Consider the following 103,147-nt stretch of genomic DNA (forward strand, 5'->3'; position numbering starts at 1 on the left):
TCTCCCTTTATTTTGTCCATCTAAAAGGTAGGCATATGGCCTAGCCTGTTACACATACCTCCTCTGCAGCCAGTGGTAACAGCAGCATTTCCAAAGGTCATTTGGATCTGCTACAGGAGGAATCACTCTGGGAAATAGTTCTTTCCCCACTGACAATAGATCGCCATTGACCACTGGCCAGGACTAAACCCTGCATGGCGGCAGCTGTTCCCTGTGACGCCCATCTCAGGGAACTGCCCAGGAAGGTTGGAGCAGAGCCCACATCCCAGACTCGCCTTGCCCATCTCTAGCCTGTTGGTTGAAGGCACCCACTGGGTAACACAAACTGACACTCCGTGGTACACTGTGATGCACAATCGAAACCGCTTATAGATTAGCAGCAGCAAGCGGCCTGACGTTGCCTGAGTATCAAGCAGATGCCGCAGGCAGATAATCCATGGCTCTTTTGTTCTTTTTCAGGAAGCTCTTGGCAAGCTCCTGCCGTGACACAATGCACTAAATTGTGTAGTTGATAATTTTATCATCAAGGTTCCTCTGATAACCCAGGTTTCTATGGCAAGGGACAGATCCTTGTCCTGTTATTGTGCTCATAAGACCCTTCCTTACTCAGGCCATCAATTTGGTGCATGTGCTTCTGGCATATGCTTGATGGAAGGTCCTCCAAGACTTGTAGGGCTCAAGGCAAGCTTGCAGTCTGATTAAACATCAGGGGCCTGATGGTACTAATGCTATATGAATATGTAACAACACTAATGAACTCTAACAAGCTGGGCCAGGGGGTGTGCAAGGAGCCCAGAACCTGTCTTACCGGCTGGTGAGGAAGAGGCAGTTTGCTCATTACAGCACATTCCCCTCCCGCCCATCCACGCTGGGGAGAGGCTCTGCCCAGGCCGGGGCCTCATTAATTTGTGAAGTTGCCTTTTGATCTCTGTATCTTAGATCATAATGAGAAGGTTTGAACTCTGCCTGTCCCTCCTGTGCTCTGTGCCTCCTACTTGTTCTGCTACCCCAGAGCCTGGCAGGCAAGGGGAGATTTGCCACAGCTCTGGGATTCATTTCTTCCTAAAGAGAAGCATATTTGGGGCCTTTTAAGATACATTTCAGTAGCCACATCTATGGCTGGTTGTAGCAGGAAAGCGCAGGTCCCTGCACACCTCCCTCTCTCTTGTACAGACACCCAACCCCATGGGGGCATCTGGGGTGATCGCACCTCAAACACAGCTCCCTATTCCCTTGGTTCCCGCATCCCAAAGTGGCTCTCAGAGGCCACCTAGAGCCACTTGTGCTCCTGTGTGGGGTGGCTGGTGGCTGTCGATGCAGGATATTGGCTCCTGCAGGACCTCTGCTCTGGGAGCATGCTCCTGGCACCCGGTGCCTTCACCTGGAGCTGCTACAGGAGCCCCCCTGCCCCAAGACCCTTCAGAGCCTTCGCCTGTAATTGCAAGCTGCTCTTCTGTCCTGGACGGATCCTGCACCACTGACACACCAGTTGAATTTCCTTCTCCACCGCTTCCTGCCCCTTGGGCTGCTGCAGCCTCTAAGAGCCACAGCAGAAACCGCAGCAGGAGCTCGTTTGGCACCATGGTCTGTGTCCAGGAGAGACAGCTCAGCCGCTCAGTTACTCGTCTCCCATGACTCCTCCTTTCCTCAAAAGGAAATGAAAACAAGCTCCAAGACAGAAATGTGTCCTTAGTGAAACCCATCTGTGAGAGCCACAGCCATGGTCTGACCAGGGCTGTTGCATGGTCAGAGTATCCAGACCCTTCATGGAGGAGTGCACGTAGCCAGCCCCGGGGGACAGCATGCACCCAAGGGGGCACAAGGCCAGAGTAGGGGATGCTAAGGGACTGCCAAGGCGGCTGCATCCTCCCTGAGCGCTCTGCTGGGGCTGTGCTACCTCCTGTCACAGCAGCAACAACAGCTCCTGGGCAAGAACCCAGCTGATATCTCTGCACATCCACAGATATCTCCATATAGTTTCCATACACATTGTTTGGAGTTGATGAAGACCTCCTTAGCAGGAAGAAGAGTGTCATGAGGGGTAGGGGTATCCACCCAGCCCCTGGCTGCTTCCCAAATTTCCTCCAAAGAAGATCTCCTAGAGCTTGGTTTTGTATCAGATCCTTGTAAAGTCTCCCAAGCATTTCTCCCTCCCTGCCGGAAAATTTGTACTAACGTCTTTTTAAGACTTCTGTTAGTCATACCCGGTATGTCCTCTGCAATCACCCCTCCTTCTCAGTGGGATGTCCCACCACACCGATTACCTTGTTCACCTTCTGCCAGAGCCTTTATTACAGCATGAACTGATTTACCTTCTGCCATCAAAACCCCTCCAGGCATTTTAATGTTACTGTTCCCTCTCACCTCTTCGTGCTGCCCCACAGCCCAGTTGATACTGGACGCAAATCCCAGCTATTCTACATCCTCCCAGTGGCTCTTGGAGGAGTTACAACTGCCCCAGCTCCAGTGCTGAGTCCCCACTTGTCCCTAGCTGGCAATGGGCTACTGCTCTGATAACCCCAGCAGTAAAACCAGTGGCTTTCACTGGAGACATCCAGAGTAGATACAGTGAGTGAAAACATGCAGATTTCACAACCCCTCTTAGCTCCTAACAGGGCTTTGCATCCCCCTGGAGCATTCCCTTCAGTCCATGTCCTGGGCCGTGTTCGTTTGTGCCTCCTGGAGAAGTTTCCTGAGGACCTATAGATTCAGCCCCAGTACCTCCCTTCAGCGCACATGGTGGGGCCATGGCAGTTATTAGGGGCTTGTGTGGTAACCCATGTCCAGTTTAGGATGCTCCCTTCTAGTCCTAGTCCTTGCTATCCCACCTCAGGCTCGAGGTGGAAAACAGGAGGGAGGTCACCTACATCAAGACCCGAGGTGGCTCATTTCCACGAGCAGGGCTGGCTTCATGGGCACACCACACTGTACAGACGCTGCTCACCTAATAGAATACCAGAACTTCCCCATGACCTAGAGGTAGGTGCAGTCCTTTTAGGGTAGCTGTGAAATGGGGCTCCTTTGTAATCTTCCTCCTCCTTTGTCATGGCCACATCTTCTCACTTTTGGCAGGTTGTCTTCTGCAAGACCTAGGAATGTAAGTAAACATCTACCTGTGCTTCCTCCTCTTCTAGCTTTGCCTACACATTTGCCTCGCCTGCCGCAGGCAGCCAAACAGAGCGGATTTGTCAGCAGTGGGGGCAGTGACACCACAACCGCAGCTTCAGAGTGGCAGGGCTGTGTTTGCAGAGCACGTGCAGCCCCACGCAGGAGGCACGTTTGCTCTGGCTGCCAGTGGTTAGCTGGCAGGCTTTCCAGGGAGCAGTGATCTGCTCAGAGAGCTGCTTGTTTGGGAGCATGTCGTGTTTTTGCCTGGTCTTGCAGCTGCCTGTCAGCCACTATACAAACACAGCCCTGTCTCCCATGCCCCCCTTGCCTGTTCTGTCCCTCGTCAGCTCTGCTCTTTGCTGGGCTCAGGATTAGCCACACCTCAGCTGGATAAACAGGAGCTAATCCTACCCCATCAGCCGAGGGCTTTTCAGCCTCAGCTCCTTGTTTCTTCTCCCAAGCAAATCTCCCTTTTCATCACTGAGCAGGTCTGCAGCCCTTAATTGGACACAGCAGCTGATGCGATCCTCTGCATTGGTTTCATCTTCTATTTCCTTTCTTTATTCTTCTATTCTCTGGTTTTGCTCTTCTCAGCTTCCTTATCTTCCAGTCTGTTCCTCATTTTCTCACTCCTTTTCCCCACACCTATCTCTGTCCCCTCCTTTTTGCTTTTTCACCCATCTGAGGAAAGCGACCCTTTCTGTACGTCACCTCCTGGGTACTAACTAATGAGCTAGACAGGGCTGATATTTTAGTCTTAAAAAGCCTTGGAGATTGTTAGTACCTACAGCCAGCTCCTTGGTCTTCACCTCACCTCACAGGCAGAATTTCCTGTAAAGTTTTACCTGCCCTTGAAGAGATGCTGAGCAGGAAGGGAGGAGGACACCCATTCCCGGCAGCACAGCACCCTCTAGCCTCCACTGGGCAGCAGCTCTTTGCTGATTGGGAAGGAGGACCTCCACCACCATCACTCAGCCGTACATCCTCCCGGTCCTGCAACACCCCCTATGTGCCCTGCCCAGCGTAACTCCAGTAAAATCCTCCTGCAGCATTACTGCCAAATCCAAGGATGGATTTCATGGGACTTTTGCGGATCAGAATCTTGAAGCTGGTCTGTTCCAAGCAGACGTGTGGTATATCAGGTGCCATTTCCAACAGGCTGAGACACCAGCTTTGCAAGGTGGAGCCCACAGTGAGCCAAGGTGGTGTCAGCCCAGAGAAGTGATCATTACACGGCGTCAGCAGCACTGTTTATCTCCTCCAGCCCATGCAATAATTTAACTCGATGGCAGTACAGGCAGGGTTTTCAAAAGGGTAGTGCTGCTCCAGCAAAGCCAGATGAGGTCAGCTGGAGGAGTGGCACAGGGTCAGTGACAGCTACAGCTCTGCAGTTGCTGTTTTCCTGGGAGGCTGATCTGCAGCTTGCCAGGTCCTTGTGCATGGAAGAGGGTGGTGACTCCCAGTGCCCCTCTGGACAAGGCAGCAGAGCTTCCCCTCCTGGCTGTGACTGCTAGTGCATCTCCAGGAAACCATCCAGCAGGTGGGGATACTCCGGATTGTCCCTCCATCCCAGCCACCCCACTGCTCCTTGCTGCCTCCTCCCCATATGCCAACCCCCCAAACCATACTCCTGTGCTTCCCACCAGCCTTACGCACAACCCAAGTCACTGCACCAGCACCAAGCCTGTTTCTTCTCACCTTTCTACACCCCCAGGAAACAGAGCTCTGGCTTTCTGTACCCTAACACCACCACCCTTTCCCCCAAATCGCAACTGTAACTGTTTCCTTCATACTCACCCTCATCCAAACACAGCTGTGAGCTCCCCGCCCCCCAGACCTATCCTGATTCCCACTCTTTTGGCATGAGGTAGTAGCTTTTGCCTCCGCTCACTTCATTTCCATAAATATTGTTCTGTAGGAAGAGGCTCTTTTCCAGTCCTTAGGCAATAGTAAAATTTGGATTTTTACAGGGCGCTGGTAATCCCACTGTTTTGTTCATGAAGCATTTCAGTTTGTAGGACTGCAACCTTTCTTTCTCCTCATGTACCACTACTATGGCAACTTTTCCAGAGAAGTGTTTCACAAGCAGCCACTGAAAAAAAATATGTGGCTTTAGCAGTCTCCCTTGCTGGCTTTATGAGGCTGGATAATCATAGTCTTTCCAAACTCCAACCTCAGGAACACAGTATAATGGCAAATGTCAGACAGACCACTCAGAATTAAACAGAAGACAAACAGTTTCCTTTATTCAGTATGACATCTTGGAAACACTCCAGGAGAAGCTCATACATCCTTCTGGCTTTACTACATTCATTTGTTCCCATCCATCCTGCTTTCCACCAGAGGTACACCTCCTCTCCCTGCTCTCACTGCCTGCCAGATACCTGCTGCTCTCATGTGACCCCCCCATATGTAACCCCCCTGCTTGTGCAGATGGCTTTAGGGACAGGTGCCACACTGAAGTGCTGCTTGGCTCCCACAGCTGTGTCTTGATTTACCAAAATGTGTGATAAAGGGGCAGAAATGACTGCGAGCAAACAAGAGGTGGCATTGGAGGTGGCTGCAGGGAACAGGTCTGCTCAGTCTGGCAACTTTCAGTGCAGGAGGTAGGAATTTTACCTAACTGGACTCCCTGGAAAATTCAGGAGTGTTGTGGCACAGATTCATCTCAGGGAGATATGGACAGATCCTTCCCCCAGAGCTCCGAGGCCGCTTGTGGAGCCAGCCAGTGTCGTAGTGCCTTGGAGCATCCAGAAGCAGGACCCAGGGGCACTGCTGATGCAGGGGAGTGGTTTTCAAAACCTCTTCCTCCAGCCAGCAGCTATGGCTGGACATGGGGCAAAAGGAGTGAGCCAGCTGTTGGGAATTTGTGGACAAAAGCGGTGGAGCACAGCCTGGTAAAGTGCTCAGCTCAGTGGCATTTCTCTTTTGGCCTCAAGAATTTGGGAATGCAATAGCTTATCTGCTCTGAAATGATCAGTGAAGCTCCCTGTATTAGCAGGCAGAGCGCTCTTAGTTTGGTAGAAAAACAGCAAAAAAAAGGAGTCTGAAAGACTCTAGCAATACAGCAGCAGAAGAAATGCCTTCAGCATAAGAAGAGACCAGAGCCTCTGGTCTACAGGGGACAAAAAGGTGGACAACAGTAACCCAGTAGGGCTGAGGTTAGTCAGTTAAGTTCTATAATTAGGAAATGAATAGCATGCTAAATAAACCCAGAGCAGAAGCTTTTGAGGAGGGTGACAGAGCTGGAAGTTGGCAAGGAGCAGCTGAATGAGAATGTGATGGAAAAATACCGAGCAGGTGGGCCACATGCCACCTCCCCAGCTCCGTTTGTATGATGCAGCCGTTCTCCCATCCCTGGCACTTGTCTCCTTACATTGTCAGCTCCTCAGGACAGAGGCTGATCTATTTAGAGATCTGCAAAGTGCCCATTATGCTTTTAGACACCATTTTCAGAAAATACGTAAGAGTCCAAAGAGCGCTGTGCATCCAGATCCAACGGGCTTTCAAGCGGCACGGCTCTGCAGCCTGCAAACCAATGCCTCACTGGCACTGCAGGGAAGGCAGAGCAGGCAAAGAGGAAAAAGCATTGCCTTTATTTCCATCTGCAAAGCTTTTTTATGCTCACATGTCACTGACAGGCACTTTGCTTATTTTCAGCTGGCAATCAAACCCTGCCATAAGAGATGTTTTCCTTTTTGCTCCTGCTACACTTGCAGAGATCAACACCCCGGTATTTCCTCCAGCAAAAAAAGGTTTCCTCAGAGGTGCAAAGTCCCTGGGAGTCCTTCAGCGCACCGCGAGTTTGCTGAGCAGGAGAAAAGCTGGGCCAGGGGAAATAAAGCAGAAAAAGAGTTCAAGTTCCTTGTGGCAGTAACAGCCAAAAGTGAGAGGGATGTGAAGAACAAAAGGTGACTGTCACCACAGTGTTGCATGGGGGTGTCTCAGGCTGGCTCAGCACTGCATCAAGTTCTCTCTGCCTGTATCTTCCCAATTGCTGGGTTTTAAAAGGTAAAATTATCATCAGCCTTTTTTTGGCCTCATTGTACAGAGGTAAGTGCCTGCCCAAAGCACAAGGCGAAGCTGTATGTTTTTTCCTGTGCCTACATCTCCCAGCACAAACATTTGGCCTCTTTTGCAGTAGCCACACCACTCAAAGAGAGACCCTCCAGACTCCAAAGCATTAGGGTGTTCCTGCACACACCCACCCCACCTCTCTGCAGGAACACCAGACAGAAGCATCTGCTGGGCTGGAGCTGCCATATCCCTGACAATGAGGAATGAGGCTGGGAATGAAGCTCGGCTCTTCCCAGCACCCTTTCTTTATGGGATGGTTTGGGCTACTGCTCAGATGGCATTTCCTGAGTGTGAGCTGTTCGCTGTGAATGGTACAGCCTTGCTCCTGGCTCCGGGCCTGAGCACTCCACCTCCTGCATACACCACTGCTCCCAACACCAACCAGCCCTGCAGTGCTCACCACAACAGGGGTTTGGCCATAGAAACGTCAGCTCCCCGCACACTCAGAGGGAGGGCAGCTTCCTTTACAAGCCACAGCTTGCAGGCTGTCTTAGTAGCCCAAAGCCGCATTCATATTCACAAAACACGCTTGCTCCCCCCCCAGCCATCTCTGCTCCCACACCAGGTGTGGCTGGAACCCCCCTGATGTTGTGCAAAGCAAAATGCCAGCTGACTTGCACCGGTTCCTCCTTCCCTTTGTGGAGATACAGCACCTTTGCCACCACATTCCTTCTCCTTGCAATAAGCACAGTTCAGGCATTTGGCTCCCACCGCCACAGCTGCCTGTGAGTTTGTGCTGCCACCTCTTCAGCGTTAGTCTCCTCCAGTTCTCAGCTCTTGTTCCTCACTGATGTATCTGAGCATCCCTGGTATAAAAGACCACCTTATTTTCACTTCTCCTCAGCAAGAAGTGGGAAGCTAAAGTTTGGTTTGCTTTCCTTTGTGAGGGTGTGCTTAAGAAAGCTCTCTTCTCATAGCCGAACTTCTCTCAGGTCAGAGAAATCTCCAACAGCCTTAAGGATTTAAAATAAAAGCCTTGCCTGGAGGCTCAGCTCCAGTTCATGGTGAGTTTTCCTCCTTGGGTCTGTGTTTTCCTGCCTGGATCGATGGTGAAGAGCCAAAGTACACCTGGAATCAATTGGACTGCAATTTTCTGTAATCAAATTCAAACACATTCTTCAAATACTTAGTTAAGAGGCTAATGCCGGAAGTTTATCTACTAAGCCTATCTCGTAGCTTGATCACAAACATAACTCAGCCTCCTTTTCAGACATACCAAACGTCAGCCCAGCCGAGTCAATGACAAATTTAGCAACCACCACAAACCCTGGGTATTTTCACAAGGTTAATTAAAAGCTGAAGATAAGGAATCCGGCTCTCATTGGACTGAATGGTACGGGATCACATGTGTAGCAAGCAAGGAGAGGTGCTCACTGCAGGGCTGCTGCTGTTTCTGTTCCGCCACCACCATTGCAGCAGTCCCCTGTCTACCCTTCCTCGGACCTCCCTTCTTCACCGTGACTCAGTCTACAGCAGTTAGTCATCTCTCCAGATACATAACTCTCTGGAAAATGTGACTTGCTCCTTGAGAGCTTTCTCTACGTAGGAAGCTCCAACTCCCAGTAAACAGAGGAAGCAAAATGTCTTAAGTCAGGGAAAGGATTTTTCCATTCAGTTATATAAAGCAACCATTAACATAGCTAGGAACAGTTGATGTTAGTAGCAACGTAACATGTGGCTCTTCTGGGAGGCTACCAGAAAAGCAAGGTCATAAACATTGCACTATGGACATTTTTTATTTGTTTTCCTCCAGTGCCTTCCAGATGTGGCAGGCTCTGTCAACCTCTGGACAGATTTTGCTGTCCCTATCACACACCCCGCTTGGTGGGAGGAACCAAGCAGGCACTCCTGTGCCTGTGAGGGGCTGGAGGAGGACCCCTCCACTCCTGCTGGTGAGGCCCCAGAGGTGATCCCAGCTTGCACCCCTGCGCCAGGTGTGCCACAGTGATGGCCTGGGGGCCCATGGGAAACAAAACCAGCATGTTAAGGCCCAGCCACTGTTTTGAAAGCCCTAAATCATTGTTCCCAAATTACTTTTGATGGCAGCACAGCATTACATGACCAGTATTCAGCACCTGGGCACACTGAGGTGGATCATCAGAGGTTTAGAGAGGCTTTTGGCCCATCCAGCACTCAAGTCCACCAAGCCCCATCTTGCTGAGAGGTGAACACCTCAGCTGAAGCGGTGGCCAGGCTGCTTCCCCTCCGGCGGCAGGGGCGTTGGCTCCGGCAGCAAGAAGCGGCCAGAGGCGAGGCCGGTGCTTCAGCCCCACCTCACTGCCTATCCCGCCTATCCCACCGCTCCCCACCGCCCACCATCACCCTCCCGCTGTCATGGCGGCACCAGCCCCGGCTCCCCACAGGCGCCGGCAACCCCGCCCCGCCCAAAGACGCCAATCACCGCCCTTCCGCCTGACTGAGAGTCTCCCAAGCCAACGGAACCGCAGCGTCCCGCCCCGCTGCCGCTCCGCCAGCCAATGGCGCCCGTACAGCCTGAGTGGGCCACACTCCCACCCTCACCTCGCCTTCTGGCCAATCCGCGCGGGCGTTTGGGCGGGGGCGGCACGGCGGCGCAGCCAATGGGAGGGCAAGGGCGGTTGCTAAGGGGCCGCGCGTAGCGGGCCCGGCGCAGACAGGAGGGAGCTTTTGCGGGGCCTATAGGTAAGGCGGCGGCAGGGGCAGTGTCTTCCTGCAGGGCTGAGCGGGCGGTGGTCGGGCCCGGTTCCCACTTGCCTCCCAGCGGTGCCGGGTCTGTCAGGCGCCGGGCGGTAGCGGTGCTCCCCTCGCCCCGGCCGCCCGTCCGGCTGCATTCTCGCTACTTCTTTTCTGCAGCAGGGCTTGCCTCATGTGGTGGTTTGCTGGCGCGGAGGTGGCCCTGCAGTGGGGCTCGGCCTGACCCGGCGCCTTCCCCCTGGGCCCCGGCCGGGGTCGGGAGGTCGGTGAGGCCGGTGGGGTGGCGGCGGCCGCCTTCCCGAGGCTCCCCGGAGGCGTGAGGTTCTGCAGGGCGGGAAGAGCGGTGGCGCGGGCCGCCCGCGCTGGCAGGGAACGGGGGCTGCTGGGGGTGGGAGAACGGTGCGGGTGCGAGCAGCCGAGTTCTGGCTGGTGTCGGTCAGGTCACGGTGCTCCCCCTAAACAAGGCTCTTCTCTGTTATGCTCCGAGCTCCTGGTATTGCTACTAGTATTTTGCAACAATTTTAACTTCCGTTTGTTGATGTGTACCATATACCAGCTCCTTAGCCTTTGTGACAAGATTCTGTCTGCTCCGTTCTACAACTTCTTGTATAGCTTGTGATTTACTCCAGCACAGGATGTGTATGTATGTCTGTTGTGGTTGATGTATTACAGCTGGTGAAATCCCTCACCTGACAGTAACTCTCTTAAAAAGGTATGTTAGCAGCAGCTTTATTACCACAGTTACGGCTGGAGGGATGGCATTCTGTAGCTGCATTCTTGTGCAGGTCTCTTCAGAGAATTCATAATAGCTTCCTCTTATTGTTGGTGTACAGTTGTCACTGGTGTGGTAAGTACTAAAGATTCCTCTCTGCATCTTACAGGTTACCTTTTGGCTTCTGCATCACTGGTGCCTCCTGTAACAAATGTTTGTGGCTTATTAATCAGCTAACTGGTACAGGGTGTTCATCTTGCAAGCCTTGTTTATCAATGGTTATCATGCTCAGCTGTGTTCATAACATTGCTTGGGTTGGTGTGTTCTAGTCCTCACTGGTACGGTCTTTATAGGACATGCAGTTCAGCTGTTTGCATTTGTGATATCTCATTTTCAGACATTCTTGGATAATATTTAATTCCTCTGCAGGGTTTTTTGTTATTGACAATTAGCCTTTGGTTGTTCTGTTATCTTTTCTTGGTTCATCTACTCTACCTTCTTTCCTAGATGTTTCCTTAGTTCTCATATCACAAGTTTGAATAAATTCTTGTGTCCCTTCTTAGAACAGTGGACATGTAGCCTTTCTTATTATTCTAGCCATTGTTTATTTCGCTCTCAAAATCAATAGTAAGAACAGGAAGGATATCAAAAGAAACTAAGAGCTAATGTTTGGCTTCTTGTACTCTCCTGCCTTCATATTAAAAATAGTTGTATTTCAGCTTTTTACATGAGAGGTCCTCTGTGTTACTGAGTGAATTAGCTGGGTAGAGGGTAAGGCTGACCTAAGATTGTGCCAGACTGGCTTATCTAGGAGTGGAAAAGGCATGGAGGTTGGAGATAAAATCCTCCATCTGGCAAAAGTATTTGAAGAAATTAAACTTAAAAATTAATTTGTTCTACTCTTCTTGTAAATACTATAATTTTCCTGTTCAGGGAATGAATAGCAGCTTAGGCTCTTTGTGTTTCAGAAAGTTGCATTATTAAACTTTTTGTGTGAAAAGCCAGAGACTAACACACTCAAATACTCACTGTTCTGGGCTGTGGTATTGGGAAGGAAGGACAGCAGAATAACATCACTTGTCCTTGATAGGCATATGGAGAGGTTATCCAAATCTACTAAGTTCCAACTGTACTTTTAGATGTAATTTGATGTACTGTAGAAAATAGTGACTTTAGAGCACAGATTCAAACCTTCTATAGTTGTAGTTGAACCTCACCCAATAATGGAAGTGTCCTGAATGCTGCTGGATTCACACTGCCCTATTACTCCCCTTTCTTGCTCTCTATCCCTGGCCTCTTCATCCTTACTTTCATGCTCTGCCAGCTCTGGCAGTCCCAGAACTTGGATTAAGCTAACAAAGAACAGGATTTAGCAGAGTTTCTAGTAAGGGTGTATGTGCTCCAGTCTCTGGTACATGTAATACCTGTTGAAAGGTGCAGATACTAGCCTGAAGCTCGTGTTTTGGACTCTTCAGCAAAAGCCTAAATCTGCATAGTTCTGCTACCTTATTGGAATCTTAATCTACGCTTTTGAGTTTCTCTGGAAGATTGTATTTCATGATGTGTTATAGCTTTGAATTGCTATTCCTAGCATGTACTATGGATGAACTGAAATTCTGTGCAAATATTTGTCCTTCTTAAGGCTAAATAGCTTGTGAAGATCAAGCGTATGCAGTTAAAACAATCTGATCAAATTCAGCTGATTGATTTTTAGTACAAACATTTGATTTAACTTCAGTGTGCAAGGGCAGTCTGTCCTTCCTGGGGAGAAGCAAAGTCCCACTTGCCCAACATGTGTGGGTGACAATGATGCTAGCTTAGTCAGGCAGCTGTTTTAGCTTCTTTTTAGTTCTAGGAAGGCTCAAGTGCCCAAGGGTTTCTCTTTTCTCCAGTTATATCAGTTGACTTAATAAAGAGCATCTCCAACTGCCAGCATCAGGCAGCAGTAATTGAAAATGCCTTGCAAAGCAGTTCTGTACAAATCAGCTGCTTGAAACATCTTTGTGCCTGTGCTCCATTAGAGATAACAGCAGTGGAAGGAAGTACTTTGTATACGCTGCAAAGGTTTTCATTTGTATCTCTAGATTGACCAAGAAGTGCAGTTGCCTAGCACTTACTCTACTGTTAAGAAATACTTGAGTTTCTCATTATGGGTTCAGTTTGACTAAAACAAATGGCAAAGGGCAACTTCCTCTGCTAATATGGACTGAGCTCCTGCAAACACCAAACCCTCTTGAAACTTCTGATATACTAGTGGCTCAGAACTGCACTACAGCCCTGTTTAGAGCACTGAGTATTCAGACAGGAAAGGGCCAGCTAGGACAAGTGACTGGCTGCTAGTGATGCGTTAACCATTCAACAACTTGTCCCACTTCTAAACTTACTTACACCTTCAAAGATGCTTTTGCATAGAGATGCTGGTTCCAGAAAGATTATGCTGAGGGTGTTCAAGCCTGGCTGTCCCTTAACTGGAACACCCTGTTCTGTGAAGTGTTGCTTGAGCATATGTGAATATGAAAGATTGTACTAAGTGAATAAGCAGGTGCACAGTCACTTACAGTGAACATCCTTGTAAGGGGTAAGGAGAAAATGTCCTAAGATGTATGCCTGTGATACTCCTGAGCTCCCACCCAGATTCAGCAGGAAAGTGGGCAATGTAGCTTTTCAGACTTTGAGTTGCTGGAGACTGCTGTTTTGCTCCAAAAGCTCTGTTTGTTTTAATCGGTGTTTGGACAAAACCTGAGTATTCTGCAGTAGTGGTAGCTGTCTTAGTCATGTCCTGTCTCTTTATATTTGGTTCTTTCGTCCTGAGGTGGTGGTACTTAATTTTTAATGTAATGATGTGAATTAAACTTCTCTAGTGTGAGCCTTCTGTCTGTCATGGACAGACTCTGAGAGATGACTCTGCAAATCTTCTGTACTGCTGTGGAGCAGAGCTGCTCGTCGGGGGAGGGGGGGAAATAAGCAGGGTGTTTGACGAGCTCAAAGTGCACCTCAGCTTTTGATCATGTTCAGATATAGGTATTTTCTGACTGCTTGAACTGGACTAGTCTTGAATAAAGTTGACTTAGCTGTCTTGTACTTTGGTGACAGATGTCCCTGCTGTGCAGCTAGTCTGGTGTGGAGCATGCTTCCCACTTACTCAGCTGTTCACCTTGTAGCTGAGCAAACAGCTGTTATGTGCTTGGACTTTGGGCTGCTCCTCTGATATGTACATCTGAGCTCTGTGACAGTCTGGAGTCTGAGGGTAAATAAGGCTTTAACAGTATGATGCTGCATTTCAAAATACAGTGAAGGAAAACAGCAGACTCCTGGGGTGGGTTCATCTGTAATGCAGTTTGTATTAGCTCACTTAGCTATCTGTGGCCTGATGCCAGTAGCATTCCCTCAACTGTCGAGCATGAATTGTTGGGTTCTCTGCAAAGTATTTATTCCACTTTCATTGAGCTTAATGCTGCCTGCTGACACGGGGTTAGGTGGTTGGTAAGTGACACCTGCTAATGCTGCAAGACTGGAAAGGTGTTAGCTGGTATTTCTTTTCCCTCAGTACCTAAAAGTAAGCTTGACCTCTTCTACAAGGAACTGAAGCTCTGCCGTGTAGTTCCATAAGGCAGCAGTTAGGGTGTGACAAAGTCCTAAGTCTCTGCAGTAATCAAATAATTGTTATTATAAAGGAAGGGCTCATGTTATTTAAGACACGATGCAATTAACTTCTGTGGAGTAATCAGAGCCCTGTCTTAGTTTAATCTTGTACATCAGGTGTGTGCAGTAAAAGCTAATGCAGTGTTTGTCAATCCATCTGTGACAAGCAGGAACCAGATAAGGTGACATACAGGGAATGTACAAAGCAGTGTACTTCTCAGATAATATGCAAAAGCTGTCTGTCATGCAGTGGAACCATTTTGATCAGTTAAAATTATATTCTGAAGAAACAAAAGCAGTTCCTGTAGTTGAAAGGGAGTGAAATCCAAGGCTTATTTGCCTGTAAATTAGCCTTCTTGGGGAAGTGAAAGACCTAATGAGTGTTTGGCCCTGTTGGCTATAGAATTATTCTCAGGTGCTTTCTTAAGCAAGCTGCCTTCACAAGTACACCCAGCCCTCTTAGGTGCTTGGCTTCTGCTCTGAAGGTGTAGGACTTCTTAAAGTCAAAAAAGGCAAAAAAAACCTCTAGTTAAAGGCACCTGTTGTTCTGGCTGTGCTGATGGTGCCTTGTGCTATGAACTTTGTCCCTGTAACCTCACAGTACCTCTAAATTTAGTATGTGAGCCAAGTATTGTATCTGATTAAAATGTCAAATTCCAGTGAAGGTACCAGCCAAGAAATTCTTGTTGGCGCATGGTGTAAACAGTACCTGCTGCTTTGTATACTTGCCAACCAGCCAAATCCTGGCCTGGCTGCTGGCTCTGGCACAAGGCAGAGAGATTTGCACCAAGGACTTCCATGTGCTCTCCAAGTAATGTTCTTTTAAGCATCCTTGTGATGGGATGTTTTGGTGTGCCACCTTTATTTGGAGATAATGTGTCAGATGTTTGACAATAAAACTGTGGTAGGCTTTGCCAGACCCCTGAAGACTACACTTCATTTCTCATGGCCCCATCTCCTGAAAACTTAAGCTTAAGTGCTTGTGGCACTCAGCTAATTCTTTGTTATACCCTCTATGCTTTGAGGCTTAGTTGCTGTTTTAAATGGCCAGAAGTACCAAGTAGCATATCACGATGATCTCAGTGTTTGCTTCTGATGTGTTCTCTTCTGAGCTACCACTGGAGATAATAGAAGGTTCTGCATGGGGTGGGCTTGTGTTGGTTAGATGCCAGTCTCAAAATAAGCAGTGTAATGCCTTACTTTGTGTGCTTAAACCAGTGAGGCATAGCACTGGTGTGGCCCTACAATACCTGCATCTATGTAAGTCTTTGGAGACCTTAAAGTGGCAGTTTAGGCTTAACACTTTTTTATGTAAAAATGAAAGCATCTTTTATACAAAAAGTGCTGGGTAAAAGGCAGGATACAGGACTGTGCAATTAAGCTCGAGGTTTTTCATGATTCCTCTTGTACAGATTCCTGTACTCGTGTATCTTGTGTGACCTCAGTGCTTTACAAAAACTTAATCTGACCTTTCCTGTCAAGATGCATTGCTTCAGAGCCTTTCCCAGGTGTATACGTTCCCTAAGTATGTTTTCATCTGGATGGTGTCTAAACATCTTCCTCTGCATTTAAACCATTGAAAGCTCGGGAGTGTGACACACTTCTGTATGCTACCTGGAGTGAGATTTGAATCGTATGCTGACATAAAATTTGGCTTTGTTTAAAAACCTTTGTAGTGCTCCGATTTTTCCACCCTTTCCATAATAAAGTTCCCTTCTCTATAATGTGGTTCTAAATACTTTAACTGGTAGTGTCAGGCCTGTAACTTCTGGTTTTGTGATGTATGTTTCAGAAGGTACGTTAGCTTTACTGATATTAAAGATTATTAATTTCCTGGAAATATTCTCTGAAGAACTAACTTCAGTGAAACAGCCTTCCTTCTTCCCCCTTCCAAGAGGGTGAAAAAAAACTTATTTCTTGTCTGAATCTGCCTAGGCACAGCTCCTTAAAGTATAGGGTGGTTTGCTTTCCTCTTGTCTAGCAGATTTGCTTTCAGAGTTTTCTTCTGCAAACAGGCACTGCAAATATAAAACCAGTCCAAGTAATGTCTAAGTTAGTTAACAAAGTCTGTCTGCTTAATCTGTCTAGAAGCAGCCTCTTTGGCTCTTCCAAATCTTAGTGGGGAAGAGAGGATATTACACTACTTGGTAGAAGCTGAAAAAGGATAGGAAAGGGGATTTTCTTAAAATGCTTTCAGTGTTGGCCAGGTATGCTCCAGTGTTTTGGTGTCCAGCTGATTTCTGAAAGCACTAGTGAGCCAGAATGCTGACTGGTGGGAATGCATCTAGGAGGCTTTTGTAGCAAACTGCCATTTCTGGAAATGGGATTCCTTCAAGATTCTTCAGTGAATGTAACAAAGCATAAAATACCTTGCTAGTGGAGCCCCTTTTAAAGAGGCTGCCTCTACTCTTGTCTGTGGGCAGTTTCATACAGCTGCATTATTGCTCTGGCCCAAAGCATTTCTAATGCTTGGGTGAAATGACTCTGACAGGCTTTCAGTTGCTTATTAAGAGGCCTGAGGGAAGGACCCTATGGGAGTGGCTTCCCTTAATGTCTTTGCTTTTTTTAATGTTGGCTTTCCAGTATGCAGAGTCAGGCTTAGCTTCCGCATGGGTGGAGGAGCTGTAATGCTTGGTAGCTACCAAATCCTGTATGTGCCCTGTTGACTCACAGGGTGAAGTGGCTTCTGTCCTGGGAAGAGTGTCTTCTCCCCAAGAAACCTGGAACAGAAGAATGTGTGAGTCTCAGATTTGTTGTTAGCCATTACTTTGCTTGCTGTGCAAGTAAATATATTGGCAATGGGATTCCCAAAACCCAGTGTCTTTGAGAGGACACATGAGGAATTTGCTTTAGCTGTACTGGTTTTTGTGGTACTTGTTTCTGTTCCTGTCTGGAAAGGAGAGGCAAGGGGATTTTCTCATTATACTTGTACAGGTGAGGTGCACAGTTAACAGTAATGATGAAGTGCTTCCTGTAACATGATTTTTCAGCTTCTTATTCTGTGATCAAAGGGCAAATGAAAAGACTCCATAAATCCAGCAGTTGTTTTCCAGTGATTGATCTTTAAAGTTAGTCCTCAGTCACAAATGGGACTTAATAATATTACTTGAACAGACTGTCAGTCTTTGGGGCTGCCATGCCTTCCTTAAGTGAATTTTTTTTTTATAAAGGAATTGTATATTTAAGGTGCTTCAAAATAACATTCTTGGCTCCAAGAGCTTCAACTTCTTTGTGTTCCTCAGTGTGGATCTTTGACACTGTGGTATAAAAAGGCAGTCTTGATTGCTTCCAGTGATAAATAACTGCCTCTTGCGACCTTTGTATAGCCTGCTACAAGTGAATCTAGTGTCCTGTACACTGAAAAGGGCGAATGTTTGTTTATATTCTAACCCATTTAAAGGAGATTAAAATTTGACTGGCTCAACACTGGCTATCTGTCCTTTTTAGTAAACAGACAAGTATATTGGGTCAGTGCAAAAAGGGTTTAACAAAACAGAAGCAAGGTGACCTCATCCCTGCTTGTAAATAGCAAGGCATTTGCCCTATGTGATTAGAGGCAGAGCTCTCAAATCCATTTCAGTAAGCTAAACCCCTAAAATTTTAAAGCAAAGTGTTCTGGCTCAGCCCCTGCAAACCTGCCCTGGCTGAGACAGGTCAGTTTAGGTCTTCAGAAATACCAGACTCTCGAAAGTACCTGAAGTGCCATAGCTGGATCCGTAGGGCGTGACGCCTACTGATCTAGTCATCCTGTGCTAGATCCATTGCCTACTTAATCACTGCAGGAGCAGTGCCAACTTTGTTAGCTGTACCCAGACTGATCTGAGCTTTTCAGTAAAGATCCTGACACATACATGAACATCTAGCACACGTTTGAGGTGTATATGCTCAGTGAATGTGTATTTAGACTGTCTAAAAGGGAAAAATACTAGTTCACAAGTGTCAAAGCATAATTCTGCCTACCAACAGCTGATCTTCCTGAAAGTAACTCCAAGCTGGTTGTTTTTAGGTAGTGACAGGCAAAAACTGGATATAGAATTATCAAAAAGATATGTGGTATGTTTGTAATCTGAAGATTGTGGGAGAGAAGACTCTCAGGAAGACACAGGTTGGATCAGTTACACTGAGTCACTAGTACAAAATGCTAAATACTAACTGCCCAGTTTTATTTTTGGCAAATTCACTAATGCTCTGAAAGCTGTAAACAGACTAGCTTAAAATCCAGGTTGCAGGAAAGTCTTAGGTAACTTCTTTATTAGTGTATTAATTTTCTAAATAAAACAATGAAGGGGAGATACCAACAGAACTTCTGGGAGTTTTAGCTGAGGAAGCCTTGCTCAATCACCTGGTTGGCCTTGAGTCAGTGATTGTTCAGGAACTCTATCCACTTTGCTGTTTGTACATTCCCTGGAGAAGCCATTGATGTAGTTTGCCTGTTGTCTCCTACACAGTTGGCAGTAGTGTTGGTGAAAATCTATTAAGTATGGAAGTCAGGTAATGCACTACAGCTGAACATAGTACTTGAACTTTTCATTGAGACATGTGATGCCAATGTAATCTTCTGATTAGAAGAATAAATGGGTTTTTGTAGCCCACTCCTCTCCCTTCTACTATGAAGCTCAGAATTGGAAAATAAAAGCTTCAGAGTTGTCCAATATTAAATGTTGCCACTTTCCTCACCCTCTGGTCTGCAACACAGACTGTTATGGTGGCAGAAACTTGCAGCTTTCCAGCATGCTGTGAATCAGTAGCTGATGTCACACTTGTTTTCTTCCAAGGGATTTTGGTGTAGCTGTATTGAGTACAGAAAGTACTTTTGAGGTTTTGTCTTTGTGCTAGGAAGAAGAGTTAGGTTTTGTTAGGGCCTGTCCTGTTGGTGTATTTTCAGAGTTGGAAGCAGCAGCTGTGGTAGAGAACAGATGGTTCTGGAGCTCTTTCCTGGAAGCTCCAGTTCCTCATAGGTTTGTGTCTGTAGGGAATCCAGTTCTAATTGTAAATATTGCTTAAATTTTTATGGTTACAGGCTGAAAACTCTTTTGTTGGCATCATCAAGTTCTTGTAACAAGCTTTGGGGTGTGTGCACTAGTGTTAATTGGGTGGCTGTATCTGAGCCTCCTGGTGGCTCTGGTTGTCTTGTTACTGTGGTAAGTTGTAACTTCTCAAAAAAGTGAGTGTGGGAACAAGCAGAAGTTGTTTACCAGCTTCCATCTGTAGGAGTGAGCTGACTTCCATCAGTAAAAGTAGCAGGAAAATTCCTTCAGACTGGCTTTGCACTTCAGTAAGTGTAGATACTGCACAAAGTTGGGAAGAACAGTAGCCTGTTACTTCTAGTCTTTGTAAATACGAAGGGATTTGGGTAACTTCTGTAACTGGGGACAGTGTCATCATCTTGTTAAGACAGTGACTGTAGTCTTCTGGAAGTCCACGGCTTGGCTTTCCTATGAAAACCAGTGCAACTTCAGTATTGCTTTCTGTCTACCTCAGCTCATGAAGGTGTGTTTGCATACTGCAGATGAATTAATATGCTTGTAGGCAACTGATCTGGTCTGGAATCTGTCCGTAGGCAAAAGGTTTGATGCAGATAGATCAGAGTTGAAGCGGTTATGACTGAATACACAAATCAATTGCAATGTCTGTGATGGGACCTCTGTATAAACTTGGGTTCTTCCCTTCCAGCTGAGAGATGCAGTCTTATCAGTAGCAACGAATCTGCTTTTCCTCCCCTCACAGGGTAACTCTGGTAATACGTGGATCCAGACGGTGACAATTCTACTGAGGACTAGGAATTCTTTCCAGTTTGAAGAAAAAGTGACATTGGTAAGATTTCACTTATCGGTTGCTATCCTGCTTGGGATACCCATGTGGCTGAAGAAAGACACAGGGGAAGAACCTGCCCCTTCAACATGGCTGAAATGTCCCTGTTATAACTGCAGCCAGCTGTTTGAACTGTATGTTCAAAAGAAGCTGGATCAGTTAAGAATTTTACTTCAAGCTGGAAGGGTATTGTTATGTTGTGGAGTTTTTAATTCTCTCCCCTGCCCCACTTCCTTTACTCTGAAGCCCTTGAAAGACTAGATATTAATCTAGTCCTCCTTCAGCTGCAGAACTACAGTAAATTAAAAGAAATGCTGAAGTCACTGGTACATAAAGTGACCACCTTAAATATATGCAGGAGTTAGTACCAGTAGTCTCATGGAGCTGCAAAATTCAGGCTGAGGAGCTAACACAGTAGTTCTTTCAGGTTCTCCTTTTCAAGCCTGACTTGTACATCTGGGAAGAAACGCGCATCCAGAGATGCTGATGTGCCTTTATAGCTGGGCTTTTCACTTGGCTTCTATTTGAACCAGATAGTCTTGGCCAAGATCCTGGAAGTATTTATTGGCTGCAGGCTGTGGGGTTTGACACCTGAGACACTGTTGCAATTCTAGTACAGCACTGATTAGGAATAAATCTCCTTCCCAACTGATTATCCAGTTTATTTCCTGTGGTGGTCAGGGTGTTTAGAGCAGTACAAAACAAACTTCATTTCATCTTAAAAGCTGCTAGTCTGAATTGATACGCTAGGATTTTTGTAGCAGTGTTAGCTGACAAATTTAGTTGGTAAACAGTCTTACAATTAATGTGGCAATTGATGCTCATATCTAACAGCATGTTGCAAAATTTTACTATTGTTTTTTATCTCCAGGCTCAAAATGAGTGCAATGTTGGAAACCCCTGAGCTGCCAGCGGTGTTTGATGGGGTGAAGCTAGCTGCGGTTGCTGCTGTTCTGTATGTTATTGTTCGCTGCTTGAATTTAAAAAGCCCAACTGCCCCTCCTGAACTCATTTACCAGGACTCTGCTTTGGCCCGCTTTCTACTCAAATCCTGCCCACTTTTGACCAAAGAGTAAGTATATTTTTTTTCATGTGGACCTGTGTTATAGGTAGAAGAGGTGCACTCTAACCATTCTGCCTAGTATATTCCTTAAACCTGTGTGCAAATGAACGTCAGGATATTCTCTTGATAAAATAAACGTGTTCAAAATCAAGCATTTCATTACTGTTAGTGTCCCAGGTACCTGGGTGTAGGACCAAGCCTTATAGTGCAGGGCACTCTATGGATGTATGGAAAAAGTCATCCCTCCCCCTCTGTATCAGCTGCATGCTGGTATTGTACTATACCAGCACTATATAGCCCACTGTCTGTGGAAATGAGGGAGGGATGGGTGCAGTCAGCACTTGTTCCTGTTCATGTACTCTCCTTTCTGTTATGAAAGAATTCTGTCGGGGCTTACAGGAAGGAAATGTTTTCATGGTATATCTGTGCAATTATAATGAACACAGGGATGGCTATTAGTTTTGAAGAGCCTACTCTTATTTGAAGTGCCGTAAGTTGATTGAAGACTAATGAAAATTATTACTGGTTAGAGCACATAATCTTAACTAATTTAATAAAGTAATGATATACTGGCCAGATCTAAGCCTGTTAAATTCACTTTCACATTGACCTTATGTCAACTGTGCATTTGAGCAGGCTGATCCTTGACTTTCCATTCTAGGACCTCCAGAATCTGTCCAGCTGCCCTTACCTTCACCAATAATATGAAGCATTTACTACAATTTCATGAGGCTTTGGAGGTACAAGGACTTTGATTACAGTATTTATCTTCTGCAATCACTTTGAAAGCTTGCAAGTCCTATTTAGAAGCCCTAAATACATCAATTATCTAGTAAGCAGTGAGTGCAGCTGCATGAACCTTCCTTTTGGATCTCAAAAGTCAAGCTGACTTAATGATAGTCATTCTAGGGGAGGTGAGAGGCTTTTAGCAGTGCTGTGTTAGGTGCCTTGATTACATAAGGTGTAAGATCTTAGGCCATAGGATCTGTAAACTCTTAGAGGAAACAAAGCATTATCTGTTTTAAATTAGAGCCCAAAGAGGGTTCCCTGATACTACTGAACTCAGAGTGTAACATAAGTGTGTTTTGAAGCTGAGCATTGAAATTGGATTCTTGATTATGGCTAGTGTCTTAACTGCAAAGCAGTTGCTTCCCTAAAAAATACACTAAGGAGGTTCTAGTTACCTGGTATCTTAGACACTTGTCACCTCAGTGTTGGCACCCCAGATTGACATGTCTGTAGTCACTGAAACAGCAAGCATGAAGCTGTGCTGATTACCAGCCTTGAAGGCATATTAGTATCAGGCTAATCTTTGGAAACAGATTGTAAACTGATTCAGAGTCCATTTTACTCCTATTTCAGCTCTGCTTTCATGGTACAAGATCCTAGCACTACTATATTAGAAACTTGTTTTGGACTTCCGCACAGAGAACAAAGTATTCCGAAAGGAGTGAAAATGCAGAACATGTCAAAAAACTGCAGTACATCTGTTGTGCATTAGTTGCAGGAGTAGAGAGCTTCTTGCAGAAAGCCTAGTGTTAAGTGTGCAGTCTCAGGTTGTTTGCTTTCTCTGGATTAGCTCAGGCTTGCCAGTTTCTCTGAAAACTATAGCAGTTGTTTCCAGCATATAGTTCTTGGGCAGAACATTGCCTCAAAGGCTTGTGTGACCCCAGGAAACAAACTCAGCTGCAACAAACTAGAACAAAATGTATGAATAGGTAATTGTTCAGTCTTTTTACCTGTATACTTATGTTAAGGGAGACAGGAATAGAATTGCTGTTGGGGATTGAAAGGGTTCACAGGAAAGACAACTCTAAGAAGTATATGTGATTTTTGTTATTCTGTTGATGTTATGAGACTTCTTTTAAATACAGAAACTTAGAAAAAATCAAATCCTGTCTTCAGGCATGAAAGTCACCTGGAGAATAAAGGAGAACAAATATATTTAAATTTCTCCAATTATGCATGAAATAGCTTTTTGCTAATTAGTCCTACAAACTATGTGAAAACAGCTTGTGCCATACTCCAGTAAAATCTTGTAAGGCTTTGATTACTTGCTAATTATTCAGAGTGTTAGGAAAGCTGATTAAGCAGCTCTTTTCAGATTCTACCATGAAAGCAAAATAAGTAGCCCAGCCATCTCTTCAGTATTGGGTTGTTGTAAGATCTGTTTTAAGACCAATTCTGTATAGATGTTAACTGGCTTTCAGACTTTGTTCAGCTCCCTTATGCTTAAGGGAGGAAGAGGTGAGGGTACTGCTGGAAAAAAACAGGGTGGCAGGGAGAACACAGAAATAAGCAAAGTTATTCTATCTGTGCCATTATGCAAAAATACTTGGGAAAAACACTTTTGGATTTTACTTCCTGTTCATGGTACTATCCTCACCTATGGGCTTACTCAATACCTTGTAACCGTAGTGTTACTCAGTAAGCTAAATGGTGGTCGATGAATAATTTGAGAGCTCTGGACAGTAAAACTGCCTGAGATGGCTGCGTGCCAGGTACCCTGCAGATGTTGGTACTGCTTCTTACAATTCTCTAAACTGCTAGAAGCTTTCTACAAACTGATTGAACACTGGTAATCAATAGACTGTCTTCCTAGAACTCATGGTTTTACCTCTGTTTCCTTTCCTCTGCCCCTGTCCAGCTCTGTGGCTTATCAAGTGGAGTAGCGTAATCAGACCCTTTTTGATTCAAAGAACTGTTCTTGCTTGGAAGCTCTTGCACATCAGCACAGCTATCAGCGCCCTTGAGCACTCGCGCCTAACCCCTGGCTGCAGTTGTCTCCTTTTCCTGTCTTCTAAACTGATACAGAAAGTCTGCCATCTGCTCATGCATTCCTCTAGAAATGCAGCATTAGCTCTTTGATTCGTGAGGACAAATTTGGCCAGTGCTTGCTGTACTGAGCTAGAGACTTTTTTTGCCTGTTCCCAATTTCTTCTACCATCAAGTGCGTGTGTATCTTTATTCCTGTAGAAGCCTGGCACAAGTGTCATCCTTATTGAAAATAATTATCCTTGCTGTCTGCACACTTTATCATTAATAAAGGCAAGCTCCTCAAAGATATAGGCAAATGACTGTCAAGCCTGTTAGTAAACACTGTCAAAGATCCAAACTAGATGCTTCTTATCCTTTGTTTGCACAGTAACCTGTACTGGGTAAGCAGGCTGCCTGGTACCAGAAGACTCTTTTGCACTGTCACTACTTTTCTTCTAGATGCAAGGAGACAAGTAGTCAGAAAAGCTGGCTTCAAGCTTTTCAATGTTCTTTCCTCCATCTAATAGCAAACAGTGTTTGATTCCTGTCAACTCCTTAGTGTTTTACTCTGAGGAACACTTCCAGGAGAATAATAAACTAGAACAGTGTTACTCCTGAGGCTTTGGTAGGTAAACATGTTGAGAGTAGAGAAGAATGTCAGCTCCCTCGTGGTAAGTTGAAGCATTGACCTTAGGGAGAGAAGCAGCCTCGGGGAGTCTGAGTCCTTGCAAGAAGCGCTCTGCGGTGGCATTGGCAGTAGCCTTGCGTTCTTCAGCTCTCATCGGCAAGGAAGAAGGGCTGTAATACTCATGCCTGTTTGGACTAGAATACTTCTTGTAGTCACTGAAGATTGAGGAGGGGTATGATGGGCACTTCACTAAAAAGCTGCCTAAATTGGGAAGGAGGTGGTTTAACCAAGGAGGGCAGTCTGTGCTTTTAAATAGTTCTGACTTCATGCAGTTTCTGTGGGCAGCAAACACTCTTATTCCACTTATGTTAGGTTCTCTTTCAGAAGCTCAGGGGACATGAAGCTGTGTAAGCTGCTTTAAAATTTTGCTGTTAGTTATTTGCTGTGTCTTCATCACATTGAACAGTCTAGCTGAGCTGACACAGAAAAAGCTGCTTTCTACATATTTGGGGGTGAGGGGCTTGAACCCCATGGACTTCTAGATGAGCTTTCTTGACTGGAATTCGAATTGCATTCCCTAGCTTCAAACAAGGTTTGATTTGTAAAGAATCCTTTAAATACCTCAAAACTGCTCTGTAAAGGGGACAAAAATAAGCTGTTACCTGTTGTGATGCAGGTAGCAGTTCTTGGGGTGTCTACTGACATGGACAAATTGTAGGCTCTGCTTTCTTGCCATCAGTATCCAATGTACTACAGCATATCAGAGCTGATGTAAGAGTTAATGTTTAGAGTACTAATCTCCTCAGAAGAAATGAAGTAATGCTCCAGAAATAAGCCTGTTGCTGAACTTCCACTTCAGATCTTTGAGGACCTGAATACTGATGCTTGCTAATAAAAATAGCACAGCTTTTATGTGCTTTGTGTGAGCTGCTTATACAGCTGCTTCTTTCCTAAATTCCTGCATACTGGGTGATGTACGCGCTCTAAAATCATAATCTGCTGCCTGAGAACCACTAAAAGTTAATCTACAATCACATGTTGGATTTTTTAATATTAAAATACCAGAAAGATGTTTGTGAAACACTTAAGAATTCTCTTGCTCTAGGGCACTGTTGTGGACAGTCACCTATCAAGATGTGGGGCTGTGCTGCACAGCTGAAACATAGCATTTGGAGCTAACGCTAGCGTTTGAGCATATTTACGTAACTGGCTGTGAATTCACTTAGCCAGTTAAGACTGAACTCTGTACTTGTTGTGCCATATAAGTCAGCTTCCCTAATAAGTAACTGGCATCCCCAGACCTGTTCTTGTGTCTGCCTTCTCTTGCAGAATCCTCTTACTGGAAGTTACCAGACTGGCTACTGGAAGCCATAACATGCCAGGCACTCTGAGTAAAGACAAATATTTGAGGTGGTTATCTATTGCAGCTGACCAAATCAAAACAGGGAAATGAGTCACTTGAAAGTCTCTGGGTCTGGAGCAAACTAGGAAGCCATTTTTGTTTCACAGAAACTGAGGTTTTTGTTTCCAGTACAACACAACTTTGCCTTTGGATCTCCTATGTTATCAGTGCTTGCTTGCCCGTGCTATTGTGGTATGCCATCCTTGTCCTTGTGTGGGCACGCATATACCTCTTTGGCAAGAGGTCTTCCTGACTGCTTTTCACCACCCAGATGGCTGCTCAGCCTCTGTCATCTCTAAACCACTATTGCAGAACACTGGAAACTCTGCTTGTAGACACAGTGTCTGTGCCTGGACACTCATACATGTGTGAGCAGCTTTGGAACAGAGCACACCAAGCACAGTGAATGATCTCCATACAGTGAAACTTGCTGTACTGGGATAATCTCTACAGCACACTGCTTTTCAAAACCAGTTTGGTTTATAGCAGGCACTATAGAGAAGTTGAAGTCTGTCATATTATTGAACACTTTCTCTGTTCCTGCTTAATACTAATGATGGAGGAAAGCCATCTGCTTTTATGAGTGAAGGCCCCTTGTTTGGAAGACATGATTAAATTTAGCAGTAGAGATACTTTGGGCATAAAATGTAAAGGGCAATGCTTGAATGCTTCCTAAACTGGGTGCTACTAAATTGCTCAGTCTGCATGATATCTATCTCGTGTTTCCACGTGTCACACTCCTCAGCTTGTTTTGTTAAGGTACGCCATAAGAAAAATAGCCTGAGTACATGTTCTTCTGCCTATAGGGTGATTGTTTCAGAGGAGCATCTCTTCTCAGCTCTTTGCCATGAGGAATGTTGGTTTTGTTGCAGAACAATCTGGGCTAGCTATTGCTATCAGCATTGGATAGTTAACTTTTTCAGCTGGGTTGAGTATGAAATGTCTCTGGAACTGTGTTTCACATAATATGGCTTAAATAAAACTTAGTTTCTGATCTACACTTCCAGAGGGTGAGGACTTCAGCATAACTCCTGGCTGGCTTTTTTGCCTCACCACTGTGATATCATACACCTTCATGACTGAAGAGTTCTCTCTATCCCCTCCTCCTTGTATGGTTTTAGTAAAAACAAGCTGAAAGTCCACACAAACCCTGGAGAAAAAGGCATCTTGTCCTTCAGTCCTGTACAGCCGTACCCTATTATGCTTGGTATTTGGTCTTGGAAGTTCTTGTAGGCTTTGTCTCAAAAATGTAGACAGAAATCACTCAGGAAGACTTTCAAATACAGATTTGTCCCCTGCCAAAATAGAGGGTCAACAGAAATAGTCAGACTGTATGCTCGATTCTCCTCTAGATTATGAGGATGCTTTGCAAAGTCAAACATGTCTGTCAGCTGAGGATAGCTTTTAATGGAATGCAGTGATACAGAGGCATCACTTTGCTGTCAAGGCTTTATAGGGCTTTGTAGTAGATTAGATTGGCAACTTGTCATGGTAAATTAAAGTATTAATATTCTTAATAGCTGCATGCTTTTGCATCAGTTTGGTAAGGTGAGTTTTAATCTCGTAGTTTTTCACTGATTATGCAAGATATATACAATCTGGGCAACTTCTTCCCTGTTGAAGCCTTATGATACCCAGGCTCCAGAAGACCGAACACTTAAGGGATTTTAGGATATCTATCTCACCATAAGCCTATTGCTTCAAGACTGATGGGCAGTAGTGGTAAGAAGACAGGTGAGAGAGCAGCAGCTTGCTATAACACTTGCATGTATTTCAGAGCTTTAACTGCTTTATTTTTAAGTGCCAACTACAGAAATATACTTAACATGCTTAAGTATGACTAAGTGGGAGTAACAAACCTCTGCATCAGAGTACTGTCCTATACACATTACTTATGCTGGAAATTGACCTTTGAATATTTATCTAGAAGAGTGTCGTTACATGCAGAATGACTAACACAAGCATGTCTTTGCTGCAGGCAGTGTGATGCTTAACTGAATGGAGTTCACATAAAAGATAAGCTGAGCATTTTACTTCCTAGGATGTTGAGAAACACTAGCTTATGCACTCTGAATGCACCTTTGTCCACAGGACTTCCCACAGGTTTAGCCTTTAAATGGAAATGTGGCATCCTTCCATTATCCTGGACGGAGTCACGGGTTCCTGCCTTGGTTTTAGTCTTTCCTTTAATGAAGGACATCTCAATGAAACTGAATGTGCAACAGCATGTTTTCATTTGCACTTTTATACATTCCTGTGTGAAAGCAGTGTAAAGGTTTGACTTACTGAAGATCAGTACTCTGGGTAACTTTTAGTTGGGTTATTCAAAGGCAGGTTTGCGGTTACCGCCCCCCCCCCCCCCCCCCCGAGAAACAAGCTGTGACCTGAGGAGGCAGGTTACCTGAGTGGTAAGCAGTACACTCTTGGTAAAGCAGTATACTTGAAGCCATTTGTCTTCATTTCAACTCCAGCAGCAGCAAGGCTTTGAAGATTTCTCATTTCCTCTCTGACAACATCCTGTGGTATGTGCTGCTGCATCTGTTCCACTGGAGGACTAACTTATAGCTGGAAACTGAACTGTACGCAAACATGAGGAAAGAATTGGTGCTTGCAGAGATCCTTGGTATTTTTTTAATCAAGGTGGTAGTAGTAATCAGTCACAGCTGTATAACTTGTCAGTTGTAGCTGGAGAAATGGCTTTCTTGTTAGTCCTATGGGGTAAGACTTAGAGTTTTACCTGGGATAATCTTTAATTTGAAAAAGTGGTGTATAGAAGCAGAATCACCAAAACTTTACAATGCGTGTGCTTAACCTAAGATTAGAAACCATGCAACAGTGTTGATGTCAGAATCTCTTCTAAAAGAGCTGCAAATTCTTATAGGCTGTATTTGATGGCACTCTTAAAAAAAAAAAAAAAAAGCTGATAGCAAAATCCATCTGTAAAGGACTTCTGTGAAAGAAGACAAAAAGCCAGTCAAGTACTGTCTAGTCTGGGATATGGCTATTGACCTGAACTGGTCATAAAGTAAATGACTGGGGTGAATCTAGCTGTTGCTTCTTATGCTAGAAGAGCAGTGTCTCTTCCATCTGGCATAATAGTTGTCGTTCAAAACCCTCTGCCGTGAGCTGTATGTGACTTGAGCAGAGCCACCTGTAGTTCTTGTGCAGTCTTGTTTACATTGCCTGCACTATCCTGATGGATATCTAGTTTGAATCATGAGAATGTGTCCACTGACTACTTCCCCCTCTACCAGTAATTGCAGAGCTTGTACAGTCCCCATCACTGCTGGGAATCTGCATGGCTAGTGTGCTGCACATGGTGCCTGGCAAGACTCGCTTGCAGTGGATATATCCCAGTGCAGAGATGCTGGGCTGATAAGATACATAGTGCTGCTAGCCTCATGCAGATTCTTCTAAAAGCTTTATAGTGGAGTGATCAAATTCAAGGTGCACTGAGGGCCAGTTTACAAGGTTACAAGCATCACTTGGCAGCTTTTGTAGCTTTTACTGAAGTGGTACCTACTTCTATGGGAATATTTTGGATCTCTTTGGGAAGTCCACTTGCACAAACTGAGTGAAACTGTACAATGAGCTACTGTGTTGCATTGACTGTAAGAAGTCTCCCTTGTGGATGAGGGAAGAGAACAACAGGAAGAAAGTGTGCACTGCTGCTCTTGCCTTGCTAAATAAGCCTAGATTTTATTTTTATAGGAAGTCTTTTTAGAGTGTGTAGGGGGAACAGGGAGTTGTGGGTACAACATGTAAGAGGTGGCATGGAGAAGAAGGTCCAGCTGTATGAGTAGGAAGTGTCAGAGGGCAGAGGCAAGATTTCTATCACATTCTAGGGGATTATGGTCTTAAGTAGTAAATCTGAGCTCCAAGCTGCCTAGTTTTCTGTGAACAGGGGAAAACATGAAGGAACAGACTCTGCTTCATGTGGTCTCAAGCACTAAAGGGAATAATTGCAGGAAGCCACAAAAAAACCCAAAATGGGGAGGAAGTTGCTAATCTCTCAGGATCCACGGAGGTGTCAGCAACTTTCAAGTTTCTTCTGGATACCCTGCTCTGTGTAGCAGAGACCACAGCTCCTTAACTGGAAGTGTGCCCTCTGGGACTGCTATTCTCCTAAACAATAAATCATTCATGCTTTCCTGTTGAGAACTGATGTAGCTATCTTTTTCAAGGCATTGGCCTAGTCTGTCCTTTGCAGAGTGGCCAGGTGACTGCCCCATCATGTAGACAACAGTGTCTCCTGTTAAACCACTTCCAGCTCTGCTTCTACTAACAAAACTGATAACTAAGCCTTTAACCCTTTCCAGTTAAAGCTGTTTCCCCCATGTCTTTTTTGAGGGCCAGTAAGCCAGGAAAAGAAAGACAATCTACAGTGTCATCTAGCTTTAATATACCTTTGATAAGCAAATTGGTAATTGGTAGAGCCCCATTTCATGTTGAAAGGGATTTACTATTCAGTGGAGCTTGGTTGGCCAGTTCTTGCAGGTCCTTATAAAACTGTCCCAGCTTTACCTGACTCTGCTTGAGGCAAAATCCCCCTGTACCATGCTCCTCACTTAATTGAGACAGCAGTTCTGTGTAAAATCATCCCAACCATCAAGTCTTGTGGCTTTTGGTCATCTAGAACTTGCTGTCAATCCTGTCATTTCTGCCACTGGCTTGTACAGTCAAGTGCTTATACAAGTTCATATGGTTCAACCCAGCAGGCTTCAGTGTTTCAGTTAAAACAGATTTACATTTTACAGGTTTTGGAAGTCAGCTTGGTTGGCTAGCAACATGCTGTCCCAATCTCACTGAGGCACAAGGCCTCTGCATATTTGAGAAGTATTTGTGCATGTAACATTTCAATATAGAGGAGTGTCTGGATTTTGGCTTCTGCTCCTGCTATCAGTGGTGATTTGTCAGCTTTGAGAGCATATCAGTGTCTCCTCTTGCATAATGCTGCAAGGTCAGTGCTGCCAGTTCAGTTGTAGCAAAAACAATTTCATATTTGTTACTATATTTGGTAGGGAGGGGAAGATTTATGGGTGTGCTTATCTGTTCTCAAAGGCTTGTTAACACAGCAGGGATAAGCCATTAAATTACTGCCTTTTTCAGGTACATTCCACCCCTAATCTGGGGAAAGAGCGGACATATCCAGACTGCCCTTTATGGAAAAATGGGAAGAGTGAGATCTCCACATCCGTACGGACTTCGCAAGTACCTCATGATGCCAGATGGAGCAACAGCCACCTTTGATCTCTTTGAGCCACAGTCTGAGCACTGCATCGGAGGTCAGTCAAACAGCTCCTGGCTACCTATAGCTGCTAACCTGGATTCTGTGTACAGGGGGATGGATGAGGATGCTGCTACTTGAGTGAGCAGGAAGGATAGCTGTGAATTCTGGTGGTGGAAGGGGTCTGCTAAGCAATACTAACCGATGTGTGAAGGCTGTGAGGCCATCTTGCTGCGTACCTGTATCTCGGACAGCAGGAAAGACCCTGCCAGACTAATGAACTGTTTGTGGCAAGAGGTGGGGAGCTAAGGAACAGAAGAAATGTTCCATAACCTGTGCCTCAAGTGAAAGGCTGGCAAAGAGAGTCTGGTAAACCCTGTTTGGAGTGCTCTTTGCCTGTTAAGGCTGTCATATCATGGAACAGAGGCTAGCTGTATGAGGCTCTTCATAGCCTGGTGTGTATGGAAAAGAAACTAGACTTCATCTTTCCCTTACAGATTCTTGGTAGTCTTTACTAACAGGTGTTTCAAGATCTGCATGAAAACAAATTTAATGTGCACAAGATATGAAGGAGTCAGACATGAAGAGAGCTCCATGAAAAAAAAATCATGGTGATTCCTTACAATGTTATCTATGTATATTTAGAGTGAATGTCAGCTTTCAAACTCACTGTTACTAGAATTAACAGCAACACTTAAAAGTGAGTTACTGTGGCTTGACTTCAGAATTAGTTTACCCCTGCAGTAGCTGACTTCATTGTAAGTCCATGACTCCCATTTGGCCTTCAGAAAAAGCAGACTTCTTAAGTGTCAGTGAGATCCTTGTGGTATAATACTTCCCTGGGAACAGTTACTGTTCTCTTTATTACTGAAGAGAATTTGAGCAGTGCTTTCCTAATGAGGCAAAAATTCAGTGGCTAGAGCTGCTAAGCATTGGAGCTTTGCACATAAGAGTCTGATAGCTAATTCAAAGCACATATGCTAATCCTGAATGTAATTTACTGTGCTTACTTGAATTACAACAATCACTTTCTTAGTTGATGAAATGATATCTTGTTAAACTAGAACAGTGTCAGTAGATCAAATATCATTAGATTAGCCACAAAGCAGATGATGGCTCATGTCAGCCGATCAGAATGTCTGTGCTTAGCGAAGTTTCATTTTGAAGATCTGTGTTACACCTAACTCGGGAAGGGAAATGAGGGAAAAACAGCATAGCCAGTCTACTTGGTGTGTGAAGGAGGAGTGGCCTCCAGAGCTTCCACACACTTAGCAGTCACAACAGGCTGTCAGAAGGCAGAACATGTGTAATGTCAAAAACATTCTTCCAAAGGGAAGAATTTACTCTTGGTCTCTAGGCAGTGCCTGTAGAACTGTTTGGGCAGCTTTCCCTGAAGTTAGAAAACTGTTCATCTCCTGTAACATGAATCACGTTTTCACATCTGTAGCACTAGTCCCCTGTCCCACACTGGATTTTTGGCAGCATAGTAGGACTTTTAGCTTGCTCCTGGTAGATGGTTTCCCACGGATCTGAGATGGAAACCTTTTGAATATCCTAATTTGCATGAAGTGAAATTTACTTAACTTGCCTTTCTTTCTGTGCACAGAGGATGTCACAATGGTAATCTGCCCTGGGATTGCTAACCACAGTGAAAAGCAGTATATCCGCACTTTTGTTGACTATGCGCAAAAAAATGGGTACAGATGTGCTGTCCTGAATCACTTGGGAGCCTTACCAAATATTGAGCTCACTTCTCCACGAATGTTCACATACGGTAGGTACTTTATGGCAGCTGGGGACTTATTTTCAAGCTTGTGGAATTTCTAGGGCTTGATCAGCCTCCTTCAGCATAACACAACTGCCATATCTGAGTGAGGATAATAACTGTTCTGTTTCTTAAGAACTAAATTGAACTTGTGTGTGAGGAAGAGGGGAGGCTAATGCTGGGGTTCATTTTCCTTGTCTCTTCCCCCAGCTCTTACACATGGATCTTAATCAAGGAGGCAGGATTTTTTTTGAAATAAAACTTTCGAAAAAAGCTCCTGTGGTTACAGAGCCTGCTCAAATTATTTTAGGGATGAAGTGTCAGTTTAGCGGAATGTGAAACGAACCTGGCCCTGAAAGGTAAACACTACTTCTGAGGTTTTGCAAAATGTAATAGGAGACAAGTTTGTACCAGCCTATGCAGGAAGTACATTTCTGTCCTAGGAGGAACACAGGAGGATGGGTCCCTAGATGTAACACAAATGTCAAGGAACAGCAGCAATTCTATAGTATGACAGTAAAGCTACAGAAGTGTTGTTGTTTAACTGCCATGATTTTGAGCTTTCACCTTGAGTATAAGGAAATCTTTCCTAACCTAGGAATTAAAAGGAACAGAGGATTTGGAACTGTTAAGGGTGGCTCCAGCTATTCTCACTAGCAGGGAAGTTAAGTAACATGATCTTGGTAGAACGTGGCCCCTGTGCCTGTGACCAGATCTGGATATTCCTGAGTTCTCTTGAGCTTTCATGTTCCTCTTTACTGCAAACAGCTATAGGTACATTATGTCATGAGTCAATTGTGGTTTTAGCAGATTGGGGTTAGGTTTCTTATCTTTTTTTAAAGATAAGATACTACCTACTAAGAGTTTGGATTAACAATGTTTATATCAAGCAGCTGAATTGCCAAAATAGAAATGTTGTGCTTTGAGATTCTAGGTCTGGCAGACAAATAAGCCATAATGCTTTGTTGCTTGTTCTACAGTTATTAAATCTACTCCTCAGCGAAGAACACTTCAGGAACACCAAGTACATCAATTTGTGTTGAGGTCCCAGGCTAATGGCTTCAAGCCTGCCATTGGCCTCCTTAAAACATTTGCTCTTTTGATAAAAATCAAGAGCTTTCTTCCATGGAGCTTTGCTTTAGACCTTGGGGAGTTACTCTGTAGTACAGCTCTTGAGACATACCTTTCTGAGCCATTTATAGCCTTGGAAAGGGCAAGGAATGCCTAGCACTTCCTTGGAGTAAAACAGTAAATTACTTGGAGTCACTTGTTAAACAGCGCCAGCAAGACCACGAGCAGACTTTACTCTGCCTCCAACCCAAATATCCTAGTGCCCTTCCAGCTTTTGCTGGATTCCTGACATATTTGTTGAGAAGCAAATAGCCTGAACTCAGGATTAGCTGAATCCTTCAGCCTTTACATCAAGCTTGATCTGTTGCTATTCTAGTTTGGGATTTCTGAAATAGTTGCCAGCTACCCTCAGATCATGAAGGTCAAACATTAAAGTATTTTGACTGCTGGCTTTTTCCAGAGGAAACTGCAGCAATGCAGCATTTGTCATCTTGAGGAAAATTGCTCATTAAGAATGTTCACAAGGAGATGCCCAAGTCCTGCTGAAATGCTCAGCCAGAAGCCAGCTATTTCACTGAAGTAAATACAAACTCTGGTGCTCAGTCTGCTCCAGAGCTAGCCAAAACCTGAGTCTGTCCAGCAAGGCTGCTACTGTTGGAGTGGGGACACAGTGTAGCACTATAAGGCTGGCACAGAGCAGGATCCCAGCTCTTGGGATTTAACCCCGTGGATAATTCCACAGCACAGAATTGAGATTCTGACTCCAGACAGGAATAAACAGCTGAAGTTTTGTTTCTGTTGTTCATGCAGGGCCTCCTGTGTGGTTTGCAGTCTTAAATCCAATGGGAAGGTTAACCAAGTGCATAGGCAGTTGATATTGGTGTACTAATGCCATTGGTTTTGCAGCTGCTTCCCTTCATGCTTCCTTTGCCCAAACTCAAAGGCAGCTGTAGGTACTCAGATGTTGCATGTGTAGATGCCTTCAAGTCTGTCAAACAATCTGAGGATCACAGTACTGCCAGAAGGGGGATCCCTTGGTGCCTGCAGCCTGTGGGATGCAAGTGGGTGTTTAGCTGAGAGCAGAAGAGATCTGTATAGAGACACTTACCTCTTCTCTTGAAGAGGGGATACCCATGCATCTTCTAAGAAGCTGCTGTATCTTTACAGTGGTTTAAAAAAAGGTTAAAAGGTTAAAAAGTGCTAGCTGCCTCTGCTTAAACCCTTCCCTCTATTCCCTTAACACTTGCTTAGTCATGCTCTGCAGCAGTCCACTGAGAGCTCTGTCCTGACAAGTCAACTCTGCGTTTCCATCGCCTCCCTGTGTTAGCATGGATTTAAGGATCCATGGCAGTCTTGCTAAAAGCAGAGGAGTAAGCTGCTTTCCAGGGACCCCACTTAAGTTCAGAAGTGGAAAACTGCCTCAGGAATGTAATGATGTGTGCTGTTCTTAGACAGTAATGTCAAGGCCAGAGTTGTTGGACTTTTCTTTCTAAAGCAGAGTTTGGATTGTCAGATTATCTGTTGTCATGATTTTTAAGCAAGTTAATTTAATCTTTCTTTGGCATGCTGTCAGAACTAGTCATGAGCTAAGGTCCACAGGAATCATAAAACAGATACATGAACACATGTGTGAATCATAGCTCTTAAAACATTAAGGTTATTGAAAAGTCAGAAAGGGTAAGAAGCTGAACTTAAAGGACACAGCTGAAGCTTGAAGTGGGAATCTGTTATATGATTCTTGACTTTGTCCTTGTCTTTAGGCTGCACATGGGAATTTGGTGCCATGGTTAATTACATCAAGAAGACCTACCCACAGACCCAGCTGGTTGTTGTGGGCTTCAGCCTGGGTGGAAACATTGTGTGCAAATACCTGGGAGAGAGCCAAGCCAACCAGGAGCGAGTCCTGTGCTGCGTCAGCGTGTGCCAGGGGTACAGTGCACTGAGGTAGGTCTAGAGACTTCTCCATGCTCGTCTCTTCTGTCCCCTCCTGCGCTCCCAGGTCTTTAGCAGGGTGTGTGTGGAAGGGCAGGGGAAGAGTGTGTTGCTTTTTTTGCATCGAACTGGTCCGACAGACTGCAATGTGTGGGATGCTGCCCTCCTGAACGAGCAACAAAGCTTTGATTTGGCAGCACAAATAAGCTTTCTGTCAACAATGCAAATAAGTTTTCTTACCTGGCCAGGTACATGCCGGCAGTTTCTGGTCTGTATGTGTGAGCTGGCCTAACTCAGTGTCATGGCAGAATTGCTACAGTGTCAGAAGAGGCATTCCTCGTCAGTCCTGGTGTAATTAACCAGGCAGACTGGGCAGCATGGCAAACTGCTGAGATAATGCCAGCTTTGCAAGCAATAGTTTACACTTCCTCATCACTCTGAGAAGGATTTCTTGGTTCATAATACCTTTTCTGGCTTCAGTGTGCAGTTTCATCTGGCAGCTCTTACCTGGGGAGACTGGAAAGATGCACAGCTCTTACACCGTCAGTCCATGCTCCCCTCTTAGTCTGTGTTACTGAAATAGTGCTGTGGGCTAAGAAGGAGATGGAGAGGCACTTGCGATTATGTGATATGATTTGGAAGGTGAGGAGGGGAAGGCTTATAACCCTAAAGTCTGCATAAAATGTTAACCTGTGGTTCCCCACCTGGAAGCCAAGGCTGTAGCACTTCAAGAGCTGTAACAGCTCCACATACTGCTAACATCTTCATTTACTGATGGAGGATCTGGGTACAGCACAGCTGCTTGCAAACAAGTGGCTCAACTAATGTGCAGTAATTTTCCATGCATGCACAGTTAATGAACATTAAAACAGTGTAACTGGCTAAGCTGCTTTCAGTTTTTACTGTCTGTACATATCGACAACTACTAAGGTGTAGCTGACTTTACAGAAATTTAACTGCACTTTTGAGCCCTGAGACTATTTGAAAGGCAAAAGGAACTGTTGAGGCTAGGGTATTTGGGTAAATATCTTTTGGGCAGATAAAAATGATGAAACTGGCAGCCCTGTGAGGGGCTTGCTGTGGAATTTGGCCTCTCAGCCTGGTCAGGGTAGCTGGAACTCTCTTGATGCTGCTGATGCTTTGCCCGTACAGGGACCAGTTTAGTAGTCAGCAGTCTGAAGACACCTTTTATGAGTTAAACTCTTACAGGTGAGAGTAAGAAGCTTTTCTGGAAGCATTAAGATGTGACTAAGAGCTTGATATGCACTTCAGTAATATTCTAGCATACCTAATCCCTTTTGAGATCAGATATAAGTACTGCTGAAAGTGCATAATCTACTGCTAGGTCCCCATGAGTTCCCACCCTTGAAATCTGAACAGATGTTTCAGAAACAGTTTTTCTGTTCTGTTTAATGTTCTTAGTTGTCTTGGGGTTCTGGCATGGAGCACAGAGCATCCTTTTGAAGCTAGTTCCTCAATTGCAGCCTTCAGACAGGGTTTGCAAGGATCATATCTGCCTGTGGTCCGCTTGGTTCATCTTCCGCAATTATGCAATATTGTATTTCTGGTCTCCAAAAGGGTGTTGAAATTAATGCTGTTCCTTAAGCCCACTTCTGTAGTAGTATGTCACGATGTGCTGGTAGAATAGCAGGGTAAGGACAACATGTTTAACAGTACTGGACTTGATATTTGTGTGGAAAAATAACAGCCACTTGTCTGACTTTAATGCATATCTTAGTGTGTTGTGTGGCTTATTGAGCTCTTGACTCCACCTGCTGGGTAAACATCTACTAGCAAGTCTCCAGTCACAAAACATCTGCTATGCATTACTGGGCAGTCAACAGAAAGGCTTTTCAGATATTGTCTCTCTAATATCTACTTCTGCTTTAAATGCTAATTAGCTGAAGAGCCTAGGAGAAAGCAACATCAGTAAATATCTATTAGCAAAAGACAGAATAACCAGGGGCACAAGGCTCTCCCTATAGGAGTGGGAGGGAAGAGGTACAAAACAGCTCCATGTAGAATGGTTAAGCCTTAGCCTTCCTGGGCTTGGTCTGGCAGGTTAAAATAACTGGCCTTATCATGGGCTACATAAGTGGAATATCCAGGTAGATGTGACCAGTTAGTTTACAATTCCATTTTCTTTTAATAGCTTGTACAGCCTTTATCCCCCAAATAACTTTAGGAAGTGAGGGGAAAAAAGTGGTGGGGAGCAAGGCGAACCAGGGATCTGAAACATGAAAGCCTTTCCAGAGGATTAAGCCTGAGTCCTGTAGATGGGCATAATAAGTAGCAGCAGTACTAGGATCTCCCAGAAGAATATGAGGCTCTTAGTTTAATGAATTACACAGAGTCTGGGGAATTTGTTCCCCAAGGCTATATGGGGACATGTCTCCTTATTCATTAATCTGTGGCTTGCACAGGCTTGATTCTGCTTCTTGATCTTGTGGAATGCATCTTCACCATAGCTACAGGCTGTGGGGAGAGTCCTCAGCCTTGAAACCTGTGCAGTTCTCAAAATACCAGAAGCTGCCTTTTTTCAGTGCTTGCAGCTCTTTGTGTTAGGAGTACTACTGTACGCCACAGGAACTGCAGGGAAATGTGTAGTAGCTTTAACTTTGAATGTCTTGTAATAACTTAGTTTGCTTGGAAAAATCTTCTGTGAAGAAAATGTGTCTTCGTTCCCCTGCCCTGGCATAAACCTGGTAGGTATAGTCTGGCTATACAAAAAGATACGTTGTTTTTTCTTTTTTTAATTCTATGCTCCATCATGGTTTACTACAAGAAAACATAGCTTGCTTTTGCTCTGGTAGGGGATTTGCAGGTTGTGGCCTGGGAGGTTATGCTATAAATCTGCTGTAGTTCTCATGGTATGTTAATGTTTAAATGGTAGGAGTACTTCAGTAGCTGAAACCACTGAGCAACCTAAGAATGCTGGGAGCAAATGATAGTGTGTTTCCTCAGTAACAGCAAACCCTGTTAAGAGTAAAGCTATAACCTGCCCATGACCCTGCATAGCAAAGGAGTGCTGGTATCTGGCAGAGCTCGCAGAAGTCTGGATTACTTTAATGCTCTTAACAACAGATAAGCTGTGAAGTGCTATTCTGCTTTGAGAATAGGTAAAGACTTCAACTCAGATGCCACTAGCAGCTGCAAGTGGTATTTTATTTCTACAGCTCCTGCAAATGAAGCTAAAACAATAATAGTGCCTGTACATATTGGAAACATCTGCACAAATTATTCTGCAGAGCTAATAGACACAATAGACAACGCTTTGTTCAGTAACAGGTTTTAGTTCTTTCCTTGGTAGTCCCATTAGGTAAATTAAGCTCAACTTATGCAAAGGGAAACTAAAATCATCTTGTCAGTGTTGCAGATCTTGATTGATGGCTCTTAAATGCTCTGATCAAAATAGCCAATTGCTTTGTGCAAAATGAGACTGTAGATCTGTTTTCTTATGCTACCAAACTTCTTCAAAGTGGAAGTAATTTCCTGGAAAAAGTTAAGCTGTGGCAGGGAAAGCCTGGAGTTCTGTTTACGTAGCCTCTAGGCTGCCATAAGATGTTAGTGTGTTAATCTAATCTTTCAAGATCTCCATTAACAGCTTTGATTGTTCTGCACTGTGTTTTTTCTAGGGCACAGGAAACCTTCATGCAATGGGATCAATGTAGAAGATTTTATAACTTCCTCATGGCAGACAACATGAAGAAGATCATTCTTTCTCACAGGTACTGTAGTACATGGCTTACAGTGATAGTATTGATTGGGTCAATTGCTATATTGATTCAATATAGCAATTGTCATCTTGGACCTTTAAAATAGGGCTTGTGAAAGATTATGCACCAGTTCCTTGCTTGGTGGTCTTTGACACGGGCTCCCCTTCTATGCTGGTTCATCTAATCTCATTCATATACTGTAAAAATAAGCAAATAAGCTTTGGTTATCTTGTTAGAAGAATGCTGGCTTTGTTGTCATCTTGCCTTCTGAGGAGACTTAATTAATAAACAAGATGCGCACAGGAAAACATTGCAGTTAGATTTCAGCGTGGAGTATTCTGCATCTGTTTCACTTCTAGCCAAAGAATTCCCTATTCAAGGAGCCTCTTGGTCTGCCACCTACCTGAGGCAGGATTAATTTTCAAGATCATCTGTATGGGGCTGCTGCTTATCAAATAAGCAAATAGTCAAACTGTAGCTCTGGCTTCTGGCTGTTCCTCTAGAAAGAGCATGTAGCAACTTGCTTTTGCTCTTCCTGGAGTGCAGGTGTACTTGTAGGATCCCTGTGCTGTTGTTGTGATCTGTGGTTCTCACATATCAAAGAAATGTTTGTTAAACAGGTGACATGCTCAGTGGTGGTGTTCTCCAGAAATGCTTTGAGTACTTCTTTCAATAGGCAATAAATGTGCAAGTACCTCATCTGTGTATATTTGAAGTTGCCTGACTCGAGGGAAAAGGAGGGGAATATCTAAGACCTGTTCCAGTTATGAGCATGTGTCACTTGTGAACTCTTGGTCCATTGTTTACATTCCTGTGCAGTATGAAACACTTGTAGAAGGAATTAGGACAGCTGACATGTGGGATGATCCACATAATTCATTCCAGATTAACAAATATTTAGACAACTCGACCAAATTGAACAAGTGAGGTTAGATAAGCCCCCATTAAATGGTACCCAAAAAAAGCCAGTGCTGGCTTGAAGGCATGTCTATTAAGTAAACTTTTTTCCATAATCACTTGTGCTCTAAGGCTGCTCCCCCAAATCAAACTTAGCCTACCTCCTACTCTGCCCTGCAACTGCCTCTGAAAGGGAATAAAAACCCTTTCCAGCTTGTGGCTTTTGTTCTATTTGTTAGGGGAGCAGTTTGTTCTGGTAAAGAAACACATCCTCTCCTGAGAGTAGTAACTAATTATGACAAATGTCTATAGTAAATAGCTTTCGGCTAAGGTAATGCCCCAAGTAATTTCTGCTATGTGAGCTAATCTAATATCTGTGCTGGGGAGACTTTAGGACCAGATGGTGAAGGAGATGCTATGCCCAGGACTGCTAGTGCTCTCACCCGAGCCACCCACAGGTTTGGTCTGAAGCCAGAGGACCCTCCCTCTAACCCAGTCTCTGTTCCAAATACCCTTAGTGTTGTCTGTTCTGGGAAGATTCTTTTTAAAGGCCCCTCATGCAGTTTTTCAGTATAGCAAGAAAGCACTTTTTTTTTTATAAAGAGGCTGCTAGGGTTTCTGTTATGTCTTGCTGTGAAGGGAGGTGGACAAAAGCTGTGCTTGTTCTCAAAGTCTCATGTATATTTAGCCCACTTCTTATCTTGTCAGACTTGGTAAACTTAGTTGTCCTTGAACAGGGCATGACTTCTCCCTTGTTATGTTATTTGGATGTTTTTCTTGATGTTACTCTTTCAGGCAAGTTCTTTTTGGAGATAACATGAAGAAGCCACAGAGCCTGTCAGATGCTGATCTGAGCAAACTGTATACAGCAACATCCCTTATGCAGATTGATGATAACGTTATGAGGTATGAAGGGCTATTCTCTGATCCTATGTAGACCTCTGAAACTACCTTCTCTTTCAAGTGTTGCTCTTGCATGCCTTTTGCTGTGCCTGGAGGACTCTGCAGAAGTACAGTGCTGACAACTTCAGAAATTCTTCCTTGCCTTCACATTGAATAAAACTTACCAGAAAAAAAGCCCCAACTTACTATTGACAGTTACAGCTTCTGTAAAATCATCCATGAGGCATTTGTCAGTAAATCTGAACCTGCAGCCATCAGTAACACAGGAAGAATGTAGCTCTGTTGCAAGCTCTAGGAAGAAACAGTGCAGAATGTGGAAAGCAGCTCAGAACTGCTCATGAATGTCCTTAGCCCTGCTTGAACTTTGAAACAAACCTTTCCCCCCCCCCCCCCCCACTCCTGTCTTCTCAAACATCAGGGTTGGCTGAGATGATACAACCTTTTTTACTTGTCATATTAACACCTAAATTAAGCTCTCTGTGGTAAGCAGTAGCCTGTTACTGCCCATGTCCTTGAAAACAACCTAGCACTTTCTTCAGTGGCAGTGTTCGTACCATGGCATGTTCTGTATTACGCATTGACACTTTTCCAAAATAAAGCTGTAAACTGTTGACTATACAGCTACAACACTTTTGGCAGACTGGGAGTATTGCTGGCTGCTTTTTAAAAGCCATTGCTAGGGAAATCTCCCTACTTGTCTTTCAACCCTGAGGCCTTTCTAGTTTGGGCCAACACCTATGTTTTTGCTCATGTCAAAAAAAAAAAAAAAAGGCACCTTAGTGTAGGTTTAATGAATTCTTGGCTTGGGATGGAGAGCTAAGGATTTGGCAAAGAACTGGAACCACAGTGGATTCTGGGTGACTTGTAGACAGGCTCTATCATCTAGTATGTATGAGGTTCACAAACTGTCATGGTTGTGTATTTGAAAAGGCTTTCAGGTAAAGATGAACAAGATCATAGCTTACTTTCTTGCATGTGTACAATTACTTAAGTGAAATGGGATACTTTCAAAAGAAATATGCTGAAGGCTGCTAGACTTCAACTTGTGTATATAACTTGCCTGTGCTATCACAATGGTTGAGTAAAGCACAATGGCACATGCTGCTAAAGGTGAGTTTTGCAGAGACACTGGGTAGAGGAAAAAAAGCATTGTCCGTGAAAATTGATGCATCATTTCTATTTCTGCATATATCTCCTCACTTGAAAATAAGTGTCATGTGGGTATTAGAAGTAGATGATTGCAATGACAATCTTCTTTATTTCAGGAAGTTCCATGGCTACAGTTCCCTGAAGGAATACTACGAAGAAGAAAGTTGCCTGCAATATTTGCACAGGGTAAGCTCTTGCAATAGAAACTGCTCTTGTACCTTTATTTTCCTACGGGAAGAAGATGTGCTGTCGTTTCTGTTGTTGATAGCTAGGCACAGCTGTCTTAGCTGGGATTTTCAGAAATAATCAGACATAGTTTATTGGAGTGGGATTTTAGTTCTTGCTACCTCTAATGCTAGGGCTAAATGCTCTAGGCTCTTAAGAGCTTATAACTCTGACAGGTAGTCGCACCCAAGTGATCTAGATAAAGCCATGCATTGAGCTGAGCTGCTCTGAGTATATGAGGATAAGGTGGGAAATGGGTGGTGGCACAGAGCCTGCAGTCTCAAGGAAGAAAGTTTATTAGATACTGAGGGAAGAGACTCAGGATGCTACCTGGCAGGCGGATGCTTAGCAGACCAAAGCTTTGCAGAATTGGAACTGGAAGATTAATCCCTCCTTGATCTGCTGAGCCAGAGGATGGAGGTGTTCCAAGGGAGTTTCCTGGACTTTAACCAAGGTGTCCATAACAGAGCTGGCACTAGCTGCCTCATGTGCAAATCAATACAGAGCAAAAAAGGGTGTAGCTATTTGAATTCTGAGAATGGAGAAAATCTGTGATTCAGTATGTGTTTGCTCTGATGCACCCCTGCCCCTTTCATACAATTGAGTTGGGGAGAAAGAGTGCTGCAAAGCAGCACTAGTGAAAAGCAGCACCATTAGTGAAAAGCCACCAGTCTTAAATTTCAACTTTTTTTCCTTTTCTCCTTTTCTGATGCTTCTCCAGGTATAGGGCGATTCTGAAATAAGATGTCTCGAGTTAAGATGCTTTTACAGTTGATAGACTGAAATTTAAATACCAGTGCTTTACTGGGTTTTTTCCTTTCTTGTCATATTTCTTGATGCAGATCTATGTTCCTCTTCTGTTGGTTAATGCTGCTGATGACCCTCTTGTGCATGAGAGTCTTCTATCAATTCCAAGAGCTCTTTCAGGTATGTTGAAGGATTCTGCTCCATCTACGCATATTTGGGTGCCTGCAGCTTCCTTATCACATCATGATCCATGATTTCAAAGCAGCTTGACTTGCCTCCTTACACCTGTAATCCTGTGGGAGGTGTATTAAGCCTCTTTTAAATCACCAGTTACTAGAACTAATAAGGCTAACCTTGAGCAGGAAGAACTTGAGTCCTTGCAGATATCTTCTGCTGTTTTGGCTTGTGTTGATAGCCAGTAAGTTACATTCAGGTTGCATTCTCCAATGGAAAAAAATATTCCTCAAGTCTTCATTCCTTACTGGGATTTAGTAGAAAGGTGGGTTATTATAGAGGTAGTCCTAAATACAGATAAACAGCCCCCTCTGCTGGTGAAGAGGCAGGGGGCAGTGGGGTACATGCATAGCTGTGTTATTTGATACTGAACTAGGATTTCTCCCTTGAAAGGAAATTTGAGCTGTCTATCTTCAGCCAGGGAAAGAAAAGGCAAATTACATTTAGAAGCTCAGAAGAGGTAGCTGGCGGCTGCTGCTTTGTCACACAAATAGTGGATGCACAGGGAGGGAAGCAGAGCTCATTATTTTCCTGGTTGAAAGCTGTGAGCAAAGAATTTATCCATAGCTCCTTCCAAACAGAAGGAAGCACAGGGGTTTTCTCACTGTACATGGAACAAGGTGGCTGATGTACTGCCAGAGCTTTGGTGCAGCTTGATGTGATACACTGGAACTAGGACTATTAGTATGTGTGTTCTTAATTCATTAAAGAATGAGCATTCTTACAGCAATACAGGTATTGCTGTAAGCACCCAGCCAGCAGCATTTCTTGGGCAACCTTTTTGTACTGGCTGGGATTGGTTCCTGCAAACTGTCTTGTTTGGTAAAGCAGTACGCTTATGTGCTTTGGACTTCAAAGTAGCTGTGGCCTTTGTCAGTGCTTTTCTGCTTTCTGCACGATTGCTCCTTTAGTTCAGATGCTATGCCAAGGATAGAGTTGATTACCACCACGACTCAAGATTGTTTCATTCTCAGCTCCAAGATGTTAACTTTCTGGAACTTTTGTGCCTCCTTTTGTTTTACAGAGAAACGGGAAAATGTCATGCATGTGCTGCCCCTTCATGGAGGCCACCTGGGATTTTTTGAGGGGTCTGTACTATTCCCAGAACCTCTTACCTGGATGGATAAGCTTGTGGTACAGTATGCCAATGCCATCTGCCAGTGGGAGAAGACAAAGTCTCACTGCTCAGACACAGAGCAGGCGGTATCTGGCCAGGAGTAATTGACCCAAAGACTCTGGATCACTTCAGTATATCTCCCCCTTTGGGAACACCTTGTTCCCCCACCTGCTGCTTCAGGTTTCCATTCTCCTTGATATCCTGTGGCTGCAGTTTGATCACAATGTTTTCTTCCAAAGTGGAGTTAAAGTAGAGGTTAATATTTGGTCAGAGCATCTTTGCATAATAGTCACTTGGGTTTTTAATTTACTGCTCTGCTTGAAGATTTAAGTTGCTGACTGTGACTTGTTACAGGGTCATTGAGCTGAAGACTGCTTGCTTTAATGTAGCAGAAATTTCAGATGTCAATCTCTTCACATACTGGTCAAAAACTTGATCTGCAGCATTTGTTTAGGTGTAGATGACAGGGTAAGTGTGACTGTCCTCCTCTGTCCTGGTGCTGGAAAAACCCTGTACCAAGCCACAAGTCAGTAAGTGACTCGGTCTGTAAGCCACTCAAATGTGGCTTAGAAAAACAGATGCTTGAGTGCAAGTGGAGTTCCAGCCTTGCACCATCTCAAGGGAAGCGTTTTAGTTCCTAGGAATGCACCTGCACAAGCAAATCAATTTTTTAAAATACTTTTCCATGCTTCAGCTATCTGTGGTTTGGGGTGTCTTTATGCTGCAGGCTGGTAATACCAGTTAATGTTTCCATGTGAACATGTTCACACCATGACCAGATCGGTCACCTTCTTGTCATTTTTGCCTCTTTTTAAATGTAGTCATCTTTAGTACTGGATTTTTTGTTTGACCCAGGGCTTTTTAAAGCTGGCTCTGGCTTCCAAATGGAAGCCAGTGATGAAGAATCTGCAGGATCTTTCTGTAAGCTCAGTCTGTTTTTAAGAATATTGCATAGAGAATTACATACTCTGATAGGGATTAATTTGTTGGGGGGAGAAGGTATCTATTTAGATTTACTCCCCTGATGTCAGGGTAAATCATACCAAAATTATTCTCCTTAGCTTTCAAAGCATCAAATGGTTTTCAGACACATGACTTGCCTTACAGTTGATGGGGAACTGGATGTGTCTAGCCCTGTGCAATTAAAATGATATTTTTGTGCGGCTAACTGCTTCCACATCTATGTAAATGCTTTAAGATTACTGGCTCTAGAGAGACACTGGGCTCTTCCTCGCTTGAATTCCTTTTCCACACCCAGACATCCGTTTCTGCTTTTGACGTGCAAAGTGTGAAAGCTGTTCGCAGGAAAGATGCCTACTCACTTGTGCTTTCCCTCAAGTGGATGTTACTGTCTCTGCCAAGATTGTTATTAAAGACTCTAGTCTATCCCCTGGAAGGAAAGTTGTCCCATGACAATCTGGAGACTGGACCTTTGTGGTCAAAATCTTTTTTTTACTGGTTGTTCTGTCAATGTTGTAGTTTCATTAATCCATCCTTAAAACTTCTTTATCACAGTGTCAGTGAAGTTCTTTTCCTGTCACACTTCCCACATCAATTAGCACTTTATTGCTTCAGCCCTGGTCTGTGTTCCAGGCACTTTAGTGTATAGCTTAAGGGTGAAACAAGCTGCAAGACTTCAGTCTGGTAATATAGGGGAACAAGCCTTCTGGACTGCCCTGTCCCTGAACTTCAGTAGGTTGGACTGGTGGGTTTTTGTTTTAATACAGCAATAATTAACTATTGTAGCAAAGGTGCATTATCATATCAGGAAATTCCTTTAATTTGCCTTAGGCCAGACACCTTGGCCTGTTACAATGAACTGTGGATATCTGCACATTCTCCTTGTTATTAAATCCAGGTTTCCTTTCTTCATCAAAAGATGTGACCAAGTAAGGCAATAGCAAGACTTGGCCATGCTTGTGGCTGTTCCTTAAGAACTGTTTTAGGGCATCAGTTAGCAAGGAAATTCTTAGCTGATGGATATCTTGTCTCTGTGTTGTTACCCACTCATTATATGGCATCTGTATATCACTAAAATATGTCGTAAAAGACATTTCAGAATTTTTGCTTAAGTTCATGTAATATTCAGTGGATATGACTTAAATATCTTCTCACTTCAACAGAAGTAGAGTGTAAACAACACTTGTATGCATCAAATAGCTACAGTATAAATTCAGGTGTGTAGAGGGATATGGTTTTTATCTCCAGTGGGTTACAACTTTATAAAGTGTTTCAACTCTCATAGTATACTACAGCTGTAGCTTACACAGGTCATGGCTGTCTGCCTTGAGGAAACAAAGCTGCCCTTCCTCTGTGTTGGGTCCTTCCTCAATCCAGCTTTACTGTGCTGAGATGAGCATCATCTTGAGACTGCTCTAGAGGAACAGCAGTTGTCCTGGTACTGATACTGCTGTTGAAGTGAAGAGCCCATCATACGATCCTACGCGTGGATACCTATGAAAGGTCAGTGTGTGTCTGACTTTGAGAGTAAAATATCTGCCGCCTTCAACTTGAGAGCCTTATCAAAAGCAGGGGCTCTCTGCCCATCTCCCCAAGTGGCTGAAGCACTGCCTTCTTTCCCAGGGACCCAACACTGGCTGAACAAGTCAGTTGTTGACTGGCCCAGAATGTGGAAGTCAGGAGGGTGAGAAGTGGCTTGGTGCTGTTTGAGAAGGTTAATGCTGAGGCAACACAAGTGTTTTGTCTCTGTGTTTTTTGGCCAAGTCATGCCAGTCCCTCTGAAAGCAGAGCATTGTTCTGGGAGGCTTTTCCTTGGAAAAAAATTTCCTCCCTCTGTTTTGTAAAGATCATTCCTGACAGACCAGGCTTTCAAATGAGTTTTTTCTGTTTCTGAGGTATGAGGAAGCTACCTTATCAAACATACCTATGTTTCAAACTGATTTCACTACAGCAGGTTCCCAGTCAATGACCTGTTTTTAAGCAGGTGTCCCAAAATGAGGTGAGCAACTGGGCAATTCTCAAAGCAGGAGGAGCTGTAGCTTTGTCTAATCAAATTGAGATTTTGCTTGAAAGTTGGAGGGCCTCTTCAAGGAATATTCCTTTCTGCCCCACAACCCAAGCCTTCATACATCAGAAGTGACGATGCTGTGGAGTTTCTGGAACTCAGCTACAGAAGTAATATGGGTCTCTGTCCTGCTCCTTTGACCTGTTCTTGCATTTTGCACTTGCATCTACACCTGTTCAAACCAGTTGTGACATGGTCAACTAATTCTAGCCTGTTTGGGAAAGAAGTGCTTTTGTCACGGCTTGTTTGCACAAAAGGCTTCTGAAGCCTGAGGTTCAGCTTACTAAGCTTGCTGTAGGTGGAAGCAGTGAAAAATCCATTCTCCCCATCCCACCCAACTTGCTTCAAAGCAAGGCTCATGGTGTCAGACTTGCAGCAGTAACTTAGATCTTGGAAGTGGGAGAAGAGAAAGTTAAGCTGCAGTACATCTTACCTAAAGAGAATCCTGTATTAAATCTTGCTGCTGACAGTGAGTGGCAGCTGATACCTAGTGCCAGTGCCCCAAGATGCATAGGACTTCGTCCAGTCCTAATCTGAAATACTTTTCTCTCCCAAAATAAGGCAATACTAGTCTTGTGATATGGGCCAGTAGTCTTCATTTACCCCGTGAACTCAACCTTAAATGCAATCTGAATTTTTAAGTCTTAGAGGTAAAGTTGTCTTTTTCACCTCATGTCAAGATGCTTGAGGTTCTTGAAGTGTGCACTTCTATATCATTACGGTGTAGTCTGATAGTGCAGTTCAAGATTACAGCTTGACAAATCTGTTGTGCTCTGTTTAGTTTCAAACCGGGATTAAAAAAAAGCTTTAGCAGAGCTCTTCCACAGGCAGTCTCATGTGATATACACACCTCTCCATCACTGGATGTAAGTAGCACTGGAGCGTAATCCATGAGGACTCTCCTACTCATATAGCAAGTTGCAGAACTATTACTGTTTGGTTAGGCTGGTCCAACCATCTCCTTTGTCAGTGTCTGGAGAGATCTGAAGCTTGTAGGTGAGCAGCTGGGACTGAACACAAGGAACTTGCAGCTTCTTCTGCATCAGGTCTGCCAACATTTCTAATGATCACTTGGTTAGCTTCTACACTGAAGGTGTTTTCAGATGGGTCTGACCATGTAGTTGCACAGTAAAGACAGACACTTGAACTTCCCTGCAGTCTCTTCCCAAGTGTTTTTCTGTGGTTCCTGATTATGAAGATATAGGTTACAAAGACAGGGCACTAAGCAAAGATGTTGGGAACTATTAGCTCCAGTATTGAATCTAGCCAAGCTACCTTTGTGTCATCTGCCCTGGGTCTGTCACAAGTTCCTAGACCCACAGCCCTTTGACACGTGGTGCCTTGCCCTTCTTCTCCTCCTCCCTTGACATCAGCATATCTAGAGACTTCAGTAACGGCTCTGTCAGAGCTTTTGGGCCTTTGCTTTTTAGTAAATCAATTTTCAGACACTAGTAGTGAGACAACTCTGGCAATGTACACTGTACAAGTGCAGTGACTTAAAGGACCTTTCTGGGCAGCCTACAACTAGCTACAGTCTATTTTAAGGCTTAAAATAATATAAGCAGTGGATCATTTTCAGCTCTGTACTCCTCTAGCAGTAGGGATTGAGTTGTAGGAGAGTTTGCTTTGCTTAATATGTGACTTGTTACCTTACAATCCCAGAGTTCTTATCTCTATTAACTCTCCAGCAGCGTAGCTGGAGGTAGATTGCCTAAGTGTGACTACATCTCAAAAGAAAAAGCAGAGTAGCAACTACAGGATTTAATTGCCAAAAGTTTAGTCACTGGAATTTTTTTCCGAGTTTTTCTAGAAGTATTTTGCCTTTCTGGAGCTTATTGAAATTCTTCACAGACTTTTTCAAGGAGACCAGAAAAGGCCCTAGCCTTGTGCTGCATGTGTAAGTCATTTGTTGTGAAGAACATGTCTCTGGCTTGAGTCTTACTCCACCTGTCCTTATTCCTTTGGTGGGTCTGTTGGTTGCGCAGGTCCTGGAGCCACAGTGACTCAAAGCACTGTCTCCTTTATGACTTCTGGGTGAAAAGCAAACAGCTCCTCTTAGTGTGAGGACTTGCTGAGTTTTCCTCAGCTTAGAATGCCTCAGCAACACTGGCCCAAGGAAGGGGTGCTTTGTAACTGTACCCTGTTTATTGCTGAGAGTGTCTGTTACACCAGTCTGGACCTTCTAAGTTGTTGTTGGAGCTTAGGCTTAAGTGCCATCAATGAGTGAAAGCAGTTGCAAGCTTTCTGTGCTGTGGTGGAAGAGCTTCTAGGGTTATCCTGAACTGTTGCATTCTGAACATCTGTGTGCTTTGTTTTGCTGGCTAGTCAATAGACACAAACACTGCAATCCAGGGCAGCATTTATCAGGTTGGCTCTGCTGGTATTGAACAGCCTTTTTCAAGTCTTATTTGATAACACTTCCCAAAAGCTCCAACCCTGCATCACTTGTGGATGATAAAGGCTTTTCTTTCCTTCTCACCCAATGGCCTTGCCTAACCCAGGTAGTTTTAATGCCAGTAAGGAGCCCAGTCCCACAAGGTGGCTCCACACAAAGCCTTTTTGCTTTTGTCTGAATGACAAGCTTGCATTGTCTATCTCTGGTCATGCAAGAGCTTTGATTAGATACAGCACTTTCTCCTAGGATCTCCACTGTAGCTCTACCGGGGTGTTGACCCTTCTCATGGTTTCTGCCAACTGGGAAGTCTTCAAAAAAAAAAAAAGCCAAACAAAACCCACTAATATTAGATACAATCAAACTCTACTGCTTAGCTCAAGTCAGCATCTTTCCAAAGGAGCATGTTTTCTCATTGTGTTACTAGACAGCTTGACCATAATTCCCACTGACAGATCACTAGACATTTTTCTTGAAAACAACTACTTTTTCTAAAAATCCCAACCCCAAGAGGTGTGTGGAGACCTCAGGAAGAACAGACCTCTGCCCTTCTCGTTTTGCCCACGCAGGTGTGTTAGAACAGGCTGAGTGACTTCTAATGTTCTTGGTGAGCAGTTTACTATGAAAATATTTTTCAAATTGGCAAAATGATACTCTAGAATAATGTCTAAATGCTGCCCTGAAAAAGCTTGTATACTGAGACACCCTCCCTGCTGCCATGTTCTGAGTCAGATTCTCTGGAGCTGACAGCTGCAGGGGAGATGATTTGCAACTAGCAATGCAATTTTTCTATATCTGCTGATGTTTACCTTTAAAATGATATATAAATATATATAAAACTGTCTTTGATTTTTCTTTTTTGTTGTGTGGTGTAAAATGGAGGTCATTGCAAAACAATGTAATTTTGTTATCTTTGGTTTAGTGGGATTTCTTTATTTAAAAATAAAGGACTTATTGAAGTCAGTGCTACATGTAGTGACTGTGTGCAATGTTACTGGGTGATGGGAGTCCAGCTGTCACTCTTGATAGGCAAAGCAGCCATGCTTTCTTACACACTTCCTCTGCAGTGGGGAGAGGGTCATCTGATGTGGGAATATATTGGGCCAACAAGGTAGTATCGGTTAAAACGCAGCTGGGTATCTGAGTATGTTCCCTCAGTTATGAGATTGAGATTAGCTGAAGGAGGAAGAGGAATCCTTGAGCCCAGTCCTTACATGTAGCATTAGTATTAGATGTTAGTTGCTGTTCACTAGTGCTGTCTAAACCAAGACTGCCTTGGGCCAGGGCTGTCCTTATATCCCTGTGCTATATACCAAGGCAGGAGCTGGCTTGTTGCTTCCTCCCTTCCAGACTGGACAGCCTTTGTCAGTAACTCCTGTTTCATGAACTCTGGTGTTGCCTCTGTGTTTTGACCTGCTGGCTATTCCTGTGGTAAATGCAAGGGCTCTGATTTGTTCTAGTAAATGTGAATTACCCTTTCCTTTTGAGAGAGAAATCTCAAGCTTGCGCTCCTTCCATACTTCTGGGGTGGGGAAGACAAGAGGGGTGGCAGTGTTAGGGGTGTTGTTTCCACTTTTCACTCTTTCCAGCAGTTGCAGCTTCTGTACCCACCTCTCAAAGGCCTGGATCTGCCTCCTGCTGAAAGCTGAAGTGAGTGTTCAGTAGATAAATGGGAAGAGTGCACAGGGCTGTATGTAACAACACGTGGATGGTGTGCCAGTACCTGCCACCACTGTCATCTCCAGCTGGAGTTTCTTCTGCTTCTGTTGTGTTCCAGAGAGCAGAACAAGGACAGAGCTGCTACAGAAAGCCTCTGGGCAGAACTCAGACTTAACAATTCCTGCTCTATATATAGGAGCATCTAACAGTTGCCCTGGCTCTCACATCTGCTGGGCTGGGCTTGGTGGCTAAGTGTGGTGTGTCTTGACAGGCTCTTGAGTGAAGGAGCATGTGGCTTTCTTGGCAGTTGACAGGGGCTAGTGGCTCAGCTTGGGAAGCTAGCTGGGTGGACGACTTCATTTTCTCTTCCCCTGCTTTCTCCCTTGCAGCATGTGACACAAGCCCTAGTAAAGCTCAAGCCTTTCTTAGTTGCTTTTTGTGTTATGGCCAAGAGAGGTCCTTGATGCCTCTCTGGTGGAGAATGGAGATGACATCAGCTTGAAAAAAATTAATGCCTGACCTGAAAATGCTGAAGAAGGGCTATTTTTGCTGGTGGATGAGAGTGGATTGTGACAGTTCTGTCTCAGCCCCTAGCCTCTCCCAGGATCACTAGGTTGCTGGCTGGGGGACTCCTCCAGAGTCTGTCTATGGCTGTGCCAGGACTAAGACCTGAAGCAGGGTGCAGGGCTTAGCTGTAGTCCTTCCTGCAGTGTGTAGGACTCTCCTCTGGGACTACAGCTTTCCTGCAGCGTGCGGTAAAGCTTTTGGCTCCTGTACCTCTGCAGAAACCATCAGAGTGAGCGGAGTTCCTAGTCTTTCAGTAGCTAGCAGAAAAAAAAACCCCACAACAGCATATCTGGCTGGGACACTTCACCATCTGAGGAGTTAACCACTTGCTGGAGCCTGGGGATAGAAGAGCTCTGCTAAAAGTGCTATTTGACTGACACTAAAAGCTCACTGGTGTGTGGTGTTTTACCTACAAACCAAGTGAAACAGATGTGGAGGGTAACTGGGACTGGTGAGCTGTTGGGGTGGCTGGGCCAGGACTGTTGCTGCGGTTCTACTATAATGAGAATTCCTCTATGGGAGGCAGTGTTTTGGGCTCCATCTCTAGTTTATTGGCCATTGTGATTTAGCTGTTGGATCTACTTCAAAAGATCTACTTCAAAATTCCTTCCTGGCTTGGTTAGAGTCACTCTGGAGGGAAGCTGAGGCTAGCGTGGATCGTGCTCTCTGCTCTGTTTGCTGTGCTGTTCTCTGCCTCGTCATCAAAGCAAACTACTAGCTGACAATTTGTCCCAGCAGTGGTGAGCAGTCACAGGGACCTCCCAAGAGCTACAGCTGTCCCAGTCCAAATCCCAGAGGCAGCAGTGTGGTACTCCTATCTGTTCATATAGGAGGGAAGAGGCGGGTTGTATTCTGTTTTTACAAGTGAGCTGCAATTGCTCTGTATCCCAAGCAAGCTGTGCTGTTGTGTTTGTGCTGGCCTGATGGTTGAGGGTTGTCACACATGGTTTCCTTGGGACAGCTCCAGATGCTTCTTGGCCTCGTGAAGAGCGCTACAGTAAGGAAGGAGCCAAACACAGCAGAGAAATGCTTTTTGCTCTCCCTCTGGGCTTCTGCACAAGGTTGGCACAGCCTCAGGCTGGGACTTGCCATGCAAGGACCAGCCATCATGCTGCTGAGGCTGGAGGAAACAGATTTAACCCCAGTCACCTCTGCCCAGACAGGCCCCATCCTCCCTCTGTAGCTTCGGAGCCAATGTCCTGTTTGGTTTGAGCCTGAGCCAGTGCCCTGATGAATGCAGCTCTTGTCAGCACCCTCCACCTCGGCTGGCTTCGGGTGGGGGTCTGGTCCTCTGCTTGGCTGACGACGTGTAGCTGCAGAGCAGTGAGGGGATGTGGGGCACCCTGTGGGACCAGCTTGACAGAGAAGGTAACCTGGGCAAAGGCCAGTGCCTTGCTCCTCTCTGAGCCCTACTGCTTGCCAAGGGAGAAGATTGTCTAGAAACAGGTATCTGATCAGCTCCTTGGAAGAGATGCCTGGATCATGAACCAGAACAGACCACCTTTGGGACACAGCTACATCTGCCTCCCTCCTCCCCACCCTGGTCCTGCTGACTCCATATTAGCAAGGGCCAATTAGCATGATGCACAGCTTGTTTGCTGGGCAAGGCCCTTCCTCTGCCCTCTGTGGTTGCTTTTGGTGGGGCTTCTCTGACTGAGCTCCCTCTCAACAGTGCAGTGGTAGGAGGAACAGCTATGCTGGGACTTTTGAAGGATTTAGGAGGTTGTATTCTTGTCTTTTCACCGTCCTGTGGCTAAAATCCATCTCCTACTCTTAGTGGCCCAAGCAGCATCTGTTCCTCCTCCCTGCCTGCCTGAGCAGGAATCGGGCAGTGCCATCTCCCCTGGGGGCCCCTGTTTGGGTTCTTGTTTCCATCTTTTGGGCTGTTTCCTCTTTCCTGGTTAGAGCAGATGACTGACCATTGGGGGTCTTTGCTCAGGCAGGGGTGGGGCTCGTTCTAGGATGCAGGGAGGACGGCCACAGCCAGTTCCTTGGCCCCGTGCCAAAGGGCAGCCAATGGGGGCACAGGGGTCTCCTACCAAGCACTGACACTCCTGGCCTCATTATAACCAGCAGTGCAGCCAGTGCCTGTGCCCAAAAAGCTGCACCTCTGTTCCTTGCCACATGCCACAAGGGACCCCAGAGCTCTGCTGTTAAACACTTTATTCCTCCCTCACTGTAGCCCTCCCTTCCCAGAGCAGATGCTGTCCTGTCCTCCCACCACAGCTCCAGGGCATGCTGCAGGAGAGGGCTGGTGACATCCTTTCTCTGCTGGCTCCTGAGGGAAGAATGCTTTGCCTGGAAGGGACAGAGCTGCCAGGCAGCCCACTGCCAGGTTTGGGGAGGGGAGGGGCAAGCGTGGAGCAACACGCCCAGAGTGCCTCATCACAAGCAGTCATTCAACCAAAGCTACAGTAAGGAGGTGGTTGGGGTTAGAGGACCACCTCTGATCCTGTTGCACAGGGGAGGAGGAACGGACCCTGGTTTAGAGAGCTGTGTCTTCAGCCTCAATGCGGGGCCCAAAGAGCTTCTCTGCAGTTGCTTTGCCATCATACTTGGGCAGGTTGCCACCAAAGTCTGCTGGCAAGATGTCAGCATCAATCTCCTGGTAGAAGGACTCCAGCTCCTCCCCATGCACAAAGACCTAGAGGGAGATGGGACCAACCCTCAGCAGAGGACCAGGGTGACTCTTCCTGGTTGCTCTGGTTCACCCAGGGATGAGCCTCTGTGCCCGGGTCTCTTTTCCACACTCACCCTCTCCAGCAGTTTGCTTTTCAGGAATGGTTTGACCACGTTGTAGGTGGTGGTGAAATACCAAGGCTGGTGGATGAAGTGGACGGCCTTGAACCGTGCTGGGAACGAGTCCTAGAATCCCAAACCCAGACACAGATGGTTACAGAGGGTGCTGGCCACACGGAGCCGGGCGGGCAGCAATGGACACCCCTGCCGTGGCTCCCCTTGCCCAATCTCCATTTCTCTCTTTGATGGCCCATGTTTTGCTCTGACCCAGAGGATCGGCCATCCCAGCCCTGAGAGTACCAGGGAAGCTGAAGAGCTACGCAGATGGTTCATTGCTCCCACTCCACAAGAAGGACTGCATCTCTGCTGTCCTCCTTCCCTGGAAAGAGCCAAGTGTCTTTGGCCCCCGGTCCAAGGGTGGAAATCCTGGAGTGCCTCTTAGTCTCTGTCCAGCCTGGACCAGGCTGGGCTGAGGGTGCAGAGGAAAGGCCTCCAGGCCATGCCATAGGATGCTGCAAGGAGTGGTGGGACTGCTTCTGGTTGGGCTTTTGAGAGGACAGGGACCTGGGGCCAGAAAAATAGGATCCATCTTGCAGGATTAAGCCAATTAGCTGGCAAGGGAAGGAGCGTGTGACAGGGAACAGCCTCTCCACAGTGTTTTCTTCTGGTGTCAGTGTGGTGGAAATCACAGTCCTTGCTAGCCCTGCCTGCTCCTTTCCCTGAGCTCTCTGCTCCCCCAGGACCCGCTCTGCCACCACCGGGTGCAGACTTTGCCATCTCACCTGCAGCATGTCCACCATCTTCTTAAGCTCGGAGGGTTTGATCCCTGATGCCTGCTGCATGGTGAAGCCCTTGAAGTTCTCAATGATGCAGAACCCGTTGATCTGGGTCTCTTCATTTTCCAGAAGCTTCTCCAAGATAACGCAATAGGCACGAAGGATCTGATGGAGAGGAGAGACAGCAGGTGTGATTTTAGGTCTCACCTCCCATAGACCCCGGGTTGTTCCCAGGAAGAGTCCCATGGAGCATTAGCCAGGGTCTGCTTGACTCCAGCCTACTTGTGGCAGCCAGCCCCAGGACTTCAGAGGAGGGAGGGCATTTCGGGGGATGCTCAACAACCACCACGTTCTCCTTTCAAGCTGGGTGCGTCTCAGATCTGGGTCAATGATATGTTGTGACCAACTTCAGAGCTGAGCAGAAAACGGACCTGGGAGAAGTTGTGAGCTACATGCCTGGAGACCTCTTTGCCAAGAAGCCCTTTCCATGCCCCGTGCCTCAGTTTCCTACTCTGCCCTGCAGGACCCTCCATTCCAAAGCGCCTTGATTTAATGGCATGGTGCCTTTCTTCACCCCTGGGGCTGGGGAATGCACACCCAGAATCTGGCCTGTACCTTGCACAACATCAGAGGGAAGGAAGAGGAACCCTTTGGGATGGACCATGCTCTCCCACACTCCCTGGAAGGATAAATTCAAAGGGCTACAGATTTGCTTCAGCTTGGATGGTTGGAGGCTGTGTGTGAACATATGTACATGTGTGTGTAAGGGATGCTGCCCTCGGACGTGCCGAGCGGGACAAGGCTGGGCGTGGGACTGCTCTGCTCTGGCAACAATGGCTGGGCTGGGCTCACCTCATCAAAGGTGATCTCCTCGTAATCCCAGTTCTCAATGTTGAAGAGCATCACCACCCGGCCATACTTGTCTCTGCTGGCCAGGATGCCCGGGTAGCCAGCTTCGATTGTGCTGCGCACAGCCTCAGGGGTCAGGTTGTCAAAGAGCTCAGGGTACTGCTGGCGGAAGTTCACGTAGCCTGAAGAGAGGCAGAAATCAGGGAGACAACAGCTGCTCACCCAGCCTTGGGAAGCCAGGGCAGTGCTGGCGAAGCCGCCAGAGACAGGGCAGGCTGGTGATGGAGAGACACTGGTCCTGAGCCCAAGAGCTGCAGACCGGCTGTGCCTGGGGTCCATGTGGGTCAGGACTTCTCCAGCAAAGGAGCGAGAGGAGCTCAGCCCCGTCCCCTGCGTGCTCAGTGTTACTCTCCCCATGCTGGGGTCTTCCCACACCTGCCTTCTCTCCAGCACCTCAATAAGCAGATGAAGTAATTTTTCCCCTCATTTCCCTTCTCCCCTTCCTCCCCATTTGGCTGACATCCCCCAGCTCCCCTCCCTTGGCACCCTGCGGGCACAAAATAAGGAATCTCATCCTGGGAAAATGCAGGCAAACAAAACAGCTCGTCTGGGAGCCAGTGCTGATAATTACAACTCATTATCCCCAGGCCAACACAAAGAAGAGTGGAGCTGGAGCTGGGCAGGTCCCAGCCAGCAGCCACCCCTCCCCAGACTGCTCTTCCTCTCCCCTTCCATCCCTACAGGTCACCCCTGGTGTGGGGAGAGGATGCCACAAGCCCCCCAACCTGCCCCCAGCCCTCAAGGGGTCCCAGGGGTGTTGAGCCCACCAGGCACTATGCACAAAAGCATCAGGGTGGATGCTTCTTACACGGGTAGGTAGGGGTATGTACAGGGCATATATAGGGCATATATATGGCATGTATAGGGTGGGGGGAGTCTTGAAGGGATGTAGTCCAAACCAGCTGGATTTGCTGCACAAATTAAACAGCCTGGGTTTTTTCCATTTTGTCTGGTAAATTAGCAAGGAATGGGATTGTCCTGGCATTATGGGATGCCCTGGCACCACTCTTATTTATTTCCTTCCCCATCCCAACATTTTCCCCTGCATCCTGAGCCCCCCGGCCCTGCCTTTTTTCTATTTATCCTCTTTCCTCATTCCTTCCCATGCCAGGGTCCTGCTCTGCCAGCGCAGCCCAGACCAGGGAGGAACCAGCACAGGACTGGGAGCTGCTGGTGGATGCACACCCCCCTTCTCACCCAGCATCGCAGCCTGGGACCCCTCCCCACCTTTCAGCAGGTCATAGGCCCTGTGGACATCGAACTTGCGGGCACGGATGAAGCGGAGGAAGAAGGAGTCATCCTTCCCCTGCACCTTCTCAGCCACTGCCTTGCACACGTCCTCGCCACTTGCCCGCTCCTGCACCAGCTCCCTCAGTGCCTTCACCGCCACCTCCCTCTGTTCCTCTGTCTCGTTCAGCTCATCCTTTGCCTGTGGGGGAAGCAGGGAGGGGGCACAGCTCAGTGATGTTCCCTGTGTACCCCAAAACACCCCAGGGGTCATTTAGGCACCCAAAAGCTGGAGGGATGCAGTGATGCTCCTTGTAGCATCCCAGCACGGGGAGGGCAGGGTCACCCAGGTCCCCTTCTCTGAGACCCTTTGGTGTAAGCACATCCCCCTCCAAAGGTAAGAGCCCATTGAGGGTCTCCCTCAGGCCCCCAGGAAGGAGCAGGTGCCCCAGGCTGTGTCTGCCCCCTGCTCCTCACAGCCACCCTCACCTTCTGCAGGGTGTGCGAGGGGATCTTCTCACACCTCCCGAAGACAGGGCCATGGTCCTTGGTGGTGAGGCGCTCCAGCTTGGTGCGCAGGGCCTGCTCCTCCTCTGAGACGATGCGGAAGGTGCCCGTCTAGGGGCAAAGAGAGGATGTAGGGTCTCCCCAGCCAGCCCCGCAACTCCCTGCCCCACCATGGGTCTCCTGAGATGGGGGGCCATGGGGAAGGGCAGAGCCTCCATACCTGCTGCTGAGGGGATGCAATGGGATGGGAATGGGCTGCATGCCACCCAGGCTCCCTGCCATGGGATGAGAGCAGGTGGGGGGCAAGGGGTACATGGGGTGCATCCCATCCTGGCGCTGTGGGGAGGGGATGCTCAGAGCGCAGGGGACAGGGCAGTGTGGGGGCAGTACTCACAACCGCAGACATGTTGTCCTCTGTCCTCTGTTGGCTGCAGGACACTGGGAGAGGTAAGGAGGAATCAGCAACGGTGGGGATCTCAACAGCCTCTGCAGCCCCCCTGTGCCCCATCCCCGCCCCTCTTGCTCAGGTGGGGACACCCCAGCTGTCCTCAGTTCCATCACATACTGCCTGCATCTCTGCCTGCCTGCCAGAGGCTGGGCAGCTTTGAGAAACAACAGGGATGTTTGCAAAAGCAGATTAAGAATGTGGGTATTGATCGTCTGACACCTTCATACTTTTTTCTGGCTCTGCCTTTCTGCTGGAGGTTGGGGGCAGCTCATGGGGACCCCTATGACCTTACCCAACACCTTTTCATGTCAGACCATCCTCTTACAGGCAGGGGCGAGCACCCAGCTTTGGCCAGATGGGCAGCCGGCTAATGCTTTTTCTGCCTTTTATTTCCACTGCTCCATTATCCCCTAGGTGTTTCCCAAATACTTGAGCCCCTGCTGCTGCATCCCACAGCCCACTGCCATCTGCAACGTTGGACCACAAGCCTGTCGGCATCTTTCTGACACTGTCTGGGTGAAACACCTTGTTCCCATGCATGAGGAGGAGGAAGCCTACCTTCGTCCTCCCTCCAGCACCTGACCCTGCCCCTGCCAGGCCATAGCACCAGCTCCAAGCCCAGGCTGTGTGAGGGATGCTTGGCTCCAGTTCAACCACTTCCCAGGGGCATCCTCTTCCATGCCAGCTCCCAGGGAAGGGACATGCCTCCCCTTTTTCCAGGCTCTAAAAGCAATCCCAGCCTCAGAGGTGCCAGGTTAAGGGAAGGCTGGATTAAGGTCTCTGATGCAAAGTTATTTGGGGTGGAAAAAGTCCCGGGTACTCACCAGGGAAAGGAAAAGCTGAACCGTCTGTAGAGGGTCAGTGCACAGAGCAGAGACAGAAGCACGGATGGTGAGGCCGGAGTGGAGCAGGAAGAAAGCCGGGCGAAAGCTTTGTAGAGTCACCAGGTTGGGATTAGACCGTCACAAGGCATCAACTCACTGCAGCTTTGTAATTAAATCAGCACAACCCAGGCAAGAAACCCCATTAAAACATTACAAAAGGCAGCTGAGGGGAGGGAAGGAGGGAGATGGTGCTCTGCTGGCCAGCCGGAATGTGCATGGAGGGGCGGGATGGGATGCCGGGCCCGATTAACGAAGTATAAAAGCTTCTCGTTGTGTAACTCACTCATTAGCGCGGGGCAGGGGCAGAGGAGGCGATGGGCAGCCTGCCACCCCGGCCCAATCCCCCAGGACAAGCAGGCCAGACTTATGCCCCAAAAAGCCTGGCAAGGTCCCACTGCAAATGTGGCCATGTGGGCAGGGTGCAGCTGCGGGGACAGGTCCACAGCAGAGCATGCTCCCAGGGCTGGTCCCTCCTTGGGGCTCTCCTACTCCTCCCCAACAAGGCCACCCAAACCAGCATCCATACAGGGCCACTTTCAGCTTTTAAAATAAAAAACCACAGCCAGATATTTTCTTTTACAATGCCCCCAGGTGATGGTTGTCTGCTTGGAGCTTTGGGAACTGGAATCCAGTCCACCCCCAGGTGATGCCACAAACCTGTGAGGGAAGGGAGCCCCAGGATGCAGCAGGGACTGTGCTGAGACCACATGTGGGTGCAGTGGGATGGCAAAATTAGTTTTTTTGGGACATCCCAGCATGCTGAAGCTGCATGGAGCACGGAGCCCTTGCAGCCTTAACTCTTTCTGGGCCCAGGGTTACAGGAGCTGGGTGGGGACATGGTGAGGATGGGGCTGTGCACAGCTCTTTCCCCAAGCCCATGAGAGGAGCTCAGCTGGGTTCTTACCATGAATGGGGATTTTGGGGAGGTGGCAGGGCCAGGTTAAGCACAGGAGCGGGACTGAAGGGGCTTATACAAGGCATGTTTTGTAATGCTACTGGGATTTAAGGATTTGGTTTCCACAGGGCTGCCCTGCAAACAGCTGAGATCCGCTGCAAGGGAGCGAGGACGAGGAAGGCACAAGACTCCAGATGAAGGGCAGGGGGGAGTGGGGAGGGAAAATCTAGACCTGTGCCAAAACACCGAGCAATGCTGCTGTGGGCTGGGGCACCACGTGCTGCTCTCCACCGGAGACCTCCCAATCTTCCTGTCCCCTTCCCGCGGCAGCCCCGGCGCAAGTCTCAGCTCCCTCCTAGAGCTTTTTGGACATTTGATTACAGCCCAGCAAGTAAGACGGTGTGTGATGGGGGGACATCATCAGCCTGGGGGCTGCCAAACAGACCCAACAGCCCTACACGGGGTGGCATAGGGGACCTGTGCTCTCCTGGCCACCTGGGCATCCTGGCCATCATGCTCACCACAGATAAAATAGTTTTGCAGACTCATGCACAATCCCTGGCATGACCAAGTGGGTGTAGTCCTAGGAATAGGGGTGTCCGGAAGGGGTGGCACCCCCAAGAGGGACCCACCCCAAGGTGCTGTGGCTGGATCTCTTATGGAAGCTCTCGTCCAGTTATCCCCCTCCCCACGGCCCCTGCCCTCACTTGGCAGTGTCAGCACTTGCTCCTCGTGAGCACGGGGCTTGCAGAAGCTCCCATGCGGTGCTGGCACCGGATCCTCTGGCTAAACCCCGCTACTTAAAGGCAGGCTAAACCTCCTCGTGTGCCCAAGGCCACCCCTCGTGCCCCCTGGAATTAAGGGGTTTACTCAAAGGGATTCGTGCTCCATGTGGGTGGCACCCGCAGGGGCTGGGCGCTGCTGCTGCGGGGTGGCCCTGAATGGGCACTTTGTGCCGGGCACCCCAGTGCTCCCCTCGGCTGCCCACCCCACGTGCCTGCACCCCACATTGGCCCGCACCCCCTGCACCTGCAACCCCATATGCCTGCACCCCACACCGTCCCGCGCGCCGCGTGCCTACAACCCACGCGGCTCGGCACCCTATGCTGCCACGCAGTGCGTCCTGCCCCGCAGCCCTGGCCGCCTGCGCCCCGCGCTGCCCGCACCCCACGGGACTCGAACCCCGGGCCTCCGGTAGAGGCGGGAGCGGCCGGTGGCGCGGAAGGGAAGCGCGCGCTGGGGGCGGGAGCTGTTGCCCGGGTGACAGGCGGGCACTTCCGGGCGGGAATTTCGTGGCGGCGGCGCTGAGGCGCGGCGGCCGTCGGCAGCGAGTCCCCTGTCGGGCTGGCCCGGGCAGGGCCGGGCCCGGCCCTTCCGTGGCCCCATGGCCCAGCGCATCCTGTCGCTGGCGGCCGGCGAGGACCCCGAGAAGCTCCAGGAGGCCCTGGAGAGCCTGGGGGAGGGCGAGGTGCGCGGGTGTCCAGCGGGCCGGGCCCTCAGTGGACGGCGGGGTGGGGCGGCGGCGGCTTCTCCTCGGGAGGCCTTGGGTGAGGTGCAGGTCACAGCGTCCCCTTTTCTTTGCAGCTGGGCGATATGGTGACGAGGCAGGCCCTGAAGGGGAGGGAGACGGCAGCTTTGCTAAGAGGGATCTTCAGAGGTGGGTGATCTCTGAGCTGCGCTTTGGGGGTGAGTGGGGAGGGGGCTCCGGCCCCGGCCCCGGCCCCGGCCCTGCTGAGAGCCGGTGCGGGCTGGCTGGGCGAAGTAAGTGGTCAGCAAAACAGGGAAGTGTCACTTTCGGTAAGAACCAGCCAGCCAGGGCTGTCACAGGGAAACGGGGCATCTCAAAATACGTACAGAAAATCAGAAACCTGACTAATCATTTGTAGTGAACCTGTTGTAAGTGGGCTTTACTTTTGGGAGCCCTTAGATACCTTGGAGCAGAACTGAGCTGGCCAGCTGAAGCTTAATTGCCAAGCTGATTCTTCTCAACATTTTGATGCTTCCTTATCTCAGGCTGCGGGTTGAGTGAACCACAGGGCGTGATAGCAGGGTTGAGTGCTTCAGCTGTTTTGTGCAAGAGATTCTCATTTCCTATGCTCTGTTTTTTATCTGTTTTGTCAGATAGACAAAATGGAGAGTTGCCGTCAGGTGACAGTTTAACCGTGCTAATTTCCTCTTGTTTAGCAACATGTTGTTACTTGCATAACTTTTTTTCTACTCTTCGTTTTCTTTATTTTATCATTATAAGGCTCCCCTTGTTCCCAGCGAAGCGGTGTGCTCAGGAGGCTTCAGGTTTACAAGCACTGTGTCCCGCTAGTGGAGTCAGGGGACCTGCATTTGGGCAAGGTGTCTGAAATCATAGGACTGCTGATGCTGGAGGTAGAAGCTCCTTTGGGCTGACTTTCCTGGGGTCTGCTGGGTATCATTTCGTATGTAGATTGTGATACTTCACTAGGCCATTGAGGAAAATGAGCTGTGTATTTTCCATGGATCTGCCCTGGACTAAGTTAGGTGGCGTTGGAATTTGCTCTGTGCGCAAATGTGGTTATCTTTGGATAATTATACTTAGACTCAAAACTCCAAACATATAATTACATCAACTTGCTTTACTGCTCAGTTCTATAAATGATGGTATGACAGTCTTGGGGGTGAATTCCCCTTTTAGGGGAACATTTCACTGTAAGAAACGTTGTCCTTTGCTGGTTTCTGGTGATGGTTTGGGCATGTATGTGGAATTCTGTGTGCTGCCTCAGGCTCTTTCATGTTGTTGTTTCTTCTCCCAGGCTCGCCAGCTGCCAGGCCACGCGTTGGCTGAGCTTGCCACCCTGTTTGTTGATGTTATTAAAGGCGGCACCCTGTCTAACGGGAAATCCTTGGAGTTGTTTTCCACTGTTCTCACTGCATTGGCCAGTTCGAAGGAGAGCCTGGCTTATGGGAAAGGTAACCCCTCTCAGCTCCTTCTTCCCAGCCTGTCCTCCCATTCTCTGGAATTGGCTCCTGAAAGACGTTTGCTTTTTCAGGTGAACTGCATGGGGAAGAGTTTAAGAAGCAGCTGATAAATACCCTCTGCTCCAGCAAGTAAGTTCATCTCTGCCATCTTTAGACCATTTACAGATCAGTCAGTGCGTAGTCCTATTTGGGCCTTTTACAAAATTCCCTCTGATACCCTACAAGTACAGTGGGAGCTAAACCTGCAGTTGCTAAGTGTCTGTAGCCTCAACATCCTCTTAGTGGCATGGCAAAACTGTGTTCCATGTGCTTTGAAAAACACATTGTGATGAGCTGGACGTCACTGTCTGTGTCCTGTTCTATCATCTTTGAATATGTGCCCTCTGTGACAATGTCTTCTCTGGCTGGGAAGGCAAGGGATCATCCAGTTCCCAGATCTTGCAGTAGCGTTTCGTTAATTTGTCTCAGGAAGCACTTGTTTTTATTCCTTTCTTGGTCATTTGTTATCATGGGGACTGGGACAGTTTGGAGCATCCTGTGTCTGGGTGGTAAGGGGGTGGTGGTGACTTCTGGTGGAAATTTGGCTTTTGATTTTAATATCAGAATGTGACAGGGGAATGGTGACATTGAGTAATTGTGTATGAGGAGGGAAGGGGAAAATGATAATTCTGCTTGCTCTCATTTTTCCAACTTTTTTTTTTTTTTTACCAGGTGGGATCCTCGGAGTGTAATACATCTTGCCAACATGTTCAGGTAATTCCTTCTACCTTCAACATCAATACTTTCTTGTGCTGCAGTCATGGCCACATATATTCACACGTAGTTTGGGGCAAGTACAAATAGTAGGTCTGGGACCATACCAAGCACAGCCCTGTGGATGGTTGAGTCGATGAATATCCACATCAGATCCATTTGGATATAAAAAGCAGCTGGCAGGCATGCTTCAGAGACTGGGCATGGCATTGTGGGTTTTTATTCCATGTGTGAGTGAACCTTGGCAAATTAACAGTGCAGAATCACAGAATGGTAGGGGTTGGAAGGGACCTCTGGAGATCATCTTGTCCAACCCCCCTGCTTGAGCAGGCACACCTAGACCAGAGGGCACAGGAATGCATCCAGGTGGGTTTTGAATGTCTCCAGGGAAGGAGACTCCACAACCTCCCTGGGCAGCCTGTTCCACTGCTTTGGCACCCTCACCGGAAAGAAGTTTTTTCTCATATTGAGGTGGAACTTCCTGTGTTCCAACTTGTGCCCATTGCCCCTTGTCCTGTCATTGGGCACTATTGGAAAGAGCCTAGTCCCATCATCCTGACACCTACCCTTTAGATATTTATAGGTATTTATGAAATCCCCCCTCAGTCTTCTCCAGGCTAAACAAACCCAAGCCTCTCAGTCTTTCCTCATAAAGGAGATGCTCCAGCCCCCTGATCATCTTGGTAGCTCTCCACTGGACTTGCTCAAGCAGTTCCACATCCTTCTTAAACTGCGAGGCCCAAAACTGGACACAGTACTCCAAACATGGTCTCACTAGGGCAGAGTAGAGGGGGAGCATAACCTCTCTCGATCTGCTGGCCACACTCCTTTTAATGCATCCCAGGGTACCATTGGCCTTCTTGGCCACAAGGACACATTGTTGGCTCAGGGTCAGCTTGTCCACCAGCACTCCCAGGTCCTTCTCAACAGAGCCACTTTCCAGTAGTTCAGCCCCCAGCCTGTACCGGTGCATGGGGTTGTTCCTCCCCAGGTGCAGGACCTTGCACTTGCTCTTGTTGAATTTTATCGGGTTCCCCTCGGCCCAGCTCTCCAGCCTGTCCAGATCTCGCTGGATGGCAGCACAGCCTTCTGGTGTACCAGCTACTCCTCCCAGCTTGGTATCGTCAGCAGACTTGCTGAGGGTTCACTCTATCCCATCATCCAGGTCATTGATGAATACGTTGAACAGGACTGGACCCAGCACAGACCCCTGGGGAACACCACTAGTGACAGGCTGCCATCCAGACTCTGCTCCATTGATTATAACCCTCTGAGTTCTGTTGAGCCAGTTCTCAATCCACCTCACTGCCCTCTCACCCAACCCACACTTCCTTAGCTTGCCTGTGAGGATGCTATGGGAGACAGTGTCGAATGCCTTACTGAAGTCAAGACAGACAACATCCACTGCTTTCCCTTCATTGACCCAGCCAGTCACGCCATCGTAGAAGGCTATCAGGTTGGTCAAGCATGATCTTCCCTTGGTGAATCTATGTTGACTACTTCTGATAACCTTCTTTTCCTCTACATGCCTGGAGATGACCTCCAAGATGAACTGCTCCATCACCTTTCCGGGGATGGAGGTGAGACTGACTGGCCTGTAGTTCCCCAGGTCCTCCTTCTTGCCCTTTTTGAAGATTGGAGTGACATTTGCTTTCCTCCAGTCCTCGGGCACCTCTCCTATCCTCCACAACCTTTCAAAGATGATGGAGAGTGACTCAGCAAGAACATCCACCAGCTCCCTCAGCGCTTGTGGGTGCATCCCATCGGGGCCCATGGATTTGTGAGGATCCAGTTTGTATAGGTGATCTCTGGCCCAGTCTTTCTCAACCGATAGTAAGTCTTCCTTTGTACCAATTTGTCCTCTCTTCTCTGGTTCTCTGGGGGCTGGGATGCCTGAGGGCCAGTCTTAGCAGTAAAGACTGAGGCAAAGAAGACATTCAGTAACTCTGCCTTCTCTGCATCCTGCATTACCAGGGTCCCTTCCTTGTTCAGCAGTGGGCCTACTGTTTCCCCAGTCTTCCTTTTACTGCTGATGCATTTAAAGAAGCCCTTCTTGTTATCCTTGACATTCCCTGCCAGATTTAATTCCAAGTGGGCCTTGGCCTTCCTCGTCACATCTCTGCATACCCTGACAACATCACTATATTCCTCCCAAGTGGCCAGTCCCTTTTTCCACATACTGTGAACTTCCTTCTTCGGTTTGAGTTTCTCTAGAAGCTCTTTGCTCATCCATGTGGGCCTCCTGGATCCTCTGCCTGACTTCTTTCTCCTGGGAATGCACCGATCTTGAGCTCGGAGGAAGTGGTCCTTGAATACTGTTCAGCCCAGCTTTCTTGGGCCCCCCTGCCTTCCAGAGCCCTAGCCCATGAGATTCCTTCTAACAGGTCTTTGAAGAGGCCAAAGTTGGCCCTCCTGAAGTCCAAGGTTGTAACCCGACTCATAGCCCTGCTTCTACCTCGCAGTATCCTAAACTCAACCATGTCATGGTCACTGCAGCCAGGGCTACCCCCAACTCTCACATCCTCAACCAGCCCTTCCTTGTTTGTTAGGATAAGGTCGAGCAGCACATCTCTCCACCACTTGCATCAAAAAGTTGTCCTTGATGCTCTGCAGGAACCTTCTGGATTGTGCGTGGCTCGCTGTGTTGCTTTTCCAGAAAATATCAGGGTGGTTGAAGTCCCCCATGAGGACCAGGGCCTGTGATTGCAAGGCTACTTCCAGCTCTCTGTAGAAGGCTTCATCAACTTCCTTTTCTTGATCAGGTGGCCTGTAGCAAACGCCCACAACAGTGTCACCCATATTTGGCTGTCCCTTAATTTTTACCCACAAGCTCTCAACATGTTCTCCTTCCACTCCGAGGCAGAGCTCAATGCATTCCAATTGCTCCCTCGCATAAAGAGCAACTCCCCCACCTTGCCTTGCTGGTCTGTCTTTCCTGAAAAGCCTGTAGCCAACCATGACCACATTCCAGTCATGCAAGCTATCCCACCATGTCTTTGTGACTGCAACGAGATCATGGCCCTTCAACTGCACACAGACCTCTGGTTCCTCCTGTTTATTCCCCATGCTGCATGCATTGGGGTATAGGCATTTCAGAAAGGTGCTTGAGCACACAGGTTTCCCAGAGGGGTGTACGAGGACCCGCTACAGCTATGCAAACCCTTGAGGTGGTTGGTCTCCTGGTTGCCATCGCATGAGGCCACCATACATTAATGAACAAGCATAGTCTGAGGGAGATCTAAGCACCGAAGGCTGAAAAATATTCTGGGACCATGGTAGGGTATTGAGGGATCTGTGGCAACTGCTCCTGGTGAGGACTTTGTGAGCATTTACTGCCTGTCTGTACATTGGGACCCTTTGTGTAGTTATGGGTTGACTGCTGTGGATTCTGAAGGAAACTAGTGAAAATGATTAGGTTGTATCTTTGCTTCAACAGGGATATTCCACTCTCAGGAGAGGAGCTGCAGTTTGTGGTGGAAAAGGTCCTTAGGATGTTCTCCACATTAGACCTGCAGGAAATTCCCCCTCTGGTTTATCAGCTGCTGCTGCTTTCTGCAAAGGTAAAAGCTCATGGGAGCTGGCCTCCCTCTAAGTGCACACCACAACAAAAAATATGTACAGGCTGAGCTATAGGCTGGATTTTGGTAGGGGTTGTGATTGTTCACAAACTGTGCTGTGGGGAGCAGGACATCAGTAGGTTTTTTCTCTCCTAGCCTGAAGAAGCTGACTGCTCAGAGAAAGATACACTCTTGGACTTCCTTGTGGGGAAAGACAGAAACCTTTGAGAAATAAGGGATAAGCACAGACCTAGCAGACAGCAGAAAGGATTGGGTTTTCTCAGTGTTCTTAAGTGTGGTTTTGCTCACTCTGTGGTCTGCATGCAATAATAATAGCTTGTGCAGTATGACCGTCTTCTGGGTTGTAATCTGGCTTGTACTGGGTATGTCTCATCTCTTGTGCTCTTCCTGCAAGATGAGGCTGCCAATGATGTCTCTGCTGTCTGACAGGGTAATCTGGCTCTTTTGCTTGCTCCATTAGTGACCAAGTCAATGCCAAAATGATCCAGTCAACAAATTACATGTATGTTACAGGAGGTCATTTGGGTCCTCTGGCCAAAATGTAATGTTAGATTTCAGGTTAGGAATTTGAAAGTCTCCCTAATTGATTATAACATAAAGGATCCCTTCTAATCAATAATAACTTTAAAAAAAAAAAGTCTGAGAGCTTCAGCTTCTTCCAGCTCTTCAATAAGTGCAGTGAAAGGAAATACAAAAACTGTTTCATCTGGAAAGGAGCTGCACAGCAGCCCTCCCCCACCTCAGTGGTTTACGAAGGGAAATGAAGGGTACCATGACATTTGTAACTAGTGTGGCAATAGAGTAAAATTCTCTGGGATACTGCAGACCCTGCAGTGGCTTAATGTAATGTCCTGCCTTGCAGGGCAGTAAGAAGACTGTTTTAGAAGGAATCATCAGTTTTTTCAATCAATTGGATAAGAGACAAAAGGAAGAACAGAGGGTTCCACAGTAAGTTCTTTGTGTTGTCCCCTTTCTTTACTGCCTGGGTATTTGTAGTCGCCCTAGTCCTGCCCAGGGCTCCTTGAATTTGAATTGTTAAGCTTTGTACAAATACATTCTCCTTGATACATAAGAAATTATCTATGGCTTTGGATGACATGGGTTGTTTTTTTTTCTGATAAAACTTACAGAGCAGTGGACCTTGAGGTAGCTACAATGCCCCTAGACCAGCTCCGCCATGTGGAAGGCACTGTTATCCTCCATATTGTTTCTGTTATCAACCTGGATCAGGACCTAGGCGAGGAACTAATCAGGCATCTAAAGGTATGACAAAGGTGGAGCAGGCACTGTTCTTGAAGATGTTGAAGCAGGGTTTTAAAAACTTAATTGGTTATCCGTAGAAGGGATTTAGTAATTTTTATGATTGCAGTTATGTTCACTTTAACAAGTGCTATGATATGTTTGAAGAGACATGTCCCTTTCTGCACAGCAACAGCAGTGCGTTATGGGCCTGATAGCTTCCTTGAACTTGTGGTTGAAGATAACAAGCTTTCTGACTATTGCTTGCTGTTTTCTAGACTGAGCAACAGAAGGACCCTGGTAAAGCCCTGTGTCCCTTCAGCGTGGCTCTTTTGCTATCAGTTGCAGTAAAACACAGGTTGCAAGAGCAGGTATGTGGGTGATAATCTTGCAGAGAACTTCCATGGGGATCTACACTGCACTCCTTGTAATGGAAAGGAAGCATGGTTAGGTCATAGTCCCATCAGAATTAGGCTTAAAATGGTTTCAGGGTGCTTGTGGGGAGGCAGTTAGATCATTGCTACGCTGTAGTTTACTGAACAGTATAAAAGACCCCAGAGCAATGTCAGGTTTTTCCAGAGTTGTGATTCTGTGGCTTGGTATTGTAGGATGAGAAGAAAAGCCTTGTCTTCTTTTTTTAATGTTTTGGCTCTGTGATAGCCAGCCGAAGAGCATCTGGCAGCATGTTACCCTCCTTAAGGCACTTAATGAGGTTGGTGTATTTGTCCTAAGAAAGAAGCGAGTTAAGATTTTTGGCAGGCTGTACTGGAACTTGTGCTCTGGCTGGTGCTCTTACTGGAACATACCCAAGACTATACAGGTCCCATTTCAGAGATCATTTCCTCACACTCAATGCTTTTATGTTCCAGATATTTGATTTCTTGAAAGCATCAATCATGAGAAGCTGCAAGGACCTGCAGCTCCTTCAGACCTCCAGGTTTCTGCAGGATTTGTTTCCCCAACAGTATGATGTAACTGCTGTAATTCTGGAAGTGGTGAAAAATAGGTGAGTTGTTGTCACGTGCTGCAGAAAGCTCAATGGGCTTTGGGAGGGGGGGAGTTTCAGCCTTGCTAGAACGCTCAGGGGTGCTAAATATTGCTGACCAGGTGCCAGCAGGGAACAGTGTCAAAATCCAAAGTTTTTATCCCAGTTTTATATTGGTAAATTTAAAAAAAAAACACAAAGGCAACAAAATGCAGCCATATAAATCCCTACCTCAAATCTTGGCATCTGGTGGTACAAAGGACTGAACTGATCAGAACCCTAACTGTTTCTTACTGGTAAAGCAGCTGATGGTATGAGTCATGCTGCCGGCTGTAGTTTCTGTTCTTATCAAGGGATGAGTGATAGGTTCCGTGTTTTCTTCCCTCACATGCTTAGTCCTTTAAACATCCTGTGGGAGAGCTCTGTGATCTGTCACCAGTTGTCCTTTAGTTTGATGCGAGGCATTCCTTGTCTGTCTTCCTCTCTGACTTGAAGATCTTATGATCAGTAGGATATTTGTGCATCCCGACTGTAGCCTACTGTCATGTTCAGATCAGACCTGAATGCACATCATTTCCCCATAGTGAGAAAACCTTTGGGCTGGAAAGGAAGTCTGATGGTTAAAAACCAAGACTGCAAGATGTGTTGTGCTGAGCATCTGCCCCTCAGCCTAAAGACAGTTATGAGGTCTGAGGGATGTATCTTCCCTGGTGTGATCAAGCATCTCTCACTGCTGCTTTGAACCCTGGAATGACTAGAAGATTTTACTTTCGACTGCTCTAATCTAAACCTTCTCTGTGACTAACTTGTTTCTTCCCTGGTCTGTTTAATGTTTTCTTCAGTGCGTTTGGCTGGGACCACGTTACTCAGGGCTTGGTGGATCTTGGCTTCAGCCTAATGGAATCATATGAACCAAAAAAGCCCTTTGGAGGAAAAGCTGCTGATACCAGTTATGGCCTTTCAAAAATGCCAGCCCAGCAGGCCTGTAGACTGGGAGCAAGTATCCTGCTGGAAACATTTAAGGTAGTGTATGGTTTGGAGAGGGGTTTTTTGGGGGGGAAGGGCACTCTGTTCGAGTTCTCTCATGGTAAATGTGTCAAAACATTGCCTGCTGTATCCCTTATGAGTGGTTTACAAACAATACGACATTTAGTCTCCTATTTCCCCCGTCCAGCTGCAGGGGGTCCTCTTCATAAAGTCTTCTGCCTAATCTGTACCAGCTACCACAATACTTGTGTAATCCCTCTTTCAGTTTTCAAAAAATTGCAGAGAAAGTAGAGAAATTCAGAGGTACAAAAAAAAAAAAAATCTGACAGAGGTGGGGTTGAAATCAGCATCCTGACTGAAGTGGTAATTTTGCATCCCACAGACCATTTGACGCGTTATGTTCTGAGTGTACTCTGTGTCTGTGTGTCTCTGATGTGCCGGTTCTGATTGGACTGGGATGAAATCTGAATCAGTCTGTGTGACTTTAGTTGAAAGGGGACTTCTAGCAACCAGTCCCAGCTTACCTTTCAGCTCTGGATTTGCTTTGTACTGCACAATGCCTGTGCTCTGATGTACAGGAATATCTTAAATTTAGGTAGGGCTTTATTTTTATTTATTGTTCTTTCTCATTTCAGGTTCATGAGCCCATCAGAAGTGATATTCTTGAGCAGGTCTTGAACAGAGTCCTCACAAAAGCAGCGTCTCCTGTCGGCCACTTCATAGGTAACAGGAAAGACGGAGAAATGTGTCCTGCTCTGTGGACACTCAGAATGTAGCTTCTCAGAACAAGTTTGTGCTGAAGTGATCTGAAGCCAAGAAACTCAGTTGTTCCTTCCCCTCTTACTGAGGAGTCAGCTGCATCAGATTACCTGGTATTCGTCACAGGTGAAAACATGTTTGCAGGCAGTTGCTGTGGAACAGCTGACACACAGAAATTTGGTACCCATCAGTCAGTAACTTGTTACACATTCCCAGCCGTGCCTTCCTCCTTGTGCTTGGGAGTTGCTAGGGCTGCTGAGGTGCCTATGCTGCAGCCTTTTCTCTTACACCTCAGTGCCCTCTGGTGGGGTGAGGCCTTGCAGCCAGTTTGTGAATGTTTTACACTTTGTGCCTGCCTGCAGCAGAGCTCAGATTTTCGATGGTTGTCCTATCACGACCTCTCCATATAATGGAACACTTTTGATTATTCTGTAATTGTTAACTCTATAGACATGTCTTGCTCAGACTTTTCTGACCCCTTGGCAGCAGCTCCTCCTTTTGTCCTTTTATTTTTCAGACTTGCTGTCCAATATCGTTGTGTCTGCTCCTCTTGTTCTTCAGACTTCCTCCTCCAAAGTTACAGAGACCTTTGACAATTTGTCCTTTCTGCCCATCGACACAGTGCAGGGACTGCTCCGGGCAGTACAGGTAGATCTTTGCATTTCTTCATGAATATCCTTGCTAGTTTAGTTCCAGTGACAGCTCTAGGCCACAATTATATGCATGATCTAATAACCCTCCTCATAAAATAAACCTTCATGCTCTGCTGTAGGTTGTTCAGTGCAGCATGGAACTGTTCTTCAAGCATGGCTTTGCATGTGCTCTCCAGCAAAAAGCATATGGTGTGGTCTGGCACGGTACCGAAACTGCTCTGTGCTGACCTTTCATCTGGAAGATGCCCAGATGCTGCACACTGTAGAAAACTAAGTGTACAGTGTTTTGGTGAACAGCTGTAGCTGTCACGTTGATTTTTCTCCTTCCAAGCTCCATATCAGTATTTCTTTTTGCCTGGGCTGAGATATTGCCCTGGCATTAAACTTTCACCTGCTTCATCCAATCTGGGGAAAATAGTTCTTTTCCCAAACCCTTGCGCTGTGTCCTCACTAACCTGCTAAGGTGTCTCACTGCTACAGCTCTCTGGGTTTTATTTTATATTGTTTTAAAATGTTTTGGTTCTCCTACTGTACTGATGACAATATCGGAAATGCAGGGCCAGATGGGCCTGAGGAAGATGAGCTCATATGCCCTAAGGGCTTGGCATGCCTTAGTGCTTTTCTCTCCAAGGTATATCTTCCTTTCCAGCCTCTGCTCAAAGTCAGCATGTCAGCGAGGGACTCCCTGATACTTGTTCTCCAAAAAGCTATCTTTTCCAGGTAAGCTCGGAAGGGGATTCTTTGAAAAGATTTCTACAACTCATTTATGTTTTTGGAGCAGAAGTATTTTTGTTTGTTTTGGCTAAGTGTTATCTTACTGTGGTGTTCCCGTAACTAGGTGGTGACATCTCCTACCCCTTTTGCCTAGGGCTGTAATAGAGTCATAGCTCTACTGAACTGAGCACAACCCCAGCTGAATGGGCTTTGGAAATTCAGAAAGCTGTTGGGAACTCCAAAATAACTAGGCAAAATTAAAACAAATTGCAACTTGTGTCTACACAGCTGAGTACATCCAGATGCTAGGGAGAGTCTGGAAGGAACCACTGATCAGAATGCTGAGCTGCCACCTTCCCTCTGATCCCTTTCAAGGTGGTAGAGAAGCAGGCTTGTTGTCTTGGTAATGCTTTTAGCAAACCATCCTGCTGTCTTTCATAATGCTGTGATCATAGACTGGATTTTGTTGGGCAATGGCTGCCTGGTTATGAATACAGAATTCATAATTTAGGATTATTATTCAACGTCTTGGGAAAGACCTGGGTTTTGGTGAGCAAAGCAAAACACACCACCAGCCTTTCATAAAGAATTTTCCAACTCTGAGCTCTGTGAGACTCTCCCATTCCAGTTTCCAGGGGATATTTAATGTCTGGGTCCTGGCCTGGGGCTTACCTTCAGTGTGAGCGTCGCAAGCCCAGAAAGGAAGTTGAATGTTGTGAGAGTGTAGAGCAAGGGAGCTCACAGCAAACTGCCAAGTTCTTAACTACTTCGGACTGTGCTGCTCTCTTGGGGAATATAGTTCCACTGGGTCCCATCACTCTGTATTTGTGGACCTTTTTTCATTGCTGAATTGATCTCGTATTTACTTCTGAGCTTCTTGCTTCTGTTTTTCCTTATACTTCTCTTATCTCCCTCTGACTCACAGGCAGCTCGATGCTCGTAAAGCTGCAGTTGCTGGCTTTTTGCTTCTGTTAAGAAATTTTAAGGTTCTGGGCAGCTTGTCCTCTTCCCAGTGCAGCCAGGCCATTGGTGCCACTCAGGTAAGTGCTGTTCTGCAGTCCCCAGTGTGGAATATGAGACCGTCTCATGTCTAATATGCACTGTTTGAAACAACTCAAGAGTGGAGTGTTTCCCCAAAATGGAAATATAACTTCAGTAAGGATTAGCCCTGGAAGGAAAGCTTTGGGAAATGCAATGTGTGCAGAGAAGCTGGCCTAGGAATGTTGCTTTTCAAAGTCATTCTCTCTTAACAGCACCAGTATTCTGGGGAGCATTTACACTGCTCCATGATGGTGATAAAGAGCCTGGCAGCACGCTACTACTTCAGTGATTGTTTAGGGGCCAGACCCCTTATCACCTTGCTTCTGTGTTGTGATGTTTGAGAATTGTAACCAGTATAACGTGACTAATATTCCCTCTCAGGTCCAGGCAGATGTTCATGCCTGCTATAATTCTGCAGCTAATGAGGCCTTCTGCCTTGAAATCCTGGGCAGCCTGAGGCGATGCTTGAGCCAGCAAGCAGATGTTCGACTCATGTTATATGAGGTAAACACGGTTTCTTCAATCTCCTTTTAAACAGCCACTAGCTCTTCTGTAGTCTGGTTCTCCTGTAGCTCCAGGTAAATAATGATCATGTTATTGTGGAAAACAACTCGTCATCTTGGTTATGTTCTTCATGGGACACATGTACCAAGGACTATATTTTTTTTAAATCCTTCTGCAGCTTTTTATTTTGGACCATTATAAGCCCAAAGACACATTAATGTATCTTCCTTATATCATACATTGCTTAAAAGCAAAAATGCATCAGTGGCTCTTCCTGTGGTGTGACCTAGGAAATGGGAAGCATGTTTGATGCCCAGTAGGGTGTAGTGTTAGAACAGGCATTGGGTAGAAGCAGTGTTTCTGGGAATTAATCATGGACTCCAAATAAAACCCTGACTGGAGAGTGTGGGGAAACTTCCTTGGAGACTCTGCATCAGGGATCTGTCTTTTCTCTTCCTCTTGCAACTTTCTGTAAAGGCTTGTCCGCCCCTTAGGTTTGTTTTGACAAATGGCCTAATATAGAGAACCATTCCTGGGTGCATATCTTAGCTCCTGACCTAACCATGGGGTACTAGCTTGAGAAAAGGAAAACTCTTCAGGTCAGAGATTTTGTTTCCTTCTTGACTTGGACTGACCTTTGGGGAGCTGCAAGCTTTGGGTGTGTTCGTCAGTGTTGCTCTAAGACTTGTGCCTGCTTTATGCATCCACTGAGTTTTCTCTGAAGGATTTTTTTGCCTCCTACAATTTCCCCACCGGCTTGTTTTGCCTTTGAAGCAGGATTTCACAGTTTGAGGTTGGATCTAGTGCTAGTGTTAAATAGCAGTGAAAGTCACTCTGGGCTTGGTGCCACCACTGCTGGGGAGATACAGCTTGTGAGAGGGCCCCCGTGAGGAAATTCATACTCTTTCTGATTCATACCTTCTTTCTGTGGTGCCTTTGCTTTGCCAGGTATGGGGTTTTACAGTGAGCACATTGTTACTTCCTCACAGTTCCTTGTGGTGCCAAAGGGACATTGCTGTCGTAAGACACCAACTTATTATGCGTGTGGTTCATTTTCTTTGTTGTGTAAGCCAACTTGTCCTTCCTTCCTGTCTTCAGGGGTTTTATGATGTCCTTCGCAGGAACTCCCAGCTAGCCAGCTCTATAATGGAAACGCTTTTGTCCCAGGTAAAGTACTGCTCTGTGGCATGGCTGCAGAGACCCTAAGAATTCTGCACTGCAACCAGCATATCAAGCAATTCGGGTGAAATATTGGGAAAATAGTTCTCCCTTACACTGGAAACATGTTTAAGTGTTGCAGCACTTCTCTAAAGATGCCTTCAAATCCCAGCTATACTGAGAGGGCAGACTGGGTAAACATCTGGAGACTGGTTCATGTCCTGTCACAGGGTGGAAGAGAAAGGATCTCTTGGAGCCCTTTCCAACCCTTCAGTTCTGAGATGCTGTGAGAAGCGTGATGCCCAAAGAAGTGCTTTGTGTGCTCCCTGTTCCTTAGCGGTGTGCAGCAGTTACCCTCCCATACTTCCCCAAGGATGTGTGCTGACAAAGTAATTATTACTGCTGTCCTCCCATCGGGAGAATACCCAAGTCCATGTAGGATCTAGGAGGATTAACTCATCCCCCAACAGTGTTGCTCATGGCAACAAGACAATCACATTTCCTCAATCCATTGGACAGGCTGTGCTTTCTTTGAGACAAGTAATTTTCTTCCCTTTAATCATCTGTAGAGTTCATGCTGACTAATTCCAGCTTTCCCATGACAGTATAGGGTCTGAGACGGGAACACGAACAGAGCCAAGGCAGCTTTTGTGTAGCAGAGGGCACTTAATGGGAACTTGGTGTTAATGTATAAAATTTTATAGCATCATTAGATATATAACTTTCCCTATTCGGTTCTGATCCTAAATCAGTACTCAGAGCATATATCCCTCCTGTGGTGTGCCAAACAGCCAGGAATTGGTGCAAGCATGGTGTCTCATGGATTTGTTTCAAGTGCCAAGTGTAGCCTCCATAACAGCCTGCACCCTTAGACCAGGCAGCCAGATGCCATAAGAGGAACAGGCATTCGGTACAGGTGGTGGGCAGCAGAAGCCGTTACTTTTCCTCACTGTTTAAAGGAGTGGTAGCACTGCAGGTGAAGTGCGAGCGTTGCATGTTTTAGGTCAGTGACGCATCCCCGCTGAGAGGTACGTGAACAATGCACAAGGGGATTTTAATTATTAGTAGAGCAGGTGATGTGGCTCATGTACATGTATGGTCCTATTATCCTATGCTAGTTTTCGCCTTGTAGAATGGAGTACAAAGATTATCGTATTCTGTTTTCAAACAACCTAAGAGGCTCAGTTACCAAGTAACTGGTTATTTTTATTTCTTGTTTTCTATGACAGATAAAGCAATATTACTTGCCCCAGCCAGACCTCCTGCCTCCACTGAAACTTGAAGGATGTATTATGGCTCAAGGAGAACAAATCTTTCTGCAGGAACCACTCGTAAGAGCTATACTGGCTGGCCACAGCTGCAAGCATGCCTGTTCCTTAGCATTTTAGTTGTGCTGATACATGAGCTGAATACCTTGTGTTTCTTCAGCCTCTTCTAGCCTGGAGCAATTCTTTTAATGACAATAGAGCTGGGCATCTCAGCCCTGCCTCAGGCTATCTATTAGAGCTCCCTAGCAAAGTGGTTTGGGGACCTGTGTGAAAAATGCTCTAGGAACAGCCTAGTTCTGTTATCCTCTATTGAGCTCACCCTGTTTGGTTTTTTTTCCCCCTCCTTCAACTTAATTCCACATAAAATAGTCTTGCAGTCTGTGTGTAGCAGGGGGAAGAATCTGCCCTTTGGTTTTGCTGCTTTGAAACTGTTGGAGATGAGACCTCAATGATTCACTGGATTTCCAAGGGAACAAATTCAAATTAATCATTCTGTTTTCCCTTAAGGAGGTTCCCATGCTGTGCTGTAGTAGCGCACCCAGGAAGGGAGCAGACACCTCAGCTAGCATGGGAGTCTTTTTGGAAATTCCCTTTCCACTTCCTTTAGCAGTTCAGGTAGCTGGGTTGACGGAGCTGTGGGAGTTAAGTCTTTACATCCTGTATAGGCCAGCTCAGGCAGGCAACACTCTGAAGCTGGAACTGGGTAGCTCTGTGTAGGATTACAGAACTCCTTATTCTGGGAATGAGGTATAGTTTTGAGGCTCACATGAGCCTCTGAAGGCAGCTATGGCTCTTTGCATCTAACAATAATAGCCTGGCCTGGCCTGTGTCGCTTATGTCCGTGACCTCCAACTAGAAGGCTGAGTGTGACTTTGGCTGCTTCCTTCAGGCACATCTGCTCTGCTGTATCCAACACTGTCTCGCCTGGTATAAGAGCACTGTGCGTCTATGCCAGGGAGCTGAAGATGACGATGAAGAGGAGGAGGAGGAGGATGTGGGTTTTGAGCAAAACTTTGAAGAAATGCTAGAATCTGTCACACGACGCATGATCAAGAGCGAGTTGGAAGACTTTGAACTGGTAAATCAGATTTTCAGTTTGACTCAGTGGGAGAAGACGCTGAGTTCTTGTCAGGTTTTGAAAAGATTTTTCACTTGTTTCCTTTACCTCTTAGGATAAATCAGCAGATTTTTCTCTGTCTTCTGGTGTTGGTGTCAAGAATAACATCTATGCCATCCAGGTGATGGGAATTTGTGAGGTCCTGATTGAGTACAATTTCAACATAGGGAATTTCAGGTAAAACATCAACTCTTACCCTCCAGCACTAGATGTGCGATGCTGTGCCTAGCTCTTCGGAGTACAGGACATAGACTCATTGCAAGCACAGGATAATAGTGCCAGTACAGAATCAGAATGATGCTTTCTGAGTGTGTGTGCCTCGTGGCACAGATGTTCACAGAACCTTGAGGAGTGTCTTCCTTTTTGAATGTCTTGTGTTGCGGGAGATGGGATATGACATTTTGTAGAAGAGCAGGTCAAGGAGGAATGGAGGAGGTATACACTGCTAGGGAGGTGGGGAGTTGTCATATGTCCTGGTTTTACCATACAGAAAGTGTCATTTTGTAATTTGGCAACTGAAGCTCCAAATGGGAAACTAGATTTTCTCCATTAATGCTTTCTACTACTTTATTGCAGTAAGAACAAGTTTGAGGATGTCCTAGGCTTGTTTACATGTTACAACAAACTCTCTGAAATCCTGAAGGAGAAAGCTGGAAAGAACAAATCTACATTGGGCAACAAAACTGCACGGAGCTTCCTGTCCATGGGTTTTGTATCTACTCTGCTCACAGCTCTGTTCAGGTGAGAAGCTGTCGTATCTGGAGAAGCTTTAAGCTGTTTTTGTGGTGTCTGCATGCTCAGTTTTGTGCACTGCATACACAAGACAGGCATTTTCATTTCTGTACAAAGCATGTGTGGTAACAGCACTTGTTGTCTGGCGAGCATCATAGTTCAGGCAGGAACCATAGCTGTGCAACTCCTGGTATTGAAATGAGAATTCCTGGGCCTTGCTTATGACTTACGAGACCTCGGAGGGTCTCCACTCTTCCAGTCCTGGGCCATTCCCCAGACAACAAACTCCAGTGTTTGAGCTCCAGTCCTCTATGGAACAGAGCCAGACATCAATTCAAATCATGTCTGTAGTGCGTTTGGAAAGGCTGGTGGAACTCTATTCTCCAAGTGTTCACTATAAGCCACCAAAACAAAGGGTCTTTGCCACCCCAAATTCAGCTAGTGATTTTATTTGTAAGTGCATATTGAGATTTCAGATCTTGTAGGCCATCTGCATGCTTTTCCAGTGCATCAATTCTCTGACAGTGCTCTCTTTCTTCAGGGACAATGCCCAAAGCCATGAGGAGAGCCTAGCAGTTCTGCGCTCCAGCACAGAGTTCCTGCGCTACGCTGTCAGTGTCGCTCTTCAGAAGGTGCAGCAGCTGGAGGAGACAGGACAAACTGATGGACCAGATGGACAAAATCCTGAGAAGATGTTTCAGAACCTCTGCAAAATCACACGGTGAGTCGCTGTGGCACGTGAAGATATGAGCCCTAAAAAACAGCAAAGCATTTGGGGGATTTTTGATTCTCAGGTAGGGTTTTGAAAGAAGAATGCAGACTATAACTGTTTCAAACAGTTATTATTACTGGGTTGAGATCATTGCCTTTGCTCCTGAGAAATCAAATGGAGGCACTACAGTTTCTGTGCCAGACTGAGTGATACAGCTTTAATAATGGTACTTGGCCTGGCAGAACCAAATGCCATCAAACTCTCATTTTCAGCCCCTTTCTGACTTTTGGCTCATCACTCATTGTCACAGAGGAGGTAGCATGGTTACAGGCTGGATTCTTGAGGCCTCTGGGATGCAATGATGTTAAAATTCCCTTCTAGCTACAGTATGAAACAGAGGTAAGAGGAACACAAGCTTTAGAAAACATTTGTTTAGGACTTTTGCAAGATGCTTGAAGACATTCGTGCATCTAATCCTTTGGAAATCCAAGAATGTTAAACATCTAAACTTCTTTGGGATCTAGGCCATATCTGCATGGGGTCTTTTCAGATCCCAGTCAGCAGAGAGCACAAAATGCAAATTACTCCTGCCATGAATAATGCCTGGTTTGTGTCTCACCCCAAATAATAGAGGCTATTTTTGTTGCAGTCATTAGGACTACATGTGAGCTACATGTTTTGTGTGATTGGACATTGAAATAGAATAAGATCATCTGTACAGGCAACAGAACTAATGAGAAGAAAGGAGAGGGACAAGAAAGGGAAGAAGTGGGCTTGGAGGAGCAGGAAAAAGATGTTTGCCTACAAATAGAAATGTTTCCTTTGGGCCAAACAATTTTGCTTTCCTCAAAGCTTTTCACTTCGCTTTGCCTGCCTTTACCTTTCTGATTTTATCTATATAGAGCCCTACAGAGGTATCTGGCGTTTCACAGGTTCAAAGTGCCAAGAGAAAAGCTCTTTTTGTCACTAACAGATTTGACACCAGTGGTCAGTGTTTGGGTAGTCTGAGACAGAAGGAAAAGAAATGGGACTGGAAGGTCCCTTGGCACCTGGAAAGAATTAAATTATTTAGCTGTGCAGGAAGAATGCAGTAGCTGTTTTGCTGACATTGAAACAAGGTCTTCTTAAAAATGGATCCCTTCTCCCTCCACTTTCCTATAGGAAAAAGACTTTCCAATGTAGTTATATTAAAAATATGATCCTAAGAGCAGAATCTCTGATTAGCCCTGTTCTAGTTCTTGCGCTGTGCAGCTAGCTTTACTGGAGCATGTGATGTTAACTCATCTCCCATCCCCTAGGGTTCTGCTTTGGAGGTACACTTCAATTCCCACTGTCATTGAAGAGTCAGGGAAGAAGAAAGGCAAAAGCATTTCACTTCTTTGCTTGGAAGGTTTGCTGCGGATCTTCAACACGGTGCAGCAGCTGTACACTGCCAGGATACCCCAGTTTCTGCAAGCCCTGGGTAAGGCACATGGTACAATCCTGCTCTGATTTCCAGGCTTTGTGTTCCAGCCCATGTGTGGGCAGTTAGGGACCCACTGCCCTTTATCCATAAGTAGAGAGAGGGGTCTGGTCTGTGTATCTCAGTAGCAAGGTGGGCTTAGTAGCATTGATTTTCATGCCAGAGGCACGTTCCAGAGAAACCTTTACCTGCTTTTATAGAGCTCTCTGTCTGTCAGCAGAGGATAGTTGGGGTCTGATATAGCATTCGTCTATTTGAAGCCTGCCTTTAACACATTTTTGTTCTCACCATGGTTTTGCAGTCTGTATTCCTCCTCTAGCTGTGAGCAGTTGCAGTCTTTCCCACTTTTGGAAATAAATCCTGTATTCTGCTCTTGGCATTTACCTTTTTTCTGCACCTCTCTCTGCCAGATATTACTGATGGTGACGCAGAAGAAACGGATATTAATGTCACAGAGAAAGCTGCCTTCCAGATCCGACAGTTTCAGGTAAGTACCACTGTGTGCTGCAAGTGTTCCAAAGCAGTGGTAATTCTGGCAGAAAACCCTGCTAGCTCTCTGTTACTTGACCACAGGATTGAGTATGCGATAGCCACTGTGACACTGATTCACTGTCAGCTCAGAAAAGTTTCTGATCCATAAGGAAAGCTTCTTCAGGGTGTTGTGCAGAGCTGGATTGAAGTGCACATGTATTTACAGAGCTATAAGGTCCTTCAGTGCAGCATAAACTTATCTGAGTATTGTAAAAGTCACACTGAATTGTATGTGGGCCTCTATCTAAGCACTCAGAACAAAAACCAGCACTCGCTCTTTACAAGAGTCCTCTTCTCCTTGTTGCTGATTCGTTTATCTGCTGCAACTTCTGGTTATTTGCTTCTTAAAACGGCCCTGCAACAAGCATGCACACTCTTTCCTTCCCACGATCAGAGGTCCCTGGTGAACCAGTTCAGCAGTGCTGAAGATGACTTCAACTCCAAGGAAACGCAGTCGCTCATCACAGTTCTCTCCACTTTGTCCAAACTCCTGGATCCAGGCTCTCAGCAGGTACTTCACAACCTTCGTGGGGTGACAGGGATGTGTGTGGTAGCCATAGGTGTGGGAAGATGATTATCAGACTGGGTTGATATCTGAGGGCTTTGACACATGTGCGTGTTCTGCCTTCTGCTGCAGACCACACCATGTCAAAGGGTCAGTTTTGTTACATTATCAAGCACGCTTCTGTCAGGTACAGTTACGAACAAGTTGCCTTCCCACACCACCACTGCACATTCTGATCTTGCCTTTGGGCACCTGGAGTCTGAATGATTTGTTCGCCTGAGCAGGGACTCCTGACAGCCTAGATGTGGTATGGCTTCCACATGGGGATAGAGCCGAAAAAGGCCAGCAGACTTACGATCAATATGATCTGGCTCAGTGCCTAATCCCTTCCACGCAAGGAGACATTTTCTAAAGTGGACTAGAGGTGCCCCATTTTTACAAGCTAGGGCCTGCACTCCAAGCGTGCCAGAAGTCTGGAGTCATCATTTACTTTAAATTAAATGGAGTTGTTGCTCTGTCCAAGGGAAAGTACATCCATTCCACTGTCCTGGATCTAAGCTTTTCACGTGTTAGTTGGTTAAGTGTCTCTTGTGGAAGTTCACAGAGTATGGCTGGGTGCCTTTCTGCCAGAAGGGGACTCTGCTGGTCTCCCTTTGCTGGTTGGTTGGTTGTTTTTTTAAATGTTTATTAATTTTTTGCTTTGAATTCTGTTTCAAAACTATATCTTTTCTCCCCTTATGCAGTTCCTCCAATTCCTGACTTGGACAGTCAAAATTTGCAAAGAAAATCCTCTTGGTAAGTAAGCTTTGGGGAGCATGTTTAAGTGTGATGCGGTCAGGTCTGGTATTAGACCCTTAGATGCTCTGCTGTTGTCTGTCCTGTTATTGCCTCTTTGTTACAGGTACATTCAGGTCCCATTCTGTGGCAGATTGCCATGACATTGTGGTTATTAGCACAAGTATCAGGGAAGAAACTCTGTCTCTATAAATATTAGCATTGCTGAAGAAAAAGAAGCCACTTACTTGGATTATCTCCCTTGTTTTTTAGCAGATTTGTTGCTCAAAACAGGTTTTATACTCTGGAAGGAAATAGCCAGAGTTTGTATTGTGCTTCCTCAGTGCTTCTGGTCATCATTTTCCTATGAGCTGAGGGCTCCAGTGTGCCGTACTTACCCTCACAGTATAATATGTGACGTCTATGTGATGCCCAATGTTGTAAACTCTTGTTTTGTAACAGTGGTATTTTGATAGGATTTTTACCTACTGTGTATCATTTCTGGGAATGCAGAGTGTTAAATCCATACTGAATCTGAGACTTTCCCTTACTGGATGTCTGGTATTCCTAAATAGCTAGTGAAGCTCTGCACCTAGTAATGTGTTTTCTTTTCCCTTCCCCACAGAGGATATCGCTTGCTGCAAAGGTTTGCTGTCTCTGCTCTTCAGTGTCCATGTTCTGTACAAGAGTCCTGTCAGTCTGCTGCGTGAACTTGCTCAAGACATCCACGCTTGCCTGGGAGACATAGATCAGGTATGATGCAAAAGCAGTTTAACTCTTCATCACTTCATGCTGTCAGGGCAGAATTGAGTGCATTTCTGGTGCAAACTATGTGACAGCAGCTGAAGTTTTATTCACCAGAATTTGTTTTCTCTCCTCCGACCAGGATGTGGAAGTGGAGAGTCGGTCCCATTTTGCCATAGTGAATGCCAAGACTGCAGCCCCTACTGTCTGTGTGAGTCAAAATAGTGTGTGTGGAACAACCTGTAGTGTCCAGGGTTACTCTGCTACAAGTGGCTTATAGATTCCTGTTGTGTCAAACTCCTCCAAGAACCTGTTTTGTTATTGGTGTTTCTGTCTTAGCTGCTGGTTCTGGGTCAGGCAGATAAAGTCCTTGAAGAGGTGGATTGGCTTATCAAGAAACTCGCCAGTCTGGGATCAGACACATCAGGTAATAAGCATTCCACTTCTTACTGTTACACCTTTGTCAAAAACAGGTGAAGAGAGAGAGCAGAAAGGTACTTGGGGATTTTGAGGTAGCAACATCTGAGGGCAGGTTAAACTCTCCCTTGAGCTGGGTCCACATGAACAATGTAAGATAGAGTGTTCTCACAAAAATCCTGCCAGGATTATTTTCCCTGTGCCATACTGGTGCTTTGTGCACCAGACACAAAGGTAGTCTTTCGTGCCTCCCACCTGCATAATTGGCTTCATTAGACACACGTTCACCAGGTATCCATCTCTTTATTCTAGAAGACTCTTCTCAGGCATCATATCAAACCCAGGCTCTGGAAAAAGGTGTAATTCTGCAGCTGGGAACTCTGCTGACAGTTTATCATGAGCTGGTGCAGACAGCACTCCCTGCAGGGAGCTGTGTGGACACGCTGCTGAGAAGCCTCAGCAAGACATATGCAATTCTCACCTCCCTCATCAAACATGTGAGTGCCGCTCTGCTGACAGTGGGCTGGTTAGGATCTAAAAACTTTTTCCCCATCTGCTACAGCAAGCTCACAGTGACCCCTGGCAGCAGCTATGCTCAGGACCGGACTGTTGATCCTCTGTAAGAGTTGAGTTCTTATTCTGTTGGCTTTTATGCCCTCAATTTCATGGCCTTTCTAAGCAGTGATAGTTGTACCAGTGGAGATAAAGGAAAGCTGCACTCCAGCTGAATTTGGCTGTGTGGCTTGGAGCGTCTCTTTCCAGCGCACCTTGTAGGTTCCCCTGTACACAGCTGCGTGCCACCGTGAGCAGCACTAGCAGTGTTCTCACTAGCGGTGTTCCTGCCCTTGGCACTCATAGCCATCTAAGGCTGGAAGCATCAGACCTGGGGGAACTGGGCTGTGAAAACTGGCCAGTGGAGCTAGTTTGAGACAGGGTGGTGAATACCCCAGAGCTCTCTCACAGCTCTGTAATGCAGACATGGCATTTGGCATATAGCAAGCCACAGGGGAGGAGAGGTCTTGCAAATCCTGCCCTCCCCACTGTGCCATTGGATGAACTGCTTTGAGTCCTGCCTGGAAGTATAGGTTGCAGGATGGGAACAGCATACCTAGAAGAAACTCTCTCATGTTTTCCTTGCAGTATATCCAAGCTTGCCGCAGCACCTCAAATACAATCCCAGGAAGGCTAGAAAAGTTGGTGAGTGTGAGCGAATTGCTGGAGGAAATGCTTGTTGCCTTGACTTAGGAGTAACACCAACCTCTCTGCTGCTTTGCAGGTGAAGCTCTCGGGTTCTCATTTGACCCCACAGTGTTACTCATTCATTACTTACGTACAGGTAAGGCCTAAATTAACTGCCAAAATCCCAGTCAGTCTATCTGATGCTGAGTGGTGTATCAGCTGCCATACATGGGCACCATTGGGGATTATCTTCTTGACATGACTTGAGTTTCTTATAGTTCGAGCTCTACTATGCCAAAGAGTAGTATAAGAAATTTCAGCACGATTGGGACCGAGCATGCTGATTTCTGCTTGAGCAGGGAAGGATGAGTGTTTGGGGAGTTGTCTTTTTTTTCCCCTCTGTTCATGTGCAGGTTTTTTTTTTTTGCATGAGATTAATACTGCTGTTAACCACAGTGGCAAATAAAGGTCAACAACATGCAGTCATCACAGTGTAAAGTAATGTGGGTGCCAAAGATGGGATTTAGCTGCTTGGAGAGGAATTGGGTGCTTGAGTGAGGACCACAGGAATTGTACAACAGATGTGGCATATTGGGGAAAGTGTAGCTGTGTGCAGAGCTACCACTCCTGGGGACTTCTCGCTCATACATATTTCTGAATGTATTAATTATGAAATTAGGTTTTCTTTCCTTCTTTTTTTTGAGATTACCCCCCATTCCATTGTTCTTGTATCACTGCCTTTCTGTCATCTAGCTGGTAATGCTGTTAGCTGGCCAGAGCAGAGACTTCTCTGGCCTTTCTTCCCTCCTTACCCTCTAATGCCACATCTTTTGGCATCCTCCTTCAGAACATCCACAGTGAGAGCTTAAGCTTTGCAGAAGAGAAGAAAAAGAAGAAGAAAGAGGATGAAGCTGCGGCAGTCTCCACAGTCATGGTAAGACTGATTCACTCTCTATCAGAACATGGGCTGTATTTCAACTTGGGATCATACCTCAAGACTTGTGTTACCTGGTGGCTTCTTGAAGATCACCAATAACAAATTGTCATTTGGGTTTTTAAGGAAAAATCAAATTTAATCTACCTTAACTTTAGAGAAAAGTCTAAAAAAGCCCAAACAGATGAAGGGTCTGGAGAGCAAGTCTTATAAGGAGAGGTTGAGGGAACTGGGGTTGTTTAGTCTGGAGGAGGCTGAGGGGAGACCTTATCGCTTTCTACAGCTACCTGAAAGGGGGTTGTAGCGAGGTGGATATTAGTCTCTTCTCCCAAGTTACTAGTGACAGGACAAGACATTTCCTCACTGAAAGAGTGGTCAGGCATTGGAACAGGCTGCCCAGAGAGGTGGTGGAGTCACTATCCCTGGAGGTATTTAAGACGTGTAGACGTGGCGCTTCAGGGCATGGTTTAGGAGACATGCTAGTGCTGAGTTGACAGTTGGACTTGATGATCCTAGAGGTCTTTTCCAACCTTAATGAATCTATGATTCTATGAAAAAACAACCAAAAAAAGCCACCTTCACTAAAGGCAGCCTAAAAGCTCATAGACATGAAACAAAGGTCAAGTCTGGATAGTCTGTCTTGTCTGATATTTTATCATTTAGGGTAAGCTGTTAAATTACAGAACTGGGCTAATTTATTGGACCCAGTACTGCGCTCTGTTTAAGCGTTTCTTAATTTTATCAGTAGTATGTTTAAAAATGAAGTACTGGATTCCACTAAAGTAAGGCAGTTGAGAATGACTGGATGATTTGGTTGGGAGCAATTGAGCAGGCTGGCAGGTTCCTGGTCTTTTACATCCTCTGTGCTCCCAGCCAGCATTTCCTGTCTCATCAGTTGTCCCAGATATGCCTGTGATGTTTAGGGTTTAAAAGCCACAAGCATTATCTTCCTAGCTGTTCCCCGAGTGTATGGAAATGGGCTGAAATGTTTGCCTGTCACCATGGGGAGCAAACTTCAGTGGCAGTAAACAAATAGGGGAAAAACGTGGTGAAACAGCAATGTACTCATTGCCTGGAAGGCCTAAGCTTGTGAGGCCTTTGCAGAGCTGGAGCAGAGGAATCTTTGCTCTGATGGTTGTCAGGCACATCAGGGATGTGGACTGCAGGCAGAGTACAACACAGTACATGGGAGAGCCTTGCTGCAGAACTGTCATGGGAGTCAACTTAAAACCAGTAACAAAGCCGGTGAGGGTTGCTGGGGCAGCACTGGTACAGAGTAAGGCTACTGAAGACACCTTAGCTAAACGGGAACACAGCAGTCTCTGTGTCATGCACAGTGTTGTGGTTCACTTCCAAATCTGACCTATCACGCTCCTCTCTGCATTTCAGGCTAAGGTGCTTCGGGAGACCAAGCCGATCCCAAACCTGATTTTTGCAATAGAGCAATATGAGAAGTTCCTTATCCATCTCTCCAAGAAATCAAAGGTAATGTAAAGCAGAACTCTTCCATGACCTGAACTCAGTGGAACAGTGGTCTCAGTGGCATGGTGGAGAGCTATTGCTGGTCTCCCTTTCAAAGTCTCTAGTAATGCTCAAATTAGGAAGGTGTAAGGACCTTGCACCTCTTTCTCTGGGGCTGTTACCCAAGCTCCTGGCCCAACCCTACTGAACTGCTGTCACACTGATACCAGCAGGTATCAATGGCAGCTCCACCTGTGACCTAACATTTGGTTTCTGATCGAGCAGAAACCCACGCACCTAATGCCAGCTTTCCTCACCCCTCTCCCCCAGTCCGTTTCATAAGTAGGAAAGAAATGTATCCTGAGGTGCTACCTGAGTAGCTGGTAATCACTTGACTTTTAGGAAGATAAATGGGCCACTGGGTTGCATGGGGGCAGGTGCTTTTTCAGCTGCCTTTTGCTTCAGTCCTGATTTATTATTGTGATGGACTTGGTCCCAGAGCTGTGCAAAGGACTAGGCGGGGTAGGAAACTAAAGGAAGACGCTAATGGCATGTCCTCTCCCCCTTGTTTCACCTTGGTTGCTGCAGGTGAACTTGATGCAATATATGAAGCTAAGCACTTCCCGAGACTTCCGCATCAACGCATCCATGCTAGACAGTGTGCTGCAGGAGCGTAACACAGAGGATGCTGAAAACGAGCCAGATGACGACCAGGTCAGAACTCATTTAGCTGCTTTTACCGATATGTTTCCCCTTCTTTTGAGGCCATCTGTATTTCTGAGCTGTGCAGGTGTATGTGAAATTAGGACCGTCTGTCTTCCCTGAGTTACCTCTCGCCTTAATACTCAGCTGATACAAAGGAGTGAACAGTTAGCCTGGCTACCATCCCCTACACTCCAGCCCCCTGCCCTGAGTGACCTTTATTTCTGTGCACCAATTGTCTATCTGTGGTCTTAGGGAAGTGAGACTGCTCTTAAGGCCTTGTTCTTTGCCTCAGCAAGCAGAGAGGTCTATCAGCATTACCTCTGAGGACCTACCGGCTGGCCAGGATCAAACCTTTGCAGCATGATGCAAAGTGATTTTGCATCCAGGTTAACTTTCGTAGATCAACAGCCAGCACGGCACACTCTGCAAGGCATCGCTCCCCTCAGACCCATCTCCTCTACTAGATAATGCTGGTGAAGGTAGCGCAACCTGTGCTGGGGAAAAAAAAAAAAAAAAGGCAATTTACCTGCTGATTGTCCAGATTTTTATTGGTGCTTCTGTCCATAGTTTCCTGAGTGCTTCAACAAGCCAAAACCCAGCACAAGCAGCCCCTGTCCTGTGCCACCGATAACCTGTGGTCTAAGCTCCAGCATGAACTTGGGCGGGGTGGGAACGGGGAACGTCTCAGTGGGTGAGAGGCGGCCTAGATTCAGGTCATTTTGTTAGGGAGGAAAAAAGCTGAATCCTGTTCTGCACATCTGGTTTCTTGTTTTAGATAAACATTCCTCACACTAGTCACACAAACAGAATCAGACTCTGTACTGTTATTCTCTCCCACCCCTCTCCAGAGCAGCACAGCAGAGCAGACAGATGAGAACCAGGAACCCAAAAAGAAGAGACGGCGAAAAAAATAAAGCTGGGGGTGCTGCTGCTGCTGCCTCCTCCCACAGCTCCTGTTCGTGGCAGACTTGCCTTTGCCTTGGAGACCTACGTGTATGGAGACAATGGTTTGTTGTTTCTCTTGCCAAACACTTATGACTTCTTTCTTTGTGCCCATGGGTGTGCCAGCAGCAAGTCGGGCTACTGTCTCAGGTTCTGCAGCTGGCTGCTGCCCTCGGAAGTGCCTCTGCTATTTGAATGTGCTGCTGTCAAAATCATCTTCCCCAGGAACATCCCCTTCTTAGAGCGAAAAGCAAACGGAGTGACCAGGATCAGTCCCTGCCAAAAGATCTCCTCCTGAGAGGACAGCCGGAATCTAGCACGCTCTCCGGACAGTTGTCGTTCTGGTACTCTAGCGTCGTCATTTCTTCTCCAGAGAACCTTTGGTTATTTCAATTAGCTGATAGATATCCAGTGCTTCTCCTGGAAGAGAACAGGACAATCAGCGCCCTGCGTTCTGCAGTACACGCAGAGACTGTGTCACGCAAGAGAATGACGGTCACGATTCGCTTTGGTTCAGTGTGTAGCACAAGAAGCCCTAAATTTATTCCAACTTCTGTTTTGTGTGGTGGTGTGAACGCAGCAACCAGCAGAGCAGGAAGCTGGAACCACCAGCCGTTCTGCCTCAGAGTTGAGGCTCGTTACTGGGTACAGCTCCTGGCTGCAGAGAGGTGATATCTTCCTCTGTCCAGGATGGTTGTGATGTTTTTGCTGACCCTGATGCGATCCTAATAAAGGTTACTTAAGGGTCAAGTGTCTGATGTATTCAACAACTGAGAGAACAAATCTGGTGCCAGCCCCGCTCTAGCCCTCTGCTCTCAGTGGGACTGATGCCCTGCAGGGCAGCTGCTGGGGCCAGAAGCAGGGGGCTGGGGAGGTGCCTCTGCTGGACAGAGGAGCCCTCAGGGAATGGCTGCTCAGGCTACTCGCTCTGCCTAAACTGGGGAGGCCTGGGCAGGGGGGACTACAGTGAGGGCGCAGCTCCCGGACACCACTCACCTTGAGGGATGCCATATTTCTTCTCCATCCCGGTTGGATTTGATGGCGTCACACAGTCCATAGTCACCTCTTTCCTTAAGCACTGGTCAACATCCACGGCGCTGAAGAAAGCCACTGACTGCGGCAGATCCTGGAGGCCCAGTTTGTAGGCAAACATGCACCTGGAAGAACAAGAGAGGTCAGGTCGTGCCACACGTCAGACCTTGTCACACCTGCCTTCCATCAGCCACTGCTTCGCAAAACATGGGCCAGCCACCACTAACAGGTTATTTTGCACCCATGTCACTCAGTGGCTGGAAGAGAAGGTGCTTTTTAACTACATGGTAGCAGGAGGGTCAAGTGTTGCCAAAGTAGTTGTGGGAGGAACAGAGGAATGGTACGCTGAGCCTCCTCGGAAGAAAGGAAGAGCTCAGCCCTTCTCTGCTGGCTAATCCTCCCAGGCAGAGCAGACGCTGGATTTTCCCAGCGGGACGCTCTGCACGCAGCAGCCGGCACAAAGGCACAAACGTCAGGGCGACTGCCCCTGCTGTGCCTGCTGCACCGGCACAGAGCGGCTGTTTGCTGTATCCCTGCCTCAGTGCGGCAGAAAACAGCTCAGCTTTGGCCGGCTCCCATATAACTAAATATCCGACAGCGCCAGGAAGGGGACTTGGCAAAGCTGGCCGTGCCAGAGCCGGATTGAAAGGCGCCCTTGGAGGTCCACGAGCTTTCCAGGCTCAGCTTAACCTTGCCCAGGGCAGGGAGGCAGCAGGAACACCTCATGCTGCAGAAGGGGCAACAGCACTGGTGCTTGCAGCAGAGACAACAAGCCGAGCCCCTCACTGTCCCCTGAAGGCCGGGGGAGATGAGGGACAGGGACAATTTCATGTTCCTGGCTGCTCAACCAAGCCCAAGGGCTGCTGCCATGCCATGGCCACAGCCCTAAAGGGAGCAGGAGGCGACACGCTCGCATCCCACACTACAGTGGAACGATTGGCCCCATATCTGCAGGACCCAAAAGCTGATGCTATCCCACTTGCCTGCAGAGCAGCCCTGAAGCTCAGCTTCATCTATAGCCACCCGAGTCACACGTGAAGGAACGGCAACACCCCAGCGCTTGCTGCCAACTTCCCTTGAGCGTAAGAAAGCTGCCCTGTGTCGGCTTGCTGAGGGTAAAGCTAACCCCTTTGCTGTCACCCCAGTCCCTTGGGCTTGCCCCATCCCAACCCACCCCAGGGGTGTTCCCAAGAGACCCCACTGCCATCACATCTCACCGCGTGAGAAGGTTGGTGATCTGCAGGGCCAGGGCTGCCCGGTAGCGATCCTGCTGCTGGACCAGGTAGCGCACCTCATCGTGGATACTGATGCAGAAGCGCCCATTGATGTCAAACTCCTCGAAGAGCCACTTCATGGCAACCAGCATGAGGTGGAGGTAGTCAACGGCTGAGCTCTGCACCACCCAGTTCACTCTGCTGGTCAGAAACTGGTGGAAGGAAACACATGGATGCTAGGGGAGCATCCAGGTCCCAGGCCTGGTCCTGACACAGGACAGTTCCTGGGAGAAGCCTGTTAAGTTCAGGGTTGTTGGGTTTTCTTGACGGCATGCAGATAAAGAAGCAATAGGTTTGTGACTTGGCTCCAAGAGCCTCCTGGGTCTCCAGCACTGAAGAAGGGCTGAAGCTGGGGTCACTGTTTCAAAGAGCAGCAAAGCCCAGAGCTCAGCAGTACAGCACCACATCCTTACCTCCCCCTTGGCCACGGCGGGCTCCAGGGCCCTGCTGATGTGACAGCCCAGCACCGGGGTCTGTGGGGACGGGGATAAGGCAATGCTCTCCAGCTTGTTGAACATTTCTGACTCGGTGCCTCCATCCCACACTCGGTGCTCCACCACATCCCACTTCTTCCTCCTCCGAGACCTGGCGGGGCAGAGGGGAGAGTTGCTGGAAGCGTGGGACAAGGCTGCAAGGCCCAATTTGAGAGCCTCAAATGCTCCCTCCCAGTTTGGGGCAGCCAAATGAGCCCCTGCAGCCTCCAGCTGCTAACTGCTCACTGGGAGAGACTGGGAGCCCCCAGATCAAACGGATCAGCTCTGTGACAGCAGGGAGGGAGAATCCGTCCAGCACCCTCTCCCTTCTCTGCCTGCTGCCTGAGGGGCTGCAGCTCCCTCCACCTCACCCCCTGATGCCACCAGAGCTGCGTGGGGTCGAAGCATCTCACCTTTTCATGGCTTCTCTCTGGAGCCGCTGGACATCCTGGGCTGACACTGATCCATCCTCTGCCCTGTCCACAGCCAGGTCCAGCTCCCTCACCAGCCACTCCCCCTCCTCGGAGAGATGAAACCTGGAGGGGAGAGTGACCCATGCCTGTGTCCCATGGGACACCACCGCCCATCCCTGTCCCTGCTCACCCTCCACCTCCCCAGGCAGCACCCACCTCCGGACACCCTTGGTGACTGCGTACATCTGCTGAGCCTTCTCGCGTGCCTGCTGCTGCGTCAGCCGATGGTTGAACTGCATCAGCAGCCGCTCAGCGAAGGGCTGCCCGGCCCCGTAGATGCGCCCATAGTTGAAGACCTTGGCATGCTCCCGGCTGATGCCCACTGTGGCAGCCGTCTTGCTGTGCAGGTCTGTTGCGTTGCTCTTCTTCCCCTGCAGAGTCATCCAGCCAAAGGCTGTGCAGCCTGCCAGTAGGGGAGCAAGGGTTGGACTCCAGACGGGATTGGGAGGGTCACCCCACCACCCAGCGAGGCCATTCCCCGCGGCACAGCCCCAGCTCACCATGCATGCCAGCAAAGTGCGCCTCGCCAAGGACAGCAGCTATCCAGAGCTCCTGGGAATCCACGTCTGCGCCCACCAAGGAGTAGCCAGGTGGCACCTGGACCATGGCTTTCAGCTCACTGCCCACCCGGTCGGCCTGCGGGACACGATGCCCAGCTCAGAGCAAGCCCTGCAGCACAGGAACAGCCTCCCTCCCGCAGCCGCGCGTGCCAGCACAGTGCTCCCCATATCGCTAAATTTTGCTCTGAAAGTCAAAACCAGGTTTAATACACGTGGGGCGTTGCCTACTTGGTTACTCCCCCAGGGTCTTCCAACGTGGAAGAGGAGGAGCTTGGAGGAGAAAATAAACCAACGCTTCGTGTTTTCTTCTCCTTTCACCAAATTTTGAAGCTCAGGAACCTCTGCTGACTCCCTCCCCTCTCCCAAAGTCAACGCACATCAGCAAGGGAAGGGCCCCAGCACCAGCCCTGCCACCTCAAACCCCAGCATCCAGCCCCAACTCCTATTTCCAACCCAGGCTGCTCCCACCAGTCCAAAATACACAGAGGGTGCCCCAGAACACCCCTAACAAGGACCCAACCATGGCCATACCCGGGCATTGCTGGCCGTCAGCCACGTGGGCTCCACCGCCCGGCGGGTGATGGTGCCTGCGGTCACCACCTGTGGCAGGATGGCTCCATAATCATCCTCCTCGTTATAGTCAGGGTGCCTGGGACAGAGGTGAGGGTGAGCATCATCCTGCGAGAGCCCTCCCAGAGCAGCGTAGAAAGGATCACGGTCCCAGCTGGGGCCATTGCTCCCCATACCTGGTCACCACGCGAGGCAGCTCCCCTTTCTTCAGCCACACCACCATCTGGGTACTGGGGGGACATCAGACACTGAGCCCCCACATCTGCACGAGCTCCCCTGGCTGCAACACAGCCTCCGCCCACCCACAGGCCTATTGTGATTCAGCTGAAAGCAGCTGCTCACCTGATGCGCTTGTGAGCATTCCTCCAAAACGAGATCATTTTGTTAATCTCAAGGGCTCTGGTCCCATGGGTGCGGCCCACAGCAGCCCGCAGGGTGCCATCCTCCATCCGGGGAAGGAAATCCTTGGCAAAAGGGCTTCCCACATTGTTATCATTCCCGTCCTTTAGTAGCAAAAGAGGCACCAGGGCTCAGCGTGCCATCGCTCAACATCAGTAAAGCTCTGTGCATCCTCCTGCCCTAGCTAGAAAGATGCCTTTCCACCACCCTATCCCATGGGACAAGATCACAGGGGTCCCAGGAGTGATGCAGCACCAGGACGACAGGCAAGGTGACCCAGCTGTGCAGCATGACCAAGGGAGCTGGGACGCAGGGTAACCAGGAAGCCCCCAGGAAGAGCCCCAGGAGCACCCAACTTGCCTTGTGGGGCAGCTTGAAGAACCAGCACCCCGGGATGTTGACGTCATTATAGGGACCGTTGCCGTGGTGATACGAGGGTTGGCTCTTCGCCTCCGCCAGCTCGCACAGCTCATCCATCTCCTGCGACCAGCGATGCACAAGGTGATGCCAGGACCCCCCGCCCCAGCACAGCAAGAGGGGGAAAATCAAGGAAATAGGGACAAATCCACCATCCCATCCCACAGGAAACCCTTTTTACCTGTGCCAGGCTTTGGTCTGCTCTGCCCATTTTCCCCTCCACATCCTCTTCCAGCTGGCTCAGCTCTTCCACCTGCAGCACAGAGGGACCGCAGGGCAGCTGGGTCAAACACCACTTCTCCAGTGATTTAACACTTAAAGGAAATTTCTTACTTCCAGCCCCCAGAGCCACACACCAGGGTGGTTTTCACATACACGTGGGGAATAAGCCCAGCCCCACATCTCCCTCCCACCGAGGGACCCTCTATCCCTTCCTTCACCTTCTCCCACATCGTGCTGCTATCCATCACCAGCAGTTCGTCCTCCACGGCGGCCTCCAGTCCTGGGGGCTGCTCCTTCCCTTTCTCCAGGCAGTGCTGCCTGTACAGGTACTCGATCACCCTGGCAGGAGAGAGGGCAGAGTTCACGCACCCACAACGGGGACTGAGGCTGCAGGGCAACACCTGGGCAGAGTCCCAGGGAGCTCCCAAACCCCTCTGTGGGGCAGCCCCCAGCTCAGCACCCCACTACAACCCCCTCACCTGTGCGGGCAGGGGGGGGCATCCACCTCCGAGGCGCCTGCTGGCAAATTGTCCTGCCGCCCTGGCACCAGGTAGCCCCAGCCGCGCTTCTCTGAGTAATGGAGGGGGAAGCCGTCCCAGGCCAGGCGCATCAGCTTCGGGGTCACCCTCATCTGCAGGCTGATGAGGCTGGGTCCTGGCACCCACCCTGCCTCCTCCAGGCGTGGGCACAGCTTGCGGTACCAGCTAGGGAGCAGCAGGGGTGGCTCAGAGAGGGCAGGGCAACCCCAGGGGACACCCAGGGTACCCAACTCACCCTGGGTGGCCCGGCAGGTGCTGGAGCCTCTTGGGTTGCAGCGCAACCGTCTCCTTCAGATGCTCCAGGCAGACCCGGCTCACTGGGGCTTTCAGCTCCTCATCCTCACTGGGGGGGCCAGGGTCTGGTGGGGCAAGGAGGACTTGCTGGCAAAGGGCTCTCCATGCTGCCACGCTGATGGGAACCTCAAGCCAGCCCCCCACACTCGCCCCAGCATAGGGAGGCAGGCCAGCAATGCTTCACCCTGCTGGCACCAAACAACTACGTCCCTTCATCTGGGCACCCGTGGGAAGGCATCCCTCAAGCATCCCTCGTCCCCAGGGACCACCTGCACTCACCTTCCTGCCACTCCCGCGCAGACCCATCTGAGCCCACCACCTCCACAGGGGCTTTGCTGTTCCCATCCTGATCCTTCTTCTTCTTCTTCTTCTTCCCCGGATTCTTCTTCTGCTTAAACTCCTGTATATCCCACTCAAGATCCCAGAGCCAGGGGTCATCCTTGTACCTGCCGACACACCATTTTCACACCACAGCTTTGCTCCTGTCCCCAGCACCCGCCTGCAGCCCCCATGGACCACCCGCTGTCTGGTCTCTGTCCCGTGAGCAGCAGGACCAGCACCCCCAGCCCACAGGCACCTGTCCTCATGCAGCAGCTGGCAGGCATCGTTGGCCAGGTTCATCAGGGACTTTTTCATCTCCTTCTGCAGCTCCTCATAGATGCCCTGAGCATCATCCAGGTACCTCTTCCAGTTCCCATTGACCGGCAGGTAGGACACCCCCATCTCCAGCATCCCTGCAAACGTCACAGGGTGGGGGCACCTAGAGCCCGAAGCAGCAACGAATTAGACGCCTGCTGGAGAGGATTAGCCCTGGAAGCACCAGACTATGCTGGACATTAACGTGCCTTGCAGTATCACGTCTTCACCTAGAGTTTCCCAGCCCCACACAGCCCTCGATGCGCTTCCCCTCAACCCATAAGGAATCCTTATCTTCTGCCTGCCCTGCACATAAATCACTGCTCAAAAAGCAACCCTGTGCACTAACCCCAAAGCTGTATCACTCCAATCTGCCTCATTAAGTCTGCTTGCCTCCACCAGCCATGCTGTGTTGCCATTTATTCCTTCTCACATGTGAAGGGGCAATATAAAGTCCCTCCTGAAATGGAGTTCAGGGCCCCCCAACCTCCTGCCACCACCCCAAGGACAAGAGAGGCCACATCCCATCCCCAGAGGGACCGCAATCCTCCCCACTGCTGGCCAAGACCACAGCCCCTCAGCCACCAGCAGCTCTCACCTCTCCATGAAGAGTGGCAGCTGCTCCTGAAACACCTCGTGGGTGGCCTGGACATCGCGGGCACAGTATGACATCAGATCCTGGGGGCAGAGGCAGGTGAGTGCAGGCAAAGCAGCGCAGGCAAGGCAGGTGGCAGAGGCAAAGCCCTCTGCCAGCACGGGGCAAGGCATCACCCCATCAAGGATGGGGGACATCACAGTCCCACATGTACCCAAAGCCCTTGCAAGAAAGGGTGGCAAAATGGAAACAACCCCAGCAGCTACTCCCATCCCGTTCCCATTTCCAGCTCCTGCTGCCCGTTGGGATGTTGTGATCGCCACCCGCACCTGGAAGTGACTCCTGATGTCGGCCATGGTCCCTTTCACAAAGAGCTCCCGCGCCTCCTTCTCCAGCGGCTCCCCCCCGACGTACAGCGCGTGCACATCCGCCAGGTTGTTGATGCTGCTGACATCCACCCAGTCCCACGAAGTGACCTGCGAGCACGGTGGGGGCGGCGGGTCAGACAGTGCGGGACAAGGATTGGCTGTGATCAGGAGGGGTAAACAATGCCGCTCCTCTATTTTAAACCGAGGCCACCTCAACTGGAAGGTGCTGGGAGAGCTTCACCCAGCAGGGCTGCTCCAACAGCTCCTACTCTCTGCCAGTACAGGAGCAGATGGTCCCACTACAGGAGCAAACGGTCCCCTGCCACCCACGCCACTGCCAGCAGCTCTGCTCCCTTACTCACAGCTGGCCCCTCCATTTTGCTCTGCGTTTTCTTCATGTGTTCCTTGACCTGCTGCAGTCCCTTCCTCTTGCCGTGCCTGGCAGCCATCCAGAGGCTGCGCTGGAAGCCCGTTAGCCCTGAGATGGCCATGTGCATGCTCATGGTGTCCAGGAAACGCACCCGGGAGCCCTGAGACACATCAGGGGAGAGTGGAGAAGTGGTTTGGGACGTGCTGGAGGAGAAATGTGCTCCCAAATGCCCTGTAGCTGCCAGCAAGCACTGCCCTGTGCTACAGAGCTCCAAGTCCTCTGCTCAGGCTGCTTTTGTCAAGGCAAAGCTTTGCCTCCCGGAACCCCTCTTCTGTGAGCCAAGAGCATGCCCAGCACAGGCTGTGAGCTGCTCAGAGGCTCCTGCCACATCCCCAGCTGCAACCCTGCAGCCTCCAGCAACCTTATGGGGTGCAGGAATATCTCCCTCTAAAGCAATGCAACCTCAACCTGTTCTGCAGGACAAGGCAACCACAACCCTGTGGTGTCTGTGCAGAACAACATCTACCAAAATAACCCTGAAAAGCCAGTGCAAATGACTATCCAGTTAAAAAACCACAGCTGCCAGTGCAAAGCAACAGCACTGTGGATTACCTGGATGAGGTACTGCTCCTTGATGAATGCACGGTCAAAAGCCACATTGTGCCCCACAACCACTCTCTCTGGCCAGTCCTGCTTTCCGGCACAGCAGGTGCCCGCCGGGCTCTCCAGGGGAATGAGGTCAGCCAGGGTGAGGTGGCTGGACCAGGAGTACCGCTGCTCCAGCAGCCGCTTGCTGCACCACGAGTACCTGCAGACAACACACGGCATCCCACAGCTGTAAAAAATAAAGTAGGGGCTCCTGGGACCAAAAGCACCTGCTGTGCCATGGGGTGCTGAGCAGGATCCCATCCACGGGAGGGAGGCGGCCAACCCCAAGGAGCGCTGTGCTTGCTAACCAGGACACACATCCCACATCCCAGAGCTGCGCTTCAGGGCTTTGCTGTGTTTTCCCCACAAGCCTGCAGTGGTTTGCAGGAAAAGGCCCCACCTGGGAGCATCCCCATCCTTCCCAAAGCTGTCCCCCCACACCCCACCACCACCAGTGCCACATCTCACCAGGCATGCGGTGAGACCGCCACGGCCAGCGTTGGGCAGTGGCCATCAGCCACGCACACCTCCACGTCCAACACCACTGCCCGGTCCTTGGGGAAGTCGACAGCTTCTACTTGCCCATCGGGACCATAGCGGGTCCAGCCACACTGCCATGCCCACTGCGCGGGCATGGGGGGCAGCTCACACTGCAGCAGCTCGTTGGCCGCCTCCAGGTAAGGCAAGCTCTGTTTCTGTGCCAGGAGGCGAAAGTGCTCGTCGATATTGTCCCCGTACATGCGGGGCAGCTGCAGGTCCACGTCAGGGAGCGTGGAAGTCTCCTTGCCCCATAGGTCATGGCGTTGCAGGTGCTCCACACTCCTCTGGATCTCTGCTGCCGAGTAGTGTACCTGGGCCCCCCGGAAGATCTGCTCGTGGAGGGTCCTGGACAGCATCTGGATGTTGAGGGGGTTCATGCGCCGCTGGCCCTTGGCAGGCTCCTGGCTCGGGTCCTCCGGCAGCGGGCAGCTGGTGGAGGAGCTGGAGGTGCATCGCTGGGTCTTGGCACCGCGGGCTGCAGTGCAGCCCCTCACCGATCTCCTCCAGAGCAAGCGCCTCATCTCCCTCTCCTCTGCATACGCACCTCCAGCACGGGCTGCTCTCCCCGAGCGGCCGGAGCTGCAGGGAGGGAGCAACAGCTTGGGGCGAGCTCGGCACCATCCACTCAGCCCCGCTGCGGGGCAGCCCTGACCGCCGCTGCGGGCGCGCACGGCCGGAGACGCCCACGGCACCCCACGGCCGGGGAAGGAGGGGCTGCGCTGCACCCCCCGCAGCTGTGCAACCCCACCCTCAGCTGTGCACACACACACGCACACACCCCCGCAGGAATGCACCCCCCGCAGCCATGCACAGCTCCCATGAGCATGGACCCCCGCAGCGCGCACCCCCAGCCCTGCACGCCGCTCGCCGGCACGCACCCCCTTAGGCAGCCGGGCACCCCCTCACCTCGCCGGGCACCCCCTCACCTCGCCGGGCACCCCCTCAGCCAGCCGCACACCGCGGCTCCCGGCGCGCGCCGCCCGGGCCTGGGCCGGAGGGCGGACCCAAACCGGGGCGCCCGCGGGAGCTTCCGGCCGCGCTGACGTCCCGTCCCGTGTGCCCGCGTCCCCGTCCCCCCCCCCCCGCCAACATGGTACGATCCTCCGGCGGCGGACTCAGTAGGGCGGGCGGGGTGACGATGGTATCGGCGGCCGCGTGGCCTAATGGATAAGGCGTCTGACTTCGGATCAGAAGATTGCAGGTTCGAGTCCTGCCGCGGTCGGTGGGGGTAGCTCGTAAGCGCGCCCGTTTTTTCTCGCTCGTGCCGTGTCCGTGGGGCGGCGGACGCTGCCCGCGCCGGAGTCACCGAGCGCACGAGGTTGTTTTTACTCGTGTTTTTAATCAACGGAGAAGCGAAAAAAACCTGCGTGAGCGCAGCCGGAGACCGACTGCAGCCGTAACACGAGTGGGATAGGGCGGTCCCAGCCCCCGGGCACAGCCATGAGACCGGCCCCGCGGCAGCGCTGGGGCCGGCACGGTGTCACCCCACGCTCCGTGCCCCTCCCGGGGTCCCGGGGCGGGGGGGGGACAGGCGGCAGGGCCAACAGCCACCAACCCTCTCCCTGCCACCCTGCTCCCCCCAGCCACCCGCGTCAGTGGTCTGTGGGGCTCCTTACAGCGCACCAGCAGAGCTCACCAGGAGCCAGGGCACCCACCCGTGCTCCAAAACCTCGCGCCTTAAAGCTCCAAGGCCTCGAGGGCAGTTTGGAACGAGCGGTGGGGTCCGGGGTCCCCAAGACCAGCTGGGGTGGGTGGCGTGTGACTGCACGGGTGGGAGCTGGGCATGGGGTGCATGTGGGGGGCTCCAGTAGCCCCCACTGCTGTTGGGTGTGTGACATGGGTGGGGACAGCTTGGCAAGTGGGGACGGAGCGGTGGCTAGAAGGCCGAAGGTGGCCGTAGGGTGCAGGGGAAGGGGGCGTAGGGTGCAGGGATGGGGGTGAGGAGGTGCGGGTGGGTGCGGGCTCCTCGGCCGGCAGGGTGGCTCCTTGCAGAGCCCACCCGGCCTTGACGCCGTGGGGTGCTGTGTCCGCGCCGACCCACGGCAGACCCGTGCCGTGCCGCGCCGCGCCGCGCCGCCAGGTGGCGCTGCGTTCCCGCCTCTACCGATCGCGCCGGGACGGTTCCCACGGGGCGTGGGTATCGCTGCGGGGCCGTCCCGTCCTGCGCTCCCGCCGGGGCACCAGGCGATGTGAACCCCTCCTCGCTGCTTCCCCCGACTCCTGCGGAGCACCGGGGTGCCCCCCCCCCCCCCCCCCCCCCCAATCCTGCACCCACGAGGGGAGGGAGCAGCGCGGCCGGACAGCTCCCTCCCCTCGTGGGTGCAGGATTGGGAGGGGGTTGGCAGCTATACCCCCTCATGTGCAAAACTGCTGCGCCAGCATGGGAGGGGTGAGGAACGCACAGCCCCCCCCCCCCTCCCCGATGTTGTTTTCTACGTCTTTGAATGCATTTCACATGGATTCACCTCCCTGGCGCACCCAAAATACCTGCTGCCCCCCCCCTCAGCGTGCGACTTGACGGGGGGGCGGCAGAGCTTCACCCTGTGTCACCCAGCAGCGGAGGGCACAGGGTGCCTTCGCCTGGCATGATCTGGCTCCACGGAGGTTGCGTTACATACTTATTTTTATCGTGGTTGCAAAAATATAAATGTAAAAAAAAAAAATCCAACCAAGAAAAATCCCTCTCCCCGCAAGCAGAAAAAAAAAAAGAATTTCTCCTCGAAATTATTGATTTCTGAAGCCCTCCCGGGCGGCAACGCTGTGGGGAGGGTCGATGAGAACAAGGACCGGGCCCGGACCGCCGGTACCTCACCCGATTGCGGGCGGGAGGTTGGACGAGACGCGGCACCACTATAAAAAAAAAAAAATCACCACCGTAAAATATAAAATTTTTAAAAAAGGAGAAAAAAACCGAAAAGAAACCCCAAAACCCGCTGTTTCAGCAGGGCTTGTTGCAATGCATAAGTCGGGATGGGGTGTGTAGGTTCTTTCTCTTTTTTTTCCCCCCTAGGCTCTTTGTCTGTCTGTCTGTCGGGGAAGCGTCCCCATCCCGGTGCGCCCCGTCGGGGCCGGGTACGGACGGTGGAAGACACGACTTCCCCCCCCTCACCCCCGCCTTGGAGACCCCGCTCGCTGCCGGGGGCTCGATGCTGTCGGTCGGATAATGGGACGGTGGGACTTTGTTTAACCCCGTTGCCCCCGGGGCCAGGGGTCAAGGGCTTCCTCTTCCCCCGGGACACGACGGAGAGGCCGCCGGCCCCCCGCTCCCCGCCACGGTCCTCTCGGTGCGACCGGCGTGAGCCCCCATAAGCCTTCATCGCCTCCCGGCACCGGGGCGCTGGGGATGGCCCCGGGTGGGTGTTTTGGGGGAGCAGGGGGCACCTAAACATCACGCCGGGACGACGGGGAGGGGATGCCGAGAAGCGGCCCCTGCCCTCCAGCATCCCTCGGCTCTGCCTTCCCCTCCTGGCTAGAGGAAGCCTGTTTTAACGGAGTTCCCATTTTAACGAGGTTTTTACCCCCCCTCCGCAGGCAGAGGTATCTCAGCTCCCCCCCGCCCCCGCCCCGGGACCCCAGGAGCAAAAAAAACGGGAAAACGGGAGAAACGGGCGATTTTTATAGGTGACGTACAAGCTTACGTGGAATCCGTACCCAGCACCACTCTTTCAGCTTTTTTCTTTTTCCCCCCTGAAATAACACTTCCCTGCAGCTCGTACCCCCCTTTTCCAGCTCGCACCCCCGTTTCCAAGCTGGGTGGGGGGAGTTAGGAAGGAAAAGAAAAGCAGCCCCCTTCATCCTATCTTCCTGCTCGGGAGACGAGCCCCGGAGCTCCGAAAGTGAGCGCTGGAGAGGGCGAGGGGAGGCAGGCGGGAGCCGGCTCGGGGGTGGAGGGGTCGGGGGTGGGATTGGGGGGGGGGGAGGACCCTCCTTTTCGGGTTTAAGGGAGAACCGCAGAGGGAGGGAGGCTGGCGGCACCGCGGGCACCCGAGGTAAGTCCCTCTCCTGCCCGCAGCGGTAGGACCGGAGCCCGGGAGCTGCCGGCACGGGTCG

The 103,147-nt window shown here is 48.2% G+C and overlaps 4 protein-coding genes and 1 non-coding gene across 7 annotated transcripts; 3 read left to right on the forward strand and 2 right to left on the reverse strand.

The window, feature by feature from the left end:
* The first annotated feature begins 9,765 nt into the window (after window positions 1-9,765).
* Window positions 9,766-51,242, forward strand: ABHD2 (abhydrolase domain containing 2, acylglycerol lipase). The gene is made up of 11 exons (XM_064456227.1): window positions 9,766-9,846; window positions 19,940-20,026; window positions 20,895-21,095; window positions 30,983-31,158; window positions 32,707-32,874; window positions 35,697-35,880; window positions 39,504-39,596; window positions 41,277-41,387; window positions 42,650-42,719; window positions 43,601-43,685; window positions 44,764-51,242. Exons 3-11 carry the CDS (start codon window positions 20,902-20,904, stop codon window positions 44,958-44,960), a joined length of 1,278 nt encoding a protein of 425 aa, XP_064312297.1. The 5' UTR covers window positions 9,766-9,846; window positions 19,940-20,026; window positions 20,895-20,901; the 3' UTR covers window positions 44,961-51,242.
* A 3,593-nt stretch (window positions 51,243-54,835) lies between these two features.
* On the reverse strand, window positions 54,836-59,165 carry RLBP1 (retinaldehyde binding protein 1). Its single transcript, XM_009511213.2, has 7 exons — window positions 59,052-59,165; window positions 58,640-58,768; window positions 58,151-58,352; window positions 56,867-57,045; window positions 56,021-56,179; window positions 55,254-55,364; window positions 54,836-55,143 (listed from the first exon to the last, which is right to left on the reverse strand). The coding sequence occupies exons 1-7, from the start codon at window positions 59,163-59,165 to the stop codon at window positions 54,985-54,987; spliced, it is 1,053 nt and encodes a 350-aa protein (XP_009509508.2). The 3' UTR covers window positions 54,836-54,984.
* Window positions 59,166-62,154: 2,989 nt separating this feature from the next.
* FANCI (FA complementation group I) lies at window positions 62,155-90,437 on the forward strand. 3 transcript variants are annotated; one of them, XM_064456223.1, is made up of 37 exons: window positions 62,155-62,352; window positions 62,469-62,541; window positions 63,133-63,263; window positions 63,668-63,824; window positions 63,905-63,962; window positions 64,545-64,586; window positions 68,023-68,146; window positions 69,027-69,112; window positions 69,295-69,427; window positions 69,682-69,774; window positions 70,273-70,409; window positions 71,231-71,411; window positions 72,011-72,098; window positions 72,652-72,782; window positions 73,437-73,507; window positions 74,427-74,541; window positions 74,924-75,046; window positions 76,145-76,213; window positions 77,434-77,535; window positions 78,362-78,550; window positions 78,645-78,766; window positions 79,166-79,330; window positions 79,863-80,042; window positions 81,332-81,495; window positions 81,906-81,982; window positions 82,421-82,537; window positions 83,275-83,326; window positions 83,931-84,058; window positions 84,192-84,260; window positions 84,389-84,476; window positions 84,779-84,963; window positions 85,607-85,663; window positions 85,743-85,802; window positions 86,493-86,579; window positions 87,969-88,064; window positions 88,629-88,754; window positions 89,594-90,437. In XM_064456223.1, exons 1-37 carry the CDS (start codon window positions 62,269-62,271, stop codon window positions 89,657-89,659), a joined length of 4,026 nt encoding a protein of 1,341 aa, XP_064312293.1. In that variant the 5' UTR covers window positions 62,155-62,268; the 3' UTR covers window positions 89,660-90,437. The 3 variants fall into 3 exon arrangements, with proteins under 3 accessions (XP_064312293.1, XP_064312294.1, XP_064312295.1); XM_064456224.1 differs by having other exon boundaries at window positions 84,782-84,963; XM_064456225.1 differs by lacking the exons at window positions 62,155-62,352; window positions 62,469-62,541; window positions 63,133-63,263; ... (2 more) ...; window positions 64,545-64,586; window positions 69,027-69,112 and having other exon boundaries at window positions 68,074-68,146.
* On the reverse strand, window positions 89,267-100,159 carry POLG (DNA polymerase gamma, catalytic subunit). The gene is made up of 23 exons (XM_064456226.1): window positions 100,024-100,159; window positions 99,026-99,676; window positions 98,522-98,717; window positions 97,902-98,069; window positions 97,501-97,647; window positions 97,175-97,254; window positions 96,518-96,700; window positions 96,220-96,386; window positions 95,882-96,005; window positions 95,587-95,811; window positions 95,326-95,446; window positions 95,066-95,138; window positions 94,829-94,950; window positions 94,412-94,572; window positions 94,246-94,299; window positions 94,031-94,148; window positions 93,440-93,575; window positions 93,096-93,342; window positions 92,880-93,002; window positions 92,407-92,578; window positions 91,937-92,145; window positions 90,684-90,844; window positions 89,267-90,107 (listed from the first exon to the last, which is right to left on the reverse strand). The coding sequence occupies exons 2-23, from the start codon at window positions 99,616-99,618 to the stop codon at window positions 90,046-90,048; spliced, it is 3,642 nt and encodes a 1,213-aa protein (XP_064312296.1). The 5' UTR covers window positions 99,619-99,676; window positions 100,024-100,159; the 3' UTR covers window positions 89,267-90,045.
* Window positions 100,160-100,246: 87 nt separating this feature from the next.
* Window positions 100,247-100,319, forward strand: TRNAR-UCG (transfer RNA arginine (anticodon UCG)). The gene has a single exon. It is a non-coding gene; the product is annotated as a tRNA-Arg (tRNA).
* The last annotated feature ends 2,828 nt before the right edge of the window (window positions 100,320-103,147 follow it).

This window comes from Phalacrocorax carbo, chromosome 7 (assembly GCF_963921805.1).
Source record: "Phalacrocorax carbo chromosome 7, bPhaCar2.1, whole genome shotgun sequence".
NCBI lineage: Eukaryota > Metazoa > Chordata > Aves > Suliformes > Phalacrocoracidae > Phalacrocorax > Phalacrocorax carbo.

Coding starts and splice junctions, on each gene's coding strand:
- ABHD2 (XM_064456227.1), top strand. CDS start 20,902: ATGAGTGCAATGTTGGAAACCCCTGAGCTGCCAGCGGTGTTTGATGGG. Junction 41,388..42,649: donor ATTGATGATAACGTTATGAG/GTATGAAGGGCT, acceptor TCTTTATTTCAG/GAAGTTCCATGGCTACAGTT. Junction 42,720..43,600: donor GCCTGCAATATTTGCACAGG/GTAAGCTCTTGC, acceptor TTCTTGATGCAG/ATCTATGTTCCTCTTCTGTT.
- RLBP1 (XM_009511213.2), bottom strand. CDS start 59,165: ATGGGGCACAGGGGGGCTGCAGAGGCTGTTGAGATCCCCACCGTTGCT. Junction 58,769..59,051: donor AGGACAACATGTCTGCGGTT/GTGAGTACTGCC, acceptor CTTTGCCCCTAG/ACGGGCACCTTCCGCATCGT. Junction 58,353..58,639: donor CCTCGCACACCCTGCAGAAG/GTGAGGGTGGCT, acceptor CTTCCCCCACAG/GCAAAGGATGAGCTGAACGA.
- FANCI (XM_064456223.1), top strand. CDS start 62,269: ATGGCCCAGCGCATCCTGTCGCTGGCGGCCGGCGAGGACCCCGAGAAG. Junction 68,147..69,026: donor TGCTGCTGCTTTCTGCAAAG/GTAAAAGCTCAT, acceptor CCTGCCTTGCAG/GGCAGTAAGAAGACTGTTTT. Junction 77,536..78,361: donor TCTTTCTGCAGGAACCACTC/GTAAGAGCTATA, acceptor TGCTTCCTTCAG/GCACATCTGCTCTGCTGTAT.
- POLG (XM_064456226.1), bottom strand. CDS start 99,618: ATGAGGCGCTTGCTCTGGAGGAGATCGGTGAGGGGCTGCACTGCAGCC. Junction 94,300..94,411: donor AATGCTCACAAGCGCATCAG/GTGAGCAGCTGC, acceptor ATGTCCCCCCAG/TACCCAGATGGTGGTGTGGC. Junction 92,579..92,879: donor CAGAGAGAAGCCATGAAAAG/GTGAGATGCTTC, acceptor CTGCCCCGCCAG/GTCTCGGAGGAGGAAGAAGT.